At 40.3% G+C, this 144,179-nt stretch overlaps 1 protein-coding gene and 1 long non-coding RNA gene across 2 annotated transcripts; one reads left to right on the top strand and one right to left on the bottom strand.

Moving 5' to 3' along the window:
- Nucleotides 1-72,908: 72,908 nt before the first annotated feature.
- TECRL (trans-2,3-enoyl-CoA reductase like) lies at nt 72,909-126,742 on the bottom strand. The gene is made up of 12 exons (XM_072336580.1): nt 126,119-126,742; nt 111,941-111,992; nt 96,984-97,028; nt 96,323-96,426; nt 87,314-87,429; nt 84,692-84,797; nt 82,910-82,982; nt 81,583-81,626; nt 77,560-77,617; nt 76,260-76,345; nt 75,790-75,835; nt 72,909-74,856 (listed from the first exon to the last, which is right to left on the bottom strand). Exons 1-12 carry the CDS (start codon nt 126,347-126,349, stop codon nt 74,729-74,731), a joined length of 1,089 nt encoding a protein of 362 aa, XP_072192681.1. The 5' UTR covers nt 126,350-126,742; the 3' UTR covers nt 72,909-74,728.
- On the top strand, nt 122,787-141,167 carry LOC140252209 (uncharacterized). The gene is made up of 5 exons (XR_011903576.1): nt 122,787-122,932; nt 135,112-135,303; nt 139,785-139,850; nt 140,494-140,598; nt 140,982-141,167. It is a non-coding gene; the product is annotated as an uncharacterized lncRNA (long non-coding RNA).
- The last annotated feature ends 3,012 nt before the right edge of the window (nt 141,168-144,179 follow it).

Genomic DNA, 144,179 nt, shown 5'->3' with positions numbered 1-144,179 from the left:
AGCTTAAGAACACTTGTAAGATTTTCTTCTTTCTGCAAATTGCTTCCCTTCAGTAGCAATTTCAATTATGAGTAATACAGTGTGTTTATAGTCAGAAATAAAGGAGGTGGAATCTGGGGAGTTGGGATGTATTGAGCCCTCAGTCCTTGGACACCTTTTAAAAGTACTCAGTCATGCCAGGTAACAACAAAAAAGGCAGGGTGTGGCAGGCAACTCACTGTATCCAGAAACTAGATTCCAAGGTTTTATGAATCATGTGTATGCAAAACCAGAAACTTTAAATGGCAGTACAGGCACATATTAGTTATTTTTTTTTCTTATTTCAGCTGAAACTAGAATGAATCCTAACTGATCAGTAGTATCCTTGTTATATTTCTTTGCTTGGGATCCAACCAGCCCTGGCAGAAAAGGATCCTTGACCCAAACCCTGTAACTTTAGTGTCAAATAACCAGGAGGGAGATAGCATTGCAGAGTGGGCAGTGAGCAGGGCACAAGGTGCTTGCGAGGTCAGTGAGATAAGAGCACTAAACCCTGACCAAATCACAACAGTTGTTTCTTCAGTGCCATGAAATCCAACATGTCTTTTCTATCATGCGAAAAGCAGTGGCAAGTGCCTAACCAGAAATGTAGCTTTCTTCTGATATTTATCTGAAATTTTGTTCTTCCCTCTAAGTTAATAATCTTTAATTATGGTGTAATTGTGTGTATTCTCCTTGCTGCTTTCTATTAGTGTGCTTTTAAAATCAGTGGGATACTAGAAAATAAATTGAAGAAAACATACAGGGTGTTCTCATAGATGTAACTATTATGAGGGAATGAGACTGCTAAATCTTCTTTACCACAAAAATGTAAACGTAGATAGATTATTTTCTGGGAGGAACATAATTTAGGGAAGATGTAATGCTTCTCATTACATTCCAATTAGCCGATATATAAACCACTTTCTGCCTGTGGAAGATTTTACAAGAATAGGCTCTGGTGTTGTATACATGAGATTCTATTCATGGTAGTGATTAATTCCTGTAGTTTCTGAGGTATTCTGAATACATACCTGACCTGTGCTGTCTCCAGCATTGCAAGTACTTGTTTTTCCTTTCAGATAACTCATTATGACAAAGCCAAAATTTCAGTCTCTATTTGGGGGATGGTGTTGTATTCTGACAGCTGCAGGTATAACTGTCAGCTGGTGGCAGTGGGACAATCCAAAACAGAGCGTACTAATTGAGACATAAAGGCTTTTCATATGTTGAAGCTTAGCATGCTGGGAGATGGAAGGAAGAAACTTGGAGCACTTTTCCAAGAAATTGTTTGAGTTAATGGGTCAAAAAGCATTTAAAATTAACCTTCCTGCTTCATTCCACCACTGTTGTGTTTTCTGTCTTGTAAAATTTGTTAAGTTTTACCAGGACTCATGTGGTGTTTCTAGAAACTATTGTTATTTTCTGTGGAGTTCACCTTACACATTTTGTACGCCTTTAGCTAATTCCACTAGTTTTGAGGTGTTTTTAATTCTAATCAGGTTGTTTCATTATTGCCATAGAACAGCTCTGTCTTATCTTCCCATCTCTGCCTGCCTTAATCATGTAAGGCCATGTACAAGGTAGGAAGGAGCTTGATGGACTTGAGATGTCAACACCAGAAATCATGACTTGCCTATTTTCCTTCTCCTGAGCTTCCTAAACTCATCAGCCTCCTCCTTATTTGACCTCAGATTTGGAGGTGCTGCTGCAAATTTTTGGGAGAGCAAGCTACTCTCCTTTCTCCAAGCCTACAACTTTTGAAGCTGATGACCTGTTTGAGTCAAATTCAACAGCAGCGTATGGATGAGTCAAAGGACTTTTCTGATAGTTTGGGAGCTCTATTTGAACTTCTCTGCCTGAAGGGGAGATTTCAAACATTGCTTGTGGGGAAGCAGCCTTATCCCAGACCATGTGTGGAATGCACAGGAGGAAATGGGAATAGGGACCTCAATTTGCTGATGAATGTGCAGTGCTGTGTACCCTGTAAACTAGTAAGGACATCTCATCTGTAATGCAATCCAGCAGCAGAGCCTGGGGAGAAGTTAGAAGAGTGGAGGCTTTCATCCTACTTCTCTTCTGCACTGTTTAAACATTTTTCTCTAAATGATTGGTTATTTTCATAGATCCACGCAGTGGTAGAGAATAGGGATGGGTACAGGGGATTTCTCCCATTCTCAGAGAATGCATTTGATATCAGCAACCTGTTGTCATCCTCTGCATGGAATAGGATTTCAGATGCAGAAAGTTGGTGGAAGTTTTGCTACTTGCTGTAAAAAGGCCAAGATTTTGTTCTCTTATGGCTTAATTTACTGTAAACAGCAAATGCATTCTTTGCTTGCTTTGCGTGGGAAGGTCTATATCATTGTAAGTCAATGCAAACAGAGGAAATCTTTATATGCAGCCTGTCGGCAGCAAATGTCAATGGAAGAGCATTAGTAATAAATGTCACGGTGTGCTCTAATTACCTCCTGCAGCTCTGCTCCTTCAGGGTAGATGTTCTATCCATTGGGTTCATGCTGTGGTACATATTAATTAAATCTCTTCAATGTTATCTGCTGCTTCTGAAAGGCAGCAAACATAACGTGCAAAATAGTGGTTTATCTGAGAAGAAAAGAATACATGCCACAGCAAGGAAATATCTGTCTTTTGAAATAGATATAATCTAGTACTGTTGCGGGGAGGGAGGGAAGTGCCTGCTGGATTTTCTACTCTTGTTAATAGCATGATTTAGGATGAATAATGACTAGAAAGAGGGAAGGGAAGTAAGAAGACATGAAAAAGAGAGTGCTATTTATTTTATTTTTAGTAAATATATGTTTCTATTAAAATGATCACCCCATGGAGTAGGGGTGACCCCATGCTAGTAGGAAGAGGCTTCAACAAGCACTGAAAAGAAAAGCTGCTACAAGCAACTATTTTCCATTTGCATGAAGAAATGCTGTCATGTGTGACAGAGAAACAAGTTGTTCCAATTTAAGGCCCATTAAAGTCAATGGAAAACTGAGGATTTCCCTAGATGTGTGTGTGCTTGGCTCAGGTTTCTGATGACTGCTCTCATGTATATTAATGCTTACATAGTCATTTTTGACAGAGACATCTTTAATAACTACTTTTGCATCTTCATTTCAGCCACAAAATATATACCTGTGCAGGCAAAACCACCTATTTGTCAGTCAATGAAATAAGATCACTACTTGATGACACAGAGATTTTTACAAAGCACTTGAGAAAAGTGAGGATATATTTTGTGTATGAGGTCAGTGTGGCTTGGATTCTTATGCCTCTTAAAACCTACCAAAAATGTTTCTTAAACTCTTGCAGTCCTTCTGAATCACTAAAGAGCAGCTTAATCTAACTGGGGAAGTGAAGGAGAAGCACATTTTGCTTTGTTTTGTGTAATTCAAGAAAAATTAGTCTGAAGTATGGCAGTCTAGTTTGTAAGCTATGGTGTCTTGCTGAACTGGGGTGAGTACCTAAAGCAGGAAAAAAAGCGTGCATTTCTGTGGCACTCAGTAATAATTCTCATAAGTCATTAAAAAGACACCATCTACTAAAGTATTTTTATTTGGTTTTGTAGGATTGTGTTCGTAGAGCAAACACCAGAGGACAAATATTTAGAAGAGCTTAGAATCTGTTTAGAAATGTGATTCCCAGGAAAGCTCAGCAGCAAGTAATAGATGTGCACAGTTGTTTTGAAACCTGGCTGTAAGTTTTTAGAGGGATTAGTTATTTGGTGTTCTAATTATCTGATCCAGAACTTTTTGCATGCAGCTTCTGGTGGGATACACGAGTCCAGTTCTGTTGGTAGCGTTAACATAACTCCCATGTTTTATAAACAGCCTGTGTTGATCCCTGGGCTCTGTTAAGCCTAAGTAGCTTTGGCTGAACTATGGGCGGAGCCCTCCACTCTGTGATGCTGTGATATGTGAAAGAGCTGCCCTGCTAATCATCTTGTTAAATGCTTGGTGGACATAGATCTTCACCTATATGTACATGCTGACTGAACATAGTGTGTGCGCATGTATATACCACAGAAACCTGACAAGCCCAAGATTTGCTTACACTGGAAGAGCAGCATTGGCAACCCTGAATTCTGGCAGCTGGTGACTAAGCAAGGCTTGAGAGAGCCTCAGGGCAGTTCCTGAAAGAGTAGTAAGCCCCTTGAACCATCTCATGTTGCTGAAGACTGGGTTTGGGTATTGAATGGCAACAGCTAATATAATACTTTCAGCATAAAGTATGACTTAAAGGGAGAGATACCTTGGTCTTCTGCTGAGCAATTGTAGTAAGTAGTGTTTGACTAGCTGTTAACATGAAGACTTTCTCCTTCTCTTGTATAATTTAAGAGTTACCAGGTAAAGTTCAAAAGATGAAATGGAGAAAGAGTGCAGTGGAAAAAGATCCCTTCACTCTTCTTGTTGCTCAGCACAGATATTCGCTTCAATCTTCAGAACCATGAAGGACCGACCCTCTGGTTCCTTGTGTTTAGCTTGTGCAATTTTTCTCTGCCTTGATCAAATCCATAGTTTGGAATTTTGGGTGAATTTCAACTCAGATGCACAGATTAGTTCATAGCTGCTACTGAGACGATATGTTAAGTGTGGTATTATGATTCAAAACTCTATTCCAGACTTGTTTCTGGATTTAAATGATCTCAAATTTGGCTGTTTTCTTAGGCAGGAAGCAGAGCATCCCTAGAGATGGAGGGTGTCGCCTTTCATTGTGTTTCATTTCTCTTACATTTCCTATGCTCTTAATGTAGATCTTTTACTATGAATATGCTTGGCTTCTTGTTTTCATCCTCTGCCTAGACAGAAGGCTCCTGCAGATAAACACAGCAATTTTTGTGTATTAGTCTACCTGCCCTAGGTGTCTTTTAGTGCAGAGATATGCTCTAAAGAGTCTGGGAACAGCTTTGGGTTTCACCCATATTGTGGGATTTCAAGCTGTGGGTCACTGACAGGTAGTCAGAAGCCACAGGCAGGTTAGCCTCTCATTACAGGCTGCATTTCTTGATCAGGCAGTACAGAATTGTGTTGTTTCCAGTATGGAAGTAGAGATCTTGTTATGGGGAGAGCAGAAAACCTTGAATATTTCTACTAGCTCTCAGCTGTAGTTAAGCACTTACCTATTTTTGACAGAAGCTGGGTATGGCATTAGCATTGTGCAGCAAGCATGAGGTGAATAAGTCACATCAGAAGATTAAAAATAAATAAATAAATCAGTACTTTCAACAAGCATAATCCATAATACCTAGGCATAGGCATGTTAGAAGCAGTTAGAGCTTTGCATCTGTTGTTTGATATGTTAACTCCACAAATAGTGTTTTTCTACTGATTTTTAATTACCTAAAATAAAGAGAGATTCTTCCATGCTAGTGCTCAAATATAGCTGTATCAATGTTAGATTCCTTGCTGTTTTCCTGAAGTAAGTAGCAGTATTGCGGGGAATATTGCAGTACAGAAATTTATGCTGCTAATGATGTTGCAGCTGTCCAAAGACAGCTGCTCCTTTTACTACTGTACATCTTTAAGCAATGTGACAAATGATATATTGGAGATAATGACACAGAAAGATAACCTGGATTTAAATTTGTGCAAAAACAAAAACTACTTTATGCCAGCATTTTGTTGGAAAGTCAGTGAGTATTTGCAGTTGCACTTGCTTTTAATTGTTGCCTCTTGTTAGGTCAAGTTGTGCATTTGACGCGACTCAAGCTACTCCAACTGATTGTCTGTACTGAGGCATGAGACCTTTTTGGGTGAGCAGCATTGATCACCGCAGGAGCTCCGTGGTCAAACTTCTGGGTTGTTTCTTTTGCTCTTTTCCCACTTCTTCCTACACCATGGCCATCCATGTAACAGGAGATCTTGCAACCTTGCTCACATGATGCAGTATTTCTTCAGTGATGGTCCATGTAATGTTGAAAGAATAGAATGCGATGACTTGTTTCTTGATCTGTGGCTGGACCTGCATCACAGACTGTGCAGTCTCAGCCTGCAAACATACATGTTGTTAGACACATCACAGTTGCACAACCTGATAATGTGTGGCTGGTGTGAGGATGAGTGTGGTGGCAACTTCCAGCTATGACACTGCAGAGGATCTTAAGGATGTTGTTTTGCCTCTGCCATAATTGATTCTGGAGCCCTGCTTTTCTCATCAATCTTCAAGTTGGTTTTACTTTAGCTTGGCAAGTTCTTTTCAGTCACACAAGCAGATAAATGTTAAAGTGACTTTGAAAACCAAAGTGCAGTATTTATGTGAAATAAAACTGTATCAACACATAATGAATGCTTGAGAGATAGTTTAAATGACTAGGTTGGGGCTCCAGTTGCTTGTTTGTCTCTTAGGTCTCTCATTGCTGTTGTGTGTCCTGGGCACTCACCAGTCAAGTAACCAGAATGCCTTCATGCCATAGGACAGGTTGTGTTCAGCATCATGGCTGCAGAGGCCTGGTGTAGCTTACTAGGACCAGCAGAGTTCTCTGTACAATCCCTGTTGTCTAGCTTTATACTACTTTTACTGACAGTGCTTTGGCTTGGTTTCTCTTCTCACACATTTCCTTTTCCTCTCAACAGAAGGTATCTCTTACTCAGGATTGGTATCTAAAAGCAGTGGAAGACACTGTGCTTGATGCTGGAGTATTATGCATCATTTTACAGACAAAGATAAAACATCTTTGTACTTGCAAAGTATAACCTAAGATTTTTTCACGTATGTAACAGTTTAAAATGCTTCTTACAGAGGTTGCCTTCTAAAGGACAATGTTTATAAGCACTTCATTATACGAGTTGAGCTAACACAACAGTTTTACAGTGATACATCCTGCTTTGGTGCGCTGAGGTAATGGTGCTTTTTATAAGGAGCGCTATGTGAAGTGATGCTTCAACTATTCATGCTTGCAGCATTGAATCAGTCTTGCAGGATGAACATCCACGCTGATGTTACTGAGTGTTTAGGCAGCTGATTGGCCTGAATTTTCAAAAATTCTGTGTTCATGAAGGTTCTTGTTGATTTTAAGACTGTACATCTCCAGGGATGTGCTGAATATTTGAATGCTAAAGTCTTTCTGAAACTCAGACTGACTTTTGGTGTTGTATTTTGTAAATAAATGTTTCAGCTTTCTTCTACCCAAGCATTCTGTGAATGTTTTAGTTATATTACACTCATTGTGTTCATGCCATTAAGTCTTGAACAATCTTCCTACTTTCCTGTTTGGCTAAGTGTTGGCTGAGGATAGCACTGCTAATAGTTTTGTTATTTATATTTCTTATGATATAATAGAATACTAACTATAGGAGAGGAGAAACAAAACATTGAAACATTGATAAAAAGATAATATTTTCCTTCCTTGACAGAGAACAGACTGTAGCTCTTATAAAAAAGGACAATAGCTTGTATTAAGTAATGTTTGTTCTGACAGATTAGTAGTAAAGCTGCAGAACTCTTGCTCTAAAATCTGTGGTTCCAGAAGATATATGGTTGGATAAAAGAAGTCTACTTAGTTCTACTGAAAATTTTGGGAAGGAAAAGTTGAAGGTGTGTGTGTGTGTGTGTATAAAATAACTATTTTGAAGTGAGAGTTCAAGGTAAGCAAAAAAGATAACTTGGAAGGGGCCATGGCTTAGAAAAAAGACTATTTGTTTTGAGAGAAGGAGTTTTGCACTGAATGTTGTAATTTTTACCAGTGCTGTAATGTAGTTCTCCTGCAGTGGCTTAGGGCCAAATACGAGCCACTGCTTTCACTTGTTTACAATGTGGTTGCACCTCTAAATAAGACTGCTTGATTTCTTTCTGGGATCTTTTCCATCAAAACTTTATTCAAGTCATTGCCAGTCTTGAAATGATGCACAATATATTTCTTTAAATGGGTACCTTCTGGATTAGTTTTTACGACAACTGTTTTTGTTATCTCTGACAACTTTCGTTGTATAGTAGCGTTAAAAAACAGCAAACATTGAGAGAGGCTTTTAAATATAGCAGGTTGGTTATACATCTTCGTGCTTGTTCTATGACAGCTGAGGAACAGTGATGTAGATGAAAATATATTCAAGCCATTCTTTAAGAATAGTATGTCTTACCCTAGGTCATTTTATTACATACAATTTATTGAAAATGACTGAGTGTACCATCCCTGTAAGCATGTTTGGAAACACTGCGGGGGTATATTCAGAAGATGAAAAATTTCAGTTCTCCTCCATGGGACAAGAACAGCAGCACTCATGGTTGAACAGGAGTTGTCACATTGCTTCGGTGCAGTGTGAGGGGGAACTCACAGGTCAGGATTTTGAAATAAAAGAACAACATTCCTGTGAAAGCCCAGGCACATAGGTGGGACTGTCACAAAACTCGATGAAAGTGGTAAGATTTTAATAATATTTCTGTTTCCCTGATGAGGAGTGTTATTTACATCGGGATTTTCTGCAGATATTCTTTCAGAGGGGGCAATGTGGTGTGATTGTTGCTTTTTCTGTAAATTAAATTTCCAAAATGTGCTTCAGTGCCATGCTGAAAGTCTGCTCTGCAAATGCTTAGAAAAGCAACTTGGTGTCAACAGTGAAGCAAAGCATTGTCCACATTTACTCTTTCACTCCTGCCTTGGAACTGTGGGTATGGCTTTGTTTTGGCTTTCTTCCTCATTACACTTCTTTCCAAGTTTGCTCCATCTGGAGCATCTTTTTCTACAGTGACTAATTTGTATCCCCTCCAGGGCCTCATTCTCAGTTTTATTTTACTTCTCTCTCTCTCTTTGCATTTACTGCTGTAACATGGTGTAGTGGAATAGATTTCCACCTGTGTCCTGATTTTATGCAAATTTATTTTCATGTGCATGACAGAAAGCTAGACAATTATGTAATGATTGTTAGAATTTTGTTGGACATCAGCATTTGGATGTCAAGAAGTTGGTTATCTCATCCTTGTCAGGTTGACTAAACTACTTTTGTAAAGCAGCTGCCATGACTTTTCCCATTCTTTTTTCCAGGCGTGATTTTTGTTTTTGACCCTCAGGCTATATTATTAGGCACTCTTCTGTGCTAAGTCGCTTGCTGCTGGTAGTCATGCAGTGCTGTTTGAGTGGCTTATTATCATCTCAGTGCTGAGCATCAAAATGAGTAGTGAAAGGAGTTTATTTTTAGAAAGTAAGATCTAAATACTCTTTTAGTCTCTCCCAATTCCTCTTGACTTCTAGAGAGTCACTACTTGAAATAGCTGTAGAAGTTGAGAACTAAATATTTCTGGTTTGAGGCGAATGCATCTCTGTAGAGCCAAGCTGTCTATGGATAGTTATGTGTTGCTCCCACTGGAGGCCAGAGTCCTCCTGCCTGCAAATGCAAAGCAGATTTTGGTGCAATGTAGTGGCTTGAGAATGAGCACTTTATGACTTGGCACTTCAGTTCTTACTGCTTTTGTTTAAGACATAGATGGGAGAAAATTAGATAAGTGCTGTGAGGCTTAGCATTCACTTGGCTTTTCATGGGGCAGAGTCTGTGTGTTTACATTATGAAATAAGTGGCTTGAGCTAAATATCCATGACAGTCCATATTGCTTTATAAGACTCTTGCCCATCTCCTTTGTATTGCAACCTCACTATATTTTGTTATTCACGTGGTGTTAGCAAATCCCCTGTGAACACATCTGATTCCATGCCAGTTTTCTGTGAAATTCTTTATGGTTAGACTGGAGGCTAATGCAGCTCAATGGCCATAACTTGAATTGTCCTTACTTTTAGGAGTGCAGCCTTCATGTCGTTCCTCCTTTTTCCATTCTTACAGAAGCCTTTTATTGGAGAAAGTTCAGTTTGGTAACTGGGCGCCTAGACTTGACATTCCACACTTGGCCATGGGAATGTCAGTACCCGTCACACCATTTTACCTCTTCTGCCTTTGTTTTCCCTGTCTACATGAAGAGCAGCTGCTGTATTTATTGGCATCAGTACCTCCTGCAGCTAGTTTTGGAAGCTGCAGGCATGGTGAAACAGCCTCAGTTGAATGGGCTCACATTAAGTCAACACGTTGCACCTTCCTAATGGAAGTATGCCTTTTCCTTCCTCTGTAACTTGTGAGTGGTGTTGGTTTGGGCAGTATTTCTCCCAGGCGAGAGTGCTTCTGGCTGAGTGCAAGAACTAACTGAACAGCGTGTTCCTATAATAGTAGGCTTTTAAAATATTTTATAGGGTGTTTGTATGGGATGGCATAAGAATTGAATCGTGCATTTTCTGCAAAATTTGCTATAAACCTCTAACAGAGCAAAGCCTGTAGAAGCCTAGTTTTAAAAAGGGATCCTGCTGAAGTGAAATTTGTCTTTGTTGTCACTTGAATAGGTTGCAATAGTATAAGCAGACCATATGATTACTTTAACCTGAAAATATGGTAGAAGCACTTCGTAATATTATGAATTGCTTAACTGAAAAACTGATTACGTACAAGCTTAAATTATTAAAGGTCATCCTTTCAAGCTGATCCACAGTTTAGAAGCAAACTTTCTAGGGAGCTCCCCACCCTTTCCATCCTCTCTATAGGAGGAGCATTTCTGTAGAAGTCAGCAAACTTTAGCTGTGCTGAGTGCCCAGAGCTTGCTTTCTCAGTCAGTCTAGTGGTTGCTCTCCATGTGATCAGGTTCAAGCATCCTCTATGGGAATTCTGAATTCATAGCAGCATCCTTGCACTGAAAGGTAAGTAAAGGATGATACTTATCCAGGTGCTCATGCTCTGTCAGGGGAGAAGTTGATGGTCTTCAGTGTAACCTTGAGGTGTAGGTCAGAGAAAAAAAAAATCCATGCTTTTTATTTTTTCACCTTGCCTCCTGAAATTTGGAAGACCTAAAAGTTTGTATTAGAAGAGGGTTGTTTGGGTTCAGCTTTTTTTGTTTGTTTTCTGTTTAGTGTAAGCAGCAATTACAATTACACTTGGCATGTGTATTACATTGGATGTTATTTATTCACTGTAATGTCTGTGACGGACGCAGGCATCTTGACTCTCCTGTTTAAAGAAACTGTAAAGTCTGAGAACGGTTTTATGCTGAATCCAGGTGTAAAAATTACGGACAATTCCTTCTGCTGATGAACAGTGCTGATTTTCCCATTGAAATATTGTACCTGTGAAATTTTACTCAAAAGTGCATTTTAATAGCTGATTCTTAACCTTTCCAAATAGAAGTGTGTAAAGGAAGTAATTATAGGATTAAATTCCACCCTTAATTTGAGCTGTGTTAGCCCGGATATAATATTATGCTACTACTTTTTCCTTCTCCAAAAATGAGTATGTACTTATGTCACATTTGTGCTGGATTCTTATGGTGCAACACCTAATGATGCCTACCATGGTTAATCCCTGATACACATGCTTTCTGCAAAGCTCTTGTTAATGATGTGTTCACGCAAGGCAAATTGGAGGTCAGTGGTAAAATCCTACATGTCACAAGTTGCTATTGGTTCAGCTGAGCACACACGTATGCTTTGTAATGAGAATGGTGAAGTCATGTCTGTAGATCAGGTGTTACATGGGAAATCAACAAGGCCCTGTATGTCTTTCTTCAAGTGCGTAGACTGTGGGCTTGTTTTACTCAGCAATCTTATATGGATGGAAGAATGAAAGGAGTTTGATTTGAGCCTCTTTGAGTTTCTTTGTTGGTTTATTGCTTCAACTGTAAGGCAACTTGCATACATTTTTGCCCTGCAGAAAATGGTAATGAAAGATGGAAAGCAGATTTCAGATCTTCCTCATCATTCATGTGGTGAGATTGCAAATTCCCACTTTTGTTTTCTTTTTTGTAATGGCTTCCCAGTTTTAGACAAACATTGCTCTGCTCTTGCAGACTGCAGAGGAATGTTGTTACTTGTTAGTCTCAACTTGATCAGTGCATCCCCATAGCTTTAGGAACACCTGATTTAGATAGGATATACCCTACTTACCCCTAAGAGAAAGAGGATGATAGAAACAATCCGTATGTCAGCATAGGAAAATGTACTTTAGATGTAAATGTCTCACCAGCACAGGTCTGTCAGTATATGTTTTGGGGAAAAAAGAAAGAAAATGGATACTTTCCTCTTCCACCTCTCTAAGCAATGGCAAATCGTTAGAAGTGCCTTTTGTTTGTTTACAGGGTGGCTGACCCCATGAGATCAGAAATGTCATGTATGATAGATTCAGTGACAGATGATCCTTTGTTTGGGGCTCTACCTGAAAAATGGTTTCATTTCAGAAGTAACACCTTCAGAAATTATTTAGTGCCTTTTCTCTTTAAATTATGAATCTGTTGCAGCAGGGAGAATGCTCAGCAGAATTTGTCTGTAGGAGCAGGAAACTTTCTCATATATCAGTAGCATTAATGCAGCAGGCAACCTCCCAGAGGGTACATCTGCATGGCCCAGCTCTGTTCTGCGGAGAGATACCCATGCTGGCCCAGAACAAACTGCAGCAATGCAAAATCATGAGCCAATTTATCTTCCCTTTAACGTATGCATATATCTTATGTAGCTCAGTGTAGAAATGATTGCAGATCAGATGATACTTCCAGAACCTGGGCTGCTGAGGTTAGATATGGCTTGTGTGTCACTGTTTAGTTGAGTCAGGTAGAAAAAAGATGACATTAAATGTGTGCTTTAATGTTCTCCTGCAAGGGCTTGTGCTCAAGGATCTTGCAGTGGGCAGCAGCATGGAGAAACCTGCAGAATGGCACATAACATAGCATAGATGGCTACAAACATAAAGTAGCTGTAAAATCCACACTGAAACATCAGTTACCACCATAACTGGTGCCTGATAGCAGTGCTTCGTAGGCACTGATGCAGTGGATGTAGGTTATATGATGAGATAAGGGAGCTGGAAATTCCAAAACGTGGTTTCTTTTGGAAGATGTTTTATGTCCTGCAACGTGCTGTTGATTCATTATGAACAGTTCAAAGAAGTTCAACATGCACCATTCAGCAACTGCAGTGCTTAGGACCACTGTGTGGTTATTGGAAATATGCTAATGATAATAGTGGAAAATATAGGTAGGCCTTGAGTACCTGCCACTAGATGTATTAAAGTATTTTTATTACACTGTGTTATCTCAGTATGTGCGTTAGAAAGTGTTTTGTTTATCCATCAAGCTTGAATTGTCTTTGCAAAAGAGAGGTGAGCTCTAATGTACTGGCATTATCTAGAAATTAGGTAATATTAATTATCATGAAAATTGATCTTTAACTGCTCCCTTTTTTGTTTTTTGTTTTTTTTTTATACAGCACAGGGTGATCTTGTGTCCAAATGATTGTAGATTAATTCAGTTGTGCTTGAGTAGTGCTGTGCTGTTAAAACAACGTTTGGAGTTTACACTCCATTGTGCATATTGAAAGCATTTAAAAATATAGAAGTGTAGATTGCGATCTGCGGCAGTTAATATCAGCCCCACATCGGTCACGAGTCACCAGGCAGCAAGGAAGGCAGCACAGAGCAAACGTTTCCCCTCCTGTGTTAAAATTCTTGTTTGCCACGTAAGTGGGAAAAATATCATCAAACGATGCTTATAGGTCTCTAGAGCTGTATGTGCTTGGAATAGGTCAGCACTGACTCTTCTAACAAGACAAGCCTGTTCACACAAAGTGTGAAGTGTAGTTCTTATTTAAAATAAGTTTAATATAAAATTGAAGCAGAAATTGATCGTGTTCTTCCAAATGAAAGTTGATTGGAAATATGTGCTGAATGTCTTTTGCCTTTTGACAATCTAACCTAGACAATAATTTCAATAATTACAGTCAATTCAGCCTGTGGGCTGGGGGGATGTGCCATTTTCTGTAGGACTATTGCATAAGCTACTGTGTTCCTATTCAGTTCTGTAATGCCCTGACTTTACACAAATAAACTACTTACCTCAAGTGCACTGTGAGTTAGAATCTTTGAGGTTGGAAAGACCACTCAGATGATCAAGACCAACCATCAGCCCATCCCTCCATGTCCACTAACCGCATCCTTGAGTGCTACGTTCACCCTTCTCTTGAAAAAACCTCCAGGGTTGGTGACTCCTTCACTTCACTTCCATAATAATAATCATTCTTAAAATGATTTAATTCTTATTAAAGAATAATCATTCTTAATCGGTAATCTTCACCATTTTCTTGGTATCATTAAGGCAGTGCTGTTTATCAGTGTGGACAAGCACACACTAGCAGAATATATACAAAGAAAATGGTGAAGATTACCGATGCCAAACTCATGAATTATATCATCAATGCCCTATGTATGGAAAGAACTATGAATTGCATTACAAGATTAAGAATGATTATTATTTTTCCCCTCTGGTGCTGAACGAAAAAGCAATATATGATCTGAAGTCTAGCTTTGATATTTCTCTCTATTGTTCTCTTTTTCAAAGCCTTCTTATAACCAATAAAATTCATGGATTTGCTGCATCTTATTCAGCGAGGAGTCAACTTAAATACTAATATGCTGCGTTGGCACCAAGTGAAAGAAATTGATTTAGAAGATGACAGTGAAGGGGCCATGCTGAAATGTGTATAGCCAGGTAGTGTCATACTTCCTTGGAAGGCATTCAAATTGATTTCTCATGGAAAAATGTTCCTGTGGAGCTGCATCAGACTAAAAAAAGCTTCCTTCCAGAATTGCTGATCTGTCCTAACAGGCTTCCACAAGCACACTGCAATAGTGCCATCCTTTGCTAGGGTCAATGTGCTTTGACACCACACGGCCACGTCAATGCAGCCTGCTTGAGGAGGCCCATAAGGACACCCAGTGCTGCTCTTAGCTTAACTTGTTTGTCCCTTTTCCCCATGCATGCACACAGAGACAATGGGATGGGTGAATCCCTGTCCTCGGGGGTTTGAAAAAGTGCCCAGAGAAGAAAGATTAAAACAACTTGCTGCTGCTGCACATACATTTTAGTTCAAAACATATCTGATTTAGATAACAGCGTTTAAGATGCAAGTAAACTAGATATGCATCACTGCTCCTAAACTGATTCATGGCCATCCTGAGCTTCTGGCTTATAAAGGGAAGGTCAAATTTCTGAAGGACTTCAGAGGATTTTGTGAGAAGATCATTACCGTTTACTTTCCAATGTCACCTTCAGTGTGAAGTTGCTCTTTGAAGAGGAAGCACTGGGTCTGTACTGCAAGGGTTGGTGGAAATGGAAATGTTTTTGCAGGAATTTCAATCTCAACATTCATGTTAAATAAGAGTTATAAAGGGTTTCTGACTCATACAATGGCCAGTTGTCCAGAGAACCAGGGGATTCCCCTCTGTAAGCAGAATGTTTTGATAACTCCCTTTTTGCCGCAAAGCCTGCTGGTTTGGAGTTGAGGTTTTGGGCAGATAGATCCTCCAGGTGGTACCTAGAGGAAAAGGTGATTATATCAATAAAGTAGAGCAGTGAGATTAGACTCTCTTTAGAAACATACCTGTTAAGTTATATTGGCTGCAGGTTTCATGTTCCCAGGCAACAAGATTGCATTCATTCTTTAATACAAAGAAGGAATAATAACATAGAATGGAAATAGGGCAGGTGAGCGTGAAGGTTTCCTGGTTGCTTCTCTTCCCTTCTTCACTTGTCTGTGGAAGAAAATGTCAGAAGTGGTTGCTCTACTTTCCCCAGCAGCCAGAGATTAGTAAGCTGCTAACTTGCAGGTTTCAAGTCTTCTGCAGTTGCTTCGGAGAGATCAGTTTCTTCAAGTGGAGGAAATTCTGTGTATCGGTTCCATGCTGCTGAACTCACTGTTGCTTCAGAGTTCATTATTTGGGGGATTCATTATCCTTTTAGTGTAATGCTTTTGCTGTGTGTGTTTATCTGCAGCAAAATACACTTGAAAGCACTCCTGCATTTTCAATTAAACTGCTCAACTCAGGCGCCTGTATCCATTTGGATACATAGTTCCCATTTTTCTTCCCCGTTCTTAGGGATGCTTTTTGCTGTTAAGCTTATCAAATGATAACCCTTCCTCCTTCCCCTGAAAGCTTCCTGTTTTTATTGTATAAGCTCTGAGAACTGTGCATCTGAAGGCTGGTTGATACTCAAACACACAGAGTCCCTCTGGTGCCAGCATGAAGTGTTTCTTTCTTAATAAATGTTGCCGTGTCCTCAGACTTCAAAGCACGTTTTGTAGGTGGCTGATGTGAGAGCACATTTGGAGCAGCTGCATTTTGTTCGGTTACGAAAAGAGAAATTAAGCTCTTAATATGGTCTGCTGGAAAAAGTGAGCTGAGCTGTTGTGGGAAGAATGTGAGCACTACAACAAAAGGTTTTGGATTTTCTGTCATGCTTTTTCCTCATTTGTTTAAGGGAATTAAGTGAAAAATGTTGTTTTAGAGTGAAATAGAAGTGCAACATATTCGTTTAGATGGTCTTTGAAGGAGACTTTTTCTTCTGTTTCCTTTGTGTTTTCCTGAGCTTGTTGCTCCTTATCTCATAGTTTATCTCTTATCTTGATCCATGTTGATAATGATAAAAACCTAGAGCACAGGTAACAAAAATGTAAAAAGCAAACCCCGAAAACCTTAGCTATCCTATCTGATGTATACTAGAATAGAATTTCCTTTAGTTAGAAATAGTTTGCCAAAATTACACATCCTTAAGCTCTAAGAAAATGTTTTTAATGAAATACTATCTCTGCAAAACTTACATGGGTTTCCAGAAGACTTACCTACACATCACTGCAGCCAACCCTACCTACAGGCAAAGTGAATGAGGCAGAAGTGTACCTGGATACATCTGTGAAAGGATAGCATTGCTTACGCTATATTTTATAACAAAGCACTCTGGTCATTTGTAAATCTTGGAACATGCAGTATACGTGGAAAGGCTGCTTTTGATAAGGGTATGTGGCAAAGTAAACAGAAGAAAGAGATACTTCAGGAAGTGACCTCTATTTGGTAAAATACATTTTTCTGACTTCGTATTTGAAAAAGAACACCCGCCAAAACAGACTTTTTTTTTTCTTTTTAACTGACTTGTACTCAGCAGATTTGCTTGCACCTTGCTCTGGTCTCACTACAGAAACATTTCATCATTTGCAGATCTGACTTGACACGTCCACTGGGCAATGGGCTGTCCCTCAGTTTTGCAGAGGCTCATGGATTAAATACCACAGCCAAAAAAATAAAAAATAAAGACTGAACCAAAAGATACAAAAATAAGAGGCATCGCATACGGTAACTGCACTGCTCATGAAACTCAGGCTTTGTGAGTATCTGCCTGAACACTGAGCAGCGACTCGCGCCTTTCATTCAGAACACCATTGTCCCCTCAGCATCCTCTTGTAGTTGTAAGGCAGTAGAGCTGAGCTCTGGGCTGTCGGTGCCACTCGGGGTGCTCAGATCACTTTCTCATTTTGCTCTGGTGCTGTGTGATATATGATAGTAGAGATGAATGAATTGTATATTTTATTTAACAAAGACTAAAATGAATTAGTTAGCAAGGTACTGCCTGGCCTGAACACCCGGGAAGTACTAGTAGTTTTCATTATCCCTCAAGAAATCACTGACTATTTTATGTGGTGCAGTAATGTATTATTCATAGACAATTTCATTGGAAACGTTATTGCAGATTCTCAATGCAACAAGAATGTACATAAAGTCATGAAATCCTTAGGAGGGGAAAGATGGGTGATCTCCCATAAAAATAAGAAACGTGCATATGCATACACACAGAGGACTAAGGATCTTTATGGAATCAGGCAAATGCCTTTTAATCACGGCACTGAGTCTTTTTCTTAAAGCACGCCTGCAACTATTCCTTATAATCCACTCGTCCCTCTCAGTTTATTAGTGATGAAATGTAGAGCTGAAATGTTGTTCTCTGCCTGAAGCCGAATCTTTTCAGTCTCATCATTAGCATGTTGCCTGTATTTATTACATGGGGTGGTGTCTGCAGTTCCAAGCAGAACTTGGGATATAGGAATATATACCTCAATCAGAACCATCTTGTGAACTGGGACCTTGTGACGGTTATATTGAGTGTAGACTAAAAACACACTGTGCTCTTCCTTATTCATTTTGCACTCTTTTATGGTTGCCCTTGAAACCACAGGCAGTGTTGTTATCCAAGTGAGATGTGTTGCAGTTACAGCTTGCTGTGCTGGGTAGGGCACTTTGGAAGGCTTTTACCACTTCATAATTTAAATCCATGTTTGTGTCTCTTTAATTGGAAAATTATACAGGACATTTGTGTATGTGTGTTTGTACTATTTAAAGGCTACTTCATCTTCTAGTTACTGAAGAAAACACTTTATGGCAGAACTGTATTTCAGTGCCCTCAAGCTCCATGTTCTCATAGTGTTTGCATTATGGAAACTATTGAAAAACATTTTAGTCCTCTAGCAGGGTCTTGGCATATCTGAAGAGTGCTGCTAGGGCTTGAAAGTCCAGCCAGACCTGAAGCTTTCAGCCCGGTTCTGTGGTTCTTGTGGTTTCAAGGCTGGATCTGACTGGATCAGTGCTGACACCTGACTTTCAAAAAACATACACTGGTGTGCTACCCTGAACCCTCCTGCCAGCACCAAGTATGCAACAACAACGTCATAGTTTACCAAGTGTTATTTAGGGGTATTATGCTGGAGGCTTTGTACTAAAGCAGCTATGAAACTGGGGAAATTACCTGTTTTGTACAATGCTGAAATCTCATATGATGAATTCAAAGTAGATGGGTCTATAGCTCTGTAGTTCAGTCATAGAATCATTTAAGTTGGAAGGGAATTCTTAAAGTTCATCTAGTTCAATCCCCTGCAATGAACAGGGACTTCCATAGCTAGGTCAGGTTGCTCAGAGCCCCATCCAGCCTGACTTTGAATGGTTCCAGGGACAGGGTGTCCACCACCTCTCTGGGCATTTCGTGGTACCAAAGTGATGCAAAAATAATGGCACAATGTCTTGGAAAACTTTGTTAAGACTAGGATGTCTGTTAACTCTCCTTTCAGACAGCTATGTTGTTCCCAAAGACCTGTGGCATTAATGTGTAGTGACTTCAGTTTAGAGCTGAGCTAAGTGAGAATAGATTATGGATTTGCTGAGATTCTTAAGAGTAACCTGATTTTTGTCTTTTACAAGAGAGTTAACAGCAGGATGGGATACAGCCTTCACCTTGGCTTCTAATCTCATGGTCCTGAAGCTGGGAGCCACCTACCTTAGACTGAACTTCACTGGCAACAGAATATCTCTCAGAAGCTTTCAGATCTGTAGAGCAGGTAGCTATTGCAGCAAGCGTAACCTCTGGGGCAGGAAGAGAGTTAAACCCAAGACTGTGATGGGTTAAACTCCATAGCATCTATCGGAAGGTTGTACAGTAGGCATTTTTTTGCCCATATATTCTGATAATTAACAGACTATGTGGGATGTTGTGGGAAGGTACTTCATATTCTGTGGTAGTTGAAGAACTGGTCTGGGGAAAGGTGGGAGTGAAGGTTTCTATCCCAACAGCTCAGACACCTGACAGTCAGAAAAAGCTTCAGATGATATAAGCTGCAGAAGTACTCTTCACCAGCAGTTTTCTCCCTAAAGTCTGGAAAAAAAACCAAACTTACCAGTGGTGATAATGGGGAAAAGTAGCTAGCAAATACATGCGTAGAAAAGGTATTTTCTGTAGTTTTCTAGAAGCATGTCCTTATATTCTTTTTATGTGGAGCACGAGTACATTAGTATTAAGGAATAACTGGCTTCAGTCGCAGGTTCTGCTGCACAGCAAAAGGCTGTGGCTGCACAGCAGTGAGCTGCTAGCCCAAAAGGAGAATTGCACATCTACTCTGGATGCTAATAAGGGCACGACCTTCTTACCTAAGGAGAGAAAGATTGCCCAGGGGATGCTGTTCCCTGCTGGATACTTTACATCTTGCTAGTCACCGTGTGCGGTTTTGTCCCTCCTTTGCAATCAGCAGCGCTTCTGTTGTTTCTCCAGCATCTGCTTCAGGAGCAGCAGGTCTGTCTGGATGTGAAGTTCTGGGTGAATGATGGGGAAAGGTTTTGCAGGCAAAGCAGTCAAGAAAAATAGCAGCTACTCCAGAGAAAGCTTGGGATATGAGTGAGATTATCAAAGTGAACCTTCAGGTGTCTGAGCGAAGGGGATGTGGGTGGTGAACCCTATATGCTTGAACGGTGAATGCTGGCATTCACAGCAACTGGAGCAATGCAAGTATGTCTGGGCAGGTTTTTTCAGTCCTGGTGAAAAGTAATTATCCCTGCATTAAATGAGTTTTGAAGGCTCAGAGGCTGAACTTGGACCACAGGATGAACTGATCTGGAGAAATACTGCTGGAATCGATGCATTTATTTTGGTGTTGTTGGGGTCCAAATGCTTCCTGAAAGCAAACTGATTTATGTTGTAGCATTTTGGAAGGAGGAGAGGAAGAACAACTTAATATCAATTTCATTTTCATTCTAGAAAATCTTCTCTTATTTAATGGCATCATCTTAAAATCATAATGCAATATAGAAACGCAGTCTAAATGATTTCCTAGCTTTCATAGTTTAGATCAGTCCAGATCAATTCTATGACAATGTCATGTTTAGTTCTGCTTCTCAATGGATCCAAACTTTGAGAACTCAAAGCTTTTGATGAAACTAGTTCATCATTTTACTGACAGTTCTCATCGAGTTCTCTGTATCTGGTGGAGGCAAAGCTGCCCCATCACACAGACTGCAGAGTTTTGCACCTACCCCAAATCTTTCTTGATTGGGGTAAAAATCCATTCAGAAAAGAACCGCTTTTTCCAATGTAAACCGTGAAGTGAAAAGGAGCAGTAATTGCCATCAAGTTTTCCCACTTCTACTGTAGTACTAATTCAGGCCATATATCTTGTAGTAGGTGCTAACATCAAACATATATATAATAAGTCTGACATATTTGTGTTCTAACAACCTTAAACTCCAGGGATTCAAGCCAACTTCATTAAAACAGCGGGAGAAAATGTTAACAAGTCATTTTAAATTGAGTTAACATATATACGCTTTTTGACTGTATCACTTACTGTTGTCCTGGTACTTTAGTTTGGGTCTTCTGGCGCATGGCATGAATGTGCGGAGGAAGCAGTGCAGCATTCTAAGAAGCTGGTTTTTCTTTGTAGCAGAATTTTACTTGTTCTCTATGTATGTATGTGTATGTATACACGTAGGGAAAAGTTTATACTTCCAAGTATGCAAAGTCCTGTGATGCAAAGGTTCAGGTTTTGGTGCTTATGTTACTTAGATATGTTACATTTTGATCTCTAAGACAGCTGTTAGGGTTTAGATAATTCTTCTGTCTATACCTGAATATCCATCTGTGTAGTCTAACAGCTTTTTACTGGCTAATTTCTATGATATTTGTAAGAAGTGTAAAGGCATCAAAGGGACTGCACTCCCAACAGTTTGGGTATTAGTGGCTCATATTGAAGTCACAGTTAAGAAAATCCGATTGATTATACACAGAAGAGCAACTGGTCAACTTATTTTACTGCTTCCTAAATATCTTCTCAGTTTCAATATACCCAATTCATACAGTGCAGTGTGTATCTGTGTGCACTGTCTGTGTATTATACACACTCAAATTGTTCACTGAAATCCTTTCAGAAATAACTGTTCTCCACTTTGTGTAAAGCGGAACCTCAGCTCCATCTGCTGGCTATGTGGATTAATAAGATAAAGATGCTGAAATATGTCTGTGATTTGGCGTTTCGTTTAGTGAAAAAAAATAGGCGTGTCATACAGATGTCACCTCCCCAAAAATTGTTATGACACACATAAAAGAAGCTTCTAATCTTTTGATTACTGATTTTTATGGTAGGATTTGGTTTTGGTTTTGGAGGAGAGGGAGGAGGGGAAGTATTTTCTGGACATGGTGCCATTGAAGATCATGAGGCTTTTTTTCTCAGTTGTAATAGTGTTGGGTTTTGTGTGTTTTGTTTTTGTGTTGTTTTTTTTTTTTTTTAAAGCATCCAACTTCTACTATATATGAAATTTCCCTCCGTCCCACTCTATTATCCCAAAAGCAATAGGTAGAGCTTTACAAGAAATGCCAGATACTGTCTGAATTTCACTGCTTTCCTGATTTATAACTCTCTGTGATCCCCAGAACAAAGCTTGAAGCTCATCCTAAGAACAGAAATGCTCATTAACTGTCAAATGCAAGTATTTCTTCCCTATCTTATCTAAAAGTCAAATACTAAGTGTGGATATGTTCTTTGCTTTACTGCTATTGCACTGCTTGCGTTAGGCAGACTTTGAGCATAGATTTTGTTATGCTCTGTAGTTTGAAATTATTCCAAATGGAATAATGTAAAGAATTCAGAAATGAATTTTTGATAAAGAATTAGTGTTGGAGCTGTCAGAGTTGTTTTGGTTTGTGTGGTGCTGTGTTGCTTTTTACCACATTTTTAAAATTGAGGTTAATATGCTTAATAAAGGAACTCTTCTGTTCAGCAAATGCAAGCCTGGCTTCATGATTTTAGCAAAATGAGTGATGCAAATGGGTAAAGCAGCCATTTGGTGAAACTTGGCTTGGGAACTGTGAGCTGTGCTGTCAGCATTGCATGAGCATGCGGGACTGAAACCAAGACAATGAGAATCAGCATGGTCATGTATAAGGTGACCAGAGATTTTCTGCTGTTCCCCACTGTGAAATGATACTACAGCACTACTAAAACTTTGGGCTGATTTGTATCAATTAAATGCATACTATGCTGAAATGGGTTTTGTTCCAAAAAGGCTAAAATGAAGCAATTAGATTACTGCACATGGCACTTGATATTGTGTTTCTGAACTTTGAATAGCAACAAAATCATGTTTCTGATGATTTTTCATCGTATTACTGGCAAATATCTGTATAATTTTTTCACCCCTATTTATCAATAATCAGAATGTGTTGGCTTTTTCAGACTTGCAAATCTTGTTTTGCGTGTAGCCATGAACTTGGTAGAGCTTTACAGATGAGTTACTGATTGGAATAGGAAATGGTGAGGTAGCCTGATGAGGGGAAAATCAAGTCCAATTTCTTCAGCAGGTACCTGCTGAGAGAAGAAGCAAAGCCCAAGGTTGCAGTATAGAAGTGATAATCTGAGACTGGAATTCACGTATTCCTTGCACCTGCTATAGTCCTTTGGGGCTCGCTGCATCTGCTGTGCTGTAGCATTCACAGTGCTGCTTGTGTTACAACCGGTGAGCGAACCTGAGCCTACGCTGGCAAGAAATGAGGAAGTCTAAGTCAAGGCAATGCAAAGTACAACAAACTTGGCAAAATAAGGAGTCCCTGCAAAACAGGGAAATCTTGCAGGAGGTTTTAGTTGTTCTTAATACGTTCAAACTGGCCACAGAAAGCCAGCCCTTCACTGAAGGGTAGTCTTCATGTGTGCCTCGTGTCACGCTTGCCCATTGTGAGACATCTGGGAATGGAACAGTTGCATATTCACTCCTTTTTATACTTTACACGTTCCTGTTTCTAGTACGATGAAGCATTTTATATAGCCATGCAGAGTTTTATATGTCTTAGTGACATTTAGCCTACATATCCTCCTCTACTCAATTTCCCAGTGAACAAGCTGTAAGCTGTATATTTGCATACATTAATGCTTTGTCACCTCTAACTTCAGGCAGAAGACAATTTCAGGCAGAAATACCATCTTGTTTCTGTCAAACGACCTGATACAGGAGAACAGTTGAAGGGAAAAAAAGCACATAACATTTGGAAACTTTTAACCAATTCTTTTCACTGCATGTTTTCCTTCCTCCGATTTTTATAATAATGCTTTAAGATCTCAATTGAGAACAGTTTTTTGGCATGTGAGGGACTGAGTGTGTTAATGATTAAAGACAGCCTTTCTCTTTAAGCTGCATACATTTGTGGTAGGCAGATGTCAAGAAATGCCCAGCCTTCCTTAGGAGCTGATGCAAAAGTCACAAGGAATGCCCAAGGTACATCAATGCTCTTTTGTCAGAGAGAAGATTTAATCTCTTTTGCCATAATTAAGACAATTAATTCTTTGCCCCAATGTAATCGTACAATAATAGAATGATTGGGGTTGGATGGGATCTTAAAGTCCACCCAATCCCAACCATGTGCTGTGAGTTGGTTGCCACATGCCAAACCAGACTTCCTAGGGCCCTATCCAACCTGGCCTTCAAAACCTCCAGGAATGGGGCATCCACAGCCTCTCTGGGCAGCCTGTGCTGTGCCTTACTGCCCCCATGGTGAAGACTTTTTTCCTTATATAAAATTTAAACTTACCCTCTTTTAGTTCTAAAGCCATTCATCCTTACCCTTTCACTACATTCCCCAGTAGAGTCCATCCCCAGATTTTCTGTAGGCTCCATTTAAGAACTGGAAGGCCACTGTGAGGTCTCCTTGGAGCTTCCTCTTCTCTAAACCAAACAACCCCAATATTAAGTTACTTCAGGCTGAGGCTAACTAAAATGTTTAGTCTACTGTTAAGTAATTAACTTCCAAAAAATTCACAAGGCCTTTCTTCTTGCTGACAGTTGTAAGTAATGTGCTCCAGAAAATGGGCAAAAGATAGAAGCAAAGCCCATGCAACATAATTGTTCCCCCTTTATGCTGCTTATGTCATTACTCTGGATTCTGAAGGCATGCTGATATCTGCAAGGCAGTGTTTTCCTAACAAACCAATAAGCATGTATTAGAGTGCAGCACAACTCTTCAGTGCTTGGTTGATTTTTTGTTTGTTTAGTCTACCTCATGAAATTTGTGTGAACTTTCCATGGCATTTATAAAACAAAACCCAAATCAACAAGAGAGCAATCATGTTTGTATGCCTCTGTATGCACATTAAAGCAGGAGGGGAAGTACTGTCTAACAAAGCTGGATACTGATCTGAGGAGCAGACTCTATGACTGGAAGGATAAAATCATAGTCATAGAATGGCCTGTGTAGCAAAGGACCACAATGATCATCTTACTGGCCCTCCTCTGGACCCACTCTTAGAGCTCTATGTCTTTCCTGTACTGAGGGCCGCAGGCCTGGATGCAGTTCTCCAGATGGGGCCTCACAAAAGCTGAGTAGAGGGGGACAATCACATCTCACTCCCTGCTGGCCACCCCTTTTTTAATGCAGCCCAGAACACAGGTGGCTTTCTAGGTTGCAGGCACACACTGCTGGGTCACGTGCAGCTTCTCATCCACCAGGACCCCCAAGTCCTTCTCCACAGGGCTGTTCTCAAGGAGATTCTTGGTGGTGGTGGTTGTTTCACTTGTGCAAGTAGAAAAACAGGAATGATAGAACTCTCTGTAGCATCACATAGTCTTCTGTAGTGACTGCAGTATTTTGTAGCACTTCTTTACAGCATTCCATAGAAAAATATTGGCTACAGATGATGGGGATTATGTAGCAGCAGAAGGAATATTCACTTTCAGGTGTTTCTGCTAGTTAAAAACTAGACTTTTCATCTTATTTCAACCAAAAAGGGCAAAATCAATCACACAAAAGAATAGATCTTCCTCAGTCGAAGTGTGTTTCTTAATTGGAAACTTTTGCAGCAAGAGTCAACAAACTTGATGTGATTTTGACATGCTGCAGTTTGGTCTGTGGAGTTTTAATGATTGTATGTGAGGCAACATTGATTTTGTTGTTGTTTATTTTGTTCCTCTTCTGTTTTTCTTAAGTCATCTGCTATGGCATTTGAACATACAGACACAAGATGAAGTGTTGTTCAATCTCGTCACAGTGGTGGTACTATTGTACCATCCTTGCTTCATAGAATTGTTTGAGTTGGAAGAGGCCCTAAAAGGTCATCTGGTCTGACTCTCCCGCAATGAACAGGGGTACCTACAGCTAAATTAGGTTTCTTGGAGCCCTGTCCAACCTGACCTTGAGCATCTCCAGGGATGAGGCATCCCCACCACCTTTCTGAGCAGCCCATGCCAGTGCCTCACAACTCTTACAGTGAAGAACTTCTTTCTTATATCCAGCCTAAATCTCTCCTCTTTTAGCTTGAAACAGTCTCTCCTCCCATCTCCTTTGGTGTTGACTCCAGGAGCCAGGCTGCTGGCTTAAGCATCTAATGTAGGCAGTAGGAGCATCCCTTTGCTGCTCTTGGTGGTCATTACTTGTGAGGCTTACTCAAAGCATTTATGTTGGCTTAATTATGGCGTCTGTAGGGGAATCTTCAATGTGGACTCAGTGGATTCCAGATATGGAGCATCCCTGAATATTTTAAAGGAAATTATAGAATCGTAGAATGAAATATAGGTATAGAAAAACAGAAATATATTAGTTTATGTGCTTGTAGACGTAAAGGGCAAAGGAAACAGTTAGTGTGGTAGTTTGGATATGTCTCTCTCACTGGTTGTCTACAGAGCTCTCGCTAGGGCTGGGCAACCTTTCCATCCAAGTTGTGCATCTTTAGCAGAACTCATTAGACAGAGATACCCAAGGACCTGATTAAAATAAGCAACCACATCATAGCAATAGTAACTCTGATGTATAAAGAGATATACAGAGACGTCACGGTCCACAGAAAAATAATTTTTAAGAAATACTAATTTGGTAACTGGCATAATTTTTCATACTAGTGTGTGTATATATTCGTGGTCTTTTGCCTAGCATTTATTTAATTGAAACATAACACAATTTATTATTTGTTTTTTGCTTCTGAAAATTTTAGCCGTGTCTCTAAAGAAAGTTTTGCCAGGGAAAATAGATCCGACAGTCAAATTCAGCTAAGGTGAGGTTTTGAATGCTGTTTATTTGTACTGTACTGGTCAAAAAGCTTAGTTTTTATCATCCTTCCCAGGAGCAGGTTGTTATTCTGAGCAGTAGTAGTTGTGCTGTTGTCAGGGATTGCATTTGAGCTGTGTCTGTGTGTGGTGGCCCCACTCTTCCTCTCTGAGACTGCCATGCACTATTCAGAGGTGCTTGTGAGCTGTCTTGGTGCCCATTTACAACACTAGAGACGCCCCTCAGGGAGCTCTTGTTGAAGACCAGAAGGCAAAGTGCCTTCCTGAGTTCAAGGAAAGGTATCTTGCTCAGAGCTAATGAATTTGGTCATGGCTTAATTGCAATCAAATAGCACGAAAAAATGCAAGAGGCAGCAGAAAAAAAAAGCTAAAGCAGATCACCTTGTATCAAATGCTCAGCTGAGAATTAACTATTGATTGTGGAGCATTTGTCAAAAAACCAAATTTTATTGTGTGCCCTACAGTGATTTCTGTGTTCAAAATGAAATCTGAGAAGCAGGCACTTGTTTACCTCTGTATGTTACTGCTGCAAGTGTGACAAGAAAATAAAACAGTCGTGAAATATCATTAGTGTTTTCCTTTTGTTGATTACTGAGTTTCTTTAGCTGCAGGAAATACTGGGGAGAATTTATGGCTTCAACCTTTTGTTTAAAATTAATGTAATTGTTGAGCTTTGGGATTACAAACAGCTGTCTGCATGTCAAACAGTACCAAGCCAAAAAACTTTACACAGAAAAACAAACAAAACAAAACATTTAGTAAGTCTGCCTGCATCAGCAAACTTTTGCACGAAAAGAGGGAAAATCTGCTCTGAAAGGGAGATGTATATGATAGTAAATTTGAACAACTGTTGAAATTGCCAGAACAAGACTTCTATCGTAATGAAGTTATTGCTGGGAATTCACAGTAAACGCGGCATTCATTTTATTTAACATGCACAATTATAGGATGTGTTTGCAAGCTGTTCCTCTCAGTTTTGGGGACATTTTTACTCCTGACTCCAACACAGTAATTCTGCTAGCTTTGGTGGTAGTACAATCTACCTAGCTCTACGTAGACATTAGTTCAGTAATACTGACAAGCCTGATGAGAGCTAAGTTTCCTTTCTGCAATTAAATCATAGCACCTCTATCATTTTAATCCTCTTTTGCTTGAAAATGCCTTCCTGAATTCTGCTATCATCTTTCAGAATAATGAAACAAAGGGATTTGACTTTATGTTAGCTTTTGAGGTTGCTGCCCTTGCTATACATAACTTTTTAAGCATTGATTACAGTGCCATTGTCTTTGCCCCACTTACCCCCACCTACAGTGTCCTGCCCTTGCATGAATTCTATCTGCGGAGACTTGGGAGAAATTATGTCACTCAAAACTGTGAAATCCTGCTCTTTATTTTCTTTTGAAGGTTGTTTCTGATTTATTATATGGCATTCCTATTTCATCTGATGATTAGCATCAAAGCATTCTGTAAGCCATGTATATTTAGCCTTCTCAGTAGTCTCAGGGTATTTTTAAGGGGAAATATATATATATATATATATATATATATATTTTTGCTTAGCTTGTGGTTGAAATCTGCTTTTGAGATGATGTACAAAGGTACTTAACAGCATGGCAAGGTGGTATAGCAGCTTCAGGCAGGACTAAAAAAGTAATTGTTGGTGGTTGGATAAAGCTGTGGCAGAAAGTTGATGTATAGGCAGTGGAAAGCCTTCCCTCTTCTTTCCCCTCTTTTATCTGTAAAACTCCAAACAAAATACAGAAATGGGCACTGGACAGAAATTGCAGGCAACTGCTAAACTAGAAAAAGGAGAAGTGGTTGGAGATACCAGTGTTAAGCCTGGGGCCATGACTAGCTTTTAAGAAAACCAAGGGGCAATGGGACAGTGGCTTCCTCACTGACAGCAGATGAACAGGGTGAGTAGAACCACAGCCAGGATCTGTGGTTCTTGAAAATTTTCTGTGTGTTTGTACTGAGAAATGAGGAGTCTGATAGCTTACAGGAGGGCAGCTGAGGACCTGGTAAACTAAGCCAGCCATGCAGGGAGAAAGGCAAGTGATCATTCTTCATCAGCAGTGATATGTTCCCATGAAACCTTTCAATTCCAGCCATTAGCTGTTTCTAATAGGAGGAGTTTGCTGGAAAAGAGCAACTCAATTTTAGCTACAAGCCTTTACAGATATTTGCATGTGCTTTCTGTTTCACACAAAGGAACTGTCAAAAGAGTATCACTGAACCCATTAGTGGCAGGGAAAGTGAATGTGCACCTAGTCGTTGTAGGCTTGGAGAAGCACATGTCCATGGGACTATCAAATATCTATCTGGTTAATCATCTTGTAGGCCTGGCTTTCAGGCACCTTCAACACCCGTGACAGGAATGACAGTTTAAAGAGTTCTGTACTCAAAATAAAGTGACCAGATTTCTGAATGATTCAGCACCCTTTGGGAGCTATCTATCTATTCCCTCAGCATCATGAAGATATGTACAGGGTCATCTGGAAGAGTATGCTATGCTATATGGTGCAGTACAACATAGGCATGCATCTCATTCAGCCTTCAATAACTACATCCTACAAGATGGTGTCAAAAAATCGAAAGCGATATGCAGCATGGAAGTATAATGATCATATTTGTTTAACATTCTTTACAACAATGGTTATGTCACATAATTTTAAGTGAATCTTGTTTGTTAGAGGCTGAGCTTCTGCATTCAATACTGAAGGAATCACAAAGAATTTGTGTAATTGGCATCATGCATGAAGGTTGCTGAAGCACTGGGAAAGGTTAGATCTTCTGCACCAGCAATGATCTTATTGCCATAGTTACAGCTGTGATTCTCCTCCTCCCTGCAAGTCAGTAAATCATATTAAGAGTGTTTTCAAAAATGTAGAAGCCTCACCTTGAATGCAAATAGCTGAAGAGCTGCTGCATTAAAAGCCAGATCTGCCTGTAGTTGTGCCTAATCTTGCTTCATTTGGGGTTGAAGCCTTCACTGTGAGTAAAACCAAAATATCTTTGTGCTCCTTAATGCTCGGTGCCATCACCTAAGGGTTTCCTTGAGCAGTGTATGGAGATGAGGGACATGCTGAGCCCTTCAGAGATCTCTGGAGTGAAGCAACAATTTTGTAAGTGCTTTGCTTACTAGGAGAAGGTGCTGGTATGGTGTTCGGGCACCTGTGTGGATCAGAAGCCGAAACTGAATGATTATAAATGAATGAACAGCTATGTCACATCTGTATCATATTTGAGTAAAGTGACTATTTTCCCCTTAGACTTGAACTTTTTTGCTTGTTGATCAAATTAGTTAAGGTTGCATTGGGCATTACTTAAGAGATATAAGACCAATGGACTACATATTTGTATGGTGTTATGTCTTTCACAAGTTGTTTGAGAATGGGGTCAATAGTTTTTGATAGTTTGCAGTAAGAGAAGCTATAGTCTTCACTATGGCTCTTAAGGTGAAAGGTACTGTTTTAACTGTGAACGGAGAGCATATATCAGCAATCACATCTTTAATTTTAAGCTATAACCAAGCTGTAGGGAGCAGAAACTCCATACTGAGTAAATTATAAATAGTTTATTATCTTGCCTAGCAAGCTAAAATAAACATGCATCCTTAGATGTATCAGAGATTCATGTAACATGTTAATTACTCAGTGTGCTGTCATTAGATTTCTAGTAGCACTCATTACTCTGGCGGCTCTCAAGGGTTTCTGCAGCAGCACTTGGCTTGTAACGATAATGATACCATTTCGCAAGCTTCTGAAGGCTTCTTTTTTTCTTTTTTTTTTTTTTTTTCTCTGACTTGCATTGATTGTTTCATTTACGTTTTCGCTATTGCTATTGTTTATTACCAAGAGCTTATCAATTAGCTCAGTCAAGATCCCAACAAATACTACTGTTTCGCTCACTAAAAATCAATAAGGAAACTCAATAACTCCTTCCAAAACCCAATAAAGAAGCAGCAAATTAAAGTGTTCACAGCAGATATGTGCACAGTGCTTCGGCTGAACAGTTTATCTCATGAAAAAATGTTGTTTTTTGTTAACTGTAACTACCAACTGAACTCAGCCTGAATCTGCAGATAATTTATTCTTATCTTGCCCTTTTGTTTATGCTTAAAATTGCTGAAATAGAGGTGGCATTTTCAGAGAAGAAATATTTTGATTGTTTAGAACCATGTCTTGAGATTAAGTTTAGGAAATGGGAATAGTTTCTGTTATTGAAGGTTAAAACTATACTGAAATCAAACTGAAATGCTGTATGGAGAGTTGGGAAGCGTGAATTTAATGCACAAAGACAATGCTCAGTTTTTGATCTCAGACCAAAGCAACCATCATTTGCTCTCCCTTTCTCTGATGATTTTATAGTCATCATTTTGACATCTTGGGACATGTGTTTTGAGTGTTTAAAACTGAAAGTCCAACTGGAACATGTTTTGGGGGACATGGTCTGATGTCCGTTAGTTCTGTTTATGTTGGAGCTAATGTAGCAGCCTTCATAGTAGAAAGAAAAAAAAAAAAATGACTTTGTAATTTGTAGTGAAATTTTTAGGAAGAGGATATTGGATGATGATGAGCTAACTTATTCCAACAAAGAAGCAGTAGGGTTGTTTTTCTTTAGCGCTGATACAGCGAGATCAGTTTTCAAAAGTTATTTAGATCTGGCCATTGATTCCTGTTCCTTATACTCATCTAGCAGCTTTAGGTCAACAGCCAAGTCAAGAATTTGATATCTTGTGATGCTGCATCACTTGTACACAATAGTGCAAGACAGTGCGAGATATGACAAAAGTACTGAGGGAATTTATTTATTTTTTTATGTTGCTGGATTGACCAATGGAGACAGGGGAGAAGAGACTCCCTTTTTATCCATGGAGTTGCAAATGCAGCCCCAAAACAGACAGTAGAATCTTGGTTTCCAGTAGGATACTTTAATCTTGTGATTACCTTTCATCTGCAGAGGATTCAGAACATAGTAACTAGGAAACATCTGCCTTTTTCATGTTTTGAAATGGTCCAGAGCAAGCAGTCTTTCTTCCACGCAGAACAAAACAGTTCAAGGCTTATCAACAATTAACATTGCGCTTAGAAATTAAAGTATATATTTCTAAAATCTTCTTCACTTTGCTCATATTAGGAAATACTGTGAAGGCAATTAAAGGAAGATAAAGAAGGATAAAACTGCTCTCAAAGTAATAGAAAAATCTGTGTGCTCAGCCTACTTGAGTTCCCATGTGGTGTTGATACAAACTAGAGGTGCCCAGGATCTCAACACTTGCTCTGAGCATCTTCCAGGACCAGCTTTCCTGTCATTGACAAGAGCAGCTCATGCACTGACAATGAGAACACAGAGGAATTTAAAACACAGCAAAGAAAAATGGAATGTGTTGGAAAACATGGCAACTAAATAAGTTATCATTTAATTATTATTTATGAGCATGATATCTGCCTTGTTTCCAGTGTTTGTTGGAAAAAATGTAAAAGTGTCTCCTTCAGTATACTTAAACTCTTATCCATGTATTGTCAGACATCTCCAAAAAGCAGCTTAGCAGCTGGAAAACTTCTGGCGCACTGGGAAAGGTGTGCATCTTTGAGAGATGCAGTCCTCTGGGCTTTGGAGAGGAGTGGATAAAAGTTATCATGAAGAGACTTTGAAACCTTTCCTATCAGCTTATAGTATGCAGCTCCTAAAAAGGGTTCTAGTAGACTGAAATAGGGTTTATGAGGTTGCCTGTCTCTAAAGACTCCTACAGAAACACTAAAAATTAGTATATTTATTCACTGAAGTAATATGCATTCACCCATGAGCCCAAAAGACAATGGCAACAGCCTCATCTGCCTCATTGTTAATCTGACCAGAAAAATCTTTAGTAATGTTTATTCTCTTCATCTTTGACCTGAGCTGTTTAGATGAGTAATTCATTATATTTTATGCATTTATCAAAATGATTAAGACAGCTCCTCTTTGTAGCATGATCTTTAGGTGACTGGAGTACTCCTTCCATTTCATACTACCTGCCACGGCATGAGATTCTTGCTGTCTTTTGCATGTTTCTTCTGCATTTTTCTGAACATATATATTCTTCTATTTCGATTTATTTGTTGTGTTGGTTTTTTTTTTTTTTACTGGAAAATACATAGAACCATTCCAGCTTGGTTTGGAAGAACTGCCAGCACCTACTGAATATCATGAGAGAGTGTTGTAGTCTTATTGGGTTTTCTACAGATCTGCAACCCTTTCAATGAAACTAGTATGTAAAACTATCCTTCCTTTTAATAATTCATGCTCTCTTTACTAAAGCTTTATATATATGTAAGCTTAGGTGTATTTCTGAGATCATACTCCCAGAGGCTTCATTGAAAACTGTTGATTTTCTTATAGAAGATCTGAAGAGAACCGGTTTAAAAGCATACCAGAGTGGTGGAGGTTAGCAAGGTTTTAATGAGTCCGCACTGATGCCTGCAATGTTATTCTTGCAGTCAGGTATTTCATCTTCTCACTTGTGCTGAAACAGTAAAACGAACTGAGGATGGCCATAGGTTTTCTTTGTCGTTAGCATTCCTTGATTTGAAAAGTGTCTTCCTTTTTCTCTATCCAAATCATCTCTTTTGACCTGTCTAACTAGAGAAATCTGGCAGATGCTCCCATCTCCATCTATGGAGAAAGTATGGAAGGACTTTTGATGTGGGATTCTAAACTGTAGCAAAACAGAACTGGTAGCGTGCTGGAAGTCAGCATGCCTGAAGATGTGCTGCCTTCCCTTTGGTGTGCTCTTGAGAAGCCTCTTTATTCCCTACTGACTTTTATTATGGTACCACTGAGTATTGATTCACTGCATTTCAAAGAAAAATGTGCTAATTTAAAATACACTGGCACCTGGTGTTAATACTATAATTGCATATTCATAGATAACTTCAGAACTGTGTGCTACTTGCTAAACTAGTGAAATTCTATGCAAAGATCCTTTAAGTCATGAGGTTGACTTAAAATCTTGATACTCCACTGCGTGTATGTGTTCATCCTCAGGGTTTCCATTTTCCAGCTTTCTTTTGCCAGCTGAAATGTGTCACTGATGAATGAAAGTAAAGCTGGGAATTTCCTGCATGTAACAGAGGGCTCCAGAAGCCAACACTTGAGCATGAAGTACTTCTGAATTTGTGGTGAAATCAGAGGATTTGGCAGCACTGTTGGCAAGAAGTTGGTCAACTATCATCCCAAACACCAAACCCTTGAAAATGAGACTACTGTTCCTGGAAAATTAAGTGACACTATCCCTAAATGCAGGGATTTCATAGAAACATTAAGGTTGGAAAAGACAGTTTTGTAGTTTAAAACCAAGCATATTCATTGTCCATACATTTCAGAAGACAGCTGGTTTAAAAGCCTTTTGGATGAAGTTTTAATGATTGTTTTTTTCTCATTTAATCAGTTCAGGGACTAAATTTTTAATCACTCATTAACAAAGTTAATAGTTTTGGAAATCATTACAGTGTGATTCCATTATTTTGTTTCTTTTTGCAGTGCAATTAATGCTCCATTCATTATCGTAATGTTTTTCTTTTGGCACTTCTAGCAGAACTTGTTTTGACTCAGAGCTCCCTCTAGGAAATCTGTTATGAAGATGACAATTTGGAAATACTCTGTGATTTTCAGGGGTCCTTAATGGATTTAGGAACACTATACACCTTCTGAAGGGCCAGGCACTGCTATGTGTACAGGTCCCCAGAGAAACAAATAAATACCTAGTACGATTTTCAGAAAACTAGCATCATGATTTCAATAGGCATTAAGGGACCAAATTTGTGTAGGCGCTATATGTTACCCTATAAGCTGCATAGTTTAGTTTTCCTTCCTTTTTTCACTATTGAAGATGTTTCAGATGGTGCTAGGGCCTCACGTATAGTGAATCTGACTAGCAGCAATTTGCCTGGCATGACAAGAAGAGCTTTATTGTTCCACCTAGCATTTATACAGTAATATGTATTCCCTTCTCTCTACAAGCAGCATTTTCTATTAACTAATTTTTTATATACAGACATATCTTTTATAGGGGCCTTTTTCGCTACAGCTGTCGCCATGAAAATCATTCTGTTGCATTCAATTCAGATTGACTACTTCAAGTGGATAAAAAATACCTAAAATTATTTGCTTCAATTTATCTCTCAGTGAAATGTCTGTATAGTCCATTGCCTGCTGAGTGAAGAGTATTCATAATAAATGTTAGATAACAAGCTTCTTCCTTGCTAACTAGAGCATTACATTCACAGCCAAATGTCGTCATGAGTTGGTTTGTAAGGAAAGAAATAAGTTGAGAGATAAGGAGAAGAAATACGAGGTCTCAGAAAGGGGCATGGAGAATTTGAACGCTTAGGGCTTGTAAACATTAGGGGAAGACTTGTATGCCAACTGAAAGCATAGTTAATAAAGTTTTTTAAAGCCATTAATAGTAGAAGAGGTAGATAATTCTCCCTACTCACAATTCCTACTGTTCTTTATCAGTGTTTTTTCCTTGACCTGCATCAGCTTTTTCATATGCATCTGTGTCGTGTTGAGAACTGTCATCCAGGAGATCATTATGGATGAGATTTCCTTTGTCTGAAGGAGAAAGACCTTGCAGTATTTGCAGTTATGTTGTTTTTCAAAGACTAGAGCCTGTTGTCAATAACAGCGGATGGGGTTACTAACAGAAATGAATTTGGAGTGCTTTTCTGGACAGGTCTACAGGGAATCAAGGTTTTATGAAATGTGTAAATAGGAATTTGTAATAAACCGTATTTGCTTGCTTTTACCTACAGATAATAAAAAAGTGTTTCTTTGGCTGCAGGCATATTATGTTGCTTGCCAATTATACACATACTCTGTTGTATTTAGGGTTGCCATTCATTCATTTCTTTTGTTCTCCTTTCAATATATGTTATGAGGATAGAGTCTCTTCTTGGCATATATGTATATAAAACTGGTTTTTGCTAATGGAAGGTACACGTGACTGTATTAGTGCAAAAAGGAGTCATCACCTGATACTCCTTTATCTGTGCTCTCTCTGCAAGAACAAGAGACCCTATTTATTTGAAAAACACTTATTTATACATTGTCAATGTCCCCTGGTGTTAGGGAGTATATGGAGAGAGTCATGGAAAAGAGAGATAGATCTTACTGGAGAAACTGGATGAAGAAGAAAGGGGACTCTCATTTTTCAGAACCAGCCCACAAACATTAGTCCTGACTGCTTCTGTGTGTGTGCTGTAGTTGTTTAATGGGTTCTTGTTGTATTAATGTAGTTTCTGACAGAGGTTATGTTCAGCCTGCGCATACATTCATAAAATTTCCTGGACACGTGCACATATGTGTTGAGGTCAATGCAGAGTGAGAGGAAGCAGCGCTGCTTAGCATTGTGCTGCCTGTTACCAGATATTTAATGCAAGGGGAAATTCAGCCTGCTTTGCCATAAGAAATCAGTGAACTATGCTGTACACTATGAATTCAGTGTGAAGCTCTTGGAAATGCTTGGAAAATAAAAATGGTCTGTTTGTATTGGCATATACTCAGCATCATGGTGTTTTTTAGAAGTACTTACTGCTAATATATAGATTCTAATTGGTAATTCCCACTTTTAATTATCTTACATTTAGTTACAGCAAATGGCCCCCTTGTTCTTTAAATGTAAATAAATTAGCATGAGCATGTGTTTAATGGCCTCTTTCATATTTTCCTTTTCACCAGTGTTAGAGTTTATTCTGCTTGAGCTAAGCACCTCCATATTTTGTGGCTGTTTACTTTTCTATCCTTCTTCGAAAAGTAACACAGCCAAGATTAATGGATTGGCACCATTTTCTTACTTGGGTGATTAATGTGAAAGCTCTTTCTAAACCATTAGTTCGTTGTACGTGGCATTTTATCTTAGTTTAGGAACAAAATGCATGATGTGTAGATGCTAACTGTAGATTAAGCAAACTTGATTTATTTTGAAATGTAAATGTAGTAAGACTGGGCTGCCTGCAAAGGTAATGTCCTCTCTCATAAGTGCTCAGTGAATCAAATGTCTTTATTTTAAACCTTCTTATACATAGTAGTTTGTGAGGTGTCTCTGCCCAAATAGCAGTGCATCCCATTAACACTGATGTGTGTTTTAAAAATAAAAAAAGCAAACAAACAAAAAACCCATAAAGGGGCAACAGCAACGAAAACATTTAAAAACAACCCCACTACTCAGAATGCCTCTTCTTAAGCACGCATGTTACTCCTGCACATTGCCAGGACACTGGCTTACCTGATATTCAGATTCAAATGCAAGGTTCTAGATGCTTCTCTTTTGAGCAAAGATATGTCATTCCCAACAGTTCTTGTGAACAGCTGTTATGTAACAAAAGCTGAGGTTTATCTTTAATGCTTTATTATTTATTTTTTTTTTCCCTGATTTAAGGTACATACTTGATTTTTATGTCGATACATAGCCCAGGTAAAGATTTATATTTTGGTTCCAGGGTGCTTTCAGTTTTCCTAGCTGTGGTCTCCTCTGAAAATAGCAACATTCCCAGCTAGTTAGTGAGAAAGAAACCTTGATCCTATTTGTAACAGTCCGGCAGATGCCAAGATAAGCAGCTATGCACATCACACAACTGGCAAAATCTGGAGGAGTAAGCGATTCTGCATGGTACAAACCATAATATAGATGCACGGTATTTGTTATGTACCTTCTGAACTTGCAAAGTAATGAAGCTGGATGCTGTGAAATAGCATGAACAGGGAAAGCTGGTTAGCAGTGTGATATTAATGAGATTCATGGTATGGATTTCATTTTGCAGCTACAGTGCTGCTGATAGATAAGTACCATCTGTGATATCTTTAATGAAAGGTTAAATCTTTTAAACTTTGTTTTTGTACTCCAGATCTGGGCTTGAAAGCTACAGAGTTTTCCAGCAACTCGAAGAGATGGAGATAACTCCAGTATTTGATTAGACAGGAAATTGAACATGCAAAGTTAGTTGCTATGAGTGATGTTGATAGCAAACCAATGCTGTGATTTTGGAATAGCACAATGTGTTCTGGCTTCTACTCTCAAATATTACTTTTTCCTTTCCATTCTGTGCCTAGAAAGTATTTCAAAGCTTCACTCTTTGGGCTTTAAAAAAGTAGTGTGATTTTTCAGAAGTGCTTACCTGCTGGCAGCACCCAGGGAGATGGGAGAAGCGGGCCACATAAGTAAATACAGATCACAGGCAATGTCAATCATGGTTCCCGAGGGACAAGCCTCCTTTAAAAGCCTAGCTTTCCAGGAAACCTGATGGAGGTCAAGTTGTGTGTCCCATTATCTCTGCAAATCAGGCTTTGTGTTGTCAGTGAGATTTCCCAATGCAAATCTGAAATGCTCACAATCCTGTATATTAAGTTTCTGCTGTTTACACTTACCAGTCTCCTGTGGGTTTTGGCCATTCAAAAAATATGCTAACCTCAGAAATATTTTACTGTGTTTGTCATGTGGCATCTCAAGTCTTAGTTAACCAGAAAGGTAACTCTTCAACTGAGTGGAAAGTAATTTTGCAAAATGAGAGCTACTGAGATAGAAGAAAACTTAATAGCAGAAGAAGATAGAAAACACCATGATTGAATTAATGGATTAATCTATTCATCAATTACTCTTCAAAGGGCACGTCAGGTTTTTCTCTTTTGATTTGTACCCGATAGATCAGAATTACTCACAGAAATGAAGTCATTGTCTTTTTGTTCTTTTTCTTGCCTTCCTTTCCTGCCTAGGACACAGAATCAATATCAATAAATTTCTTAGTTTTTATTGTTCCAGTGTAAAATCTGTTTTGAAACTACCGTTAGTTAAGACTTAAAAACTTCTTCCCTGTACCCCCAAATGACTATCAAAGGCATATTGCTTATCGTTCTTGTTCTGCACTTACAGTTGAAACTTGATCTGATAAGAAAGGGAGGAGAGGTCAATGAGTAAGGAATATCTTTCTCTTATACCTTTGTCCAAGGGGCTTTGGATTTGTGAGTAGGAATCATTGCAGGTTTGTTAGCCGTGCAAATTTGGTGTTTTGAAGATGTCACAATAGTTCAGATTTTGACAGACTCAGGTGCAAGCACAGGGGAGCCTTCACTTTTCCTTGTACTTTGGTTCTCAGGCTGGGTAGGAATGCCCTCTATTCTTCCGGACTTCAGCTTTGTTGTCAGTTGTTAGCCAGTATTTGGAGATTTGCAAATGATTTCCAGTGAGTGGAGAAACCGATGATGGATTTGACTGTACTGCATGAACTGAAAGGCTGACACTCATTTAGCTTCTGATCTTTCAAGTGTGCCAGTGAAGGAGTCACAGGGCTAAAGTGTACGAAAGAAATAATGAAGGTTAACAGTGAACATGGATGATGTGAGCCTGTTATTTATTCCTATATTCAAGATTTCAAAGCCATACAAGACCATTCTAGTCTGACCCATCAGCGTTACTAATAGATCAGACCTAGTAAATCCTTCTCGGAGCTTGTAGTTTGCAAAGAGATTCTGTCTTTGAGAATGAAACATAGGATCCTTATTTAAATGTTTCAAAGAGAAAAAAAAAAACTCATCCCTTAATTAGGATGTGTCTGTTAATTTTATTCCCTACTAGAGAACAGCACACAGTGCTCTCCAATGTGCATTCAGCTCACCTTTCTGCCAAGTAATCCCACTGTGCTGTTATAGACTACATGAAGAAAACCCCAGCAAGCAGCTGTTTCCTCCATGGGCACATGATTAGGGACTGCAGGGTAATTCATTCCAATGAACATAAGTATTTTGTTTTCATTGCCTCGTGGTGGTTGCTGTCTATCTCAGCGTATCAGTATGCAAGCAGAGGTAAAATGTGCTGTGTAGGTAGACTCCTTAATTTACATCACCTCAAGGTGGGGGTTTAAGTAGCTGTTGGAAGAGGCGAGATTTCTTAGTGTTGTGAAGTGTGGGAGATCATTTGTGGTGTGCAGAAGGGGAAGCCCTGAAGTAGTTAGGACCAGTAAGCCGGAAGCTGTTCATTGGCATCAAACCCTGTGATAAAATAGATTGTAATGCTAGAGCAGATTGTATGACACAACTCTGATTGTAAAAAACTTCTTCCTTATATCAATTCTAAATCTCCTTTATTTTAGTTCAAAACCATTTCCCTTTGTCCCATCAAAACAACCCTGCTAAAGAGTCCATCCCCTTCTTTCTTATAGTTCCTCTTTAGATACTGAAAGGCCGGTCTCAGATATCCCTGAAGCCTTTTCTTCTCCATGCTGAACAATCCCAGCTATCTCAGGCTGTCCTTGTAGGGGAGGTATTTCATCCCTGGGATCATTTCTGTGGCCCTGTTTTGGATGTGCTCCATGTCACTGAATGAACCAGTGTTATTGATCAGATAAAGGTTTTCTTATTTATTAAGTACTTTCTTTGTTCAACAGATTGGTTAGTGAGCTTCTGTGCAGAAAAAGGGAAACACTGACCGAAGAAGTTGTCTTGTGATGAAACAACACATTTCAATGACTGATGATGGAGAACTAAAAAGTAAGTCCATGACTCTATAACTACAGGTCATCCACAGCATTTATGCTGTGTCCCATTTAAGCCATACTTGTGCATAGTCAGATGCCTTCTTTAACTAGATATGGAAATATTTTTTGAATGTACACGTGGATTGGCAGGGAATGTGTTACTAAGTAGGTGTAAGTACTGAAGTCTCTACCTGGAAGAGTTGAAATGCCTGCAGATCTTGCAAATGCAAATGTTAACGTCAATTACCTGCATGTTCAGCGTCTACTTTCTCTTAACTGTTCTTTAAAGTCTGGATATCTACTTCTCAAAGGGCTACAGGATGTACTTTTGAAGAGACAATGCATTCTGAAGGACACAAGCGGTAGAAAAATAGACAAACATTCCAAACACATTTTTTCCACAGTCTTAGAGAGCTATTTTTATTGAAAAAGCTGAATCTCAATTTTTTTTGTCACTTATCCTTACAGTGGTTGCAGAGGACAGGAAACATAGTGTCAGACATGTGGGAGAATGGCTCCAGTAACAAAGCCATGCAAGGACGCATGGCAGGAAAAAAGTTTGCTGGCTACAAATTTCTGTGTTTTGTGCACAATGACCCTGAACAGTGTTTTGTGTGTTCATTCTACTAACATATTCTTGCAACAGCCCATGATGGCTGAAGCAGGTAGGGATAAGTCTGGTTGCTTTCTCAGTATGCAGTTTCAGTGCCTTCATCTGAGTCACATTCTCCATAGTAGCAGAAATGTTACTGTTTTACAGCATACTTACCCAAATTGCAGATCACGCATCTACTGCAGCTCTCTTTTTATGTTGTCTTAAAGAGAAGGTGATTTTTTTTCAACCTGAGAGGATGGCATACTCATTATAGACAAAAGAGTATTACAGTAGATCAATTACTCACACAAGCAAATCCATTGACTTCAAGGCTTGAATTCTTCCCACTAATGATGCTCATTACCTTTTGAATTTGTACAGTTTTAGCATATTTTAAAGGTGTTTAAGAAATTATTTAACTCTCAAAAATCACTTCTGTTTTCACAGATCTGTTTTTCTGTTAAATGTTAGTGTTTTCACTGACAAACAAACAATCATAATGTAGTTGCCTCCCTGCAGGAAGTCCAGAAAGTCTTAAATCTTCAGTTTTGCATTGCAAACGGAACACATTTAATGAAAATCAAAACAAAACCGTATTGGTGTTTCTAGTTGAATATCATTTCTTTCAAACACTTGCTGATGAATTTTGAGCAGCTGCCATTTCCATGAGATGCTGTTGTAAATTTGTTGTCTGGAGCACAGTACCTGAGTAAGTCGCTACTGCAGGAATGTGGTAGGTGAGAGCTGTAGCACAGATGATTGTTTGGTCCAGTGAACAAAACCCGAGTCCTATACACTTGCTTTCACTTGTTTGACCAGTCCGTTCTCTCCTGATTTTCCTCTGATTTTGACAGCACAAGGGAAGATGCTCATGCACTTTTCTCTCCTATTCAATGTTTATCTTTGTCTCAAGAACATAAAATAACCTTACTGCAAACATTTACATGACTAAAGTAGTAAGAAGTAGCAGTATGCTGTGCCCCCCGCAGGCGAACAATTGGCTAGCAACCTAGCACTTCATAAACGTCCAGCCCAGGGAGAAATATTTAAGACTGACTTCTGAAGAAGTTGCTGATAAAAACAGTACCTGAACCACAGCAAGGAATTGGGTTTACATACATACTGGAACGTCTTCTCAAATATTGATGTCATCAGTTAAAGCCTTAATGTGTAGACCTGTTCATCAGCTGAGAGAAGATGTATGGATAGTTACTTGCAACAAAACAGAGGGGATGTGCAGCCTATGTGTTCATAGAGTTGGGGAAGAAGAAATCAAGTTGAAGAGTGTGCATTTATTGCAGGGTGTCTGCATGACTCTAGAGCTACTGTACTGTGTACTCAGGATCCGGGTATACAGAAAGTCTAGGAAATGTCATCCATGTCCCAGCTGTGAGTTGGGCTGTTGTCATTGCATACTTGCAAACACTTGATTTACCAACTTCTAGATTGAGTTGCTTTTTCTTCACCAATCCAATTACAGCTGTTCCACTTTGAATGGTCTGACACATTATGTCATTCTCAATTCATGTCATTAAGAGCAGCTAGGGAGTTTGCCTGAGTAGGGGCTGCAGCCACATGTGGACTGTCTTTACTATCACAGGCTTTACTATGTGACTGTTTTGTTTACTGTCTCGTGTAGCATCAGTATTTAAAGTTTTTATTGGTCTTTTTTTCTGCTCAGGATTTTCCTCAGCATAAAGAAAGCAGGAGTTGCTGCAAAGTGGTATTATTTCTAGTTGTGATCCGCTTCTTGCAGGGGCAACTGCTTAAATGTGAATTACCTGGAAAAACCAAGATTGTGACAGTACGCTTAAGGGCTTCAGACTGGAGCGTATGAGTGAGTGCATATTTGCATTTGGGGTGTGAAATATACAAGGCTTTCAGTATGCACTTGAACATTTATAGAAGACCCACAGCAGGCTTGCTTGGATAAAGAAAGGTCTGAGATTTTCTGTATGCACCGACAGTTGACTCTTGAGGCATACCATGGTTTCCTGGCTCTCTCTGCAGGAAATTCCATGTACTGCTTCATTGTGTATCTGAGCTGTGATACCTCTGGGGCAATAAATGCAAACAGAAATGAAAAGAGGAGGTGGAACATCTCTATACCATCACTTGCTGGTCTTTTTGCTGCTGTGGCTGGTGTCAAGACAGCATGAGGGTGATCCTTTCTCCACTATGCCTGTCCAAAGGAGGTCCTTGCCAGTAGCTGCCTGGTAGCCCTTCTTTAGTGGAAGATCAGTTCATCACTGCCAGTCCCGCTACAAGAACTCAGAAGGTGATATTTCCTGGCAGTATCTTCTAGGATCTGTGGAGATGTCAGATGCCTTAGGAATGTTTAAGCAGGAAAAGAAACAAAATGGAAGAGATTATCGCAGGCAGCAAATAATCATTTTCTTTTTTCTTGCCTGCAAGTACAGTGCAGACTATGATGGCTGAGTTTGGGTCTGGAGAATGGGCTCATTTGTATGTTTGTGTGTATCACAAGTAGACTTGGTTTGGTCCTAGCTGGTGTTCCAGTAAGCCTTGGAACAGATTAGTATGTGGTACCAGGCTGAGAAAACTGGGGCACTTGAAGCAGCATTCATTTTGAATTTGATCTGCCTTTTTTTGTTGTTTATGGAAATATGACGTGACATAATGCCCATTATTTTGTGTGTGGACTGGTCACAGCAGTGATACATCCCTCTCTGCCCTTCATGGTGCACTGAGTATGCTACCCAAGATGTGACAGCTGGCTGCTGGAAGGGAAGGTGTTGGATGGGAATCAAACCGTCATTTTGATTTCTCCATTCTTAGACATCAGTCCAAAGAGAAAGGAGCTGCTACAGTGAGGTTGTACAGCCAGGCTGCTGAACTGAGAAGTCTGGAAGGGTGACTGACCAGGACACTGCCACACAATCTTCAAGGGAGTTAGATTAATTTGGAAATACATGGCTTGGATCAAGATGATGAAATACATATTTAATTGTATTTTCCTTCTTGGTTTGCAAAGACTGACGAGATCATTTCAGTGTGACTGGCTGTGGAACAGGCAGGAAAATGAAAACAAAAGCCAAGTTTACAGGAGATTTATTATTTCAGAAGTAATTATAAGGAATAGTACTGAGAGCACCTAAAACAGTGTAACTGAATTATCTAAGGAGGCGCATCTAAGGAATCCTGTCAAGTCTAGTTAAGATCACCAAACATTTGTTGAAAAATCTCACACAGGGGGGAAAAAAAGAGGTGGGGGGAAGTCATTAAACCAGTGTGAAACCTGAAAGATCTTGTAAAAAAAAAAATAATAATAAATAAGCATAACAGGAAAGGAGATAAGAAAGAATAGGAATGCAGGTGTCAAAACTCCTTCATGCCATCAAGATCAGAGTGGCATGTTGGCTAAGGGCTTGTGTTTCAGAAGGGGTAGCTGCCAGGACTGATGGGTCCTGGTTTCCATCATCACTGCTGCAAGGCTCCCACACTTTGTTTTTTCTGTTGTTGGAATCATGCTGTTTACCACCTCATGTGCATAGGATGTGTGCACAAACAGGTCACCATGTAAGTAGCAAATATCTTTACTCTGTTGCTTAGCTATGAATATTTATGGGCCAGAATATTTCATCTAATAAGGACAATAACTCAACAGACTTATGTGCACTCCTTTAAAAGGTTGATCTTTAACCTGCTAAATGTGTGTGATTTAATGATAACCTTCTGATAGCTAGAAGAGCCTTGGAGTGGTCTAGATATTAAAATTCCATGCGGTGTCTTCAGCAGCAACTTTGATTTTCATTCAACTTAGCAGACACTCACCTGCCCCAGCTGATAAATACAACCTTTTCCCCATTAAGTGGGCATCAGAGGTGTTTAAGTGTCTGGAATCTCTACAGGAAGAAAAGAGTTTAAGAACATGGGTAAGCTGCTTGGATTTATTGGTGAAGGGTCACTGGATAACTGTAAAAAGCCTCATCTGAAATGACAGGTCAGGAAAAGTGAGAGGTTGTAAACAAAGCATTACAGTAGGCTGTATTGTGCTTAATTGTGTTATTTTTTGTATTGGGGAAGAACACAGTCCAGTGTGGTTGTTTAGAGATGTGTACTGGCATCTGGTCCCATCAAATGGGATTTTTCAGCATGTTACATGCCAAGCTAAAAGGGGAACCATTCCCAAAAGTTTGCATATCCATGAACAGAGAAGTAGAGCTTTTTTCTGCAGCTGGTTCCCACATAATATCTTGAAAAACAAACAAAAATGTTGCACAACAGTGTTTTCAACTGGAACAATTCAGTTTCAGCAAAATAAATTTCCTAGGCACATTCTGATACTGTTTCCAATAGAAAGTTGTAGAAGCAAATAGCTTACTTGTGTCATCTTTATAATGCTGATTTGCATCTCAGTTAGTTAAAACATTTAATTTTCATGCTATTTCATTTAATTCCATTGAGATTTCTCTCCTCCGACATCCATTTTATGCTAAAATGCTTTATATCTCTTCTATTACTTCAGTGTTGATTTAAGACATTCTCTCTTTAAACACAATAGTTCACTGGTATCAAAACACAGCCCTGCAATACTTCAAGAGGAATCTCAACTCTTATACTATTTTACAGTACACCTTCATTTCAAAATGTCAGAAGATCCCACTGAACAATAGTATTTTCTTCCCAGTTCTAGAGGAGAAATTGATTTTGAACTGTCACCAGCACTGACAGGTTGCATAATTATTTTTGCTGCGTGGCATTTCTTCATTATGTCCTCAGTCTGAGCTCTGTCTAGAACATATTTAAGGAGTCTGTGTATTGGTTTTGTATCACAGGTTTTTCTATAAATGGAGAAAAGAGAGGTATCCGTTACTCAGTGCTTCAGCGTAGTGACATTGCACTGTATATAAAGGAGTCTGTCTGTTACCTTCAAAAAAAGGAATTCTATGCAATTCCCATTCAGATTTTCTTAATGTAGTGCTCATTTTTTTATGGACTGCTAACTGTTCTTTCTAATCCCAAATGACACTGCTATTCCCATTAATTAGCCAACTGGCTTTCTGTTCATTCCTTGTTAAAAGTATAATCCCTTTCCTTGGAAATGGGGGCTATGTGTGTTAGCAGTTTCGGAACAGCTCGGTGTTTTAGAATATTGATTTGGAGTTGACTCTTCATGTAGTATTTCTTAGTGATCATTGCTGTAGTGATTTGAATTTAAGGGATACAAGAATATAACCTTTTTTCCCCAGTGGTTAATGAGAAGCGTGACATGAAGTATGCTCTGAGTGTGCTTTCTCCTCTTGATTTTCCAATCTTTGCAATTCTCCAACACTTCTTGATTTTGAGTGAGATCTGAGGATTATCAAGAAAGGGTTTGTCTACCCCTATTGTTCCTAGAGTGGAGGGAAAAAAAGGTCTCAGAAATGTTGCAACTTTGTTTTCACTAAGCTTACTTAGATCAGCACAACCATGCATCTAGTGAAGTCCTAGCTAAATGTCCAAGTTTATCAGGTAGCCTTTTCCCTGTTGTGAAGTCATCCCTAAGACTGCAATGTTGAATAACTAGACGTACTAGAAGGAAGAAGGGTGGTATGGGAATGCAACTGTGTTATCCCTGCTAAACACAGCAATAACAACCTCTCCCTTTTGGCCAAGGCCAAGTGCCAGGAGTACAAGTACAAGGCTCTGCTGTAGGGAAATTACTTCCGCTTACTTAGTGACTTAAGAGCTTAGGACTCCTATCAACCCCATGTGTGAAGAAAGGAGGAGTAAAGATGGCAGGTGATTATGACAGAGTTGGGGGCAGCCAGGGCAACAAAAATATTTTTCTGTCCCCCAAGTTACAATTTCCAGGGCTCCCAAACTGCAAAGTACAATCAATGGCATGACTGTCATTTGGTGACAATGACAGTGTTTTGCTAAGTATTCCAGTAAAGATGATACAGTAGTGGTGTCACATTGTGCATTTATATGTCACAATGCTTTTTACAGTAGCTATAGACTTGCAGATGCACTCCCTGATAATCCTGCAATTTTATCATCAGGGAGTGATAAGCTCTCAGATATGAAAGCTGATGTCAGCGTCTTCTGCCACTTTGATCTGCGTGAGCTGATGCCTTGAAAATTAATGAGAATACTACATGTGAAATCAAAATCAATCCGCTGTGGGTTTTATCCCCTCTCTGCCTTTCCCAAAGCGGTGGCAGGGGGGAGGAGGTGGGTGGGGGATATGCGTTATCAAATTTGAAGCGTGGCAGAGTATAAAGGCTGTAATCTCATCTCAGGATTCTTATGGCTTTAATAAACTCTTCATGCTTCATTCTTGCAGTTTACTGCATCAGAGGGACCCTTTTGCAAAATTGCAGCCATAAATTTTCCCTTCTGCTGGACAGATTTTACTCCCTTGCTTTGGTATATATGTCATCCTGCTTTCAACAGAGTCAGGACATGACAAAACTGATTAAACATTTGTATTACCTCTTCAAAATGTATAGAGAACTGCAATTTCTTGGGTGGAGGGAAAGAAGATTAAATCTCTTTTGAGCTTATGGGTGTTTCTTGGTGCTTACAAACACACAAAGAAAAGTAAAACTCAACTCCTGCCAATGTTGGAATGAAAATTCTTTGTCACTTGTTCTAAGATGGGCAAAATATCTTTATTACCACTGGTGTTTGGCAAAAGGTATTAGTCAATCATCCAAAAAAGCATTATTGTCTTGCCATCTGCTCCCACATCTGCTTAAGTCTTGATGGTCCCTAAGAAACTGTCTGCCATTAGCAGTGATCCCAAAAATAAAGACCCTTTTACTATTGTAAGTGAGCTAAGTAGACCATGTTCTCCCTTAAGATAGCCTTCTGGCTTTGGCTGCACATTAATTATGTTTTGGGCTGGCAGCTGTAAAGTGCAGTAACTGTTAGCCAGCTCCTCCTGGAGAAATGTGCGAGGTGGAGCCTGTTGCAGTCCCATCATATTTCCATCTCCATTCTTTGCTTGCAGGACCCAGGCACAGTTTCAGCTCGCCCTGCTGCTAGCTAAGCTTTTCCTGTACTGTCCATAGTGCTTGCTGAAGCCAGTGTATGTGGCATAAAGTGGCATGGTGCTGGCAGTGGCAATGAACGGTGATGGAGCCATCTGCCAGGCATGCCACTTCTGTGTCACTGCTCCTGTCACCCAGGCTGAGCAAGCCATCCCACTGCAGCTTGCAGAACCCTTTGCCCTGAGTGAGGTAAGCACCCATGTTACACTTTCCTGGTCCAGGGCAGCTTCTGTGCTCTGCATGGGTACATTTTGTAGGCCAAAAATGGAGAAGTCAGTTGTAGAAAAGGTAGGATACATTTCCATTACAAAAAAATATCCTGCTTAGTGCTAATGCTACAGAGTAGGAGTGTTCTTTTTTTTCCTTCTGTTCCAGGGAGTTGTGTTCAAATTAATCATGACATAATATATTGAAGACATTTTTTTTTACTGATAATGAAAGAATAAGTTCAAATAACCCTGGTGCCTTGGTATAAATGTCACAGAGTTTGAAAATGCAAGTGTGTAGTCTCAAAACTCAAAGGTCTTCAGATTAAGAACCAATTTTAAATGTGTCGCTATCATGCTGATTTCAGCAGGGAGCACATCTGATGGGATGCAGTACGTGAATTGAAAAAGCAGTTAAGATTTATGTGTCTGCATTATCGTTGTCAAAAGAATCTTACATGGTTTCTTTTATTTTTTGTCTTATATGGTTCATATTAAGTCATTAGATTCCCAAGAAAGGGAAGTAGAGATGCTGAGCCTTAAGCATGAAGACAAGGATGAGATTCAGGCATTTCATAGTTGAGGGGCATTGTCAGATGGATGGGAGAGAAGTGGGATAAACAATTTCTTGGATTTTCTTCCAACTTTATTTCCTGCAGTCCTATAAATCTAAAGCTCATCATGATCATCCACACTCAAAGTGGAAACAATGGGATTGCTCCTCTAAATTAGTAGGTTCCTGACCAGATCCAGTCATATATGTCCACGGACATGATTTGAAGGTTGCTGTCTTCTCTACTGTAGATGAAGACCGGTAATTAAACCCTTTTGTTTTAGCTAGGTTTAACCCACTGTGGAATAGGCAACTCCACACTTCTCTGGGCTGCATTAAAAGAAACGTGACCCTCAGGGAAGGGGTTTGATTCTTCCCCTCTACTCCACTATTTTGAGACCCCCAGTGTAGAATATGGACCTATTGGAGTGGATCCAGACAAGAGGCAGAGGGCTGGAGAACCACTCCTATGAAGACAAGCTGAAAAAGTTGGGGTTGTTTAGTCTATGAAGAAAAGGTTCCTTGGAGACCTTATAGCAGCCGACTAGTACCTAAGGGTGGCCTACAAGAAAGCTGGAGGGGGACACTTTATAAAAGAATATAGCTACAGGGCAGGAGGTAACAGCTTTAAACTGAAAAAGAGTAGTTTTGCATTAGATATAATGAAGAAATCATTCTCTATTAGGGTGGTGAGGCTCTGGAACAGATTGCTCAGAGAAGTTGTTGATGCCCATCCCTGGAATTGTTCAAGGTCAGATTGAATGGAACTTTAAACAACCTGATCTAGTGGGATCTTTTCCTGCCCGTGGCAGTGTGTTGGAACAAGATCATCTTTAAGATCCCTTCCAAGAATAACCATGCTTTGTTTCTATGATATATTTATATGTATTTACAGTATTCCTAGAACCTTTGTCCTTCTATGGAGAATACTGAATTACTTCAACTGAGATAATGTAAAAAATATTTCCCAGTTTTTGTTTTCTTGCCGTTTAATTATGGGAAGGTTTGAGGCATACCATTTGCTACAGTTACTTTGCTCAGCTCCTTACATACGTACCCAGGAGTACTTCTGCAGGCTGTTGCACTCCTGGCCTGTAGGGCTGCTTGTAATCCTGAGTGTCAAATGTGGAAAATGCAATGCTCAGCATCCTGTGTGCTTCCTCCATTAAAGTAAATACCTCCCATATGAGATGTATGAGCTGAAAAGCCTTTGAGGATCTTTATCACATCTCACTGATGTTGTGCCTAACAGGTCAGAGTGAAAAAAAATGATTGAAGTATGGAGCACCAGATTTCATTAAAAAATGAAATGAAGCTTTTCAAGATAGTTATAAGACTAAGGAAAAGTGGCTTCTCAGGCATCCATTAAGAATTCAAAGAGCTGATCAGAAATTTCAGCAAAAAATATAATAAGGACATTCATTTAAACAAGAGATACTGGAAAGTCCATTTAAGGTCATCTTCAATATTTGAACTTTTAGGAAGCTATAGAGTTTCATTGCCAGCTAATTCAGTAAGAGGTTAGAATGTGCGTTCTTCTGGCAACTTGTATTTCCAGTCCTTTCCATCTTCTCTAGACAGGGCTCTCTGTGGAACTGATGTAAGAAGACGCTGTGCTAAAAGACACATAACTGAGCTGTAGAGCCCAGCCTGCCACAAGCATAGCTCTTAAGGGAAGATGTAGATCCCTTGGAGCTTCAGACACAAGCTACTTCCACAAACTTCTTTAGGAATCTCCAAGGAGGAAGCAACCCCTGTAGCTTTTTTTTCTGTCAGTTTCAACCAGACAAGGAGACTGTGCTTATTAACCTCCACATCACATTGCAAGCTCTATTTGCTCAAGACTTTGCTTCAAGTAGAGAGGTTATATGCTGAGCTGATTTGAACAGGAAAGCATCAGTTTCAGTTCTGCATTCCTTTTGAACTCATAATGTTTTAAATTGAAATACTTTTGTTCAGAGACTGCCATGGGTGCACATCCATCAGAAAGGAAAAATAAAGTATCACATTATTTCTGATTCACCAGCACTCGTACCGGCAGAGGCTACTGATCTATGTCAAATGTGCTACTTAATCAGGAGGAACAGCAAAAGCTTTCACATCCTCATCCTCCTTCCATTGTCCTGCTGTGGTGTTTTCAGCATTTCTGGGGCATCGGATTCTTAGCTGAAACTAGTCTGATTTCTGGAAGTCTTTAAAGACATCATGGACAGCTCATTGCTCAGCTTCCACTCCAGATTTGCCTGTGCTCCTGAACTATGTATTTCAAGAGCCAAAGGCAGAGTGCAGATTTGGTGGTAGCTTGGACTACCTTCCTTCATTGTCCCACGTTATTGCTGTCGTTTGGCAGTTGCTGGGTTTTTTTGCTTATTATGCCTGTTCAGCTGCTTAATCTGTTCTGGTAGCAATGCTACAAGGAGCAGGTTAACCTAGATACTAATGTTTCAGTGCAACACTGCAATTTTATAACAATAAACAGAAGCTTTTATGAGGCTGTAAATGTCTCTTCCATTTATAAATATTGTACTATAACTGCAGGCTCTGGGGTTATCACACAGTCAAACCCTTTATCAAAGCCAAATAGTTCCTAAAGTACCACTCTTAAAAATCTTTTTCAGGCATTAATGTTTCATTAGTTCTCTCAAACAAGCCTCCGTGGGAATCTGTATAGCAAGTTAAAATCTAGCTCTAAAACATGGGGAAAATTAACTGCATTTTTAATTCATTTCTTCAGGATTTACACATGGCAGTGAGTGATACATACTTGGTATTCGAAGTGTACTGTGCAACTCTTCCATTTTCAGGGTGACAGAGAAATAGGTAGTATTAAATGTATACACATGCGCTGTACAAATGCTGCTCTCCGTCCAGCCAGGTTTCTCATCTGTGTGCCCATCCAGCTCTCCACCTATTCCATGCTTTTCCATGGAGAGTATTTGTGCCTTCCTCAAGCATGTGCATACTCAACAGAATGCACTGCAACACCCACCAAAGCTCCAAGTATGCTCACCCTGCTTTGCAGCAGGAGATAGATACTTCATTTCATCTTGAGAGGTGTATCCTTCTGCCCTGAAGTGTGAAAATCCCTCAGCTCTGCTGTTAGTTCCAGATTTGCTTTGTTTTGCATGAACTGGGGAATCCCTGCACTGTGTGGAGCCAGTCAGGACACAGGCATCTCTTGTGTGTACTTCTCTCTAACCTATCACCTCCTGTCTCTGCTTCACCAGCACAAATTGCCAGAAAGAGGTGACTAAACTGAAGTGGCGCAACAGTCAAAGAGGCACCGTCCAGATATTTGAACAAATTCCAGATTTTCAGGTCAGCCAGCACTGTGACTGCCGTAAAAATATCCCTTACCTGTCTAAGTAAATCATCACTCAAAGCAAATTGTGCCAGCAGCACGTGCAGTCTGTGCATTCAACATTCTGCTTTTTTACCTCTAGGCTTGTAAAAGATGTATCCTGCTCAATGTTTGAATGTAAGTAATTGGCTACCTGTTTTTACTGCACAGTGGTGAGGGGCATTATAATTCATGTGAAAGAAACTGATCTTGGGGTCCATAGTGATTTTGTTTCTTCTGGTTCTGATGTAGTCTTTCAAGAAGTGCTTAGTTTTGCTTGTGTGGCTTATTCTGCAGACGTTTTATATAAAGTTTAGCAAAAGTGCAGGTGGATGAACTGAGAATGAATTTTGCACTTCGAATGCAACTGACCGTACATCCTCTCTCTGCATAGGCATTTTGGGACAATCAAGGCCTGAGCTTATCCATAGACGTGCAATGTGAGCATTTGTGGTCATTACGTCTCCTTCTAAAAGGCCTTCAAGGCAAACACCTACTTTAGAGAGCTTTGGGCTGAAATGAGCTCTTAGTATTGGGAAGAAAAGTAAGTCTGTCATTGACAGCAAGCTTGAACATCAGTATACCTAATGTTATCATGAAGGTATATTTCTTCAACATGTTGACATTCATCTGATTTCTCTCTCATCTCTGTTATTGAACCAATTGCAAATGTGTTTATTGATAGCTACGCAAAAGCATTAGTAAACAGGGAGTCAGCAACAAAATGGTTGCATACCAATTAGTCTACACTGTCACTTCCTATGGTCTGATGGAAACCGTCCCGCCTTTGCTGAAGGAGAAAAAAGTAGTAGAATTGCTAGAGTGGAAACTGGAGAAAGGAACAATGGAGAAAATGAGACTGTGTGGTGCCATTGCTTCGTTTGAACTACATGCAGTCTTTAGCACATAGGCAACGCAAGATTGTGTTTCTGGGAATGCATGACATAGTTGGCACTCATTTGATGGTGCTGAGCATAAGAGTTCAGCATCCCTAGAAGTTATCAGTGGAGTTCCTGGGAAGCTGCTGAAATCAAATGCAAGGACTTGTCTTTTGAAAGTGTAGGACATAATCAGAATGTAAGGAACCTAGTGTTGTCTCCATGTACAGAGTTGGTGACGCTTTTACATAAATGGGGTGTGTCCAAGACATTGGGCAGCTATGAAGGGTACCAAGGAGAGTGTCAATAAGGATTCATTGTCTAGAGGCACACTTTCAAGGTACATCCGTTCTTATTGCAAGCTACCCTAACTGTGTAGTGTGAGTATCCACCCTGTAAAACCTTACCTACCTAATCATTAGAATTAGCCCATAGGGGTGCTTTACTAATCCATATACTGGAAGCACTTCTCCTGAGTTATCACATGGTCATTTGCAGAGAGCACAGAGGCCCAGTTTGTGAAATCAATCCCCAAGTTTTTCCTCTTTCTCTATCTCACAATTTATAAAATTGCTGTCTGTGGCAGTGACGAGACAACATGTAAATACCTTGCAGTAGAGTTGCTCATCATTAAAGCTGACAGTTTGAAGACATAAGAAAATAGAAGTTGGCAAGAAAAACTTTTTAATGAGAATGGCATTAAAAAATGTGAAAGCCATGAAGAGATTATCTACACATGCCTCCAGCTTCTTTGTCCTCCTGTTGTTTTCCTGTACATTAAAGATTTAAAAATAATAGTAATGGTGGTGGGCAGGGTTCATTTTCACTAGTTCTGGGCTTCACTAATTTCACGTGAGGGTTTTGCCACTCAGCCTCTCACCAACAGGAACTACAAAAAAGACTTCAGTGTTAGAGAAACTGCAATTAGGACATTTAATACTAGGAATCTCAACAAAAAAGGCATCATGAAAATAATTGGCTGGAAAATGAAGTTGGCCAGAGCGAGTCTATCAATAATGGGGGAAGTGTTAAACAGGGAAGGAACAACTAACCTCTAGCTGGGGTGAATGATCCATCTCTTCCTGTGACATCTCTCTAAAGCAACTGCCCATGCTCCTTCAGGAATTGCAGGGTCGATGCAGAGATTATTTGATATTGATCTTCGGCCTGGCTTTATGCAGATCATAAGTCTGTAAAATTAGAGTGGGCCTCACAAAATTTATTAAAATGGCTTAGAGAACCTATTAATCACTTTGGAAATGCAGGTCAGGGACTCTGAACTAGAGTAATAAAGCTCTAAGCCGCTACCAATTAATGGAGGAGTTTGCACAGCAGGATGGTTTGATTCCCTGGTGTGCCAAGTGGCAGTGAGGCCGTGCTTGCTGTCAGTCCTTTCTTAACTAAACAGGGCTTCCAGTGCTCCCAGATTATCACCATGCTCTACCATCAACAATTAATTCTCATTAAGTAGGAACTTGATTTCAAGTGATCATGAGGATATTTCTATGAATTCTTAATATTAGCACTATAATACACCAGATGAGTGAAATCAGAGGTACAGGAAAAAGCTACAGGCATGTATCGCTGTTAAGGGGAGTGAGGAGGAGAAACGTTCTGATCTACATGGAAACAATGGCTGTGCTGTCGTATTTCATTGTTCCTGATCAAGGAGGAGGTCACCACTGTGCATATTTCCTGACAGAATGAGGTCATCACTCTTATCCCTGATTAGCTGAATAGTGGTTGTGACTGCTTCTTCATTTCCTCACCTTAGAAATGACAGTTTAGTTTCTATCCCTGATGGCCTTTTCTTTCTGCGAAAGAACTGTAGAAGCTAAGATCTCGGGAGCTGAGCTTTTTCTTTCTCTTTTTGCAAAAGGAACAGGGGGAGAAAGAGGAGGAGAAAACTTAGTGGGTAACGTGCTGGAAAGTTCTCTTCACAGAATCACAGAATGGCCTGGTTGGAAGAGACCTGAAGGATCATGAATCTCCAACCCCTTCCCCCCTGCCGCAGACAGGGCCACCAACTTCCACATTTAATACTAGACAAGACTGCCCAGGGCCCCATCCAACCTGGCTTTGAACACATCCAGGGATGGGGCATCTACAACCTCTCTGGGCAGCCTGTTCCCACACCTCGCCACTCTCATAGTAAAGAACTTCCCCATGATATCCAACCTAAACCTTCCCTCCTTCAACTTATAACCATTTTCCCTCATCCTGCTGGTATCTACCATTTCAAAGAGTTAAGAATGTCCTCTTCAAGTCAGTGGAAATGGTGGGAGAAGTTATCCCACCTCAGTCAAGATAGACTACTGCCACTCAATTGGGGCAGAAGAGCTCCTTGCCAGGGCTATACCATCAAAAGGACTGTAGAAAAGGACTGAGTTAAAAGCAGCACTTTCTGGATAGATCAGGGCATGGCAGGGGCTGAGTATGCTTGGCCCATCAGATCTGCCAACAGAAGTGGTGGATCTATGTCCTCTGCCCTGTGGGATCTTGTAGGTGTGCAGTGGCTGGGGATGCTGCTCCTCCCATCTCTGCCAGGGTTATGTTCTCATAGCAGTTACCACCAGACACTTGTCCTCATCCCGCTGGAAGTGATAGCCGCATTACATCCCTGAGTGGACAGCAGACTGTGATGGCTTGCAGGGCTGTAGTGAGTGGTACCCCAGCACATCTGCTGGAAAATTTAACTGGGTGAACTGGGCAGTATACGGCCTAGTAGCTCTCTGCTGCAGAGACCTTAAGCTACAAAAAGCTACCATTTAAAGAAAAAATTAACTGGTCTGATTACATGAGAAGTTTCTTGCATTTTTCGTATTAAGGCATGGTTAAATCTCTGCACTAGGGCTTCTTTTTTATGAGTTTAGTACTGCTTCCACACAACTTGATTCAAACTGAAGAATACACTTTTATACCAAAATGGGAGTTGAAGTTCAGTCTTTATTCATTTTCATAAATTTTAAGGCCAGGGGGGTGCATTAGATCATTTGCTTTGTCCTCCGTAGCATCTCACCCCTGTGCCCCAGCACTGAGCACAATAACGTGACTATAGCTCCTCTTAACATTTAACAGCCCCATTAATTTTCAATTGATGCACCACTCAGACTAAGGGATTTGCTCCCTCGACCTTGGGCATCTAACACATAAACCATCAGATTATGTTTTTGCAACTCTTGTACGCATTCAGTCTTTCAGTATTGGGAGCGCAGACAGCTATAACCAGCTCAGTCAGCCAACATAAAAACCACTTAAACTTTTCTGGCACCAACAAGGCTAGAGACACAGGAGAAATTAAAATGCCCTTGTCTTGTTTAATAAGTCTGCGAGTTTGAAAGTGTTATTAAACATTCAGAAAACTGAATATGGCACATCTAGAGGAGGTTTGTAGGGAGTAACTTTATTTTTCTTTTTCAGTTCCTATTGAAGTCTCCTTGAAAAATGAGAACTAGGAAAAGATTTCTCATTTTGGTGCCTTAGAGTTGTTTGGATTGAATATGAACTGTTGTTTTGTTTGTTTGTTTCCTTGTTTGCTTGTTTTCCAGTCTTTTAGCCAGCAAAGGGGAAATAGTTTGCTCCAAAACCTGTAGAGAGTGCATGGTGAGTGATTCTAACCAGCAACTGCATTGGAGAAGTGATGCAACATCATAGACTCAGTTTTCCTGTGAAACTTCTCATGAATTTGAACTGAAATTCAGTGGACTAACTAGATCACACAGACACATGCTGGTAGGAGAAGTTAGGTTATAGGGAACAAAAAGGAATCATGAAATCATGACATATCCAAGGTCGGAAGGAGGTTCATAAAGATCATCAAATCCAACTCCTAAAATTAGTGAATTGCTCAGTATTATTTTTTGTGGGGGGAGTCAGGCAATGGTCTTTGTCTGCTTTTTGCCCATCTCTCATACATACAGATTATAAACTTACCATACAGTATGATGGCTGTAGGCCAAAATTCCTCAAAGCTTGTAGAAACCTGCTAATCTGAAAAAGGATCCTCAGTTTCAGGGGCAGGTTTATTACCAGCCTTGGTAGCAGAGTCAGGATTGCCTACAGTGTGAGATACTTGCTGAGTGCCAAGATCATGGCACTTGGGTGTAGGCATGTGAGATTGAGATGGCATTAACATTAAAGATGGGGTCCTAGAGACAAGGTGCAGGGCATATTGTCAGCAGCAACATCTCTGTTTCTTTGGATCAAAGTGACTTCTCATTATGAGACCTGTTAGAGTCTAACTCAAATTGCTGTGGTGTTTGGGGTATGATCTGGCATCATGATCCATGACTCATTTTGAAGATAATGACCAAGCTCCCTGTAGAAAAAAAGAGAAGGGGCAGTCTGGCTTGGAGAGTCACAGTCTACAGAAATAATTGCACAAGGAAAGGCAAAATAATGTTTTCTAAGGTTGTTATCAACAAAAGTTAATAGACTTCTAATGAATATTAATTTCTATCTAGACAGATCACTAACTTCAGTACTTTTGCTGATGTGGAGAGCGATCAGTATTTAAATGCCTAGTATTTCCTTTGATTTGCCGCAATTAATGTTCCGTGGCATGTATGTAAGTTTATGGATTAAAAAAAAAAAAAAAAAAAAAATTAATTAAAAGTTGTTGCTTTCAGTTTTTTGTTTGACTGAACGGCAAACGGAGCCATTAAGCCATGTCATGCTCAGAATAGTGATGCTGATGTAAATACGGGTAGATGATGCTAAAGACTCTGAGTTATTTCTTTTTAATCTTTGAATGGAAACATGGCTTTAAATGAAAATGCTCATTATACAAATTAGATGGATGTTATTACTAAGCACATTAATCATTTTTTCTCCAAATGTTCACTTTGCAAATGTAATTATTTTTAATCATACTGGTTCCACTAAATTAGAGATTTGGTTTCCTTTTTATACTCAAATTCAAGGCCTTTGTATTTAAAAGCACATTATTTTTAGATTATTTCCTGCCATTTTACTTCAAAAGCACCTAATAAAATTTCAGTAAATGTGATTAAATAGCACAGAAAAGTTGCCATGGTATTTTTCTTCCTTCTAGCATAAAAAAAAGAAAAAAAAATAGTTGGTTTCTATGTTACAGGCTTGCAGTTTCTCAAAGGTGTGGGTGGATAATTAATCTGGTTCCTTAATGTGTGTATCAAAAACATACACATTTTGTCTTTCATTTCAGTGATTGATTCTAAACTACTGAGTACTTAACCCTGGCAGAAGAGCAGGACAAGGCCCATGTGGCATTCAGATAACATCTGCAGCTTATCTGGAAGTCTCACAAGGTAGTTATTAGACTATGCTGTCACCTCAAAAGCAGATATGAATTGTATCCCATGCTTAAAAAATAAATATTCCAAATCCTCACTCCCGTGAGAGACTTTGTGCTGCTTTTCCCCTGGCAGTTTACAGCAGGAAGAGCAGCACAGCATGTTGTGTTACCATCTGGCAAAATTTTTTTGTCTCAGCTTTTCACCTGCTTTATGAGGAACAACTATTAAACTCCACACTGAGGACGGTTCAGCCTCGCTACTAGAGCTGGTTGTCTTCAGTACTGCCCCTCTGCTAGTGCGTATAATCAGTATGGACTTAGAGACATTAAGCAACAAATTCTGTAATTGAAAGATATGTCACGTGCAGATTAGGAAGCAACCATCTGCCACATTCTTTGTGCACTACTGTGTTTTGTTGTAGAAAGAGGAGAAAAAACCCTAGCATGTTTGCTGTTCTGCAAAGACCAAATGTACTCCCAAGAGAACCCATCTTTGCCTTTGCTGGAAAGGTACTGCAATTACAAGTGTCGATTCACATTCTCAGTGCACATTTTCTTCAGCAATTTTGCAAATGTGTTAAGGAATATGTCATCTGTGAGATTCTACTTAACCAAAAGTTTAGGAGAGGGAAAAAAAATATATCTGTGTATTAAAGGAAATACATGGATGAGATTTTAGAATCACAGAATCACAAAGGTTGGAAGGACCACTAAGATCATTCAGTCCAACCACCAACCCATTCCCACCATGACCACGTCCCTCAGTGCCACATCATTACAGTTCTTGAACACCTCTAGGGACAGTGACTCCACCACCTCCCTGGGCAGACTGTGCCGGTTTTGTAACACTGAATGAAGCAGATGTGCTGTGAATACTTGTGATAGTTAAAGAGACTACAGTGTGAAAGAAAACATCCACTCAAAACTATTCATTGAGAAAACATTGCTCATTTTATTGCATTAGCTATTTAATGCACCTTGAAAATAGTATGGAAGATTGTTCTCTTTTTATTTGCTGTACAGAAGACTGCTGTTTTACAGGGCATGGTATTACAGCATTAGTGATTAGGAAACAGGAGGGTGCTCTGATTGCATGCTCTGCCTTGTTATTCTGCAGGGTCCAGTACCATGGACAAGACAGTAATTATTTTACTAGTGTTACTACACCTCACCAGCACATTAAAGGGTTCCATGGGCACTGGGCTAAATTTAACTTGGCTTCCTATGATTTCTTATGTCAGTGCTGGCTTCTTGCAGGCTGATGTGAGAGACTTATCCCTACCTGCTCCTTCAGTGGGGGACTGCTAGCATGCGTATCTCTCAAATTTCTTAGTGTTGTGAAAGTTTTTAGAAATCTGCTGGCTTTGAGATGTCTGCCTTTTTGTCATATTTAATAGAAATTTGCAGATCTTTGAATTTACTGGGGAGGATGAAGGCGTAGATGTACTCATACGTACAGCACAACTGGTTAAGCTTGGTTTCCTTAGAGAAGCTAGGTAAAAATGCCCATGGTATCCTCAGTCCCCATCGATATGTACAATGGTGAAGTTCTGTGTCTTAAAAGGCATTTAATCATGACACAATTTCAAAAGCAAATGAGTAGTGAATGAGTTCTACTTAGCTAGTGGTGAATTGGCTGGGATTTTTTTCACCCCTCAGAATCCTTGGCATATAACCTTTTGCGTATATAAAACACTTCATCTGTTCATTCGTAGGTTTAACTATGCTGAAGACCATCCAGTGGAAAGAAATCTTATTATCTTCAGCTTAATGTTTCATTATCTGGCACAATACAAGGATATTAGACTTTGATTGCTGGTTCTCTTTTCAGATTGCTTCATTTAAGTACTTATTTCTACCTTCATTTTAAATTTTATCCTTTTTTAATCTTTTTTTTTTTTTTTTTTTTTTTTTTTTTTTTTTTTTTTTAACTGATTGCACTTACATTATGGATAACTCTTGTCTCTCAAGGTTTTGGGGTAAAAAGTTTAGGCAAGAAATGAAATATTCTACTTAAGTTTGCCTTAAATATCCCAGATGATTCTGATGTTCATCAGCCCATTTTATATCCTAACAATACATACACAAAGCAGTGGGCATCGAGCAATTGCAGTGGCCATTCACTACTTAACAACATCACACATCTGACAGAAAAAATCCCTTCAAGAACAGTGCAGTGACCTGGTGCACCTATGGATTTTATGAAACCATCAATCTGTGACAATGTCACCCAAAGTTACAGTAAATAAGTTATCAAAGTAGTTTTATGGGTGACAGTAACGTATTTGTTTGGAATCTGCTGTGCTCCAAAAGGCATGTACATTTGCTATAAATGGATCTTTAATCTCTCTGAATCATTTCATTCTCTTTTTTACACACTATAAAATTGCCATTTTTATGGCCATGCTTGATGTACGATATGGCTGACAAAATGTATGAGTTAATTAAAGAATAAAGGGCTGTCCCTCCTGCTGTATATTTTTGTTTGTGACATTAGCATCCTACAAGCACTGCTTTGTACTCTGCAGAGATATGGCTGTGAGTGAATCACGTGGGCCGCAGGAGCTTACCACCATTGCGATAGGCATACTCACGCTGTGCGGGAACGTGTGATTTGATCCTAAATCCAGGGGCTTTCTATCTCCTAGGCAAGCATCTGCACTCCCAGGACACGTTTACATTTCTCTGAAATTGTCAGCAAGATCCCAGACCACAAAACAGAGTTGTTTCCGTAAAAAGTAATCCCACCAAGAAAACTAACACAGAAAAATAGGGCAGGAAAGGATCACTTAAATTCTGTCTGCTGCTATCACAGATGGCCATGCAGTCTCATCCCAGCCAGGCATGTATCAGCCTGCATCTTAAATCTCCTTGATATTTGCTTCTTGTTGCTTTTCTTTTGTTTTTGTTTTTCTACCCCTGATTAGAAGGCCATTCCAGGAATTCATTCTCAAATAGCTAGAAATCACCCCCAGCCTTCCAGCCCTAAATTTATTCATGCCAATTAATGCTCATTTGGTCTTGCGCCAACATTGTTCTTTAGCTTAAATTGCTCTTCTGGCTCCCTGATGCTTACTCTGCTGTATTTATAGAGCCCCATCAAATCTCTCTTGGCCTCTGCCGAGCTGAATAAGACAAACACCCACCCTTAGTTTACAAACTTCTCATTCCTTTGATCATCCTGCACCTATGCCCCGCTGGATTTATATTTTTGCAAAGAGCTGGCAAGAACTATCTCCTGAACTGCAATTGAGGGTCTCCTCATATTGTTCTGCATTGGAATTAATGCTCTCCTCTCACCAAAGCAACATTTTTGTTGTTTTTGTTTTGTTTTGTTGGGGTTTTTTTTGCATAAATGTTCAGAATCAAATATGCATAAAACAAACACCTGCCTCTGAGCTTGATACAAGCCATGTATTTTCAAGCCAGCATCTCTTGTTTCATATGAAAGATGAGCAAAAGTGATGTAATCAGAGAGCATCTTCAAGTTTTTATATTTTCCCTTTGAATCCTGGCTGTTGCGCATTCAATAAGTTAGTATATTTCTCTGTCTTGTAAGTACTTTTCATCAAGATAAATATTCATTATTTAAGCAAAACAAAGGCAATTATAGCATAGGATGATCTGTGGAAAGGAAAGAAACAGCTTTGGATTTTAGAAAAATCTGAAATTCTGTTTAGCTTGCTTATCATTATTTAGTGTGATAAGATACAGAATAGCAGGAAAATATCAGGAACTGTAATGTTTTGCTTTCCCATATTACTTAGTCATGTGCAGTAATTTCAAATCCTACATCCAATAATGTGAGCTCCCTTTAAACAGTATAGTTAATGAATCATCCTCCCTCTACACAGCTTTTATTATCACTGAATCCTTTCTGTCTTTATTCTTCATGTAAATACTGTTATAGACACTCATTTTTTAATATCCTATGGGTATTTATTTTCTTCTTGAGAGTATTTTGTTCTGAGGAAAGATGTGTGCAGACTTTAGTTTGTTACAGATGCAATAAAGTCTCACCCTTGTTGGGCAAAAGTAGATCCTTATGTGGGTCACCTCCTGATCTTACTATTTTGTCACACACACTAGAAAAACTAGAAGTACAGTTACAGAAATGAACAGTACAGATAGAAAAACAACATAAGAAGGATTTCTAAAGCCATGAAGGTTACACATTTAAAAACTATATGGCTCTATCTTACTCCTTCCTTGAACCCAGCTTTGTCTTCACAATCATGTCATCATTCTTCTCACATACTAGGCTTGTCTTCTCCCTGCCCTTTACAGCCTTCCTTGTGTCTTCTGTCTTAGCTCTAATAACTGTAAATGCATAAGTAGAGACTCAAATGGACAGTGACTGTCCATCCTCACTGATGGACAGTTGGTTAAATATGAGCCAGCAGTGTGTCCAGGTGGCCAAGAAGGCCAATGGCATCCTGGCTTGTATCAGGAAAGGTGTGGTGAGCAGCCCCTGTACTCGGCATTGGTAAGGTTTCACCTTGAGTACTGTGTTCAGTTTTGGGCACCTCAGTACAGACAGGACATTGAGGTGCTGGAGCAGGTCCAAAGAAGGGCAACTTCTTTACAGAAAACTTCTTTACAGAAAGGGTTCTTAAGCACTGGAATAGGTTCCCCAGGGAGATTGACTCACCATTCCTGGATGTGTTTAAATACTGTTTGGATGTGGTGCTCTGGGACATGATTTAGCAAGAGGGTTGCTAGAGTTAGGGTACTCTTACTCTAGCTCTACTCTAACAGTTAGGTTGTGGTTGGACTCGATGATCTTTAAGGCCTTTTCCAACCTGAGTGATTCTATGATTCTAAATGGCCAAAAGCTAGCCAAGCTCAATTAGCTCTTTGATTTCCATCAACAAAACTAGACCTTCAGCTGGAAGGAGTGTCACTTGAAGTGGCAGCATAGAGCCCAAACAACGTGTATTTCAGCACAACTTATACTGGAGTCTTTCATAACTTAAAGCATTTGTCCTTGTTACCATAATACCTTTTATTACTTCACCCTGCATGCAAGCCAGCTGGCAGGATACTCTGTGTAGCTCATCACACACGGACTTCAGTAAATGAGGATGTCAGTCTTGTCTTCTTGGCATGAGCTGCTTAGGACCTATAAATGTTACTTGACCTGAGTGCTAAGCATTTGGGAAGGAAGACTGTAGTTCCTAGTCATTGATTTCAGCCTTGTCATTGTGTTCCTCTACTGTCATCCTTTTTGATGCTTTTGAAGATGAGATGCTTGAGGACATGGGCCTTGTGCACTGTGGTCATGTGCATTGCTCCATACCAACTAGCCCACAGCCATGCTCATTAGCCTTTCCCTGACATTAGCATCTTTCCATTTGAAAAGCTTTTAAGTCAACATTTAAATTAGGCTGTTTATACCTGTGGCATAGTGTGCAATTGATGAGGTTTCCCATACCTGTTTCTATGCTGAGACATCTGTATGTTCAAGACACTGTAGTAGATATTCAAGACACTGTAATAGATATTTGGAGGTCAGTAGACAGAGGAATAATGTTTTTTAGCGGTTCTGCAAACAACTCAGATCAGTTCTCAGAAGTTTCATTCTGCAACCAGAATGCCTGTCTGGTCAATAGTGTGATGCGGGAGACTGTCCTGTAATTTCAGCATGTATGTTCTCAATGAACAAATAGCCCCATAAGAGGTAATCAGTAATTAATATCATCACAGTTTTTTCAGTAGCAGAATTCAGCTCATATTTCTTTTTGGGATCACAGAAGTTAAGTTTTACATTTCCTGGTAAAAAGACTGATCTTTCTTTTCTGAGTGTTTTTCCTTTCAAAGCCTGATTGCAAAAGCTAATGCATATACTTATACAGTTCTGTATAGCTCTTTTCTGAATTTCATTTCTCCCTTTACTACAAGCAAAGGAAGATCTGAAACATCCTCAAAGTTTAACAAGTGCTAAAGTGCTGGAAAGAGCCTTTGAATGAGCGTGTTTTAGTCAATATATTGAAAGTCTGTTAATTCTGATACTTTCAATGACACTAAACGTTTTTATTGAAAAAATGCCTAATTTTTTCTTAATAACACTTGTTTTGATGTTGCAGTAAATGACATCAACTTTGCTCTAATGATACAGCATTAGCAGATATCATTAGAGCAAACCTATCATTAGAGCAAACCTTCCATGGTTACTTAGCATTTTCATTTGATCCTATATGCTTTTGACAACCCTGGACTGAATTAAAGCAGGATTTCAGGTACATTACAAAGGTGAGAGCAGCTAGACTCTAGGCAACACCTGAGTTTCTTTTCTAACTGAGTGATAGTCGGCCAGTTTGCAGTGCCAGCAACAATGGTTAAATCAAATTGACTTTTAGTGTTGGGCCCATAGTGCTAATAGGCTGGGCTGACTGTTTATGAATGGATATGGAAAGACAAATACATTAAAAGCAGAGGTCATTCTTATCTTTTGCTTTCGGCAGCACACACTTAACTGTGTGAAGTTTGTTTCCTCTCCAGGAAATTATCATTCCTCCAGTTTATCTCAAATGAGTTTGGTAATGAAAATCTAGAAGGACTTTTTTTCACATCATCCTCCATAACTCAAGACTTATCACCCTCATACCTCTCAGTATTTGCTGCATCCCCTTATGCTCAGATGGGAGTAGGGATTGCTTTTGTTTTTTGCATACAGCACCTAATACAGTGATATCTTGCCCTTTGCATTTGGTGCTAGAGCAACAACTGATAAGGAGCATGGGGTCCCAGCATGGGAAATGTGGGGAGGCCATGAACTGTCTGGGGAAAATATCTGGTTGGAAATGTGGATCATTGCTTCCTTCAGCAGCTGATAGAAAGAGTGATAGGCACCCCAGTGAACCTTCAACGATATTGCCTTGCTGAGTTCGTGAACTTTTTGCTAGCACTGGCCTTTTTGCACAGCTGAGTACAGTGGTGGCGGAACAGTTTTAATAGCACTTTCAGTGTTGGATGTCAGGTGCTGAGGGCTGCAGAAGTCTCAGTCCATTGATTTGTACAGGGCTTGGTAAGTGTGCCTCTGTCTTGGCTCAGGTTAGTGACCAGAGCTCTCTGAGGTCTTGTGTTAGGTAGATTAACAGCAATTCTGATGGTAGGTTGCCTGGGTACAGGGTGACTAGTATCAGCGTACTGCTAGCAATAACAGTACAGTGAAAAAGCCAGCGTGCCAACAGCTGGAGGCTGGTATTATAGGATAAGACAGGATGAACTGAGCTGCATTTCAGGAAGGACTTCAGCAAAAGGTTGCAATTCCTTCTTAGGCCAAGAAATAGGAAAATTATTTTGTCAGTAAATAGCAATGTCCTCTGCCTGTCAGTCAAAGAATCATAGAATAGAATCACAGAATCATTGAAGTTAGAGAAGATCTCTAAGATCGTCACATCTGACTGCTAATTCATTCCCACCATGCCCACGGACCACTTCCCTCAATGCCACATCTCTGGCTCTTGAACTCTTCCAGGGACAGTGATTGCACCACCACACTTGGTAGTCAGTTCCAGCTGAGAAGCAGAACTGCACTGTGCACTCCTTGCTGCTATGGCCATGTCCAGGTGACTGCACATCAAACGTGTCATACTGCCCGTGGCCATGTCTTTGGAAAGCACAGAAAGAAGAGGACTGAGAAGAAAAAATGTAAGGGGTCCAATGCTTGAGAGCAGGCAGGGCCAGAGCTTTGTGCTCTTTGTGCCTTCAGTTATTTGGCGTGTACTTTGGAGCTGGCCAAAAGCATTTTCTGGAATTATTCTTCTTGGAAATGGCTTGTTTGTTGACATCTGAAAGTTCTGTAGGATGATAGCCAAAAGCTAAACCCAGGCAGAGCTCTTTGTTTGAAAGAGTTTCATTTCACCCATCAGTAGCACTGACTATTTGTGTTGGTTCAGATGATAACATTTTTAAATGCAACTGCTATACCCTGTGCTGTGAATGGGGAATGGTGATGATTTCTGCCATGTTGCAAGGAAACATTATAACACTGTGAAAATCAAACATTTTGATATCCAGAATTAAAAATGTTGGCATGGTCGTTTCATGGTTTTAGTATAGACCAGACTTGGAGAACTTTCTTAATGTGAAGTATTTATTTATTTATGTATTTATTTTCAATCTGATTTATGGAAGGCAGAATAATAAGCAAACTGTATATTTGAAATCTGGAGCTTCCTGTGAGTTGAAAATTCCATGTTGTGTTTCCCTCTACTACCAAGAGAGAAAAGGTTAATCTGAAAGTGCACTGAAATTCACATTCACCAAATCCAGTCTTCACAAGGCCATTAAATCCTTAATTTGTTTATTTCTCCCAGAAGAATATCAGTCGTTGTTGCATCCCCCAAATGTTTGTGAGTTTATCAAAAGGAGCATTTATTCAGCATTCATTCCACTCTGTCATTAAATCCTCTGGATTATATGGCTGTTGCTGTCTTTTAAATTCCTAGTAAATATGTTGCTGACAACCAGCTGTTCCTTTCAGTGCATCATAACCAAGCGTCCTAGAACAGATCATTAGTCTGCTTGGATCCATCTATTTTATGTCAGAGAGGTTACCATGGCCATCTGTGACTGTGGGCAGCTTTTGTTTTGGAGGAACATGCAGCAACACCATCAAGGATGGGGGATGTGAGGGACAGGGCAGAGCATCAAGGATAGTGCAAGGTTGTAGTGAAGTGGGGGTCAGCCTCTTCTCCTAGGTAGCAGTGACAGGTTAAGGGGTGATCACTTTAAGTTGTGCCAGGGGAGGTTCAGGTTGGATATTAGGAAGAATTTCTTCTCCAAAGAAGTGGTGCTGCAGTGGCACAAGCTGTCCAGGGAGGTGGTGCTGTCACTGTCCCTGGGAGCGTTCAGGAAACACAGAGATGTGGCATTGAGGAAAGTGGCTAGTGGGCATGGTGGGAATGGCCTGGGGGTTGGGCATAATGTTCTCAGATGTCTTTTCCAACCTCAATGATTCTATAATATTGGCTCACCAAGGCTTGCAGGGAGCCTTGGGAAGGGACACTTTCGTCTCCAGTGACTTTGTCCGCTCTTGCAGACAATACTTGCTCTGAGCCAGACAGGCTGGTAATGCTGTGGGGAAGCGTTTTGGGGCACACAACCCTTCACACTGTGGTCAGAGGATTTTTCTGCTGAGGAAACCAAACACTACACTTTCCAGTTTACAAGATTCATTCCAGTTGATTTCCTCTCTGTCCCTCACATTTGTAATTTGTAGTAATGAAGTGATGCTTGTTTTAAGGGACAGAAGCACTGTGAGCAACTAGTTCTTAAAAGCAAGATTTGGAAGGGGAGGTCCCTGGTGGGAAGCATTAAGTTTTGATTCCTGGTGAAAACATAAATATTCAACACTTAGTGTATATTAAAACAAACAAACAAACAAAAAAGCAGTCATTTTGGATTGATTGAACTATTTATCTTGCAGCTTATGTATGAAATGCAAGGCAGCCGATATATTGGTTATATTAATTAAAAAAAAATACTAAACAAACAAAAAAACCTAGCTGAAACACTTTGTTTTCAAAGAACAGATGGCCTTCGTTTCTTGTGGCTGTAGAATGTTTTGCTGCAACATAAAGGAATACAACATCTCCTGTGGGGATGACGGAAATTGGAATCATAGAATCACGGAGAACAAAGATTGCTGGGAAATTCATTAGCAGTTCTGGGTAAGCAACAGAAATAACAGGCAAGATCTTTGGCACTATAGACCTTGGTTGGCGCTATAGGCCTTGTTGCCTGTTGTAGGCTCACAGAGCCTGCAGCACTCTGCTTTGAAGCTGAATGAAGATTTGAACCCAGTGCTGCAACAGACTAGTGGTGACTGCTTCTTCAGACTGGAGGTTCACTTGCCTTTCCCAGGGTAACCAGCATTTTGCCCAGCAAGGACAACAGTGGACACAACCTTCCCCAAAGTGCCAGAAGAACAGCCTGAACATGTACACAGCCTGTAAGTAGAACACTGCAAATCACTGCCTGAGATCAAGACACTAGGACACACTACTTGCCCCCAGTTCCCTGTTTTTCTCCCCTGCAGGACATCAGCAGCAGAAGCCCCATTTGCAGAAATTTATTGTGGCAGATGATGCTTTTGTCTGTTCTCTCCACCAGCTTGCTTGGATTAACCTTTTGACCATCCTTCAGCCTGCCTCTTAATGTCACCATTTTATCAACAATTGCATTTGAAATTGAAGTCAGTTTAGTTGGTCCTGGTTGCTGCTGCTTAAAATTTTTGAGTCATGACCTTGTTTATGTCCTTAATTCCTGCTGGAGATGCTAATCTCCTTGCACTATAACCAATGAATCAATTTTATTTTCTCTGCTTAAAGGGGAGGTGGGAGTTTCTCCTTCTGCCCTTATCTCCAATAAGAAAACTGCAGTTTTTCTCTCTTTGTAACTGCCTATTGATTGTGTATGTCAACTGTACATCTGTGAGTGCTGAAGGATTTAATTTGATTTCTGTGTGCTCAATGATATCCAAAAAATGACTGCTCAAAGGGCTGCTGAGAAGTTGGGGTCTTGTCAATGTATTTTATAACGCATCATTCATATGTAATTATAACACAACACTGTGTTTCCTTTTGCTTGTTTAAATATGACCTTTGGATATGTGCATCTGCAGTCCCAAGGCTACAGAGCAGCTCTGAGGAGGAGCAGCCATAGCTGAGATGGGCTTTGCTCCATCATTATCTCACGCCCAGCAGCACAGGAGCAGAGCAGTTATGGAGAACTGTTTTCTCCTACCTATGAATGAATCCTGAACTCCCAGTTTCAAGCGCCTGCTCTCTGACACAGAGTTGTGTGTCTGCCATCAGGGTTTGATCCTGCCGTTCATAAGGGCAAGAAATTCGGTCACCTTCTGTAGTAAGGAAGATCACTTAATTTCCCTAAAATAGTTGGCTTCTGGGCTATAAGGGCACATTGCTGGATCACGTCCAGCTTCCCATCCACCTGTACCCCCATGTCCTTTTCAGCAGAGTTGTGCTCATTCCTTTTGTCCCTTTTCTTGTTTTGACTCGTCTAGTATAACTAGGCTGTTATCACCCACAGATAGGCATTCTGCCTTCAGAGCCTTGTACTTACTGTAGGGAGGCATCTGGGAATGTGGAGTGGGCAAGGAAGAGTGCTTTGCTTGCAGCCCTAAGCATGGACTTGCCTCCATCCATTCCTCTCCTCTGTGTTCTTGCCTTCACCCTAACAGTGAGAGATGCAGGCTGCCTTGGATCTTCTGCTTTCTCTTGCAGTAGAACCCATCTCTGAAAGGGCAGAATGTGTTTCCTTCGCTCCTTCTTTTTGGCCCTTGTGACACTTTTTAACCTGTGTATCTCATCTTGTAGCCATGCCACTAGGCTGAGCAGATTAAGACAAGCAACTGCACATAATAGTGCAGCATACTTTTGTTTAGTCACTATCACCCTGTGTAACTTGTGGAACTTGGTGTGATCAGTGTGTGAGAATTATTGGGAAAAAAACGGTATGTTCAAATGAAGTGCAAGGATGTTTGAGATACAGTTTCCAGCCAATATTTGCATGTGATCAGAATAGATTACCTGTTTGTTTAAGTGTTCTCAAGGTACTTACATCTCCTAAAGTTAATTTCAGATGCATAAGCAGGATCAGCATTGTCTTTATTAGATTGCAGTAAATCTTTATTGTACCTGCAGTACCATCTCTTGGGACAGATGTCTGAGGTACTGAGCCCCTGGTGATACTGCAGCTCACAGGTTCCTACAGCCCCATTTGCTTTGTCCTTGTATCCATATTATTGCAGTATCTTTTCCTCCTGCTTTCTGGGGCCATCTACATAGGAGAACATGTATGTGAGAGTGTATTGTAGCTTCTATGGGTAAAGATTTATGGTTTACTAGTAAGACACTGTTGCAATCCTGGTTAGTTAAACCTGGAAGAATTGCTCCTTTGTTTTACAGACAGAAATTCCTCAGTAGCTGCAAAGGAGCTGTTAGGAGTTTGGAAGTCAGGGCTCAGGTAGCCCCAAGGTTTGGAAACCACTCTGTTGTGGTCTGTGCTGTGCAACTGAAATAAGATTTGACAAGCCTATAAATACAGCATGATGCTTCACGTGGCTACTGGGAGGATATCTAAAATGGCAGCAATATAATCACATACGTGTGGGACTGAAATAGGTAACAAATTTTTTGTCTTCAGCGTTTTGAAGTCAACAGTTGGTTTTCCTGTGACATTACTACATATCTAAAGCTGTATTAAGTAAATAGTAAGAATGAGAACAAAAGCTGTACAAGTCCAAATGCAGAGCACGTTCTGCAGAGAGAGATGATGTAAGACAGGCAGTGGATGAATACGGTGTTCATATGTCACAAATATCCTCTGTTCGTTTAAGAATAGGTACTTTGTTTTCCATTAGATGCAATATTGGAGATGTGTCATCTTTAATCCATTTCTGTCAAGCTCTGTTGTCAGAAAGAGTGAAATTTCTTTCCAAAAAGACATATCTGCTAATCCGTAAAAACACACTGCAGCCACATTCTGGTTCTTCCAGCTCTCTAATCAATGGTTCCCTCTGCAAGGATGCCCTTGAACCTAAGAAATGGCTTCACATTATGTCCTGTGCCAGAAACAAAAAAAAACACCATTTTTTTTCTATTCTTTTCTCCTCTTGAGGAAAGGGACACTTTTTAAAGTATTTGTGTTGTGATTCAGTTTCCAGGTGTTTCACCAGTCGACTAAAAACTCATCAACTTTTCAGTATAAGTAAAAGCAAAAGAACACTTGACATGGTCAGTTTTCTTTGGATCACTGGTAGAGTTACATTACTTTTTCACAGTTAGGAGGAAGCTGGCTAACAATCAGAAGTCTTTGACAAGAGATGTGAAATTTACTTTTTAAAATGAGGCGTTCATTATTAATACTGAATACTTTTATCACATTTCTTTTAACTACAAATGATTTCCTGTTACTTGGTACCTCAGTCTTCAGAGGCTTTAGAAGTTAGATAAAAGCAGATACATGTTAGAAGCCAAGGTATTGTGGAGATGTTAATATGTGGTAGATTTTTAAAACTCAAATGCACATTCTTCAGAACCCATTAACTTGTCTTTTCAATTGACAAAAGACTTTTTGGTTTTATCTTTAAATTGCAAGGGGATTCAGTGCAGATTATTTCACTCACATGGTGACTGATGCTCTTCACTTGGGCAACTTCTTGTCCAGATGGGCAAGGAAATGTTTCCTCAGTAACATCCTTACGCAGCACAGCCAGGGTGAGAGCCAGTCCCTGCTTAGCTTGGCAAACAAATAACCAACCTCCAGTGCCTCTATCAAGGCCCAGGACAATTTTGCTCTTGGATCCAATACCAGCTGAAAAACTTGCATGTTTGAGACCCATATGGCTGAACATCTCGTGTGCAGAGACCATTACAATAAATCTTCCACGATGCTCATCCTGTGTGATGTGAGAATTGCCTTTAATTGTACTACACAGCAGCCTTTACACATTCACCCATGATAAACCAGGCTTTTCATAGTAAAATATTATTCATGTTGACATTCATCTCTGTGCAATGACAACACACCATTTCATTTACATTTATCTGTGGAATGCTGAAAGTAGCATACAGTACATTTCTCTAAAAGCTTTCATGAATGTTAATGGTGGAGAATATAGCTTGGAGACAGAACCTGTGCCTGGGAAAATGCAGAAAAGGGAAGCCAATAAAGCATCATGTGGAAAATATTAGCTTGCTGAAAAACACTTTATGGTTTGAGTTAATTTTTAGTTCAGCAGCACTTGTTAAAACTATAAATAGATAAATAGTCTCTTGCTTTCCTATAGCATTCTCCCTCTTATAGTGCACTTTAGAAGTCTTCACGTTTGGTGATTTTTATTTTATTATACTTAGCTATCACTGCAGGCTCTCTTTCAGAGAACTACTTTGCTATCAGACTGCTTTATCTCAGTTCCTAGTGTGATAAAAGCCAATTTTAAGTCACTTTATATGAAACAATGGAAAGCACAAGATATTTTGATGATAATGGCATCTTTATAAAAGGATGACCATCTGCCTGTTCACTTCTGCTTTCAGTGTCCTATGGAATGATGAAATCACTGAGATAATTTTCAGTCCCGTCAACTGAGAAGATGTGGTAACCGCCTTATAAGACGAGCATATGGCTGGGTCTTCAGGGTTTTTTTCAAACAGGGCATCCACATGCAGGCTGCCAGGCTGTGTACAGGAGCATCTGCCACATCACTTCCCCATCACAGGGTTTCCCTGCACCACCACAGAGCCTGAGCTGGTGCCTGGTCTCTTCCACATTGGCTTTTCGTACCAAGAACAGGTCACAAAAGCATGAAAGAAAGCCTGTGAAATTGAAGGCCCAAATTTAGGCAACCTCATTTGGAAGTCTTGGAATTAGATCTGGGGAATGATGAGGTTCACTGCCATGCAGTCCAACAACTTTCCAGGTGCAAAAACTGAGGATAATGGAACCAGGCAGCTACCTCAAAAGGTCTCCTTCCCTTTGACCTTGAAACACAATGGCGTTCTGATAGTCATGTGGCCTTGCCCATGCTTACCTCTTGCTGATGTAGGAGGAAATCTGAGAAAGTTTGGTCTGTACTGAATAGAAATTACTGCCAGAAGTATTTGCAGTTAACCATTTATTTCCTCCCATAGTACAAGTAATATCAGCATATTTAGAGCTCAAGGAGGAATTTTTCCCAGGTATGTAGCAGTCTAGACAGAGGTAATTAGCAGTGTGAGGACAGTGGCTTTGGTTCAGAAGGTGAATGATGCTTGTGGCTGAGATTACTGGCAAATGTAGAAAGATAAGTTACCTGTGATCAGAACTTTCCATGAAAATCCCAGCAGGCAGAGCAACACAGAAAGATCCATGAATGTGCAGATAGTTGGATTTATTGCTATTCATGAAGCAGCTTAATACAATTCAGAGCAGTTTTAGCAAGTCAAGACCACATCCCAAAATATCAGCCACACTTAATTTTTTCAGTCTGCTATAGTGAGTGTATCATCATTTGTTCATACCTAGTCTTTGTTCTTAACCTGATTTTAAAACTTCAGACATTTGCTACAGGAGCTAACACCCTTCTCCCCATCCTCACATATTCAATGACCAACAAGTAATGCAGGGAGGTAAACAGTTCCTGCAGGTACTGCAGGCCTAAGCTAATTGTGCTTTTCGTACTTTGAGTCACTTTGGTAGCATGCCTGGGATAGGCTTAAAGCTGCAGCAGTTGCAATCAGGAACCTATTAGGTAAGTAGGCATTTTGTCAACTTAGCCTTCTTCATCAATTATTTGAACTTTAATATTGCTAAAATGAGACATTTAGTAAACCTGAAATTAAAACAATCCCAGTAACTAGAATGAAAAATAGACATTCTCATGACTCGTCTTTCTACCACTGGCTGTGGAGAAAGGTTCAAAGTATCACTGTTTGGTATAAGAAACTGAAGAGTACAGAAAGTACTTTTTCTGAAACTGGCCTTTATTAGCACTCTGGGTGAACTGAGTATTCACTCAGATTTTCTATTGAGAGAAAGAAAATAATTAGACGTTAACAGATTAAAAGTTAAAACAAAAGATCTGGAAAGTGATTTATTTAGGAGAACATTAGCAAGTTAAAACTGAGTTGTAGTGGGTGTTAAATAGGTAAGGCGCTAGAGTTTAGACACTGGAAGAGGACTGTGAGCACTGTTCATGGCAGAAGCCATTCAGTAGTGTCCATCTGAGGCAAGCCAGAGAGGGACTGACAGGAGTGTCTGAATCCCTTTCCTTTCCAATAACAAGCTGTACTCTGGCTCACCTCATGCCCAGGAATTTCACAGTGCTTGGCACAAGTGCCAGATGTTGTTGTGCACTGAACAAGAGGATCTTAACATGCTTGTTAGTCCAGAAAGTCTACTGCTGTTTCCAGAACTGTTTAACAAGAGAAACAAGGATTGACTTAAGTGATGTATCCAAGGTCGAGCAACAAGTTAGTAGCAGGCTGGGATGCACCTCACAAACTGTCCCCCCCCTGGGACTATGGGGCTGATCTGCTCGCCTGAAAATGAAAGAGAACCAGAGTTCCTCTGCAGTGATCATATGAAGCCAATTTGCACTGAACGATTTGCTGTTGGATTCAATTAAAGAAAGAAAGAAGGAAAAGCTTTGTAAAACTAAACTATTTTAGCAGCATAGCAATCATTCTTTGTTGTGATGCTGTAGAGGAGTTAAGGCAGAACAAGGCTGTTTCTGTGCAGTTTAATAGAAATGAGGCTGGGAAACAACTTCTGATGCAAAAATCTGAGAATCTGGTCAACATCTAACACCAAACCTTAAAATCACCAGACCTGAACACACGCAGATTAGGTGTATGGATTTCATTAATTTTAACAGCATCCATGCCCATTTAAACCAGCTAAGTACTAACCTAGAATCGAATATAAAAAAATTTTCTCATCCTTTCCCAATTAGCTTCATTGCAGAAAATCTAATTAAATACCTTTTAGCAGGAATCAAGAATTGAAGAGCTGTTTGGTTTTTTGGTTTTCTGGTTTTCCACTTAATTGAAAGCTTTTTGATCTGTTAATTTTCTGAAAAAGATATCCAGTAGTGCCTCCTCAGACCCACTTTGGTTGCTGAATTAAATGGCTCATTTACTCTGAGCTAGCTATTGAACTGTATGCACTTAGCTTCAGCTTTCACCAGGAGCTCAGAAGACGATAGGAATCATTGCTGCTTTTCTTCGCACCTCTGGATAAAATTTCTTCAGGTACAGCTTGTGTTTCTTTTGGGCCCAGAGAGACATCTGGATGACCATCAGGAAAGCAAAAATGCCAACTAACGAGGAAAAAAAAGGGAAAAAGAAAGGATCATGTGTTTTCTTTTAGTGTTTGTGAGTATATGATGGCTTACAAAACAGTCTGCAGTTTCTTCTGCATTTTGGCTTCTTTCTGCACCTCAATATGCAGCCTTGCAGCATTCCCACATTTTCAGGTCATTTCAATGCCTGGACCTACAGCACAAATGGTTTTATCCTTTCAAACAAATCTTTATTATGTCAAAATAAAATTTAGACTGCTTCTGAAAGCCCCTTTTTTTCTCACTTGTAAGCAAAGCTGGGCTACTTTTGTGAATAACTTTTATTGGTGTCTATTTTGGAACGGTGAAAGAATTAAAAAGTGAATGTTCTGGAAAGCTCAGTCCCAGGGACCCTATTTGTATAGGTTTTTAGGTCTCTAAGGATGGAGGAAAATACTGAGCAAGATTTGCAGACGCTGCTAATCAGGTTGCTGTTATGAGCTGGTTGTTTGATATAAGCAAATGGGGAAATGTTATTAGCAACTTCTGTGCATCTTTACTCATTGGAACTACTAAGTATGTCTGTTTTCCTGTCCCTATTAGAAGTATCATTTCAGTTTTATGGTGAAAAGAATGTTCCCTATATTAAAAACGTTTGGCTGTAAATGAAAATTCAATTTTTTTTTATTAAATTTCAAGGTTTTTCACTGTGAAATCTGAAGAAATAACAGTACTTCATAAAAAGCAGAGAGCAAGTTTTGATCAAGGGAGGCTGGTGGGGGTGTTTCAGTTGTGTTCATGCTCCCCACAGCTTTCCGAGGAGAGAACTTTGAAAGTCCGTGCAGTCATGTCACAAAGGAGATTTGATGGCAGCATTTCACATGACGTATGTTTGGGGCACATTTTAGATTTACAGAAATCATCTCCGCAAATGATAATTTTGAAGCTGTATTTGTTCTGTTCCATACTTACCTGGCAGGGTTTGTGTCATTACTGTGAAACTAATCCAAGACCCAACCTGTTGCAGAGGAAAAGGCATTGTTAATTGTATATTTAAATAAAGCAAAAAGGAAAGCTTTTGGAAGTGACTGCTTCCCTAAGGGCTTCCCCTAGAAAAAGAATCCGATACTTTCACTGGACAGGAGAGAGTAAAAATGGCTGGAAAGTGATAGCCCAGTATGCTGGATGAGAGTGAAGGGGTGGGTGGTTAACTGTTTGATCTGTGGGGAATCTGGAGTGGAACTGAATATATATGGAAGTCGTGATAGTGGCATGAGGGAAGGGATCTGGTGGAGAAGCATTTGTGGCAACAAGGAGACTCTGAAACAGAGATAATGGTTGGTGTACAGGGAAATGGATGGAGAGCAGCAGATGTGCTGAAACATGGCGTTACTCAATATAATAGCCTACTCTTTGCAAATAAGCAGGAGAAAATATGGTACCTCATAAGTATAGTTGGGACAGGATACCAGCAAGAAGAGCCACGTGAAGGGATTGTAGGTTGGACTTGGAAAACAGGCTTTGTTTCCTTTATGAAAGAGGGGGGGGAAAAAAACAAAAAACATGGTTTTACTCCAGGGGGGAGAAAATGGCCTTCTAATAATTTGCCTGTGTAACAGGCATCGCTTTGGTCAGCATTTCCAGAGTACAACTATAATCAGAAAATGGTGTGAAATATTTGAGACAGAAAAAGCTGCATTTATCCCAGTGAGAGCACTGCTTAGAGGGCCGTGTGTTGGTTTTTACTTTGGCATGTCCAAAGGATAAGACCTTTGTTCAGAGAAAGAGAGAAACAAGTAGTTTCACATGGAGTAGCCAGAAGGAGAGGGCTAAAGGCACTCTTCTGGGATATAAAGGACACAGCTGTGTCTTACTCAGCCTGTCTCAGGAACATGAACCTGTCCCCTTCTGCATGCTCATCCTTCGTCCTTGAGTAGAACAGGAAAACAACTCCAGAGCTAAGAGCATGGCACTCTACAGCCAACGATAATGCTCATACATATTGCTTTTCACTTTCAAGTTCTGGCAATAGTGCTATTTTTAATGCCTTTTGACACTGAGAATGCTAAAATCAAATAAAAATATTTTGCTTTTGCTTCTTTTAAACTGCCTTAGACTTCAGTGCATGAATCTGATCCACACCATGGTGAGATATTTTCTTGAAAAGAATGCTGTTGCGAGTAATTGCACTGTTATTATCTGAAAATATATTTTACTTTCTACTATATGCAGTATATATATCTGGTATTTATGGCTTTTATTCTCAAGGTACAAAAGATAGTGAAAAAAACCATGCTGGTAGCAGCATTTAAGAGCCTGCACATGCACGCTTAGATGCCCATATGTGGGTTTCTCTTTGTGTGTTTGTGCATATCTGTATGTGTATCTGTGCGTGTATCTATAGAAATTCAGCAATATAGTTTTTAAACTTTTGAAACTGATTTCAAGTTGAATTCTCTGTTGCCAGTTCACAGGATGCATTTGAGATATTCTGTGTTTAAATCCATATTTAAATTGTAGGTTCTTTTAACCAAGATAAATTAGCTACAAGTTTTGGAACAACAACAGTGTTGCTAATGTTTCCTTGTCACCACATTTATTTTGAACACATCGCACTGATGGCAAGGCACCTACTTAATCTTTCTTTATTTTGTGCTTGTAGGTACATAAATTACTGTATACCGGTAGAAGATGGATAGGTTAAGCACACCTCAGTCTTTAATAGACAAATATGAAACAGACCTGAATGATTTTGGTGAGCTAATGCTACGTTGATAAAGTGATTTCCAGCTTCACACATCTGCAAGACATTAAAAACATATTTTCAGTTCAGCCAAAATTGGTGGCTGTGTTACAGAACATAACCAGAATCTCCACTCCACAGTTTAGTCTTTGCCTCCAGAATCAGAGAATCAGAGATCTGCAGAACGGCTTGGATTGGAAGGGACCTTAAAGCCCATTTAGCTCCAACCCTCTATTGTGGGCAGGTTTGCCAACCACAACATTAAGCTGCTCAGGGCTTCTTCCAGCAAAGATCTGTATCCTGGAAGGACTTCTACACCCACCCCATGACAAATGCATTCTGTGCATTTCAGTGGTGACAATCCACGGACCAGTGTGGTTCCCATGCCCAGCACATGCAACATGCTTCAGTTTTGGGATGTCAGAAGGTCTCCCTGAGACCTAAAGAATTTTGCAGGATACTTTTCTGAAATGAATACTATCTTCAGGATTTGGACATAACCCAGCCTGAAAAGAAGCAGATGAAAAGCTGACTGTTGTTTTTGTGAAGACGTAATGAAGTCACTTTCCTCCCATGGATTAGTGGCTCTACCCTCTTCCTACTTGTTTTTATTTTTTCATTTTTCCCTTGTTTTATGAAAAAAGTCAACAGGCTGATTTACATTTCAGTCTTGAACTGGAAATTTTCGATTTCTCCTCTCACACTGAAAAAAAAGCAGTGTCACAAAGTTGTTTTCTCATATCATCACTCTGAACTTTGCAAATCTAGCTAAAATCAAGAAATAAAGAGTGCTAAAACCTAGAGATATCATGCGTTGAAGTCATAAAATTAATACAGAAAAAAAGAAAAACATTATTGCCATTTTTAAAGCCAACACTGCAACCATCAACCATAACAAACTTCAATTAAAACTAAATGGAAGGAATATGTAATTTCATTTGGTATCAAAAGGTGCTGTTACCAGAAAGAAAATTGTAGATAGCATTGCTGAAGAAAATTCTTCCCCTCTTTGGCAGAGAGATTTCTGTGTTTTTTTGATTGTAACGTTTAAACCAGTTCTTCTATTAGCAAAGCTGTTATTCTGCATGAATAGGTAGTCATGGGTCAAATCCTGCAGTCCTTTTGTATGTGTTTTTTAATTACAACTAGCTGGCCATCATCTGTCATAAACACCTGATGTAGAATGGTAAACAGGCGGAAAAGGAAATTCTGAGGTAAAATATTGTATTGGAAGCTATAGTTCTATCCACAGTATTAGGTCCTTCTGACTATAAGCTGGGAACATAATTGCTTTTGTTTATTATTACTTCAAAGAAAAAGGTTTCAGAGTTTGAAGAATTCATACTGACATGTGTTGTCTATATTGTAGAATCACAGAATATTTTGAGTTGGAAGGGACATATAGGGACTATTAAGTCCTGCCCCTGGCTCCATGCAGTACCCAAAATCAGACTGTCAGTCTGAGAACATTGTCCAAATGCTTCTTGAACTCTGGCAGCTCAGTGCTGTGCCCTCTGCTCTGGGCAGCCTGTACTGTGCCCACTGCCCTCTGATGAAGAATCTTCTCCTTACATCCAACTTGGTCCTTCCCCAATGCATCTCCATGCCATTCCCTTGGGTTCTATCACTGCTTATTGTAGAGCAGATTCATGCTCTACAGATAACACCTACTAATTCCATAATCAATTAAAAGTTTAAAAGTAATGGGTATTTCTGTAGGGATTCCTACTTTCTTACCTGTGACTCTGCGGCTGGATAAGTAGCTCTTATGTCCTTGTTTAGAAATATGGCTGATAATGCTCTATATCAAGAAGAGCTGCTAAATGTCAGCTAGTCCTTAGCATCTCAGAAATGTTTGATGTGGGGCAATGGAGAACTGCTGAAAGAAGCCTTGCCATCTTTATGATGCTGAACTGTTGAAGTCTACGTACCGTTTCCCATCTTTATAACCCTGTGAGATAACCATCCCTGCTTTGAGTAATTTCTCTAAATAGGAGAATCTTTCAGAAGGGCCTGCTGACAATCTTCCAATTACTCTGTACTGTTGTTTACAGCAGCTGCAGATGTATGCACTTAAATCAGGGTATGTACTAAGGATGTGTATTAAAGGCCTTAAAAGAGGAAAAATAAATCTTTCAAACATTTTATTCACAGGTTTCAGAATCGTGTGAAAACAGCTTCAAATCGTTTTCTATTGTATGTTGCTGTTTTAAACTGTCGGGGAATCTGCCAGCACGAGGTCTGAAAGGGAAAGTTTGTGTTTCCATGGCTATGAATTTCTCAAAAGATCTGTAAGAATTCAGACAACAGACGGTGGCTGGTGCAGATCTGAAGGGGACTGGCCCTATTTTATAGCAAACACCCTCAACCAGCCTCTTCTCTGGGCTTGACCACACACTTTTCCATAGAAGTTTCAGTAGAAAAGGACAGCTTTTCATGGGCAGAGGTTTTGTTATGAGCTAGTTGTACTGGTAGCGATGAATATTCAGTTTGCTTGGCTTCAAGTAATCCCTGAGCTCGAGAAGGGTGTGGGCTTCAGGGCTTCAGGTGCATCACTGTCTACCACAGCTGCCTGGCCCCATGGTATAGAATTATTGCAGCAGCTACACAGCACCACTAGGTGTGCATACTCCTTCCTCAGAGCATATTGTACACCTTATTTGGGCAGAAAAAGCTGAGGGCTGCATGGCCAAACCCCACAGACAAGTACTGCCAGAACTGTGATCTTTAAGGGTTCTGATTTAGGAAAGCGTTCAGATTTCAATAGGGAGTTAATTGTATGCATTTCTGAATACTGTTTGCCTGAAGGACAAAGATGCATAGCTGTGTCCTCTTGCTGTTTTTTTTTCTGTAAATTGATCTGCAGCTGATTTCCAAAGAGGCTGACTGCTTCAGATACCCATGCTTGTTGAGTAGTTAATACTCAGCGTATTTCCAACCACAGTGCCAATAGAGGACAAAAAAGAATATACATGTGAGACTTTCTTACTCAGCCTCTGTCTCAGGACATTGAATGTTCATTGAAACATCAGGTTCAGCAGGTGATGCACTCTGAGTCACCTGTGGGTGAAGCTATGCATTTTCTTCTCCTCTGCATGAAGAATATATTGAGCTCTCCCCCACCCCCCATTTAATTCTGCAAATTAAATTAAATGCATTTAAGGCATTCTCTCAGGAGGCAGGTGTGAACAGCCTGAATGTGGGCACCTTAGAAAAGTTATCTCATAAATGAACCAGGTGAATTATTTCTTACAAAGGCCTCCAAGAAGGACATCAGCCTTCTAAAGCCACTCTGACTGCCCATGGCATCACCCTGTTTTCATGAGACCAAAATGCTCACAGCCAGCATTTCTGCCCAAAATGGAGAGCTGTCCAAATGCCAGCAAGTACCCTTATCTGAAGGACATGGTTAGTGGGCATGGTGGTGGTGGGCTGACAGTTGGACTAGATGATCTTAATGGTCTTATCCAACCTTAATGGTTCTATGATCTCCTTCCAATCTGCTGAAAAATATAAACACAACACCTGAGAAGGGGTTTTTATCTAATTATAGATATTTGTACACAAAGGCAGGCTTAAAACTGCTGAAAAACAAATGCTGCCAAAAATCCTTCATCTCCTGCACTCTCCTTGGTTTCACCCATTCTGGGAGGGATGAGTAAATTTTTCAGGGTATGCATTACTATTTCTAAATCTGCTTAGGACAACTTTCTCTGTTTTAGAGCTTTCAAGTTCCAATCTGTCTAAATATTAGTGTTTTGCATGATTATGAATAGTAATAACACTGACATAGTTCTCATCGCTCTTACATACAGTGCATTATATTAAGGCAAATAATACTAGGAGACTTACTGGCCCAGAAACCTTAATATTCTTAATATCACTAAATCCGGTCAAATGACACAGGACCACAGAAGTGGACCTGTATATATACACATGCATAGCAGCATTACTGCATTTTGGCTAAATCACGATTTGTTCCTACTGCAGAATAATTCATAAAAGTTTTACTTCGTACTTACCAGAAAAGCAAGGGCAGCAAGGGAAACTTGTCTGTGGCCAAATGCTAGAAAATAGAATGAAATTATAAATTGAATTTTACAGTATGCACATGGTTTGCTATGGGTGAAATTAATCTAGTGCTGAGGAGCAGAAATACTTCTTTCCTGACAGACTCTGCATAAAGAGTGGATATTATCGCACAATATGAAGACAATGCAAATAGTAAAGTCACTCCAGAAATGCCAGTCTCTTCACCACTGATCTCAAGGTAATTTTCACCTAACTTTTTCTAATATTTGCCAGCTTCTTACATTCAGTAGCTTTGTCAAAGCAGTTGATGGTGTTGTATTCCTTGGAAAGGTATGGGAAGGAAAAAAACAAACATCAGTGGAAAAACAAGGCTGGGAATGACAATCCTGTCCATATGACTTCCCATGCCCAGCCTTCTATCTCCATTAGCAATGCAGCTCAGAAATAACTAAGTAGTAGTACGACTTTACTGTGAATCTATCTGCTTCACAGTCTCACCATACATGCTTAGCCTTTGCAGTTTTTACCTGCCCTTCACTTGCCATCTCCTTTCTTTTTGTTGTCCCCAAATCACTGTAATACTGTAGGGTATTCATCTCCAAAGATTACAGTTTTCCTACAAACCTTGGTCATGGCTGAGGGCCACAAAACATTTGCACGTCCCTCGCTCCACTGAACAAGCTTCCTCATGACTTTACTTTTGAGAACCTGGTACTCGACTCCTCCATGTTGTCAAGGACATATGCTAAAAATCCTCCCCAGAAAGGCAGTATGAGCATGTAGCTGCTAAACAGGTGCTCTTCACAGGCCCTTTGTCAGCCTGATTTAGTGTTCAGCTCCTCCTTGCTTTTACTTACAAGTTCCCAATATGACCATCTGTGGACATGGCTGTAGAGGTCACCATCTCCTGCATCCAGAATAATTTCTGTCTTTTATTTTTAACTAATGCATGCCAGAGAGGTGGTGATCCAGTATTGACCTTATTTACCTACAAGTATCCTTTTAAAAAAGTGTCAAGCAATTAGATGTTGTTAAAGGTATAAACCTGGTGTCTGGCTTCAAGCTGCACCTACTGAACTGATGGTCCAGACAGGTAAAAACAAGTCTTGGAAAGTTTCAACCTTGTTTGCAGCATTACTGTTAAAGCCACACCAAATTCAAATATCTTCTAATGAATCACAGCTAATTATAATAGAATTTATGTTCTGTTTTGAAAGGATCTGAGGGTCAGAACGTCTACTGATTTTGTAGGATTTGAGGTTGACTACTAAAAACTATTTAAAACCAAGGTCAGTTTTGTTCTCTGCTTATACATACACGGTGGCGTATATCGGGGATGGTTGATGTAGTATGCAATCCAAGAAGTGAATCCCCAGTAAAAGGCACAGCCCTGGAATGGACAAAAAAATATATATTTTTTAATGCTAGAAAGGGTGATAAGCAAGTTTGAACTGCAGCTATAAATTCTACTAAGTGCAAAGCCCAGATGACTACTGAAAGGCTTTGCAGCCGCTTCTTGAGAATATAGAGAATATAGATCTTCTAAGATGTTATGAAGCCACTAAAAATAAAAATAAAAAAATTTTAAAAAAGGGATGCACTGTGCAGATTTTTCAGTGCCTGTTGAATGTTTTTCATCCCTGTTGTAGGAACTGACATTTGTTTTCTTCTCCTTATTTGATTCTTGCACTGAAGGGCATATTTCTCTGAGTAGAACTATTAAAAGCCTAGGGCTTGTTAAAAGAGTTGAGCTGTGACAATACCATAAACTCAGCGTTTCCAGGCAAGATAGATCTAGCCAAACAGAACACTAAACCTGCTGAGATAATAAAGAGCAAAATCAAATAAGGCAAATTTAACCCTGCTGAAAAAAAGGCATGCAGTGCTTTTGAGCTACATCATCTACCAGTGTGGATTCAGCTCTGCTGCATCCACTTGTGAGAAAGCAGCATCCCAACTTTGCCTGGTGACCAACATCTTGGGAAGGCCCAAGCAGGGATAGCCTGATTGTGTTCTTGTCCTTTTTAAGGGTCACTGCTCCCATCCTTTGTACAAGGGAGAACTCCAGACTCACTAGACAACCTACTGAGACAACCATTGAGACTGGATAAAGCCTTTCTATGTGTCCACACTCTGTACCATCTCAGGGAGAGCAGTGTGCTGGGACAGGATACAGCTCCAACCCAAAGTATGGGAGCAAGATGGGCTTTCTCTTTTTAATTTTTTTATGCAGTGCATAGAAAGCACATGAATCACAGACACATGGGAACAAGTTACTGAGGGTCTTTAACTCCCAGGTGCATAAATCATTTTAGAAGCAGCACTGGCTCCAAAGCCATGTAGGTGCTCTAGCTTATATTCCTCTTTATTGTTTTTTGTACTGCACCACAGCACCCATTGCTGGGAATCTCATTAGCACCTTTCTGAGTCTGAAATGGAGACGAGTCACCTATCCTGGCTGTGTGTTTATCCCCGTCACTGAAATGCTGTATGTATTGCAGAACTTTTCAAGGAAGGCTCTTTCAGCATGGGGAGGTGGGATGATGCAAAATGAGTTTTGAATATGTGAAATGAAAGGAAGGAGAGAGCCTATGAGATAATGACACATGGCTGCAGTTCAGGAGACAGTAGACTTCAGGCAACTTGATATCTTCTTTCCTGGGGCTTCCCTCTATAGAATAAGGGATATGTTTATAATTTATTTGTAACTTGATTTTAAATTCCTAATGCAAAGGCTGTCTCTAACTCTGTATTTATATTGCACCAAGGAAGTGAAGTGTGATTCTGTCAGCATTGCTCATTGTTTCAGCACTGTATCTCATAAAATACAGCATTCAATCTGAAAAATATCCTGATGTGATAATCAACCCCTTGGGTGGATGAGTCAAAGTGGACACTGACAGGCAGTAGCTAAAATGGACATTGATTTCAGTTCATGTTCCTGCAGACATGGCCGTGAGATTTTTTCTGTATTTATATTTTGACTAATCCTAATTTATTGAGCTAGGAAATAAATTATTTTTTATTTTCCATTCTTCTTCCAAGGTCTGCCTCAATGCGGGGGTATTCTCTCTTACACAAAATGATATACACAATCACCTTTATCATATTTTTCAGGGGAGTGTGCCCTCCAGAAAACTTGTGGACAAATAACGTCTCCAGAAGATGTCTGATGTAGTGCAAACAATGGCAGAAGCAGGCCAAGCTGGAAGAAAAAAAAAGAAAGAAAATAAAGAAGAAGAAATAAAGGAAATGAAGGTAAGTGAAAGATTGATTTTTATTATTTCACAGTTTAATGACACAAAAAGAGTTAAGGACTAATATTCTTAAACAGTGAAACTGTGAGATTTAAGATTTTGTCTTAATTGAAGCATCTGGAATCAGAGATTAATGGAATAATTTTTCAGTGCTATACAAAGTTGCCTTTATTTTGCAGGGGAACAGCTTCTTTTTACTAGCCTTGAATTAAAAAGAGCTCCTTGAGCTCTCAATGTGATGCATCGCCCTGACAGGACATTAAAGCAGGACAGCTGTGTATACAGGCAGACATCTGCCGTGCTTTTCCAAAAGAAGTCTCCCATGTTTTAAGGCTACCTTAATGTTCCAGCAGGATGTGTCTGACATTTAAAAACATTCTGAATAGCTTCTGAATGGTTTCCTTGTCCTTTGCCAACTTGAGTAGCTGCATGGCAGTAGTTTGTATTTCATTTCCTTACGGACACAAAATGAGATTTTGTTGCAAAGTTAATCCATTCTGATGACTTTTTTGTTCCCCGTTACAAAGAACTGAGGTAATTGTTGTAGAAATGATTATACTGATTCTATTTTGAGGAAGATTATGAAGCAATATCAGGTGCTGCTGATTTGCTTCAGAGAATGAGTTGAAGCTCTTAGAGATTGAGTTTCAAAAACAAATGTCAGGAGTGATTTCTCGTGGCATTTTATCTTGGTTACATTTACCATACTACCAGAGTCTGTCTAAGTGCAAACCAATTATAAAACATAAATGAAAAGTGGTTTTCTGCATGCGAAATCCCAAATACTTTTATTATGCGTCTTGTATGGTATCCAAAGTCAAAGATTAAACAATTTCAAAGTAATTAAACCAGAGAGATTTGAGCTAAGAAAATTTCAAACGATTAACGACTTAACCAAAGGCCAGAGCAAACTTCCAGCTTTGTTGGGAATTTTAAAATTAATTTGGCTTAAGATGTGGACCTCAAATGTGCATCCATTAAGGAACAGTCATTTTAAGGATTCTGAACACCTCCTGCACACTTAAAAGAAGGTTAAATTATTTGTCTGTTCTGAGCTACTGAGAATTCTCTCTTCTAAGTAAATGAGCAAAAGAAGGAAGAGTTTGGCTTGGAATTCAGCTATTCTCTGTTCTCATTCCCAACACTACTAAGTTCCTTAACTTCCCTCCAAGCCTCTGTTTCTCCATCTGTGAATGGTGGCATCACTCATTTCTCTGCTCCCTTGATCCTGCAATTACAGTACGCAAAGAATGCTAGAGAAAAGCTGCACTGTTTCTTCAGGCTCCCTGGGTGCCCTTTCACTTTCCAGTGCTCCTGGTTTTTCTTGACCACCTACCACCCTCCCTTCCACCATTGCCCCCAGAATGAGGAGAATCAAACTCAGCTGTGTTCCTTAGGGTGAGAATTCCCAGTGTGGTGTAGACTCTGGAGCCTTCCTGGCAGTTACCATGCTTCACTGCTTGCCACTTTCTCATCTGTAGCAGTTCTTGATCTCCCTCATCAAGCAGATCTCTTTTCAAGTCCTACAAAATTCTTGGAACTGTCTAAGGTCCTCAGAGGTTGTATTGGTTGTCTGTCATCTCTACATTTCGATTCTATCAGACTAACCAGATCACGTTTGGTAGAATAGAATCATAGAATCATTAAGATTGGAAAGACCACTGGATGATCTAGTCCAGTCATCAACCCATTTCCTTGCGGTCAGCTTTTGTGATTTGTTTTTCATTAGCATTACAATGATGGAGAGAAGCAAAGGTGCTAGGTTTCTGTTTCTGTATTTATGCTCCTTTTTCTTCTCTCTCTACAGCCAGATACAGTATGTGCTTTTCACTCCTCTGTAATACTAGCTGAGCTCTTACTTGTGTTTGTCACCTGAATGTTTTATTTCTTAAAACTCTCAGAACTCACAGATGTATCATGTGACCCTGAAGAACAACTACACTTTGAAGAGCTTAGTTCCAAAAAACAGATTACTAATTTCCTGTGGTTCTTCTCTTGAGTTTCTCAGCTGTTCATAACCTGACTATTGGCATGCAGACCTCTTCACTCTTACCTAGGTGAGAGCTATGCTGTACGCTTGCACTACACTGAGTGGAGTGGGAGGGCACTGGGAAGTGATTGATAGTGGAACACCTAAAGTCTTGTCTTCCCCTCTCTGTCGAGTGTGACTTTGGGTCTACTACCCTGTGATTATTGTTTAACCTTCTGTTCAGGCTATGTGTCAAGAGTGTGAACAATTAGGGGCATATACTACGTCTCCCATGGCAAGCAGATGCAGATACCTTTGCAGATGCAATCCTGTTTTTAGTCAGGCTTGGTGAGAACAATCTGCAACTCTGAATACTACTCTGGAACCAGTCTAGCTGAGAAGGAGTGCTGCCTCCAACCCTGTCCTGGACACCCAGCCACCTCCATCCCTCCAGCTCCCTGACCCCAGGACATGATTCACATGAGTGTCACTTACTGAACCACTGGGTGGCGGAAGTTCTTTGTGCTTTCCACTTGATCATAAATAGTTGAGAGACGAATGTAAAAGAGAAGGTATATCAGTAGAGGCCCCGTGTATTCTGTTAGAAAAAACTAGAAATGAAAAATAAAATAGCTATATCAGAGTGGGAAATTGCACCAGTAAAGGCATGAGAAAAAGAAAGACCCTATCCACAACACCCATTCATACTTCAAATGTTATTTCAGCTTCATTTTGAGGACATAAACAACACCTAGGTGGTTCGTCTCTGTCTCTTTAGCAAAGGAGTAAAATCCATCTAGCAAATGAGTGAGGTTTCTGTGCAGAATGTTGACCCATTCACAAGGGTTTTGTGGAAGATGGTCAAAATTGCAGTTATCTCGTCTTTATACTTTTGGCTGTGCCATCAAATGCTAATTTTGAATGGAAATATCACAGCAAATGAGGACTCAGAAACTAAAGGCAACTTGAGCTTTGACTGTTTTTTTGTTGTTTGTTTGTTTGTTGATTGATTGGTTGGTTGGTTGGTTTTTGGTTGTTGTTGTTTTTTTTTTGTAGTTACATGATACATTAGTCTAAAGCCAACCATGTATGAGAGAAGGAAATGTAGCTCTGAATCTTAGTTGCTTTCAGAGTCCTTGGGAAGTGAGAGATCACAACTCAATACTTGGTGGTGGGTGGAAGAGTGGGGCCAATCTGCCTGATGTATGGTGCTTGGAGCCAGTGATGGAGAGGAGCTCCCCTGTGCAGGCATCCATAGAAGCAACCTGCATGGATTACAAAACCCTATGTGTTTACGAGAGCCAGTAAGTGACAAATCATAACTCAAGTGCATAGTATCGCTTAAGGGGTAAAGATATTTAACGAACAGGCTAGGGGAGCTACTTGTGCTGCTGTGGAACTGTAACAGGTAAATACCCATGGCTTAAGGGAGCAACCCTGAATTTAGACTAACCTTCTCAAAAATGGAATTCGGCAGGCACTCTGACCCTCAGTGCACAGTTTCTCTTCTCTCTCTTCTTAAGAGCTTTGACAGAAAATGTTCTCATCTGAAATATTCTGCAAGTAGATTTTGTTGCTTTGGGATCCCCAGCATTGTTTTATTTTCCCCCACCACAGGGGGAAGCTTTGGAAGTATTGGCCTTTAATAGCTGGACTGTCTCCAAAAGTAAGAGAGTTGAGCATTCTCTAGAGGAGAAATGTCAAATGCTTTTTTCCACAGGATACCGTGACTTCTGTGCTACATTTAGACTGCATAGTCCCAAGAGCAGTAACACATGTTTGCCTCTGTGCTTGGAAACATTTCATCAAGGCTAGTCTGGGAGCCCACATCATTGTGGAACACACCACAGCCACAGGATTATTGGATTTTTGTCTTATTATCAGTTGCACTGGTCTGTTCCCAACAACTTGGGGACTCACTGCACTAGTGTAGGAATCTGCCTCTGCTGTTAAAACCTAATGCACAAAATATAGGCATTGATGGATCCAACGCATTAATCGCCCAGGTGGAGATGTGGTCTAGGATCAGCTGTGAGATTTGCAATCAAAGTAGATACTGTCTGGCCAGCAGGGCTTTATTTGCCTTTGTCATGACTACATCATATTGCTGGAACATAGTTGATATTTGTAGCATTCACTTTAGAATATGAGATTCTTTTTCTTTTTGACATGTTGGATGAGTTCCACTCTGTTTCCCTCTGTTCCATCTCCCATACTGCAACATCTGCCCTCCTTCTCTGTCCCATTGATTTTAAATTCACTAGAATTGAAAAGCGAGTTCCAGAGAAACTCTGCTACCAATACCACAAGTTCAAGTAAGTGGAAGGGAAAGTAGTCTTATCACCAAAATGCGATCAGTTCTAACCACTGACAATCAAAACAAGCACCATCCTTTTACTATTGATTTTCAGTTAATATTTATCTTCTGCAGAAATGCTGAAACAGCCAATATTCAGAAGAAAATTACTTTTTCTTTACCATCCTGTGGACCTGCCTAGATTATTTCAGGTGCAGCCAGATGTGGTGGTTCATAATAAACACAAGGGTCTTTTTCTGAAGGAGTGCTACATCTCTATTACAATGTCCACAGCTCAAAAGAATTAAATTCATCATTAACTCCCTGAAGATGTCCCTTTTTTTCCCCACATCTGTACACTCTACGTTTCTTATATCATGCATGTTGTTCATTTATCTTCCTCCTATATTTTCAAGTGTCTGCCATTATGTCCTGTAGTTACATCTCACAGGTAGGCTAATAGAGAAGTCTCCAACCCGCTCATCTCCATTTCCATCATTCAAGAAATGATGGGAGAATTGGGAAAATAATTGCCAAACAGTGATGTATATTATTCTGCCTGAGCAGAACAGTGCCTCCTTCCCTAGAGTATCCAAAAGCCCATCTCTTTTTTTAATCCTTTATTCAGGTTGTCATGCCTGTAACACCTTGCTAAACTAAGTAATGACCAGGTCAGGAGTTATAATCTCACACTTCATGAGGCGGAGGGTATATAGAGAGAGAAATGAAGACAGTAGAGGTAAAAGGAGGTTTTTAAAGGGTTTTGCTCTCTGAATGTGAGGTGAATTTCCTGGCTGGTGGGCACAGCTGGTGTAATGCCTGACACTGTCCCAACAGGATGACTGCAGGGGGTGGAAGGATTTCTGATGTGAGTTAATAGCGTATTGTGTACGGTTTGGGAAAAGGCAGGAAAGGACAAAAGAAAGCTATAAATAGAGGGGATGGAGTGGAAAAAGCCTGAAAAATGTCCAAGAGAACCTTTACAAACAAACAGTCCATGGATTAGCAATCTTCAGATGAAGGCATCAGCTAATTCCTTTCTGTAACGTTTACGACTTGCCCTTTCTGTAATCCTGCACAATGCACCCAAGCTTGTATCATGTTGCCTTTTGGCACAGTCTTACATTATCACATGTATGACAAGCTGCAGAGTGGAGCTGAGAAAAGGCCATACAACCTTTGCCATGCTGTTCCATTCCCATAGCTTTTTCCACATCATGTAGGGGCAGTTTCCCAGTTTACTGGTGCTGGTGGTGATAGCTTCTTGTCCGCTGCCAACATGGCAGCTTGTTTCAAGCAGGGGAGGTGTCTGTGGTGTGAGGGCAATGCCTGAAGCAGGACAAGGACTTGGGACCACTGCCTGAAGATCTCAGCACAGCAAGAGATGCAAAGAGAAAATAAAAAAGCTTAAGCATAAGCATGTCCTGGGTAACTTGGATGGAAAAACAGCTGCAGGACATAAATTATCAAACAGATGGAGCTTAGTTTCTCAATAAATGTGAGACAAAGGCATTGGTCGCAGGTCTGAACCTGGGTCAGACTGAGACAGTATGTGTGCATAAGGAGGAGGATCTGATGGTACTAGACAGACTTCTGCTGCGTGCAAGTGTACAGAAAGTAGCTGGGATTTCTGAGAAACCAGAAACAGGCAGTTGAAAATCCCCAAGTTCCCAAATCACATTAAACTTAGCATCTAACTCCCTTCAACTCGTTGTACAATTTCAGCCTTATGTATTCTTGAGCTAATAATCATTAAGAAACTTCATTATTTCTACTTTGTATGCTGTGGTATCTCATTAAAGGTCATATAGTTACCTGGGGATAATAATGGCATCGTTTTAACTTCATCTTTAAATCTTTGCCTTTTAAAATTTGTTGTATTTTCACATCTGCAAAAACTCCTCAGCAGCAGTAAAATCAGGTAGTAAAATCCTTAAGGGCTTCTTCGATACTCACTGATTTTTGGTCCAGTTTTCATGGAGCTGAATGATACATTCTACAAAAGTTGAACAGTGCGCACAGAGACACCTAAAGCTTCCCTCATCTGGGCAGATTTTGCAGTGACTCAGTATTTATGAGTACTTAAGGCTGCAATGCAGTATTTATTGCAAATACCAGAGAATAGGAATGGATTTGCTGTAGGGTTTTATAGGCAAATTGCAGCTGACTCGGGAGCTGGAGAGTAAACAGTGATAGATGGTGCTGCTACCTAAGCCTGTGCTTCCTCCAAGGGAAAAGACTGAGGAAATCACTGCTTCCTCCCATCTTTTCTCCCAAGTCTAAGCTGTCTGCACTAAAATCTGCCCTAAAATGTATATTCATCATCTGCTATGTAGAAATCTGAATGAAATGGTGCTTTTAAACACCTGGCTGTTACTAATAACCTCAACTAGCTCTTCCACGGTTCTTTTCATTTAGAAGCCTCAAAGCGCTTTGTAAAAGAGGGAAATACTGTTATCTTTTTGGCATGGAGATGGAATGTGAGATATGGAGAAATTCAGTCAAGGTCATCACACAAGGTGGGCAAAGAATCTCACTCCTCTTTGTGCTTTCCCCACCCACAGTGTGGGGTTGGACAGAACTTCTCTGTACAGAATAATTTGGATATACTTAGCACTTTTTAGAGGGAATGAAGCTTCTCACAGTTTTGTGTATAGACTGACAAACTGTAGATGTAGATGTGATTACACACAGGAGAGTGGCTACACTTATCAGCACCATACACAGAGTCGCCCTTGGCTCTGTTAGCAGCAGAACTGGTGTAAGCATCAAGCTGTGTATAAATGAAAAAAAAAAACAACAAAACAAACAAAAAACCATATTGCTCATTTTTATGTTTAACGAATTCCCTCTACCTCCACTTTGCACTTCAAGCAGTAAAAACTCAAGGGTATTAGACACCTAACCATGGGTTATGCAGCCTGTGCTCTGCTCAACTAAAGCATTCGCCTGTCTTACAATTAGTTTTCCTAGTAGCTCTCCAGCTCCCTTTGGTGGCTGAAGAACGGATGTCCTGGCATGGTTCATCACAAGCTGGTGGCATTTGTTGCCGAGACCAGGAGATAGAATCGCAGTACTGTTTGCCTTATTAGAAACAGCATCTGAGCAATCCCAATCAACCAGTTGTACCACATCAGCAAACGAAAGGTCTCCTTTTCCTTTATCAGTTCATTTCATGCTGCCACTGGGCAGTAGCATAAAGCCACAAATATATATGGCCCAAGGAAAAGCACAAAGAAAATACATAATAAAAGGCAAGAAATGCAAATGCAAGCTGTTCTCTCTCGATAACCCCGGAGGTTGAAAGCTATTAGACTTAATTAAATGAAAAATAAAAACAATCTTGTGTGGGTAGTTTGCCTTTGTGAAAAGTTACAGTATTGTGCAAGTTCCCAGAATTTGACTCCAAACAGCTCAAGACGGCCAGCTGTACCAAGGTAAAGCAACGCTCACTGTGCACAGTATCTTGTGTTCAAGCAGAAACTTCTGTCAGACACAGACTGCTAGCCGTACTGTATTGTATTACAAATGATTATGGCTGGAAATGTAGAGGGAATAGTGACTTCTTTTTTTTCTGGAGATTTTCTGTGATTAACTTCACTATTGATCCAAGGGGTTAAGCAACCAGAAAAGGTTTGGGAAGTTCTTTCACTTTGGCAGTCTGCATCGTAGCCATTCTTAAGCTGCTAACAGATTTGCATGGACCCACCTGTTCTGTTTCCTTGGCACTCAGAGTTCCATGGAAGGCTTACTCAGATGGAAGGATCCTGTCCTACAGCTGTATTTGAATTGGCCACAAAATATGTGAAGTCTATTAAGTGTCCGGTGAGAAATACATTCTCCACCTATACATCCTATATACCCTCAGCTCTCTCTCCTAACTTGAGCTCACATTCTTTCCTAAGCAATGATCCAATGATCTTTCAAGTTTTCTTTCATTTATTTTCTTCCCCCTGAGTCCCAGACCTCCCACTCCTCCAAGTTCCCCAGACCTCTCAGGCTTATGGGTTAGTTTCTACATCCCCCAAGTTGAGCAGATTCTTTTTTCATTGCAAAAAGAATTATTGAAATTACTCCAGGAAAACAAAACAAAAATATATATATACATATATACATGTACATATAATTCTAAACCTCCTAAATATGGTTCCTTTTTTTCCTTTTTTTTCAGCCAGTTTTATCGTGGAATCATTATGGTTGGAAAAGACCACTGAAGTCATTGAGTCCAACCATCGTTGTGTCATTATGGTTTACACAAACAGAAATTTATTGAAGTGGTAACTCAGAATAAAAATTTTTCTCTTGATTATTTGTGTGTACCACAGAGCTGTGTGGAATCAATCATATAAGCAGGGTTGATAGTGTGTATACAAGAGGGGTTCTGTGCAAACATTGAGGAAAAATATGTACAAACTGAGCTACAGTCTAAGCAAATGGAGCAGTTCTGCTGCCAGCGTCAGTATTTTAAGGCTCCCAGGAGTCAAAGTATTTAAGCAATCCCTAATTTTAACTCAGTTACAAAAAATATTTACTGAAGTAGTGTGTTTCAGGGTTAATCTTTCTTACAAAATTCACAGACATGGAAGTAAAATATATTTTTCACAGTTCTGTGCTGTTTTCTCGGTTCTATTTCAATCCTTCTGGTAGCCTGCCCAGGCAGCAACTGAAAAACAGAAGTTGATAAATCACAAACTGCAATTGCTGCTCAAATGAGGAAAGCTTTAGCACGAGCCTGAGTTTGCAGGAGGAAGAATGGCTTTCTTTTTTCCTTTTGACTAGAGCAGTAATATGCATTTCTAGCAGTAAAATGCCAGTAATGTTTTCAGAAGTCGCATGCTGCATTGCAATATATGAAAAGAGGTCTCTGCCAAACATGCTTAGGTCCCGAATCAGAGATTAAAAACAAAAGCCCATCACTTCAGTGGTGGGAATTTCCAGCACCTGTGGGAGTGCAGTCTCTGCAGGAGACATACAGAAGAGCTCTGTAAACTCAGCTCTTGTTCATGTCTCTGCAGGATCATATAGCACACCTCAGGTATGCCCCCCAGGTGGAGTAAGGGAATTGATAACACTTGAACAGAAGAGAATTGTGTGCTTCAGCTAATACTTGTTTTACAAAAAAGAAAGCATGTCAGGGGGAAGTTTTTTACTGAGAAAGTGGTGACTCTGGCACAGGCTGCCCAGAGAGGTTGTGGATGCTCCCTTCCTGGAGGTGATCAAGGCCAAGTTGGATTGGGCCCTGGGCAGCCTGACCTGGTGGGAGGCAGCCCTGTCAATAGCAGGGGGGTTGGAACCAGCTGATCTTTGAGGTCCTTTCCAACCTAAACCATTCCATGATTAAATGACTTGGGGACTTGGTGTTCTTGATTCTCAAGTGACCACACCCCATGTGTGATCCCCAGTGAGATGAGAAGCCCCAAAAGTTCCATCACTGTGCTGTTTTCCCCCAGCCAGATCCACCTCTGATGCATCATCCCTTGGAGCAGCAGCACATCTCCATATGTTTCTGTGTCTATATTTAAACTGCAGACCCGAACGTGGCCCTCTGTACTTCAGCTATCATTTTGCTGATGAGGAAGAAGTATTTTTATTCTATGCCTTGTTTATTTAAATGTCAGCCTTTTAAATCAAACCTGTCCCTGTGTGCATAAATCTGATGGAACAGCAAGGGGGTTTGAATGGGAGCTCTAAGCACGGTAATAATAGCAGTAAAACTATACATCCTGTGTACAAATACATTCTTAATTGCAACTGTTAAAATACAGTCTTTTATGAACTCTTTCTCTATTGCTGTAAACTAGCTATAATATAAAATCTCTCTTTATTTAAACTAAATGACGTGGCTAGGAAGAAGATTTCTCCTGATGAATGAAGACAATTTAGAATGTGGAACAGAATGGGGTAGGATGAGCATTCAGAAAAGCACAGTCAACTTTTTGCACACACAGATCGAATCATTAAAAAAATGCCACTGCCTGCAGTATTGGTGTGTAGACATAACTGCTCTATTTATAATGCAATATTAAGCTGAGGTTATGTTACTGTCTACTGCTACATAAACCATCAGGAAAGGAGAGAATAAATAAGGTTTGTGCAGATTCCTTAGTCTCAGCAATCAGGAGACCACACTATTCCCACTTATTGCTCTGCAAGGAAACTGCTTAGTTGTTTTTCCATAAGGGATACTTCAAAAGGCCATAGCAGAGGTGGGATCTCAACTATCATTAATCAGTATGGCCCCATGAAATCAGTGGGACAAAGCCTCAGCTTTGGTAAATGCACATCTCTCTACTGAAACGGGTAGAGGTCTGAGTATTATCTACTCCAATTCCACTTCATCAACTGATTGTCACCACTTGTGGATTTCAGTCCTGTCTTCAAGCTGGGAAAGATAAATATGGGTCATGTTCTTATTCTTGAGGGTGAAAACTTCTGAGAGACTGCAGTGCTGCGAGCTATGTGCTAACCTGGCGAGTGAGAAACATATGTGACCTTCAGCAGGACAGATGGATATGTGATATCCTAGCGCTGATCCAGAAGCTCTTTCTCCTCTAAGTCAGGAGCTATCCTGGCAGTGACATCCACCTTGGATGTCCTGGTTAATTGATAAGGAGCATGTCCATTTTTATAAGTGACTTGTAGTAATACTTGTTAAACCATAGTGAGAGGAAAAAGGTGCTATCATCTGCAAACTGCTTAAAGTCGTAACATTCCTGAGCATATTCTGCCTGAGATCCTTGGCCTTGCTACCCTCTCATAACCATTCTTGGGGTAAGCAAAGAATAAGATGGTCCCATGCAATAATTTTCCTACTTTAGTAAGAGGATTACCAGAAATCCGTATTTTATTTGTTTTTTAATAACCTCCACAGGAGCCTTGAAGCAAATGAATGTATTTGGCAACAGGTCCTACACAGGCAAATAAACCCTAGATAAGCTAAAAATGTTTTTGTTTTTTTAAATTGATTCTTTTTTTTTTTTTTCCCTTGGGCAATATTGGTATGGACATTTTCTAATCTTTAATTGAATGTTAGAGTTAGCACGTTGATAACTTGGTTTAATATCAATTTAATTCTATTCAGACTGTGGAAAAAGTAATTACACTATTTGACGTAGGGAAGGACAGGCTGAGGAAGCCGGAGCAATTTGATGCTACGAGACGTTGTACACTAAGACGTGTCATGCTGATTTTTACAAGGACATACTTACCGTGGTCCAACCGACCTGCTGACCCAGGTCTGTAAAATACAGTGTAATGATGGAGGATGCTGCAAGGCTTTGAATGTTAACGGAATCCTTCAAATAGGGCCCATCTGGAATGACAGAAAGGGAAGAGAAAATGGCACAAAAAGCACACATCTGTTCAGTGGTTTAGTATAATGCATGAGCTGCCCTGCTAATGGTCAAATAGTTGAACCCTTTTCTTTGTGCTGAACTATACCGACTGTGCCTCAAATGTAAAAGGCACAGCTTGTTTTCTGATGTATTTTGGTGACGTGGTGCTTATTTTCCTAGTTAGTAGCTTATAGTATTTCTATGACAGCTTTTCTTCCCTCTTTTTAACAAAAGAATGAGGCTGACATGACGCTGGGTGGCAATGCACAGGAATTGTTTTGATGCTATCTAGACCATCAGCTACACACAGTCTCATAGATTACTTTTAATTCTGTCTTGCAAGACTAATGGGAAAGTCAATGTTACACAGCCTCTTGGTCACTGATGACTTTTGATAGTTTTTGCTTGAGCATTTGCGTTTTTAGGGTATTTTACAGTTGGTGGCACTATCATCGTGATGAATGCAAGTTCTTGGGCAAACTTGCCAAAGGCCTAGTAATATTTTGGGCATCTTAGCATCTGAATGAATACTTACTGCGTTCCAGTTGCAGGCCAACACGGGAAGGGTACCACTGAGGACCTGTTCAAATCACAAAGCATGGCTGTTAATTTCATGGCGCGTGGTCTAAATTTCTCTCCTTGCTAGTATATCCTTCAGCGGATGGCTACAAAAATGAGGTTTAAAAAATCTTCTCTTTGGATATTAACTATACAAGGAGAGCAAAAGAGAGCTAGGAGAAATGCACAGTACATACATACAGTTTGAGCAGAGATCTGTTTTCCCTAGGGTATGGGAAATTGGTGATCACAGCCTGAACCTCTGAGCTGAGGCAAGTGTGGGGTCAGCTGTGGGAGCACAGGTGAGAGTGATGTAGCTGTGCTCCCGGAAGGGGTGGAGCTTGACTCCATCCCCTCTGAGACCTCATTTAAGGGCTGATTCCCACTGAGGCAGCATCTCTTGGAGATTGCTCTTCAGTGAGGACTGCCCCAGCTTCTTCAGCTAAGGCACCACCACTGGTGAGTTTCCCTTTGCTTATTCCTTCTGTACATTTGTTACCATCTGTATATTAACAACCAATGCACCTAGTAAAGTGCTGGATGGGCCATTCTCTTTGTTAGCACGTGAAAAATACAGTGTGCATGCACCACTGTGCAGAATAAAGACTATGTTGCTTACAATATTGGCCAAAAATCCATTTTAAATGGAGTTGATCTAGCTTCTACTCCCAGCATGATGCTTTTTGTACCAGCCAGTCCATAGGGGTGGCTTAAGAATACAAGATCTGACTAGGAATACACAAATAGTGCTATTTCTTAATCACAGATTCTGAGTAATCCCATTAGGCAGGTAGTGACACAGAATGCAGAGGCATCTTGGTATGTCATGCTGACATATATGTGATTTCCATGATACACATGGCTTAAGAACGTTCTCTAGAAGCAGCTTTTTGAGTGGTCTAGTTTCAAGGCTGCTCTTAGATGCACAACAACAGTTGGAGGTTGCTCTGAGATGCCGTTTGATTTTGGATGGAAATCAGTCCGTTTGTTCAAAGAGGTAGCAATCTGTGGCTGCATTTGTGTTTCTCAGTGCCAGAGCAAGTAAGTGCCAGAGAAAGATTGCAGAAAAGATGGTGGCAATGCAAACTATTAACTTTTCCCACTCTGTATGGTACCTATGTTTAAGTGGCTGTGCAGACTGGAGGAGAGCAGCCTGGACCAGGTGAGGACCAGCATATCCAGCACACTCTCATTCCAAAAGCACTTAGGCTAAGTGTGAGTTTTGTAGGCAAGAATGGGTATTAGATGAACCTGTGAACCAGTACTAATAGCAGGAGGTAAGACAAAGCCATCAAATAAGGCACAAACTTTTTTTTTTTCCAAAGTTCCAAAGCAATCCATGGCTATTAAAGATAAGAGAAGGGAGACAGAGAAAGAGCAGCTGTCTGACTTGTCAAGGAAGATATTATTTGCTCCAGGATAGCAGATATCAATAGTTATGTGGGATCCTGAAATGCAGTGCACCTTTGCTAAACTGGAATCTTCCCCTCAGCACCCCCAACTCATACTAAGCTATGTTTCAATAAAAGATAATTTACCTAGTCCTGGGGGAACATGCTTTTAGGTATGAACCATAATCTGCACAGTGGCAAATAAAGGTTGTGTTTAAGCATGTTGTCCCACATTTCCAGTGTTTTAGCCTGAGTGCACCATTATTTTTGAACATACTCAAAGGTTCAGTCAGATGGGAGAGTGCCTTTGCTGCTGCTTGTCTGCAGTGCCACTACTGTCACACTGCTGTGACTCAGATTTCCAGCCCATCCATAGGATACTGTGTGTATTTTGCTGGAAGGACCTGGAATTAATTGTTGTGATTAAGCTAAATTCAGTGTCAGAAGCAGCTAAATTAGGTGTCTAATCAGCACACCAATTAATTTTTGCTGCTGCCTGTCAGAACAGGGGCTTGATGGCTCTCTCCAATACCCAGAGCCAGTAGGAGCTGGCAGATTTGCTTCACATACCATCAGCAGGAGTTCACAAGTGCCTGTACTCCAGATAGAGTAACCAAGCACTCATTAAAGACAAAGACATAGCTGCAGCTGCATGCAATGCTTGACAGCCAATCTGCATTCCCACATCTGGCAAAACTCCTCTTGCTTCCAGCTGCAGCTGGAAGGTTTCTTTTTTGAAGGGAATTTACTTTTAGTAGTGTTTACTTCCCAGTTTATTCTTATTAAAATTTTCATAGAATCACAGAATGGCTTGGTTTGGAAGGGACCTTAAAGCCCACCCAGTTCCAACCCTCTGCCATGGGCTGGTTGCTGCCTACCAGATCAGGCTGCCCAGGGCCCCATCCAACCTGGCCTGGAGCACTCTGAATGCTTTCCCTTGATGCCTCATGTAGAGATTAATGGCAATCCAAGCACAGAGGTGACTGAAGTTTATCTTGCAACTCCTACTGATTATAAGAATAGTCATGAATTATTATCTACTCACTACTACAGTGAGAGTACATGAGAGCTCGGCATCCTCAAGAGGTCATGTTTCCTGTATGTTACTTGGGACCAGCATTGCTACTCTGTTCCTGTCTGTGGAGTTCATGATTTTGGCTCAGCATTTCAGACTTGGATGAAAGCTGTAAAACCAATTTAGAATGTTATAGACCAAAACAGAAAAAGCGAAATATTTGTTCTGAAAAAGTGAAAAACTTTTGATGCTGTTACCTTAAAACGTTTTGATTTTTGCAACACAAGAGCAGATGATGATATTTTCTTGGAAAGTGACGGTGAGGTAAAGAAAGTGAGCACTGAGTTGGCTTTTTGTGTTCTGCTTTTAAAAATGAGTGTGAAGAAAACTGGTTTTTTGAGACAAGTTCTTTGTTGTACCTGCCAGTATTTAAAACCAAAACTGAAACCTAAGCCAGCTGAAGGAAGGATATGTAAAAGCAGACGGCCACCTTTAATTTGAACAAATCCAACAAATGTAACCACCTGCTTATACTGGAGATAAAAAGGAGATGTGCTATAGAACAACCATCTGAACACTTACTAAAATGACAGATTCCATATCACACCCAGTTGCCAGTGCTTCAGTTCAGTGCCTGTTCTGTAGTTAATTACATGATCAAATGCCTATTTATCAGAGTATTTATGAAGTTGCGTGGACCTGTGTAACAGCAAAGGCTGACAAAAATACACGAGGATCTCTCCTGCTAGGAAATTAAGTGTGTTCTTTTGGACTCAGCCCTGCAAAAGCTGTACCTCTGGGGAAAGAGGAGCCTAAGAAATGCTAATAGGAGCTGATGGACATAGTTTAGAGATAATTAGCAAACTGACTTTCCGTGAACAGCTAATTTTATTATCTGTTAAATTGTTTGCTTCTCATTGTTTTTTTGCTACCCATGCATCTCTTATAACAAATAGGGTTAATAATTACAAGCAATACCTGCTGTGATATGAATAGGATGATGCGAACAACAAAATTACTGTAATCAATCAGCAGCAACGTGTTGCTTAAATTTGCAGAAGTACAGAAAATTCTGGGGAACACTGCAGCACCAATAGCCCTTACATGGTCACCAAAGGTCAGGCATTAGCTGAGGAATGTAACAGCCCTTACCTCTATGAACTGAGTATGCCTGAAATGTGCTCATCACCTGAACAAGAGTGTCATTTTGATACGTCTTGCAGGAATAAGAGGTTGCTGAGAAATACTCACATATTGCTGTGGAGGAGAAAGTGTTTTTGTATGCAGTATATGAAGGCAGATATAGTGACACACAGTTTATCTGAAAACTAACTTACTGCGGTCTTTCTTTGAAAAGTAAATGCTGAGCAAATAAAGTCATTCTATGTCTGTGACCTTAAGCAGCACAAATGTTCTTTGTCTGGGTTGGAGCAGCTGTGTTTTGAGCACTCTCAGGAACAGAAAGCTATCAACATGCTGACAGTCACAGCCTTGCTGCACTGAGGTTTGCCTGCCCTTGCTTCGCGGAGCTGACAGCACGATGCTGGATGCTGAAACGACTTGAAGCCGTTGTATTCTGCTTTGGTTTGGAAGAAAACGCTGTGGGATTTGTGCAAGCATTGCATGTGAGTGATTCTTGAGCTTGAAAGCAGTTAGCAAGGCATATGAACTGGGCCACAAGACCCAGAAAGAAAGTATCTGAAAGTATTACTGTGCTTACTTTCACTGTAATAAACGACAACTGCTGAGTACAGTACTGGCACAAAACTGGGCTACTGGGGCCAGGTGAAAACCCAGATGCTGCTTCCACCCCTTGTTAGGTCTTGACAGCATGGGCCTGGCCCTCCAAGGGTGCCTACTGGATCCAGGGTCTTTGACAAACCTGTTTTTTGTTGTAGCTGCACCTTTAATGTGCTGCATCAGAATGTTCTGAGAGGGAGTGAGATCTTGAACAAGATCTGTGTTTCTATGGGAAGTCCGTGGAAAGAGCAGGCCCAGCATGTCCAATTCAGTAAAATCTCAGCAGGGGAATTAAATGGGTGCTGGTTTTAATGGCTCCGGGCCCAGGGATAAATCCCTTTTCCTTTTTCAGCATCCATTTCTTCTGTGGTGATTAGGGACATGATTTAGCAGAGGGTTGTTAGAGTTAGGGAAGTATGGTTCGGTTGCGGTTAGACTTGATGAATTTTAAGGTTGTTTCCAACCTGAGCAATTCTATGATTCTATGATCTGTTTCATTTGTAAGCTTTCCAGTTAAGATTTTTGGCCAGGTGTTTTCCAAAGGCACCTTGACCACTAGATGCTATGGCAACACAAATAACCACTTTCTTAAGAACGTGAAATTTGGAAAAGGTGTGGTTTGATCATTCATTTCTTCTATTTTTAATAACACATCAATGCCCCTAGCTGTGAACACACTGCTTGCACTGGGAGAGCAAGGCACGGGTAGGCCAAACTGATGCCTGCAGATCTTGGCTATACCAACAGTAAGCCACTCCTGTGCATTTCTTTTTCCTAAAAAAGTCCTCAGACTTTAGCTATATTCCGATTGGGTAATAACAGACAAATTTCTTAAGAGTCAGCATAGTTTATAGTAATGAAGATCAATTGCTGTTAGTAGCAAACAGAATATTATTTGTCATTTAGAGGTCGATTTCTGTCACTAGCAGATTGAGCTTTAAATTTTCCATCTCAAACAGCTTGATACTGAAACTAACTGAAAATTTAGACAAGGAAAAAGCATCAGAAACTAAAAGCAAGCAAGAAGGCAAACAATATTTATATGCATATTCGAATAATTAGGAAAAAAAAGGAAAGAAAAACTTGCCTCGTGCATTTCAATTTTCCCTGTAGCCTTCTACAGATGTTATAATTAATTTTGATCTTTGTGTGTGGGATTGCATTTAAATTAATGTGCATGGGCAAGGAAAGGGAGTGAGGCTCGCCTTTTGTTTCATTAGTAACAACCACACAACCACAGAAGCAGAATACAGAGAAACAAGAAAACAGATAAGGGAATACCCCTAATTCCTGCAAGGAAGTGAGGAGATGCCAGAAGCATGGTGCTCCAGCAGTGCATCCTAAGTAAAGTCTTATGTCTTCCTAAAGACTTCTTAAATCTTCTTACAATAAGTCTTATGAAAGGCAGCTGAGGTTGTTCAGTCTGAAGACGAAAGGGCTCAGAGGAGACCTTGCGGCTCCCTACAGCTGCCTGAAAGGAGGTTGTGGCAAGGTGGGGTCAGCCTCTCTGCCCGGGAGACATTGATAGGATGAGAGGGAATGGCCTTAAGCTGTGCCAGGGGAGGCTCGCGTGGGGTATTAAGAAAAATTCCTCTCAGAAAGAGTGGTGATGCACTGGTACAGGTTGCCTGTGGAGGTAGTGGTGTCACCATCCCTGGAGGTGTTCAAGAACTACGGAGATGTGGCACTAAGGCATGTGATTAGTGGGCATGGTGGGGATGGGATGGGGTTGAACTGGATAATCTTAGCAGCCTTTGCCAGCCTTAATGATTCTGTGATTTTATATAAAACATAGTTTTGTCAGTTTAACTGTTGTGCAAAGAATGACTCAAACAAGAGAAATTGCACATTAAGGGACATGCAGTTGACAAATTATGTGTTTTGGGGACTAGAAGGTAATGATCTTTCTTTGTCTTGCCTGCTCGTATAACAAGGTATGATTTCCAAAATCACATCTTGATATTTGGTGGTTTAGGCCTAAATCACTTCAATCTCCTCACTTTAGGAAGTACTTGGTAATCCAACAAGCTCATCTTGTGCAGCAAAGATAGCTCAAAAACTCATCTGTGCCTCTACCTCAGATGTAATGGGTAGAGGAGAGTCCTACCCCAAGCCCTAGCTGTGCTTCTCTAAGAGCAATTCTTAGCCAATTAGCTAATAGAATATGCTAATGAATTATCATTTTCTTTCAGTATGTGACTGTACAGCTCTCTCCCCAGCCTCTACTCTAATTAGCATGCATTCCCTCACTAACCTTAATAGCCACATTTTATTTTTCATCTAATGGCTGCACCAATGCCATCAACAATCAAGTGAACACATTTGAGCTGCCATGATTTCTTCCTCAGCGCAAATTAAGTTCTTGTAAATTCATTCCTAGATTCGCCACACTGAAAATGAATCCCCACTAGTAAGAGGACTAAGTTGTAGCTCCTCCACAAGCCATGAGGAAGAAGCAGCACATAGCTGCCCTGCTTCAGCAATGGATCAGAAAGATGAGTCAGCAGCTCTGTGATGCCCCCCATGCACTCCCTGTGAGAAGTTTATTTCAGCTGGTTTAATTTTCCCATCCCACCACTTAAATTAGGTTAAGTGGAGGCTTCTGTCCCTCAGAAGCACAGTTAACGAGGCTTGGAAAACTGCTCTTCCCCCCTCTGCATACTGGAGATAACTAAATGCAAGAGCAGGAGATGGGTAGATGTACAAAGAGCAATTAGAAGCAGGCACCTAACTAACACTGTAACGGGGAGTCAGGCAGAGAGAGGGGCCAGTCTGCATTTGACATGAGCACAGCGAGCGAATGAGCTGCAAACCCAGAATAAATTGCACATTGATTATTTCAGTGGTGAATTATTTCCAGCAGCAAATATATTCAGGATCATTGCAGTTTGGGGACAATTCAGAAAGAGGCAGAACTCCCCACTACAATATTACTTTCATTGTAAATCATTTGTTCAGCTTCTTGTCTTTGATGAATTGCATTCATTAACTTGAAATAATGGCAAATATCAAGTTTTATTTGAAAGATTTCTTATTTTGATTGTCCTTAGACATTCTCCTTATGCTCAAATAGGAAAATAAATAAGCAGGGTATGAACAGAAGAGAGCAAACAAATGCTAACACATCACTGTCACAGGGTGACATGTGCCACGTCTGAGGTGCAGACAGGGTCCCCTGCTCTTGTCCTGCTCACTCGAGGTTCCTCTCATTCTAGTATAAGACATTTCCTCTTTCTTCTATTACCTCAGCATGTTTGCTCACTTCTGTAAGAAGTCTCAGCACAAACAAACAAACCAAAAAAACCCCACTTGATGTAGACATAGAGCATATTTAAAGCCCTGAAGTGATCTAGACCCTGCCATCATCAGCAGGCATCTCATTAATGGCCATGAATCTTTTCACAGTCATATGGAATCACTGGGGGTGTGCTCATCTTGAATTCCTTCAGTGAATGTTTAACCCACATGAATGTGGTGGTGAGCAGCAGGTTGAAGCTGGAATTCTGTTGCTCAGATAAAATCATAATACCAGAATTTAAATCGAGATAGGAGCTCTTTAAAAACAAAAACAACTTTGGCATCTTCAATTTACAGTTCAGTAGGCTATAGTCCTTCATTTTATCTGCAAACTGCACATTCTCTAGGGCCTGGATTGCTTCTCTGTAGGGCCTTGTACTGTCTTTTTCTCAGTTGAGCCATAGTCACTGTAATAAGACACGTTGTAAGTAATAGCAAGCAATTCTGATAAACAATTTTAGTTGTTTCTCATCTAGATCTGTCAATTGCATCTCCTGCAAAGGAAAGGAAAGCAAAGAATCTAGCTATGAAATTTCCTTTTCTTAATGAGGCATTTAAATAGCATCTCACATTTGTTCTACAGTTGTTTACATAGGATGTCATTTGTGATGCATTGTTAGAGCCCTGTAAATCTCAGCTGGGAACAATATCCCAGAGAGCAGAGAGGACCAGTTCTGCTTCAAGCTACATCTCTATAGATTCATTGCCTTTTCTTTCGTTGTGTTATTCATCTGAAATGATATCTGTAATCCCACTAATGAAATGCAATAGCATAGCATCAGATGAAGCATCTGCCAAAAAGAGAAAAAAAAATGTGAGTTTCCATTAAAGGTTTTGAGATGATCTTTGCACTTTTCTATTCTTGGTTTGAAATATCACATTCCCCCCCCCCCTCCCACAGGGATCAGCTTATTTCACAAGCATTTAATGAATAGCCTAGCTTTTGTGTTATAGACACCTTGCTGCTTCCAGTTCAATAGGTCATTAGGCATATATTTAAGTCATTAATTGTCCCCAACAGTTCTTAGGGATCACAGCCAAAACAGACAAAAGAGTGCAAGGTAGATGAAAGGCGGGTTAATTGTTCTTATTTTATAGATGAGAAAATGAAGCTTGAAAGGGAGAAAGTGTCTAGCACAAAATTCACCCAGGTCAATAACATGACTCCCATTGGTTTCAAACTAAGCATCGATGATCTGTGTCCCAAATACTAAATTCATTTCAGTGCGAATTAGGAAACTTTGAACACCCCAGCCATCCCTCTGACATTTATTGTTATCTTTAAAGACCAAAATGCTTGAAATATCTGACCCTAGAAGTGCTGCTTGAGGTCATCATGTGTGGCTAAGTGCATTACTTTGGCATCAGCTGCATAAGCCAAAACTCAACCATAGTATTAGTTACTGTACTGGTTTCCTAATACAATACAAAGTGAAATTATTCTTTATAAACACATTTATATTTCAGAAAACAAAATTCAGGGGATGTCTAATCAGGTACCTCTCAGACTGATTTAATATCTCCTCCTATGTAACTAATACGGTTCAAGCACTGCAGCTGCCTGGTCTGGTTTTCACTCTCTTCTGGAAGGCTACCAGGTAACTATAGCATTATGACTGCAGCTGAATCATTCTCTGTCTTTCCCTTTGGAAAACTGGACAAAATTGTCATGTGGGTTGTTGCTGTTGTTGTTGTTTTATAATTGCATTTGATTGAAAGGGAGAAAGCATCTAGCACAAAATTCATCCAAGTCAATAGTGTGACTCCCATGCTGTTGTGTAGGGAGATTGCAATTTGAGGTGTAAGTAGAAGCTCTAAATTTTTTGTCGCTTTGAAGATGAAAATCACAAAGTTAACTCAGTCTGGCTTCTGCTTTCTTTTAACTATGTTATGTCAGTGATGCCACACTCATTTCCTGGCTAGCTATAAGAAAAGAAGTGAAAATATTCCCAGCTCTCACAGATGCAATTGACTTGACAGATAAACCATAAATTAAAGCCACACAAATCTATGCCAACAGATGGACTCTTACATTTTGTATAGAGAGATCTGCACAGATGATGTGCCACAAATAAGCTGATTCGGAGGTCATCCTCCCGAAACTTCTTGCTGGGGAGATCAGAACTGAAGCTGACTGGTCAGGCTGGCCTCCTGGCTACATCAGCGTGCCAAGGCAAGAATTCAGGCTTCTGTTCTAACATGCACACTCTACAGAGACAGGATGCAATTTACTCATGGATCAGATTGGACTGGGAGCTGGGGAGGAAGATGGCAGGGTTTGCTTGATTTTCCTTGGAAAGATCTGTTGCTCACTTTGTGCTTAGCTTTGCAAAAGAAGAAGTAAAGGGTTTAAATATGTATGGAGCTCACTGTACCAGTAGCAATAAATTCAAGGAGTTTCTAGTCAAGTGAGTGGTGTCAACAGGCACAGAGAAGTAAAAAGATCTTAGAATGATGTCATTTGAGGGATACTTACATTCAGTGTAATCTAGTCTCCCATTAGTATCTGTTGTGTGGCTAAGACAAGAGACAAATCAATTATAAAATGAAATAAATCTCATCGTGTTTCCTTCTCCTAATCTAGTCATTTTCATTTTGGAGTTCAATGCAGATGAATGAGTAATTTACCCAGATGAAATCACTGTACTTCATACTGCCCATTTGCAGTAACTTCCCATCCCTAGTGTTTCACCTTCAGTGTTAATTTCTAGTTGAGTTATGAATGCAGAGAGAAGAAAAAACGTTGAAAACAATCAGTGGATGTGACTCCCAGCCCTGTGCATCCTGTGAATCTGCACTGAGGATGCAGTGCTGGGCCCATGAGCTCTGCTGTAAGACAGCCTGCACAGTAGGATATTGAAAATTCATTCATCTATGGATTCGAGCTGTGTCTCTGAGGTGGTATGAACTGTGTAGGATAAAAACAGGGAGGAAGGACTTTGAGATTTGTTAAAAACTCTATTTTGCAGCTGCCTTCCTGCCCAGAGAGTGCTGCTGGCTCAAGGCAACTCAGGCCAGTACCAGATCATGGCTGTGTTTCCAGAACACTGTCTTTTTCAAAGCCTGGTGTTCTAGTATAGATCAGGAGAAGGATCCCTCTGGAGGGTGCTGTGTCATAGATATAATTTATTTGGGTCTCTTCAGTTGGTGAGGCACATCAAGGGCTCATGGTTGACTGACAGGCCAGGACCAGGAAGTCAGCTTTGGAGAGCCATAAATAGCATAAATCAGCTTCTCCAAGTCCCCAGCAGGTGTATTCATTGGGCACATGAGTCTCTCCAGGCATTAAAATTGACAGATTTCATTAGTTTGCTTCAACCTGAGAATCCAGCTGTAACAAACAGTGTGGAGAAATCAGAGAAACTGCAGGTTCTCAGCAAGACTGTTATCAGGCAGTCCTGATTGTACAGAGCCTGTAGGCAATGCAGTGGCTTAGCAGTCACCGTTCTTACTGATACTGCTCTTAATGACTAATCCCCACAGCATCCTTCCCCACCTCTTTGAGCCATGCAGTTTAACACTGCAGGCATTCTCTAGAAGGAAATTATGTGATGCAGAAAGAACAGCCATCCTTTATAACAGCAGTACTGCATCCAGCTCTTGCATTTTAGCATAGGGCTTGCAAACTGGAGAACTTTTCCTTACACCCTTTCACTTAGAATCATGCTACCAGTTCCCAGGTATCATTAAAAATACAGAAAATGTAAAGTACAGAGTTCAAGAAACATCTGGACAGTGTTCATAGTTAAATAGTCTGATTCTGGGGTGGTCCTGTGAGGAGACAGATATTGGGCTCAATGATCCTCACAGGTCCTTTCCAACTCATGATATGAGTCTAGATTCTATGGAATGTGCAGGATGAGAACAGCAGCTGAAATCTGACAGATGAATGCATCCTAACATATTGCCAAGCAGCTCATGTGGAGGATACTGAAGGAGAGGTAGGCTCCCAGCGTGAAGCAGGAATTGCATTGCTTCTCTCCTTGTCTTCTCTCCAGAGGAAACCAACAAAAGTGGTTTTCCAGGGGATGTAACTTTCAGGATCTTAAGCAGTCACAAGACTGTACAGCAGACCACTAAAGTTTCATAGTGTCCAGAAATTATGCTATTTATTCTTGAGTGCCACCTACTGACAGTTTCTTCTGTAATGATTTACTTTCACTAACGCTGCTTATTTAACATACTTTATGTAATGTTTGCTAGCTTAGAAAGGGAGGCCTGCAGATTCAGATCTCAGTTGAGACAGCTAGCAGTTTACAGTGTTCCTTATTTCTTGAATACTTCCAATCCCTCTGCAGGTTGGGATATTCTGCATGTGTTGTTTTCAGTTCTTGCTTCTGCTTTGCTTTTTCCTTCTGTGCATCGCCAGGTTTCCTCCCATCTGCCCTTCCTTATTTGCCTGCTGCTTCTGCCTGGAGGGCAGTTTCTGATCTCCCTAAGCTTGCTCCTCTGACTTCAAAGAGTAGTTACATTTGTGCTACCTCCCTGTGCATCCAAGATTTTGTGATGGTGTTGCAAAGATCTTATTTCCCCCCTCCTTTCTGCTCTTGGTCCACTTTCAAGAACTTTTCCAGAAACTCCTGCACGGTAAACTTGAAAATACTGAACTCCTTGAAATCACTGACTTGTGATTATACTTATACTACTTGTTCTAGATGTATTTTATTTTAGTTATGTGGTACTTGGATTAGCGTTATTATTACTACAGTTCTTCATTCTCTATCTGTAAGATATCCTCCTCCGCTGGTCCAGTACATTTTGAAAAGACGAGAATAAACTAAAGGTGAAGATTTATTGCCAAGGACAAAAGCTTGTGAAGTTTAGTCTACAAGCATGGCAGCCTGGATCTGCTACAGAAAGCAATGGCCAGAAAGGAAACTGCAGTTCAGTGCTGGCCATGGTGCTGTGCATCTCTGCCACGGTGGCTACAGTGCCCAAGGGCTGATCCAAAATCCAAACCTGTGCTCTTCAGTCTGGAGAAAGCCTTTGAATTCCCACAGAAAGGGCCATTTGTCTTAGATAGTTACCTCCACTAAATGCTTATAGATCCCTGAATCTCCAGCGATACAACTGGGATTGCCCTGTTGAACTCAGTGCCACGGAAAACAGTGTTAGCTTTGGCTGAGGTTGTTCCCGTAGAGAGAGTTTTGCTAACATGAGATCCGAGGAATAATTCCGTATTAGTTCCTGGATTTCCGAGTCTGTATTTTTTCATATAAATACAGATCCAAAGTAATGTTTGACTGACTTAGAAACTACTGAGCAGTAACATGTTATGTGTCACTTGCATTCCGTTTCTTTTATTTAATGATTAACAGTCCCCTGCTGCAATTCGTAATTCAGTCTTTTTCCTCTGTACTTCAATCAGGCAGCAAAACCTGATCTGTGACAGAGACGGTGCTTGTGAAATTGCTGCACAGGGGTTCCTCTCACTCACTGAAGGGCTGACAAGACACCAGCTGAGGAGAAAGCTTAATTGCACGGGTGATCAAAGGATAATGCACAAGGACAGGGAGACTGTAAGGGTGTCCGCATAGGAGTGTTTTAGCAAAGATTATAGGGAAGATGTGAGTCGGGCACACATGAAATGACAGAAATGAATGCATGAGCTAGTACAAATAGACACTAACCAAAGGCATCCACAGATCAGCTTCAGCCGCTTCGTGGCTCTTGCCTAAAAGAACTGTATTCTGAAAGCTGTCATCCCCCAAACTACACAAAGAGAAAAAAGGAAAGGTTTGTTCTTTGCCAGTGGAAAAGGAGAAGGGGGTAACCTCATGAAACAATAATACCCAGGCTGAGCTGGGAAAGAGAGATCAAAGCAACAAGCTGGAATGGGAAGAAATGACACAGGACACTGTGACACAGTGTACTCATGAGAACAGTGGGAATTGAACTAAGAAACTGAGGACTGAAAAAGCATTGAAGGCACTTGCCAGCCCTTCTATGTGCTGTAAAGGGCCATGCTGTCAGAGATTCAGTTCATGGTTTGTATTATGCTTTGTTGCACTGTTTCTTGTCTTCCTTATACACAGCTCCACTTCCATCACTGGAAGCATTTGAGAAGTAAGGTACCTCTACATATGAAAACAGGTGTCATTAAGATGGCTTATATGCAAACTTGTGCCATTTTACCCCAAATCTATTAAAAACTTCATTATAGTTAAATTGGGATGAGTCTCTGTGCCAGTGATAACTGATTTAAGCTGAATCAATATAAACACAGTTTCAATTGATTTAAAAGAGTATAAGCAGAAAAGCTCACCATTTCACAAAGTGATGGGAGGACATATTTTTATTGAAACATTAAATCTTATGCACTCCTTTGGTGCTTCATTTCTAGCCTATGTTTGTTTGGCCTTTATTTGCAACCCTCAATTCTTTTGCATCTTTCTCTAATCAACTTAATAGCCCAGTTCAAGTTAACAGGCCTGTACAGACCTGTTTATCCCACATGAGTGACATTCTAGGCTCTGAGTCCTCATCACAAGGAGCACACTGCATTCCACAGACAGAGAAGGAGAAATGTGCTCCCATTCTAGGAGCAAGGCATCAAAATTGAGCTCTCTACAAACACACACACAGTATCCAGAATTCAAGGTCCACCATACATACATTTACATCTAGTAGCTTTCAGGTATATTTAGCCTCTCTCACTAAAATACTAACCCAGCAATTCATAAAGGATAAAGGGAAATGCCATCAAACTTTGGCACCCAGCTGCTTGCTTTGCTGTTTCTCTCACATTTCCTCCCACTGCCTCTAGTGAGAGCTGGATGTGTATGACTAGAGGAGGTTGCAGAAAGAAAGCATCCAAAAAAATTGTTGTGTTCCCCAAAAGCAAGACAAGGGGGATCTTCCAATGTGACTGCTCATTTCATCTCATGAACAAGGTCCATATCTTCAGTCTGTACGTGCCAAAAATAATGCATTCCTGCGCTGTTTTCTCCCTTACACATTGACACAAAAAAGTGAAAAAGTGAGGCTAGAAGAACGTGAGTTTGCCCAGACCATTAAGGAACTGGACTGCATTGAGTTAATTCAGAACTTTGCCACCTTGCCTCCATGATCCCAGAAAAGTCACTCAATCACTCCATGCTTGAGCTCCCTGCTACAGTAGCTGTTTGGTCCACATGGTCTATTTACAACCAGCTTGAAGCAGTCTAATGTTATCTAAGCTTATCTAATATAACCCTGGGAGAGCAAATGCAGCTGAGGTCTTGAATTGGCACTGTAATGTTAGAAATGGGATAGAAAAAATATTGCCCCTCTTGAGCCAGCGGTGTTAAATAATGCAGTCCTCTCCTTCCAGCCTCTCATGTCAGTGGTAGCTACAGTAGAACCTTTCTCCAAATGCTGCTCTAATTTAGCACTGGAGCTGTCAAGCCAGCCTCAGCTTTTGTGTGAGATTTCATGAAAAATAAATCTGACTACTTCTGCAAGCTGAAAGGCCTCTAACCATGCCTCCAGCCTGCTAGCCACAGTACTTACAGGCTTTGTGAAATTTGTGTTTCACATCTAGGAGGGTAGATGATGGAGGTATCTAGAAAAAGAAAACAAAATGCAAGCAGGTTAATTTTTCCACCTTTTTCAATCTGAGATGCCTTCCCCCCATAAATGTAGAGAGAATTCAATTTGTCTGTAAGTTCTTCAGGCAATAATGAAGCAAATCATTAAATTCCCATCTCACATTTCATTTGCATCTTACCCAAGCCACTTATGCGTGGACAGCTGAAGGGTAAAATCCCAAGGGCAAGAGGGAAAGCTACTGACCCTGCTGAGGCAGCAACTGCCCCTCAGATCAAACCAAGGGGACATCTTCAAGGGTTAGCTTTAATTGTGTTAGGACCTGGCTCTTAGAGACATGAAGAGATTTTCCTCCGGAGCCAGTAGTAAAGCTGAGAATCTCTGTCCTTTCTGCTTGAAATCAGTTTATTTCCGCAAGCTGTCTTTTGTGTGCAGTAAAGCAATTCAGGTGTCACAGTGTTAGGTGGCAGACTGGAGGCCATTTAGGCTCTATTTTATTATGTTTATTGATTTCTTAACACACTTTGTACAAAGTGTCTGAGAAACACACTAAGAATTTACTAGACTGAAAGTCTTAGAAGTAAGTAGCCTGAATTTACAAGCAAAAGGGATGGAACACTTCAGAAAGAAATATGCTAAGCTTGAGATTGAGGAGGCAGTGGCAAGGGCCTGGTGTTAACAAGACCATCCCTTTGCAGTTGGCACTGATTTATTATTCTGTGTTGAAGATTTAAGCTCAGAGACTAAGTAAATTAGAGTGTATCTTAACTGTGGGGACCCACTTTGTCTCTAGTAACCTCATGGTTACAGCCAGACATCAGAAAGCAGAAAGCTTCCTTCCCCAAGGACATCAGGTACCTGTTCTATGTAAAACTGCTGCCTCAAAAGCTACCAGTCATATCATCATCATAGTATCATAGTATTGTGCGAGTTGGAAGGGACCTTAGAGATCATCGAGTCCAACTCCCGGGATTCGAGCCCTCTGTGTAGCAGAGCAGCACTTCTACCCCCTGCTCCACAGGGGGGATTCGAACCCGGGCCCCCTGGTGTTGCAGACGGGAATTCTACCGCTGCGCCACCGGGGCACACAAATAAATAAACTTACATCCAATGACACCCAATACAAATATCTAGTATACTTGTCATTAGTGCATAGGAGTAACCCAGCATTTTTCTAGTGAGAATATGAATAGGCAGGAGAAAAAAAAGTATGTAAAATTAAGATTTTTGCTAGCTCTGTCTTTGGGTTTAGCTGAGAATACTCTATTTTCCGTAGAGAGAGATTTTCTAGTCACTAGGAAAGTCCAGATTTGCAGTCATTCCATGCAGCTTCCATCCTCATGTGCCTTCTTTTTGTAACATGTACAGTTGCTTTTGACTTGAATAGGAGAGGAAGGTTTTGGTTTTGTTTGTCTTTTGTTTGCTTGATTGAATTATTATTTGTTTTCAGAGCCTCTAAAAATACCTGAAAATGCTTTCTTACACCTCATAATTCCACATCTGTGAAGTCTTGATCCCAGAAATGGGTGCAAGTGGTGTTAGGTGACAACAACTATAGAGTACCAAGGACTGCAGACCAAAACCTGACAGGTGTCCTAGAGCAGGGCAGGCTTGGAGATTTTCCAAGCTCAAAGAAAGCAAGCCAAAGACCTTGTTCAGGACTGATAACAATCAAGGTATTGCCAAGACAGATAACGACCACGATAACGTCTCAAACTGGGTGCTCAAAGAACTGATACTAAATACTGATTGCTGAGTACTATGAATCAATCACCTTACCCCATAAATACTGTTAACCTGAGCACACTCATAGCATAGAGCAGACCAAGAGCCTCTTAATCTCCCCTTGAGCAGGGATGCCCCTCATGGTTACACCTGCGCAGAGATCCTTTACACCTTGATGACAAGATACCTTGCTGATAGAGATCCTTGGTAACAGTTGAACAGTTTTAAGCTTTGTTAGCTTTACTAAAATTTTATCTTAGATTGATTGTGCTTATATAAACTCTCAGACATAAATCATTGATCAGCTCTAGGAGTGGATCCAGCCACACCTGGATTCCATGCTTCTGTGGTTCAAGGAGTTTAGAAAGCAACAGGGTCCACTCTGAACCTCAGAACTCAGTGAGAGGGTCTCCTTGATTAGTGTCTTTAACCCTATCCTCTATGCAGTAAATAATCAAGTTTACCCCGCAACCTCAAATTTTGCTAAGCCTCCATCTTCTTATTTAAGATTTTAAATAAGCTTTGCTAAATCACTATATGATATCAATATATTCCCTCTTCCTTCTTATGAGTGAGGTGTTTGAGTTTCCAGCCGTGACACACTCGCAACCAGGTCTGGTGTTTGAACCACATAGTGGACTGTGCTCCCTTGCAACATTTATGAGTAATGTAGAGCTCATTAGCAAGGGCACTGCTGGGCGTGAGTATGTCCAAGCTGCTTGAGGCTAGAGCTGCTTTTAATCATGCCAGCTCAGGATGGATAGTTGATTGGTTAGCTAGTCGTGGTCTGGCAGCTCTGTGTGGCACCATGCTGTGTGGTCTGCATGTGCCCAGGGAAAGCCTGGAGCACGTATTCTCAGCCAGGAGGGCAGGAAGACATTTGTTTTGTGGGCCAGCTGGCTTGGAGATGGGCCGTTCTCTTCTCTTGAGGCAAACAGCATAGACCACAAGTTGAAAAATCACACAAATGCCTCCTATTGAGAATGGGCTGCGACACTGAGGAATCACAGTGTCCTTTCCCAGGCAGAAAAATGAGGCTATAGCCACAAAAGGATGAAATACATTTTTTTATGGTCTTGATAATTCTGTGTCCTTTTTCTTAAAGGCGTCATAAAACAACCAGTGAGGCTATAGATTCTAATATTGATCGGTATGAAAATGGATACTGAGACATCAGCTTACTACTAAGAGTTCTCTCTTTATAAACCATTAATTATCTTTTGTTCTTTTCATCCTACATCAATACAAGCTAAAGAATTGTAAGGACTGGAACATCATCTCCTCTTATTACCCATTGTGCTAGATGAATAAAAACCCTGAAACATTTCACTGTAATTATTAGTCCTATTCTTCTTTTATTCTTGTAAATTATTTATGAAGGGACTATAACCTTTCTTTTTCTCTAATTCAGCACTTTTCAGATATGCAAAGGGAAAACAGAAAGACCACCCTTGGCTTATTTAAAAGATCAGTTTCATTTGAAAGATGAATTTCATTGTCAAAGCACCTTGGTTGGCACATACATCTTCTGCATTTCATGGTCAAGCAGTTTTCTCCAACTTCTCAACTTGTATATTCTAGGTTTCAAATATAGGTGACTTTCTAACAAGTTGTCATTGTAATTAAGGTTCAAAACTACTTTTGACAGGTATGTATGACGTTCATTACATTTTTCAGAAAATTATGAGTTAAAAAGCTCAGATCCTGTTTTTCTTCATAGCACAAATATTCCAGCATAGCTATTCAAAGCAACTTTTAGTTTCTCAGGAATTAAAGAATGAAAGGATCTTCTGGGTCATCCGTTCCACTTCTTCATTTATGCAGCAGCGCACAAAGCATTTCATTTCTTTTAAGATTTAAAATACAGCGTTAGTAACTTGGGCTATGACTCAAGCAAAAGCCGTAATTGGAAGATATTATGAGAATCTGAAACTGCCTTTTGTAAGTGCGGGCTAATCTGATAGTTTTCCGTTTTCATACCTCTTTTGCATTTGTAAGTAGAAAAATATATATAAGTAATATGGTTATCTGTATGTAATTGCATCACACAGTCCTTATACTGAGGAACTAATTCAGTGGTTATAGGTTAGAAGGATATCGATAGGAATTTGAATAAAATAAGCATGAAAGTGGTCATTTGTTCAGCATTTCCCTTTGACTGCTTTTTCCCTCTCTGGCATGCCAGCACTGCTGAGTCACCCCCTTTCCAGCAGGCCGTCATTTTCTAGGATTGCAGAAATTCAGGTATTTTGCCATTGCAGCTGTTTGTTAGCTGCAGACAGCCTCATTCTTTAGCCAGGTACATTTGATCAAAAGGGTGACATCAGCTTATCGTAGCTAAAGCACTGATCCCAAAACAGAAATGAGGCTAGTGGAAGAGCCAGGTAATTTCCAAATTCAGCTCACAACAAATACTTCATAATTACTGCTTTGACACCACGTCTTTGCTTGGGGAACATGCTGTATTGTTATAAATCAGCAGCAATCCATAGCAAGTGAATCAGGGAAACACCCATTCTAATTGATGTTTGCATTTTGAGAATTTGGCGTCCACATCCAATTCCTTTTTCTTATTGTTAATCTTCAAGAATGGGTGTTAAGAATGGCTGCTGTGAAAACCTCCCTCAGCATGTCCCACAATGGTCTCTTTGTTAGCCCAGTGTGCCGGTCATGCCCAAAGAGATATAAATATCTTCCACATTTAGGCAAGTAACTCCTCTTAGACAAGTGTTGTCAGCAACTACACAAAGGGTTTGCATGAAGTGCAGCATTTTATTCAGTATATCACAGCACAAACTCTATACTGGGGGAAAAAAAAAAGCTCTGGTCTTCTGCCAATCTTTCCAAAAACTGGAGAGTTTCAGCACTGTGGTTTTGGCTCTATTACAGCCACATTGCTTAGTCTCCTAGAGATTATTTATGTGGTCACCTGAACTCTGGCATATGAGATAATCCAACTGACTAACATTCCCAGTAACGATAGGTCAAAGTATATATGAATGCACAAAACTGTACACTTACTGGGTGTGGGCATGACAATTCAAGCTAGCCAAGCTCGTCTCCAAAGATGTTATATTGTTTTTGTACTACAAGCTGGGTGCTTATAATAAATACTCTCCCTTAACAGAAAAACAGGAAAACAAACAAACAAACAAACAAACAAAAAAACTGAAAAAGAATTGCCAGACAGTGGGAAGAGCTTTGTCTCTCCCTGCTAAAAATGATTGTGGAAGTAAAGAGAAAGTGATCTATTAGCCGATAGAAGGCTTGCTGGCCATCCCTCGATTTACAGAGCTTACCATGTCATCAGCACAGGCAGCTCTCTGTGCCTTCTAACCCTTAGCTGAAGAGAAATGAGTAAGGTTTCTGTGCTCACCTTGAGAGCAGGAAAAGTTCTGTCACATCACTTTTCTAATAGGAAAACGGAATGGTTCTGGAAAACCATTGTGGATGTGTAAATTCATGTTGACTTTGAATTTGAAAACTGAAATAGAAAATGTTTGTGGTGGTTGTGTTTGTTGGGTGGTTGTTGTTTTTTTTAAGACTTGGTTTCATGAAATGCTGAAAATTCATTTTGCTGTGTTGTTTTCATTTCCTTCATTTCTCATCCTTACAGAACTTTCATTACTTTCGCATTATTTTCTGACACATCAATCGTGATAGTGTAAAATAACATAACACCCTCTCCAGCAAAGAAAAGTCACCTGATAGGAAATAGGATTCAAAGAAATGAATGCACTATTACATTGTAAAACAAATTGCACCTGAAATGTTTATTGTGTCGTGAGATCGAAATGTTCCCAAATTAATTTGTAATATTGTCTTCCTCTCCCAAATCTCCATGTCATTGAAAGGCCAAGATTCATTTGATTTCGCCGTAGTATGAAAACAACATTTGGGGTGTGGAAACAAATTTCGCCCAGTTCTTCTCAGGAAAAAAAGTGGGGTTTGTTTTATTTTATTTTGATTGCCGTTTTAAATATGTGGCTCCCTGTTTTGTTTTCTCTACCAAAAGGCTGTTGATGTTTGTCCTTGGTTGTTTTTTTTATTGCTATGCGTGTTGCTAATGTTTATAATAATAAAATTTAAAATAAGTACACCCAAAAAACTCAACCAGTAGCTGGGGGACTGTGTGGAAAAGATAAAAGAAATAGCAACAATATTAACCAGCTCAAAGGAAAATTCACAGGAGAACATACCATTAAGATAAGTGGTTCTATGTGTAGCAGTACTAATGAAGCCTTATTCTCTACTAACAGATTATAAAGGATCTTCAAATCTATTCCGATAGCCCTTTACCCCTTCTTTGTCTCCTGTAATGTTTCCAGTAGGTAAGTTGGTTGATGATGGTTAGATTCTGCCTGTCCCGCCTGCTCTGAAGAACTAAGCTACCATGCCAGCAGTTTTCATTAGACAAGCAGAAGCTAAGTGACCTTTTCAACTCTTTTCTTCTCTTACAGGTGTATTTATGTTTGGCCAATAGGTCCAAAATTATGTTGGTGAGATCAGACAGAAAGATGGAGAGGCAGCCAGCCTCCTGTGGCCCATGAGGTTAAGGATGGAGCTGGAAACAGAAAGGAACGGGAAATGGAGGTGATGTATGAGAACAATTAGATATCATCTGGGCAATCAGCAATCTAAATGTTTTTCACAGTGCCAAGTGCTATGAGGAGATATTTGCTGTACCTGTGGTACAGATTTTCTGACACAGTTTGTTCTGTTTCAAAGGAGAGCTTGCATTTTAAGAACTTCTAAAAATTCAGACTTGTTTAAATGTAGGCAGGTATATTATAATTAAAGCAGTAATACACACCGTTAGGTATTTATTACTCTGTTGCAGCTTAACCTGGCAGACAGCTGCCACCACACAGCCATTTGCTCACTCCTCCTGCTCCAAGTGGGATCAGGAAAAAAAAAAAATAAAGCTTGTAGAATGAGAATTATTACTAAGACAGAAAATATAATTAATAGTAATGATAATACTATACAGATATATACGTATATAGAAAACAAGTGATGCACAATACAGTTACTCACCACCCAACAACTAGCACGCAGGCAGTCCCCTCCAGCCAATTCCAATCAGTTTTACAGTTTTCATGTGATGTCATAAAGAATATCACTGTGACCAGCTTACTTCAGCTCTCCTGGTTCTGTCCCCTCTCAGCTCCTAGTGCCCCCCAAGTCCTCTCGCTGGCAGGGCAGTAGGAAAAGCTAAGAAAGTGAAATGTCCTTGGCTCTGCACAGCACTGCTCAACAACAACTGGAAACTTCAGTGTGTTATCAACATTGTTGTTACTCCTAGAGCCAAAACTTGGCATCGTAACATACACTGTGGAGAAAAATATCCCAACTGAAACCAGGACAAAGATCCACTACTACATGGCTCAGGTATTTTGTGAAGAATCACAGGACTAAGATTTCAGAAAGAACCTGGAGCATACTCTAATGGACCAATAAATCCTGGGCAGGAGTATTTTAATGCTACAATAATGCCCATATGAAATGCCTTTATAGCCTAAATTTCCATCATGGGTTGTGCTGATTAACTGTTAGACTAATAAAACACCTACAGCTCCCTACGGTCTTGTATTGCTCCACTACATTCGTAATTTGCAATTATCTGTGAATTACCTTTCATGCAATACAGCAAATGTGCAGCTGGGGTAAAATGTCATCACTTCGTGGGGAATTAGAACATTTTCACAGCGGTTGAGGATCTGTCTCTACAGATATACTTTTGGCCCTCTTCACTGCTCTTGTAGCATAGCTGGCCTTTACGGCTGGCCGGAAACATGGAATCATAGTATGGGTTGGGTTGGAAGGGACCTTAAAGATCATTGAGCTCCATCCCCCTGCTGTGGGCAGGTAAATGAAGACCTGGAGCACCACTGGTGCCTCATGAATTACATCTCTTGTTTTCATCAAGCTTTGAACCAGCTTTGTTGTTTTTTTTTTTCTCTTTTGTATTTCACTCTGTCTTCCCCCCTGCTGAAGCTTAGACCTTTATAGCTAAGATAAGAGCTGCATAAAAACAGCCATTTAAAGGCATTTTTAAGCTTTGAAAATTAGTATCAGCTGAAGCATCAGTCTTTGGTAGTGGCTTTCCTCCTTCTTTGAACTACTTCTTTACAAATGCTAAATGCCCTTAAGTTACCAGATTCTCCCTTCCTCGGTCTCTCTCTTCTAGATAAACCAAAAGCCATTTATCCAGGTTTTTCATCTAAAAAGTTGTACTGAAATAAGAACTGTAACTGCAGAGAGCAGAGATTAATGTCCAGTTGCCTTCTAGCTGTAGCTATACTGACATTAAAATAATGTGAATTTCTAGTACAGCAGGAAGAATTCAATTGAAGTGGATTGCTTCAATAGAATTTGAATATGTTTACCTACTTTGAGAAGTGTAACTAATAACTGAGGAGGAAAATACTTCTGATATCACCTTCAGCACTAGGAGTAGGCATAAGATGCACTTCTTACGGGCAAGAAAATGCATAGACATTATAACAGTTGTAAATGTAATGTATTTTCTTGCAGTGTCTCCCAGCAGGGACCAGCTCCCTGTTGAGCTGCATGTGGGGAAAACATGCAGTAAAAGACAATGACACTGCAAAATCCTCCTTTCAAAAGGAAGTAGAACAGGATTTGCGCAGCAGTGAGTTCAGCTAGTTCTTTCTGTGTTCCTTCAACTGTATTCCTGTGGGACTCACTATCAAAAAGTGCTCTTCTCAAGGAAACCACCTCCTTTGACTAGCTGATTATTGAATTCCTTTGGGTACCCTTGGCACCAAACAGAAACAAATATCCTTAAAGAGAGACTGCTTGAATGAGGGAGATGATGATTCCAAAAATCCTGTACATAAAACAAAGCAGCTGTGGAAATGCACAGGTTCTGCCCCTTCCCCACAAGGAAGAACAGAGTTCCGTGAAGTTAAATAATAAAGATTAAAAAGTAATAATAATAAAGAAAAGACTATACAAGGCAATTAAATATCTCTTTTCAGGAAAATGACTTCAATATTATACCAACTTTACTTTCTTACTAAAGGAGCAAACAGGGAAAGTCTGATGTAAAAGGCATTGCATGGGTTCTTTGCTGAGTTCATCTCCTACTTCAGTAATTGCATTTGCTCACCTAGAATGAATGTGGTATTTACAGAATAGCCTCCACATTGTGATGTGAGAAGTTATTTTTATTTGCTAGATAAAACCATGGAAAAGAGAGCTGGTGATGACTGTTCTTTTTGGCTGCCCACTTTCTGTGACAGAGCCACAACCCACAGGCAAGAAAAAGATTTATGATAGTGCACCTGAATGCATCTGCTTTTGTTGTCCTGCCAGTATAAATCAGAAGTAACTCTGTTTATTGTTAAAGCACAGTGTGCGGATACTAGGGCACTACTCTTTTACGTGCTTTAGAAAGAAAAATGACTGCAGACTCCTTCAGACACAAACAAGGCTACCCTTTCAAATAAATCAAAAGGAGTCCTATTTTATCTTTGTGGCCAAAGGTGTAGTAATACATACTGAGTGTATCCTCAGCAAGTCTGCAGATGACCCCAAGCTGAGTGGTGAAGGTGTTAGAACAGAAGGAAAGGATGCTAGGTCCTAAAGAACCTCAGCAGTCTTGAGAAGTGGGCCTCTGTGAAGCTAATCAGGTTCAACAAGGGCAAGTGCAAAGTACTGATTCTGTGATTCTACTGCATTTGGGATGGGGCAATCTCAAGCATCCAGTATAGAGTGGGATATGAATGGATGAAGAGCAGCTGTTTATAGAGATGTTATAGCAGCCTTTTAGGACAAAAAGGGGGATTTTAAGAAAGATGGAGACACAGGTTTTACTAGTGCAAGTAGTGAAAGGACAAAAGGCAGTGATTTTAAACTGAAAGATGGTAGATTTAGCTTGCACATGAGGAAGAAATTCTTCCCTGTGATGGTGGTGAGGCCTTGGCATGGGCTGCCCAGAGAAGCTGTGGATGCTCCATTCCTGAAATTCTTCAAGGCCAGGTTGCATGGGGCCCTGGGCAACCTGAACTAGCTGAAGGAGTCTCTGTCCACAGTAGGGTGGTTGGAACAGTTTTCAAGGCTCCCTTCCTACTCAAAACATTCTGTGATTCTATATATTGTGTTATATTTAACTGCAAGAACAGTCATGTATGTAAGTGCCTGGAATGATGCACAGGCTTGTGTTAGGCTGGATGTGACAAGAATGTGTAATGAGAAGACAGCCCTACACAGTGATCCTTTAGTTTAAGAAAAATAATGATGTTCACATCACTTTCACTGTAGGCACTGCATGGCATGTCTACACTCATAAACACAGTTAAGTGTTCCTACAGTATGTAATGTTAACCACAAGCATTTAATTAACAGTGACTTAGCTTTCTACTAAGTTCTCTTCTATAGGCCTTAGGTTGTAGGTTTTTTTAAAGAAGTGCCATTGTGCAGCAGACATAACCTGAGTTTGCACCTCTGCTTAAAGCTTAGGTAGCAAAACCACAAAGCACAAAACTACTGAGATCCAAGACTTCTGATGGGGAAAAAAGGTTTCTCTGCTGGTTTCCCCAGAGGTGATTTATTCTGTAAAACAGTGTTGTGTAACACTTTATGCCTTCAAAGCAACTCGTGCAAAATTAATTACATTGCACTACATTTGTAGGAAAATACATTTTACTACAAGTTAATTTGAAGAATAAGATAATATACAATGAATGCTGTAACAGAAACAGTTATGAGTTGCCTTAACAGCATTTATAAATCAAATCACTGCACATCAATAACCTTAAAACCAACCTACTCCAGGCTTTTGTGATAATGTAGAAGCAAAGCAGTTTTTGAGCAGCTGTTTCTCTTCCATAAGTTGTGGCTGGAGATGGAAAACATAGATTATTTATTTAAAAATACAAAACCTATTTTCTTTCATCCTTAGGACTCCATGAATTTTGAACCTCCCGTTGTTTGTTTGTTTCTTTGGAAGTAAACAGACAAGCCAAAATCCTTACACACTTTGAGTCTGTTTTTCAATGAAAATATTTAACACAAAAGTATTAATCAGTGCTAATTGCCTGCCCTCTGTTCTTTACAGGCAGTTGGGAGTTCCACCAATAGAAAGCCTCCAACTGAGCAGCAGGAAAGGAAGGAAGAGATGGAGCTCAGTCACTCAAACAGACCCACGTGCCCAGATTGTTGCCCTCAGAACCTCACTGCCTGCTATGCCACTGCTGAGATCATGTAAGTCCACATACCTTTGCTCACCTCAGAATTCATTTTTGTACCAAGAGAAACCCTGGAGAAAAATACCTTGCATTGTTTTTGTTTCTCTTTTAAATCATTCAGTTGCCAGAAAAGCTCTTCTGCACCAAACTAATTGCATAATGTCATACCCACAGCAGGTTGACGCTATTAAAGTAATGATACTTTCATAACAAGTACACATGTGCAGAAAGAACTGCCAGGAATTTACTTCAAGTTTTGCAAGGTGAAATCTTTTTCTTTAAGCCCCAACTCCTGGATGGGATCACAGTGATCCAGTATCTGAGGTTTTCATCTTTTTCTGCATTCTTTCCGTATTGTTTCTGTCTATCCTGACTCTGGAAATTCTGCAGTATGAAGTGAACGTATCTTACAGACTTAAACACCAGGCAAATATGTATTCATTCTGTGCCTTTAAGCCTATCTTACAGATGATCAGAACCTTAGACTAACCACTCAACTCACTGATATTAAGTGACTTATCCCTCCCCAAAGTGTAAGATGGGAAAGGAAGCCAAGAGATAGATAGTGTTATTCTTCATTTTACGGCTGGGGAATTAATTCACAGTTACTTATGCCAGATCCAAAGCCTACCAATATCAGCTGATTGCTTGAGGTCACAGAGCTAAGTGCACCTTTTCTAAATCCCTGACACTGCATTGAGCACAAGACACCTTTTCTTACTAAATACCAAAACGAGGTAGATGTATCATCAGCTTGCAGAATTTATAGAGTTTCTACCAATCTGAACAGGACACATATGCATATGCAAGCATGTCATAGAAGCTAACTCTGTAGAAGCATTGCCTGGTATTTAACCTGTACTTTAGTCATCTAATCTATTTGCATGAGTTTCTATTAGGTGAAGAAAGAAAGGGTTTTTCTCTCTGCCATTATAAGTGGTTCCCTTCAGATTTATCAAATCATTAAGGTTGGGAAAGACCTCTAAGATCATTCAGTCCAACCCCCTGCTCATCCCCACCATGCCCACTAACCATATCCCTCAGTGCCACATCTCCACAGTCCCCTCCAGGGACAGTGACACCACCAGCTCCCTCAGCAGCCTGTGCCAAAGCACTACTACTCTTTCTGAGAGCAAACGTTTCCTAATACCCAACCTGAATTTCCCCTGGTGCAACTGAAAGCCTTTAAGCCACAGAAGCATTACGAATCTGAGAATAATACAAATACACTTGCTAAATCATAATACATGAAACTGCTAACAAAATGTAGTAAGAATATAAATACATACATTTCTAAATATAAGGTTCCTGTTCTTTCGTATTGTAAATCCTGAGAAGAATTAATTACATGTAACCTCAAGACATGAAGCTATTCATAATTATCTTAGAAACAGAACCTAGGTGTTAGAAGCATCATGTTAAGTCTGTATCAATGTTATATTTAATTAAGCAGAAGATTATGCATTATCCAGTAAAATGGTCTCTTGATTGCTCTGATAACCAGCTGAAATGAGATTCACCAGTACTAACAAGTGTTCACTGAAGTAAGGAACTCAACTTCCTTGCTTTCAAGGTTGTCTTAGAAAGGATTTATTACAGCAAATTAATGGTCTTAGACACACAGGTGAATCAGTGTTTGAAATGCAAATGCTATAGACAGTCTTGGAAATCTCTGCCTTGTAGCGTATCTGTACCAACCTCCTGGTGCTGCACCTAAGTAAATAAATAAGGTCCATGCCTAGAAGGATGGCCACAGCCATTTAAATTGAACATAACTTCCTGAGCGCATGCTTTCAGCTAATGGTTGCCATTGCTCCTTGGCAAGCATTTTACCTCTACGTAGAGAGCAATTCACAATCACCACTCGTAACTCTTTTGCCACTGCTATAGAAACAGTCTGTGATCTGAAGAAATTCCAATATAAAAATTAAAACACAAGTCCATGTATTGTCCCAGAAGACTGCAGTTCTTCTACCCATCATGGAATGGATTCCAGAAATCCATTCCATTTTTTTTCTGTTAATATATTTCTTTTAATAAGCCTGTAGGAAAGCTTAAGATAAGACATATGCTCAGTCTTTTGTCGGATTGAAGCATTATTCAGTACAGTGTGCAGATAGGCCTTTTTAATAACTGCATGAAATTACTCAGTAAATTAAATAATGCAAACCTACCATTAGAAATTCTGTCAATAGTCATCACATCTGTTTGATCATTTTGTACACGTTTCCCCTTTGGCGAGATGCAGAAAGTCTCAAAAAACATTTGGCCTTTTAAGAATGTGCATAGAAGAGATTTAAGTAGGCACACATTGCAAAAACACCCTGTAAATGATCAGGAACACTAGAAATGTGGTAGCATTCCACCCTGCGTGCTTCAAAGCCCGTCAATTAAACATTAGAAGCAAACTTATCCACCAGTTCCAGCTGTTGCCTGTGAGGATAAGGGATTTATTTTTTTCTTTTAGCAGAACAGTAAATCTCAAAACTCTGCTGTGTTACTGAAGATTCCTACAATCCAAATAGCTTAGAACTCCCGATTTCACAGCACACAAGAGGCCAGCTCATATGCTGAGGCACAATGAATCATGAAAACTGTGGTGTAAATATGAGATGATCTCAGTCGCTGCTTACTGCATTGTAAAGTTCCCTGCCACCCAGTTATCTCATTCTACTTACACAATGTGACTGTTGTTTATATCTTTTGATCCACATCATTAATAAAACACATCTCTACCTCTCTTAGATAAGTTCTTTTGTTTGCAAACAAAATGTTTAAAAATGCCAGGCTCCTGTCCAGTTCACTATGTAGTGCACGGCTGAGTATGTTTAGATACCAACGAGAACTCAGGGCATTGCAGAGATGCTTAGCTTTGAAAATGTATTAAAACTGAATGTCTATTCTGAAGCAGAGGCATCATGCTCTGAAATCATCACTGTAACCTAAGCATCAAAAGACAACCAAAGGACCTATTTTGAGTCCAAATGCACTTACAGGGTCTGAAAGAAATCCGTGTTGGTTCATTTGTAAAGATCTTGGAAGAAAGCAGACAAAGATTGTGAATGAGCAAAAGTTGTGAGTATCTCTCCGAGAGACAAAAGTTATTGTATTACAAAAGATCACAGCGGAGTCTAAACAGAAACCTGGAAGTGGCACCGTGTGTATTACGCAGATCCCCAACATACTGGAATAATACACTCACCTTGTCCACAATACAGATCTGCTTCTTGCTTTGCACATCAAGGATCTCCACTTCAAAGTAAGTGATTTTTGAATGTTTGAGTGCTGGTGGTGGTTTGAGATGGCCAGCAGAAAGCACCAGCTGAGAGAAGTTGAAAAAAGAGCGTGTGTTCTGTGACATGGATAGAGCTCCTCCATGAGCTGAAAGATCCCTCTTGAGTTCTGAGGCGCTGGTCTTCCTCCTCCTGAGCATTGTATGACCCAGCAACAGCTACCGTCATGTCAGTAGGGGACAGTTCCAGGGGGAAACCTTCCTTCCCCGCATCAGTTAAATACAATCATGGACTGATGAGACATGAAAGGTCAAGTGGTGTTCCATTTTAAGAGTGCTGTCTTATTTAGCAGGAGTGAAAACAATGGCTCTGTAATCCAAGTCTATATTTAACCAGCTATTGTGATGTGCCGTATGGCTGGCTTTTTGCTCCCTTTTAATTTAAACCAGCGTTTGAAACAACACATTGTACTTTTTCCCTAACACATTGTCAGATCCCAAAATTCCAGAGCCTCAGAGAAATCAGAAATGAATGCACTGAATTCCATTGTTATCTACTGAGACAAATGTTTAAAAGTGCCTACAGATGTGCATATGTATAGGGGTGTATGTGTGTGTATATATAGCATTTGTGTCTGCGTGTGTGTGTGCGTGCCCTTCATACGCAGCTGTAAAATGATATCAGCGATCATTTATTCTAAAAACACTGACTGTTGCTCTTGGAGGCCTGAAGCACTTGAAATAACAAAACACTGGGAGTTAATCAGCAAAACGTAGGGGCTGTCTGCAAATGCCAAGGATTACAGTGTTAGGAGGGAGATTTCTGCAGGCAGACATAGAGTAAGTTCTGAGTGTATTTCTACATGGCAAAACTTCAGGGAAATGACCATCGCTGTTATAAAAACCATGACATTAAGGAATTTTAATTAAGTGGGGAAAAAAACCTTCAATAAGATAAAAGGGACAACACATCTATACCCACCCCCTCCCATCTACCCATCCCAGGAGGTGACAGTGGAGACAGAACAGGTCTCTTATCTTTGATTCTGCTGTTGCAGCAAATGTAGTGCTTGCCTCATCTACCTCCTCGTGACAAGAAGCTCTGTGAAATAACTGAAAAGCTAATCGGTCAGTTCTGGAAGGAATTAAAAATGAGAGTGAGGGAATCCTCCCCAGGAAAGGCCATCTTCAAACTGAATCTCCTCTCCTGACAGTACTGTCACATGTACTGATTTTCACACATATGAGTGTAGGTGGTACTGGTGCAATAATCAAATTGTAAGTGTGCTTAAGTTCTTGAGGATCAAGACCACGTACGTGAAATCTCTGTGCTTCTTATAGACATACAGAAAGGACGTATGAGAAAGAAACAGCAAATTATTGCGGACTGAACTCTTGAGCAGGTTTGAGTGCAGTGATAACGAGACTGGGCATTTGCAATGACAAAATACTTGTAACAGGATGAAGTACTCTAATTTATTTCATAAACCATGGAATGGCTGGGTTGGAAAGGACCTTTAAAGCCCACCCAACCCAACCCCCCTGCCATGGGCTGGCTGCCACTCACCACCCCAGGCTGCCCAGGGCACCATCCAGCCTGGTCTTGGACACCTCCAGGGATGGAGCATCCACAGCCTCTCTGGGATGCTGAAAGAAAAGAATCATTAGACTCAAACAAGATAATACTGTGATCAAAGAAGTACACTATTAGCTGACTCTAAACAAAAAGTTTGAAAGGACCCACCACCCTGGTGGAGACAATATAGAAAGCAGAGCAAATTTGAAGAAACTGTGATCAGAATGGGGAGAGTGACAAATTATAGACTGACTGTAAGGGCCGCAATAAAAACCAACAGGTAAAGGCCATGCAACACATAGGTCCTAAATACCAAGTGTAAGATACACTTATTTGGACAAATGACTATAAGGAAACTGTATAAATTGCTGAACAAGTGATTAGTCAAACTGATATAATGCCCCCTCTTAACCTTAAAATCTATGAATCAGCATTAAGCGTACACATTAGTATATTTCTTAATTTATTTCAATTCAAAAGCAATAGAAGGATTCAATGCCACCCTTTTGCTCCACACACGCTTCTGTGTCAGATGCCGTTCTGTCAGACTGCCCCTCTGCTGCCATCTGTCACGCAGCAACAACATGTAAGGGAATGTTGGTGGGAAGGTTCAACCTGTGCTGCTGTACCTCCAACATCCAGCTCTGACATCGTGAGCCAACATTATAAAATAGGAGGCATTGCTTTCAGAGCACCGCTCCTATTTATTTATTTTTTAATATTATTTTTTACCAAAGCTGATGAAACACAATTTCAGTATTTTGATAAAAGTAATCTTTACAGACCCAAGTCCTTAGCTGACAATAACTACGATGTAGTAGGGTTTCCCTGAAGATAATGGGCTCCTTCCTCCCAGTACTAAATGATAGGTCTAAGATTAGACTGTAGCACCATTTCTCTATACAGTGAGTGGGGATAGAATGAAGATAAATGTCACACTTGCATATAAAGAGGGTGAAAGCTACTCTACCAAAAATAAGCAGGGATGGAGTTATCACTGCTAACTTAAGCTCTAAAAGAGAGGTGCATAAAAGCAGTGGAGATTTTGCCATTAACGTGCCAAGCGCTGCAGCTCTTTGAAATGTTATTAATGGGTTTGGTTCTCCTGGATCACTGTAAGGTAGTTCAGTCTCTTCTGCGTAAAACTGCACACACACAAAAATGAAACACTGACTACTGGACAAAAGGCATAGAAAACACTTTCAGTGTAGTATGTGTACCTTGTTTCAGTCCCCAGTGTGGGAGATGGGGAACCCTGGTGCACAGGTGCCAGTGATCAGCCCTATGGTGAGATTTATGGACCTGCTTTACAGAGGTATGAACTGTTGGCACAGCAGCCTCTGAGAGCTGTGGCAAGCCAACAGTCCCTGGCCTCAGCTTCACTCTGGGACTCTGAGAGGAATCAAAGAGCACTCAGCAAGAATTAAATCATCTCTGACAGCTTCAACTTGCACAGAATTTCCTGCCATATAAGGGGCCGATATTTTCGAGGGGCCATGTAGATGGGCATAACTCTTAAACCATGGCTCTACCTTCTCTCCTCACTTGGCACTTGCCTGACATGAGCTGCTTTGCAGATAGGCAGGCACTTTGTTAAGCCATCCTTCTGAAAGGCTTTTTTTTTTCCAGATGCCACACAAACATCATTTCAGGTTTACTGAACTGCTGGTATTTTCACAACAAAAGCAACAGCTGTTGTTGACCTTTGTGCGGTACTTTGAATACAATACTTTAAAGCATCAAAGACAAAATAGGTGACAAAGTATTGGAGAGGGACAAGGACTTGGTATTAAGTTTATGGCTAAGACATTAATTCCCTGAGTGGTGTTAGGAAATTGCTGTTTATCCCGCTTTTCCCTTCCCATTCCACATTCCTTCTCTGTGTGACTGCAGACCTCCGAGCACAGAGATTTTATGAGATCACAACTGGATCTCAAAGGAGCTTCTGAAATAACTTTTCACCTTTGGTTGTTTCACACTCCTCCGTTCCCAGAGAACTGGTCACCTCCTTTCAGTCTGCAGAATGTCTCCCGTTAAGTCAGCAGCACCAGATATTGTCTGTCACCCCAGATACTTGTCAGCAGCCCCTCGCACAATGCTTTTTTTATCACATGCACACTAGATGCTTGTTGGAAGCAGGGTATCCCTTCCCACTGACTTCATGTTGCCAAAGAACTGAGCGATGCTCCCAAGACAGAGCCTCAAGTATTTGGTACAATAGAAGGAAGAGATGCTATCCAGAGGGACCTGGACGGGCTTGAAAAGTGGGCTCATGAGAACCCAATGAGGTTCAACAAAGGCAAGTGAGACATGTTGCATTTGGGCTGGGGCAATCCCAAATATCATTTGATATCTGTGCGGCCCATATGCCTGGTACTGCGCTTGATATAATTAGCGCTTCTCCACATCTCCCCATTTCCGTCTTGAATTTCATGTGTTCAGAGCCAGGTATGAGTGAAGCTGTGTGTTCAGTCTGTCTTTACTGAGATGTCCAATGAGAGATTTAAGAACCTGATGTAGCGCACTCACTCACAAAAATAGTAACAATCATCTGTTTGGCAGGTTCCTGACTTCATCTGGATGAGAGTTTAGGAATAGGTTTACTGGATTGTTTGGGAGGCTATTGCTTTTAAACATTGTTTTAATTCTGTTATCCAGGTTGTATTAATAACAACTAGAATGCACTTTTGAAACGCATTGGGAATGTACACATTGAAGCCTGGCTGTCAGGAACAAAGAATGCACACACATTCCTCCCCTTATACTGGCAGGGAAGCAGTGGGTGCCAATCTTTTAGGCCCTGTGACCTACACAACACAAACATCACCCAACCAAAAGCCACACAGCTCACAGCATGTCCTTCAGCAGCTGTGAGAGCAGAGAGCCCAGGAACCAGCCTGCCAGCAGGGCTGGGGATCTTCAGTGCTGCCCACCTTATCCCTGCAGCAGAAGGTTGCACCACTGACTATGGAGCTTTGCCAGCTGTTTAACATCTCACTGTAGGGGCTTGGCTTTACTTTTCTTGCTTTGCAAACTAACTTTAACCTTTGCCATGGGTAGTGTCAATGGCAAGTAAATCCACAGTACAAATCAAATCCAAACCCAGCCCTCTTTCCATCCCCCACAGGCATCCACGAGAGAAACAAGCAAAGCCAGCAGACAGGTACAGCAATTCTGTCTGCAAGATAGAAGGATATCTGCATTTAGATATCTGGAAGGATATCTATCTGCAAGATGTAGGAAGTGGAACCTCCACCCCCCTGCTCACCTCACACAAATACACCTACATCCCCACCAAAATACCTAAGTATGATACAGAGGTCACATCTGATGACAGGCAGGATGTAGTACGAAAGGCAGCTGCTGGGCTGCAGCAATGAAGAAGCCTGAGGAGGTGCTCCTGGTGATGAAGTGCCCCAAAGGAATCCTTGCAGGCAACCTGTTGGATCAATCTCAGTCTTACTGACAACAAATAATGCATCTACAGCTGTGCGGTTGGAAACTGTCGGTTCTTATGTATCAGTGCAAACTGTGCTATTCCTGAAGTTACAAACTCATCCTTTGGAATGCCGTAGGATTTTCTTTTTGCTCAGTGTTTGGAAGTATGGGACTATGTGAAATACTCCAGTTGTCTTTCTTTTTTTTTTTATTTTTAGCTGGAACATTTTGTTATTCTTTTCCTCTTAGGTCAGCATGTAGCCTTAGAAACAAAGAAGAATGTTTTGAAAACTTGACCTCTAGTGTTCTAGAAACAAAGATGGTTTTTAAAACAAGATATGATTTTTAAGCTGGTCTTGGCATTTAGCAGACAGAAATGGAGATCTGCACTGTTCCATACAGCATTACTCTGTAGCCTTTAGCATCTCCTTTTTGGTGACAAGAAGTGCATCTTTCTATACACTGGCCTTAATACTAGTGTGATGTCCCCTTCCTCCATTGTCAATCTGCATAATAACATGGTCTATCAGTTAGCAGAGGTTAGAAACTTGCTTCCAAGTGCTTGGCTTCATTGCAGTGTCTTAGAACAGGCTTTATACGCTCCAATTAGCAGTAGCTCACTGAAGGAAAGCTACTTCTGTAACACAATGGCTTGATTTGCTTCCTGCAAATCTCAGCACACAAACTCATGCCCAGGCAGCAAAGCAAGCGACAAAGCATCATTCATGTTGACGAGAGTCCTCAGAGCATGGACAGACAGCAAGTTTCTGTGCATTTTGCTGTGGCTTTAAGCTATCGTGCCACGTCATGGACGAAATAGAGAACAGGGAGTGGATGAACGAAGGACAGGTGTTGATACCCTGTACTTTGCAGCGGTGTAAGCTTACTCCGTGTCCTCGCTGAATTTCAGCTGAGTACATTACTGACATCATTTTTTAATCCCCCTGTGAGAACACATCCTGACTAGATAATGGGTTGTAATTTCACAGAGTAAGATCAAGTAACCGCATTATCAGAAACTGATCAGCCAGTAAATAGCGATGAAAAGGAATACAATAAAGCACAACCATTTTCCACAAATGGCAGCAGTATAAGCTGGCAAATTCACGCTCTTACAGCCGAGATGGAATGAGTCTTTCTTCGGTGGAAAACCGGTGTGTGCGATATGAAGTTATTTGGAACAGTTTCAAGAAAACAATGCATCGTTCAAATATGCAGTTTGCATTGATGCTGAAGCGCTCAGAAAGGCTCATTCGTTTGGATGGAAAGGATCTGAGGTTCTGAACGATTAAATCCTGCTTTGTATTCCTACTTTTTCTCTGAAGATCTTGGGGTGGTTGGTCATTTATTACCTTTGAAATGTTACATGTTATTTCTTCTGATAGGAGAAGCCAAACCTTTCTTAGCATTTTTCACTTCAGGGCTTCCTGAATTAGGTTTCGGAAATGTCTGTCAGCATAGCCTCCTTCTTTTACAAACTTCCAAGCCTTCAGCAAAGTTACAATTTAGTATGACGTTTTTAATATTCAGTCTCAACCTGAAGATGAATCCTGGGCTAAAAGAAAAATGATGGGTCCTTTACTTTCACGTTCATTGTTTTTTCTGACTGAAAAAAAAATGTTTCTGTGACATTTTTCTATCAAATGATTTTGAGAAACAGAATTCCTGAAAACTTGTTGTCAGGCAAGTGAACAGAAGATGATTTTATTTCTTTCATTCAAACTACTGTTCCCTGCCAGGTTTTTTTTGCAGGCTTCAAGTTCCTGGAAAAACGTTTCCATGCAGAAACATTAAAAAGCGAGGGAAAGCACACTCATCAAATTGAAATACTGCTTTTTGTTTGTTTGTTTCTCCATTTCTTTCCTCTCTTTAGCTTCTTCTGCCTGCACAGCTAAGACACCTGCCACAAGGCTGGTACCATTCTCAACAGGACCCTGATGAAGGGTTGGATATTAGGAAACATTCCTCCTCAGTGAGAGTGGTGAGGCAGTGGCACAGGCTGCCCAAGGAGGTGGTGCAGTCACCATCCCTGGAGGTGTTCACGAAATGAGGAGATGTGGCACTGAGGGATGTGGTCAGTGGGTATGGTGGGGATGGGTTGGGGGCTGGACTGGATGGTCTTAGAGGTCTTTTCCAACCTTAATGATTCTGTGATTCTAAGGAATGTCCCTTCCCAAACTTTGATAATGCTAATGTCTTCTATTTCGTGGTTTTGATATTATTTCTGCCAAAGCTGTACCAGAGACCAAGATCTCCCTTCATTCATCTTATTTAAAACAATACAGGAAATCTATCATATTTAAGGCACTATGAGAAACCTGCTCACCTGCAGAAAGATGTTTCACCTGGGATCAGATCATTTTTCAGCTCAGACTAGTTCTATTCTGCTGGCAGCAGAAAATGTCATTGACATTACCCACAATTTGGCAGCATCTCCCACTCAAGATTACCACCTCATCAGACCTCTTGGCACACATGAGAGGATGAGCGTGTGCAAGCTCCAGACATCCTCTCACTGCTATTGTTAATGACAAACAGACACAAACAAGTGTGCATTACGGTCTTACACCACACAGCAACCTGGAACAAGCTGAGGAGAATAGGTTTTTAGGAATCACAGAACCATAGAATGGGTTAGTTTGGAAGGGATCTTAAAGCCCATCCAGTGCCCAACCCCCTGCCTTTGGCAGGGTTGCCTGCTGCTATATCAGGCTGCCCAGGGCCCCATCCAACTTGGCTTGGCACACCTCCAGGGATGGGGCATGCACAAGTTTTGAACAGGTTGCCCAGAGAACCTGTTTTAATCTTGAACTCCATGAAAAAGAAGTTGCTATGAGCTCCCAAAATGTTTTTATGGCTTCTTGCAGAACATCTGTATTCCTAGTGAGGAAACCACTATTGCTGAGACATCCCTGATTATCCATGTTTTGCTTTATTGCAACCAGCATTTACACAGAAGGATAAAAAATTACAGAAAAATTGGCTGGGAGAAGTGCACTAATTTGTGTGAAGCTAACAATGCACAGACCTTCCTTATCCTGTAGCAAATCTGGAAGGAGATAGGCTTGCTGTTTGCATTAGTTAGCATGTGACAACTCAGTGGTGAGCAGTTTGGCTCTGAGGATGAGCATACAGTTGCCACAGTGGACTTCCAAACCATTGACAGGAGCCAATATGCAAGCTAAGGCTGCCAAAAGCCAGCACTTGTCATTTGACACATTAGGACAGCAGCATGTCACTCAACACCTCTGGAGTTGGAGTTTCAGTTTAACAGCTCCTGGTCAGGAATGACTGCAACCAGCTTGCAAACGATCTCCGGACAACTACCATGAGGTTACACTGAGCTGTCAGAATTATCTTTGCTTTCACAACAACAAATAATCTGTTGGTGCTGCTGTTAGGCTGACTGCTGTCTCTGCAAAGCATTCTTCTAATTTCCATAGCCATTCTGGGGACGGGGTCACATAGACAGAGGTGACAAGGACAGCTGTGGCATCAAACAGCCTAGGAAACGGCATGGATAGATTACAGGTAAACCATCAGCACACTTTGACAGGACAGAAAAGCAACTGAGGTCCACAGACACCTTTGAAAATGGTATAAAACAGCCCCTGGGTAGAAACAAATTCCTTCTTCCACATATGAAGTACTCTAAATGTCTGAAGGTGCTGCCTATATGAAAGGGTGAAATGAAGGAAGATTGAGGAGCAGTGAGATACACCTTTATTTTTGCCATCCAGACCATCAGCTATTTTTCCATATGCCCAGCACCTCAAGCTGTCAGATATCTGGCAAACGATGCACTGCTGCAGATGTGTGGGACACAGTCCTTGTGTGAGGCTCCATCATGCTGACCTGCAGGGATAAGTTAACAAGGGTCACACACTGTGCGTGCAACACAAAACCATGCTGCACCTTCATATACTGTCTTTCTTTTCTCTCTCCCCAGAGCTGCAGAAATCCATGGGCATCGCTGCTATGCAAAACACCCTGCTCTAATTTGCTTTCTGCTGTGACTTTCCACTGAGAGCAAAACCATGTACGAGCACTGCAGATGCTGTATGAGAGCCCATCCGGCTCAGAAGTCTTTGTGCCAGAGCCCTTGGCATGATGTCAGGCCCAAGAGGAACTGGCTGTGCCTGTAAGTCTCTTTACAGATAAAGAACCCACTTTGCTACTGCTGCTGTCAATACAAAGGATTCGAGAGTTTCATTCTGTTCTCAAAAAGCTGATTTTTCATGCAAAAGTACAACAGCTAAGAACAGACAGAAAATAGTAAAGACACATGATGACTGTCTGCTGTAGTTTTTATCTGCAGATTCAGCTAGTACTGAGCTCCTGGCAGCGGTGTGAGCTGTTGGTGTATACTGTTCAGCAATTGAAGGATGGACATATCACAAAGCACAGGTAGCCTGAGATAGGGGTTGGAGAGGACCTCTGAGCACCATCAAGCCCAATCTCTGTTAATGCAGGTTCCCTGCAGTAGGTTTCTTAAGAGCATTTGAATTCACAGCTTTCACAAGAAGGCAGACTTAGCACTGGTATATGAAATTGTTTCAGGCTGAGCATGGGGCTGCCTCAGTAGGAGGAACCACAAGCTCAACCTTTGAATATTTCATTCAGAGCTCTTCCTTAGCAGACTAACACCCACTTAAAATTAAATTACCAAGAATCCTACAGACAAGCCTGGCATGTCCCCTGTGGCATGAATCCATGCCAGGCAGGATTCAGAGTGCTGCTGCACAGACCTGTGAACCTCTCGAATCAGGAGACAAGCTGGGCTCCTCAGGCCCATGCCTTAAGTTAGTACTGCTGAGATGCTGATTAAGGAGCCAGGTGTTTGTTTTAGATAAATGCTTAATGGGTGTCTCATTAATGCACTGTTTAGTGCCAAAGGGCAAGTTCTGAGCCAAAAGTTAATTGTTTCCTACTTGGTGCTCTTTAGACTTTGTGAGACAAGATTTTCAACATTGACAGATTCTTACCTGGAAACACTTCTCTAGCTCTCTACTGAGAGACGCTCCCTAATAAGGCCTCATTTGCAGTAGTTCCGTCAGCTTGGTCCTAAAGAAGCTGAAGTACGGTTTTCTTGTCTCCCTCCTGAAATCCAATGACTGATAGCAACAATACAGGATAATATAAAAGTGCCATTGAAGCATCTATAACTGCTTCAGACAATAGAACAAGCAGAAAGTCATTTGTAAGATGACTAAAAAAAACCACAAATTAAATTACGTATTTCTCCACAGAGGAAAATGAGAGATTGAGTGCCACAATTCCATAGGCAGAGACCATCTGGGCAGAATTTGGAAAAGCATAGCAACCGCATTGGTGTGGACCAGGCATTTGGCCAGAGGGTGCTTACCAAAAACTGAAGCCCTCAGCAGCATCTGACCCAGAGGCTGAGCTCAGAAACAATACAAACAAATTACCTAGCAGCGGTCAAAGGAAACTTGGTTTGGGTTGAATAACACCAGCATGTTTATGCCCTTGAGTAGAAATGTTGGAATAAAACACTAAAAACTAAGTCCTCTAACATCTAAAAATGATAGTAACATTTTATGGTGTAAAAGGCTTAGAGAGATTTTAATTCAGTTATTTTTAAATGCCTCGTTCAGACATTCTTAGCCTAGGAATTAACAAAATATGGCTCTTCACACCATCCAGCCCAGGAAGCTGTGTTTTGTACCCTTCCTACATAGATGGTGGATCTAAGGTAAATCAAAACATCTAAATAAGTCATCTTCTCTGAATTAACATGGAAATGTTCTTTAATGCAGAAGCATAAAGGTTGGAAAAGATGATTAAGACCATCCAATCCAACCACCAACCCAACACCTCCATGCCCACTGATCATGTCCCTCAGTGCTACATCTCCCCTTTAACATGGAATTGCATACTTAAAGTTGGGCTTTGTGAATATCCCTCTAAATGTCTGACATCAGAAATCCACAAGGAATAAAAGTTCTGCTTCAGTCAATGTATGGCATAAGTTAGGGGATTAGAAGACTTCTCAGAAAACGTATGCAGGATCCCAAGCTGGAGGTAAGCAGAAACAGCACCTGATGGTTCAGCTCCTAAAAAACCCTTTCAGTAGCAGTGAACTCCCACGAGACTTAAGACGAGTTGCTGCCCCATTCTCAGAGCAGCTGGAATATATATGCCTGCCGCAAAGGATAAGGCTGTCCTTCCACAGTTAGGAGTCACACAAGGTTGTTTTTTTATCATGAAAACACATGCATACATGTCTGTTGCCCCCAGCACGTTTATTGCCTCTCCTTACTGGGCAGCCAGGATCAAAATCTGGTCCATCATTTTCAGCACATAGTCCAATTAACCATAAATAAATATATGAAATAAAAGCCTATTTTGAGAGCTCATTTTTAAAGATGAATACTTACAGTTTGTTTTTTTTTTTTTCTGAAGTAAATGATTGGATTAGGTTTAATTCATCTACATCAAAGTCCATGACAGTTGCTATATGAGAGACAAACACAATTATCTTTACAAGGAGAATAAATGTATAATGAAATCCTAGCTTTCCCTCTTTAAAGTAACACACTCTACAGTAAGCACAGATTTTGGCAAAGCAACGTTCCCCCGCCACACAGCACATGTTTAATGAAGTTACTCCTCAGCTGTTTGTTGCTTAACTGAGCCAAAATGAGACGAGCTAACGGAATCGCAAAGCGCTCCTTGTCCATTAAAGTGGAAGCCTCTTCTGAAAGAAAACACTTTATAGCTCCAATCTAAAAAGTTTATCAGCTTATGGGAAGGATGGCCATTTTCACAAAGCAATGAGAGTAGGAAGCGATAGCTGTAAGGAATTAAGCGATCCATTGGGACTGCTCAGACCAAATAGACCTGCACGACCTCAGGATCTCTCCCTTTTGCCTTGCTGCATCCCAGCCATCACCAGCTTTGGCACGGGTGCCCTGAAAGAAAGCCAATGGCACTTGTGTATCCTGCAATTAATAGGCAAGGTTTTAATTTACCTATTAAAAAATTACAATCTAGAAAGCGGATAAAAAGCCACTTTATTAACTAAATGGAGTATTTACTCAGGGTTGAATAAATGACCCCAAAATTACACAGTCCATCTGAACTCCGAAGGGAAGCCTTTTAGTTTCAGGAAAAAAAAAAAAGAAGACCTTTTTGCATGAAAATTCACGTCATTGGAACAGCACGCACTGCAAAATGGAGCTTTAATAGTCAATAAAGCCAGAAAAAGGCAGCGCTTGCTACCTCATAGCTAGCAGGTTTTCAAATTATGGAATTCATCTGTCACACTCCACTTAGCATATCTGTATCACTTCACCAAGTAATGCCACCATCAGATAGTTATTTTAATAGTAAAAGAGTAAATGAATAGTGTAAAGGGTAATAGAATGGGGGGGAAAAAAGAGACAAGAATTAAATCAAGATTTTATCTCCTCTTTTTTTTTTTTGCTCTGACACTGAAGGCTGAAGATTCCTCTTTAACTTGTCTTTATATGGGGAGGACTATAAAAAAGGAGAGATGTATTTAACAAGGCGATTTACTCTGTACAAGAGAAATCCTCAAGGTTATTTTGGTGGCAGGTGTCCAGAGGTGCTTGCACTGCAAAAGTGTAGGTGAGCATGGAAGAGTTTACTGCACGAGTACATCATTTGTAGAAGACAAACCGACCATGGTCTGATCTTCAGAACAACCTGGGACATGTCCCTAAAAGTCAGACCGCATTTTTACAGCCCTAACTCCCTCTGATATATGCAGCCTATGCATAAAATCTGCCCCCTTATACACTGCTGCTGTGTACACAGTGCCACGTTTACTACTAACCCCAGCCTACAGGAAAAGACTCCTATGTGTTCTTCACATCCTCCCGTGCCTTTTCATAAGGGGTACCTATTGCATGAGAGATTATCTGAATTTTTCAGATCTTCTGTTTATTATTTAACAGAACAAGGGAGTGTACATTCAGGGAATATTAAAATGTTTTATTCACTATCTTCAGCTGACTCTTATTTTTCCTCTATCCTAGTAATGGAGTTAATACATCTGTACATTTATACTCGATATAGTATTCCACGCTCCACCTGCAGATGTATCCTCTTGTCTTTGAACTATCTACAAAATGCATTAAATAATCACCATAAGCCATCTTTTGTTGATAACTTTTTCATTTTACTGCCCTGAATTATTCACATAAATCCAACACCATATCACTGTATTATTACGGGAAAGCAATTAAGGTGTACTGTTTCTTCCTCCTCTGATTTGGAGAAAATGGAATTTCTTCTGTTGCATACAGCAGGTGGTTTCCATTCCCTATTTAGGTCACAGTCAGAAAAAAGTGGTCAGAAGTTTGCAGATCTAGTTTGAGGATGGGGTAAAGGGGTAGGTAATTTAGTAGGGAAGGGCAAACAGTGACATGGAGACATACTCTCGCCTTCAGTTTTAGAACAGTTATACTTCAAGACCTTATCTAATTGGGATGCAGCCACTTCAAAATGGAGAGATTAGCAAAGGCATCATCAACAGCCTCCCACAACGCCTGGTTTAATTAAGCTGTGTTGAACCAACTGCACCTTGAGCTTCTTAGAACTTTGCTCATCATTTGTGATTTCATTCTTTCACAGATGGAAAAGAAAGCACACAAAGATTCTACCGCACTGGTTAACAAAGTTCTCACCTTACTGCCTTTGGTAAGTTTAAAGAGAATGCCAACTTCAACACTGAGCATTGCACAGCCACATGTGCTTCCATCCTTCACTTTATCACATCACGACTACTTAAAGGAGTATTGCAGGGCAAACTGGAAAAGAGACCACTCAGATGTCTCAGAAGAAGCCCTTGGACTTGAGCACAGCCCAAAGTACAAAAATTAGTGTAGATCACCTATGATGCATCTAAAGATGAGCATGATTAAAACACAGAGAATAAGTGAAACTCCTTTAACGGAGGAAATACAGACTGAATTTCAGGAACCAAAGCATTCACTGTGTCTCATGACACCTGAAGAGCCAGTGGTAATGTAATATACTTGACTCATCAGCCTGAGAAAGAGAGCCAGCTGGTAGGCATGAGGGTACTAGTAGGCTCTGATTGCCCTAATCAGTCCCTCCTGAGGCAGCCTCCTCCCATGGTCCACGGCTCTATAGAAGCCCAAGTCTGAACCTTCCTTTTCTTTTTGTGGGCCGTGTTGTAGAGGGAGTGAGGTTAATCCTGTTCTCTGCTGTACCTGAGGCACTTGTCTTAGGTGTTGCTTCTTTCTTAAATGTTTGCTTTGAAGGCCTTTGAGTTGTTGTTGGGACTGATTGCTATTACTTGCTATTTTGTGCTGCTTAGTAATGCAATTACTCTGGAGAAGCTACGGTGACCTGTTTCCCTCCTTGTCCTGATTGGAGCAGCTCTGTTCTTACTGCACTCTGCCGCTGGACACCTGTCTCCAAAGTAAGTACCCTGTACTAAGATTTATTTTTTCCAGTGGGTGTGACTTAATGCCTCTTACAGGATATTTATGTGTGTGTGTCAGGGCACTGTCTATGGTCTCTGCATTGTTTGATAGAGAGACTTGGGTTGTTTTGTGTTCCTAGAACTTGAGTGTCCCTGGAATGCAAAATGGCAGAGCAGGGGATTTAAGAGAAACCACCAATGTTGAACAAGTCTTGGCTAAATACATTACCTTTAGAGAAGAGGAGGGTGTTTAAATGAAGGTCTTGTTCTGTTTGTGTGCTGTTATTTCTCTCTAGGGAGAACTAGCAATGGGAAAAGATTCTTTGGAAGCTGTTAAGATCTCTGGTCTTGCATTCTTCCTTGTGTTTGCTCTGCTTTAGGATTATGAGACAGTTTGGCAGGTCTGATGGAGCACTGATTCCATCTCCTGGTCTCAAAAAGGAAAGTCAGAACTGAAGATCTTATTGCCACGATGAAGCTCACTAAGTCTTTTTCTCCTCCTAAGCATCAAAGTAGAGACAAAAGGAATTACAAAGAACAAATACATGTACTGTGTTTTTCCACAGAGTTTGAATGTGAAATTGTATAAACATCAGAAATGAATCAAACTTGATTTTGTGGATTTAGTTTGTGAGTTTGGGTCCTAGGATAAAATTTGACTTCTGTTTCATTGAAATCAGCTACATTTTCACACTGATAGCAGGAGAGCTGTTTTAACATCAGATAAATACACTGTGGGAGGTGTCCAGCTGACGGTCAGTCTTTGTTGCTGAGCTGCAGTCAAGTCCTAGATGTGCCATCCTGCTTTGCAGAAAGATCATGTGCAGAGTTCTTTTCTCTTTTTTACTCAACTTCAGAATTCCAGGTGCTGTTAAAGAATAGGATCTTTTGCTGTAAGTGTTGCTGGGTTTTTCATTCAACTTTGAAAAGCTACCTCCCACCAACATAAAAGGAGGAGATGCTTGTATATGTAGATGAAGTTGTCAGCATCAGGGCAAGGAGAAGAGGATGGAGTACACTGTTTTTAAGTGAGCCAAGAAGATGGTCGTAACTAAATGAAAAAGCACTAGAATATCTTTGTATTGTATTAAAACTGTTTTAGAACTGTGAGAGGAGCTGGTTTATTGAGGTTTTTTACTTGAGGGGGGTGAAATATGGGAAAGGCGATCTGAAAAAAGTTATCTTGATATCTTGTGTTTTGCAACTGATGATTTTGTCTTGGTATTGTAAGATGACTTCGAGAATACCCTTCACTGCTATGGAATGCAAGTGTAGCTGGAAGAGCACTTGAAATTATCCAGGGTTTCTGATAGGAAATAACTTTCTGCATGTCTGACTTTCCTCTCCTTCATATTTCTTATGGATTCCCAGTGACTTCTGTAATGGAAATTGCATGTGGCATGTCTTTCACACTCATAGATTTATCAAGGTCAAGCTGACAAGTTCTCTTTTCCCAGCCTTTGACTTCATGTGACAACCTATAGTAAGTCTTAGCCACATCAGGCAGATGACTAGACACATCCCACAAGACCAGGGATGCTTTGTTACAGTGATAAAGTGGCTGTCAGACTGCGGGTGTTAAGTGCTGCTCAAAATACACAAAAAATAATGGGGAACTGACACAAGAATTGTAATGAAAGGGGGAGACTTCAGACTGGATCCAAGCACTGCTAGGAGCTTAGTTAGTGTATAGAGAGAACTGTACAAATTCATTTCATTTGACTCGACATCCAAATGGAGATCAGTGCCATCCTTCAAGGGTCAGTGCCGGGACCAATCATAGAATTGCTCAGGTTGGAAAAGACCTTAAAGATCATCAAGTCCAATGGTAACCTAACCATACTACCTTAGACTGACCTGTTTCAATTTCTTCATCATTGATACTAGGATTGAGTGCATCTGCAGCAAGTTTGCAAATGACGCCAAGCTGTGTGGTGCAGTCAGCCCACCTGAGGGATTTGATGCTATCCAGAGAGTCACAGACAGGCTCAAGCAGTGGGCCCAGGCAAACCTCATGAGGTTCAAGAAAGGAAGGCCGAGTGTCAGGTTCTGTTAGAGCCTGGGTTCTGGCAACTGTAAGGAAGGAGCACAGCCCTGCTGCAAATGACTTTGGGGTTCTTAGGTTCCTGTTCCTTAACAGTGCAGAAAGAAGTCAGAAGGCATTATCAACTCTCTGGGGGAAAAGAAAACCTAGTCTGTACTCTCTATTCAATCTCTATCCTAAATCTTTATTAAGACTGTTCCTTTTCCTCTCTGGAGGTTCAAGTAAATGCTCTCAAATACATTTTAAGAAAAACTCCTGTTTTGACTATTCTGACATAGGCTTTACAGTTTCTTGTTGGAGTCATTCTTTCCCCTTTGGGTAGTTTAGATCAAATCAGCGTAAAGACATTTCCTTTGTTACTGGAAATTGTTCCAGTTTGCCTTTACACTGAAATGTACAGCAACAAAAAAAAATCCTCTACTTTGAAAAGCTAAAGCTTGTAAGACCCGTTTGTAAATGTCAGATATGTGCAGATGATGTTGATGAACACAAGTACACAAGAATAAGCAGAAAGGGCAGGAAAAAAAGGAGGCAGGGAGGACAGGCTAACCATACCAAAATAGCCTTCGAAGATCAAGAGGTTGAAGATGAGACAGATGAACAACAGTGGAAGTATAAGCTGCTAGTGCAAAACCAGAAGAGAAATGATGGCTACAAAAATGAGTTCCCTAGCTTACATAACCTCTCAGAGTAGATTCCATTTGCAGTGCATTGCTTTTATTCTCATGCCTGTATTAGACACAGAGGAGAGGTGGCTACTGAGTTTTCAGATGGAGTATAGGGAGGATGGTTACAGAGCAAAGCAATCTGTTTCTCCTGTTCTAAACTATCCTCCCATCTACCACAGAACTTGCTCTTAGTCAGTCAGTTTCAGCAGTAGTACTCAAGGACTAAATTCTCACTTAATTGAGGAAGGCTGTAGGGCTTTACTGCTGCAATTGTTTAGCAGTTATTTTTCCTGAAGCTGCAATTATCACTGTCAGTGCAATTCACTGGGTAATGGAGGAAGTCAGAAAAGTATATGCTTCAAAAACCTCTCAGGTACTACCTATTAACGGTGCTTATTTATGATGTTCCCACTCTGCTCCTCCATTGTTGCAGGCAGAATTCAGAGTTCACCTTGGTATAGATCACTAGCCTGTCCTTTCACCTGTGTATTTGAAGGAGCAAGTATTGGTAGATGAGGGAACAAATGTGGCATTCAGGTCTCGCCAAATCCAGGAGTCACTTGGCACTCAATGATTTACACTGCTTCCATTATTTTTCCACTTTGTTCTCATCTGGAACGTGGATCCAACCCCTCAACTAGCAGCTGCTCCTAAGGCACTCTGCAGATTTCACTGCAGTTCCTGAAACCTTTTAATTTTAGATTCTAGCCAGTTATACTTTCCATTAAAATTCTGTGTATGAAGAGCTAATAAATGTTTCGATACATTCTTTATAAAGTCATAAAATCAAACGGACCATAAAGTTGTTTGTCTGTGGCCTGCAACAATCTGCAACGTTCACCGATGTATTTACAGCCACCTACAGC

Source organism: Excalfactoria chinensis, chromosome 4 (genome assembly GCF_039878825.1).
Source record: "Excalfactoria chinensis isolate bCotChi1 chromosome 4, bCotChi1.hap2, whole genome shotgun sequence".
Taxonomy (NCBI): Eukaryota; Metazoa; Chordata; class Aves; order Galliformes; family Phasianidae; genus Excalfactoria; species Excalfactoria chinensis.
The sequence above is the reverse complement of the archived record's forward strand: the minus strand, read 5'-3'. Positions and strand labels throughout refer to the sequence as shown.

Bases quoted from the DNA above. Each gene is read 5' to 3' on its own strand.
- TECRL (XM_072336580.1), bottom strand. From the start codon at position 126,349: ATGCTCAGGAGGAGGAAGACCAGCGCCTCAGAACTCAAGAGGGATCTT. The intron at 96,427-96,983 runs GTAAGTATTCAT...CTGTCATTCCAG, and splicing joins TGGCCTGCAACTGGAACGCA to ATGGGCCCTATTTGAAGGAT. The intron at 87,430-96,322 runs GTAAGTATGTCC...TTTCATTTCTAG, and splicing joins AGCAGGTCGGTTGGACCACG to TTTTTTCTAACAGAATACAC.